The sequence below is a fragment of the Lycium barbarum genome, chromosome 3 (assembly GCF_019175385.1).
Source record: "Lycium barbarum isolate Lr01 chromosome 3, ASM1917538v2, whole genome shotgun sequence".
Taxonomy (NCBI): Eukaryota; Viridiplantae; Streptophyta; class Magnoliopsida; order Solanales; family Solanaceae; genus Lycium; species Lycium barbarum.
In genome coordinates, this window is record NC_083339.1 from 24,212,530 (window position 1) to 24,356,708 (window position 144,179).

The window sequence follows — 144,179 nt, forward strand, 5'->3', positions numbered from 1 at the left end:
AACTGGCATTGTTCCTAAAGATTTGAAGGCATATCAAAAGAAGAAATTCTTGAGAGATTACCGACAGTATTATTGGGATGAGCCTTACTTATTCAGGACTTGTGCTGACAATATGATCAGAAGATGTGTGGCTAAATCTGAGGTGATGGATATTTTGAAGGCTTGTCATGATTCTCCGGTTGGTGGGCATCACAGTGGAAATAGAACTGCAGCCAAGGTGCTAGAGTGTGGCTACTATTGGCCAGCCATCTATCGTGATGCGAATATGTTGGCACGTTCTTGTGATAAATGCCAACGCCAGGGCACAATAGGTCGAAAGCATGAAACACCGATGAATTTTGTGCTTGAGGTGGAGCTCTTTGATGTATGGGGAATTGATTTTATGGGGCCCTTCGTGAGCTCATATGGCCTAAAATATATTCTTGTTACGGTGGATTATGTCCCCAAGTGGGTGGAGGCGGTTGCCTTGCCTAACAATGATGGTAGGAGGGTCAATGCCTTTCTAAAAAAAGAACATCTTTACTAGATTTGGCACTCCTAGAGCTATTATTAGTGATGGTGGTTCTCATTTCTGCAACAAACCATTTGCTGATCTTCTTGAAAAATATGGCGTGCATCACAGGGTTGCCACTCCCTATCATCCTCAAACGAGTGTTCAGGTTGAAGTCTTCCACAAAGAGCTAAAAAGCATCTTGGCAAAGATGGTTAATGTGAATCGCACTGACTGGTCCAAAAAGTTGGATGATGCTCTATGGGCATATCGCACGACGTTCAAAACGCCTATTGGGACTTCACCGTATAAGTTGGTATTTGGGAAGGCATGTCATTTGCCTATTGAACTTGAGCATAAGGCCCTTTGGGTATTGAAGAAGCTGAACATGGATTGGCATGAAGCAACAAAGCTGAGGTTGTTTCAAATCAACGAGATGGATGAATTTAGGTACAATGCCTACGAAAGTGCAACACTGTACAAGGAAAAGATGAAATACTATCATGACTCGAAGATCTTCAAAAGGGATTTTCAGCCGAAGGACTTGGTCTTGTTGTACAATTCGCGCCTAAAGTTATTTCCCGGCAAGTTAAAATCTCGATGGTCAGGTCCGTTCGAAATCGCAAGTGTTTCCCCAAATGGAAGTGTTATTGAGGTGAAAACCGAAGATGGTACTCGAACTTTTAAAATGAATGCACAAAAAGTAAAGCATTACCATTGGTGTATTGATAATGGTAAGGTGGTTGATAGGTATCGTTTGAAATACGGTTCCTGAGCTGGAAATGGAGGTATCACGTCGAGCCGTGACGTTAAACCAAGCATTGTGTGGGAGGCAACCCACATTTAATGCTTTATAAGTAGTTTAAATTTCATATTTCCTTTGTTTTCTGTTATGTTTTAATGTTTGTTGATGTGTTAAAGTACCTAAGTGTTGAACCCAGAAATTGCCAGGACAGCAGTTACACGACACATTCGACGGACCGTCGATCCGATCGACGGACCATCGATCTGATCGACAAAACGTTGAATGCACCGTCGAGTGGATCGCCTGAAATATTGGTCACTGGAAATAATGGCAATTCGACAACAGGTTTGACGCTCCGTCGAACTGATCGAGGGCGTTCTTCTCTCTTTTAAAAAATTGACGGAGGGGGTGTTCACTCGACGGAACGTCAAATTAATCGACGCTCCGTCTTTTAACCGCAACGGTTCAGAAACGTGGGTTTACAACCCACATCCGTTCCACTGCCCTCATATTATTTAAAAAACATCTCTCTCTCTCTCTCTCTCTCTCTCTCTCTCTCCACCTCTCCCCCTTTTAAAAACCGTTCCCTACCCACTTCTCCCCTTCCTTCACCACCCCACAACCGCCACTCCCCCCCCCCCCCCCCCCCCCCCCCCCGCCCTACTACTCTGTCCCTCTTTGTGTGTGCTTCTCCGGGTGTTTTTCCATTCTAATAAGTTGAAACCATATTCATTCTACTTCAAGGTATGTGACTTACTGGATTGTGTGCTCCCTTGTGTTGTTTTTTTTTTTTTTTTTGCATTCCATGGCTTGTTTTGCTTATTTTTTATTGTTTTCCTTGTTTTTGCATCATTTTATTGGTTTATTTGCGCCTGGTATGCTCATATTTTTTTGTCGGGGGTGGTTTGTTGGTTTGTTTGTGGTTGTTGGGTCTTGATCTTTAGCCGAGTCGGAGGGCATTACGACAAACACACCTCATTCATGAGGTTGTTGTTGTTTTGCCCACCAACTGTTCGATGAAATGCCAAAGTAGGGCATGGTGTGTCACGATGGCTTGGAGGGCATTACGACCTTTGAGTTGTTTTGCCCGCCAAATGTTTTCCCTAGTCTAACCCAAACCAACATGGGGTGAAGTCTGAGTAACCCCAGAATACGTGATAATTGGCACATCGGCCAAAGAAGTGTATGGGATCTGTAGTTTTAGCATGCGAAAACATTTGACGCTCAGTTCGACGGCCCGTCCATTCAATCGACGGACCTTCCTACTCAACGTTGAATGAGCCTTAACAAAAGTTCTTGAAAAAACAACATCGATGGTGGATTCGACGACCGGTCGAATCGATCGACGGGGCGTCTTTCCCACCGTCTTTCAGTTGAAATTTCCAGTGGCTAACAAGAGATTGACGATGAGATCGACGGCCCGTCGAATCGATCGACGGGGCGTCTTTCTCACCGTCATTTAGTCGAAACTTCCAGTGGCTCACAAGAGATCGACGATGGGATCGACGGCGCGTCGATCAAATCGACGGGACCTTCGACGCTTCGTCGATCTGTTCGACGACTCTTTAGCACATCGACGGACCACTGGCAGCTTTAACATTATCGCATGTCTTGTACTTTTGATTGATTCTGTTATGTTTCTATGGTTGTCTTAACAATAAAGTGTGTTCTTATCTCAGGTATGCCTCCAAAGAATCCAGTCAAGCGGGGTGGTGGTCCCAGAAAAGGCCGAGGTCGGGGTCAAACAACCCTTACTCTTAGGGATGAACCCTCTGACTCTGACCGTCAAGCGGTAGTCCCAACGACTAGGTCGAGGACACAGACCACCACGCCCCAAGCAGAACCAACCACTTTACTCTCCTCTCAGTCTACAAAGGAGACTTCATTCTCCACATCCGCTGATTCTAGCGATGCAGCAACAGAACCACCAGTCACTCCTGAGCGCAATTCAGATGAGGAGCACGAGCGGCTGCGGCTGCAAAAGATGGAGATAACGGCAATCCGTTTCCCCTATGAAGGGTGCCGAAAGTACTATGTAAAAGGGGCCACTACAGTCGACGGGGGTAATCCAAGGAGAAATATTCAAGAAGAAGAACAAATCAGTATGAGCAGCTTACAGAGCTACCCTCGGATTACCGATCTCATCCAGCACTACCATCTTGAGGCATTCACACAGCCTCTAGGGGATTATTACCTGACCATGGTTCGGGAATGCTATGCTACTTACAGGGTAATGCTCGAGCAGCGCCACAAGAACAAGAGATCTTTGAAAGCCGCCCCTCCGTTGGACACAGTGTATGTTCGGGGTGTCCATGTTGACATCTCAGCCCGCACAATCAACAGGTTTTTATTTTGGTGATGACTTTGTGGCACCGACCACAGTGGAATATGATGATAAATTTGAAAGAAGGGCTGAGCAATCTGTACGGGAATGGTTTGCAACGGTGACGGCTAGAGGGCCGGCGGACCAGGTCCCATGGGTGAGAAAGTTGGCTGCCAAAATCCATAAAGCAGATATCAGCTTGGAAGCTAAATTTTGGTGGAATTTCGTCATATATCGGGTTCTGCCCATGGGAGCAGATAACATAGTCACGCCGAACAGAGCAGTGGTTGTGGCTGCTATACTATCCAGGTACCCAATGAACTTGGGTGATCTGATCAGTAGAGCCATTTGGGCACGCGTACCACAAGAGGCGACAACCTTGATATTCCCATGCCTTATCACCCAGTTATGTAGGTTGGCCCAGGTGAGGCACATTGATACATTTGCAGCTACTCTTCCCGCAACAAAAGTGTGCGATATCGCACGAAGTAGGGATGAAACCCTCCGTACATCTCAGGCCACCAGTACTTCATTGCTAGAGCTCATGGGTGAGTAGGCTGAGCATGTCACGGATTCAGTACCTCAGGGCACAGTTGATGTAGGCATGGAAGGACTGTCCACAACAGAGGCCTCCACACCATCTGTAGTTGATGCTACCCTTTCTTCTGAGGCACCACCTCGGCCTGCTGTTCCATCTGCATCTCCTATTCCTCCGTCAGCCGCAGCATCAGCTTCCGAGGATCTCTTTGTCCTTAACAGAGCCAACTTCAGAGAGTTTGCAATCAAGGCAGAGCGTGCTGATCAGCAGGTGACCCGGATATTACAGCAGTTGGGTAGGTTTGTCTGAAAAGAGATTGCACCGGAGTTGGAGCCTCTTCAGGAGGATATGGAGAGGCACCATGCTAGGGTCAATGCACGACTTGACAGTTTAGAAATGCGGATACTCACTATTAAGAAGAAGAGTGAGTCTGGTAGTTCTGGAGATTTGAAAATCGAGCTTGACCAGCTCCGAGCTGAGATTGCGGCCCTTCGGACGAGAGAGCAGGTTATTGTGGATGACCTGACACCACCTGCACCAGTTGCCAGCATTTCCGATTTGATCCGAGTAGTTTACTTGGTGACTGAGGATGAGCCGAAGGAGAGTCGCAAAAGAAAGAGGCCTGTCACAGTGGTTGATGATGAGGATGAGGAGGAGGACAATGAGGATGAAGACCTTGAGCTTCAGGAGGGTATTCGGCGTTCACGCCTGGACATGAGGTTCACCGGCGCATCTTCCAGCACTAGTGCTATCCCAGCGCCAATCAGGCCGATCACGATTGCTCCTTAGGACCTGAAGCCACAGAGCCAGTCAACTCCCACTGAGCCAGCAGCAGAGAGGGCCCCCATTCAGACTGCTGCGGGGGAGACACCTCAGCAGCAATAGCATGATTAGAGTATTTCAGGTCGGCACCACCACCATGGGGTGATGGTATGATTTTTTGATGCATTGGGGACAATGCATCCTCTTTTTGATGGGGGTGGGGTAACCTGATGTACTTTGCAGTATTTATATTTGTTAAATTTAATTAAAGTAATTGTGACTTTCATGGTTGTTGCATTTTGAACTTATGGCATGAATTTTGGATGAAAAAGGATATTTATGATGTGTTTTATGGATTGATTTGAAATTGACCCCTCCAAAAGTTTATTGCGTATCTCAGTTTGTAATGAATTGACATGTATGGTTCTTTTTGTGACATCATAGATATTAGAATGTGTATGAATTGAGTGTTCAAATCCTTATGCCATCGTGAGTGTGAGAACTTCTTGTGTTCATTATTAGCATATGTGGATCCAGAACTTGCCTGGTAGGTCGTGCTATATTGCTTAGGATAGTCGGTTGTGAAGTGATCATAGGCTTTCCTTCTGAATAATCACGTCAGCCTTAAAAAGCCCAAAACCTGTTCTATATGAATATCACTAGTTCCCACGTGAGCCTTTGACTTTTTCTCTTGATTAGCTGTAACAAACCTTTTCCCCATTTCATGAATTCATTCCATCTTTGCACCCATTCCCTCCTTGACACTACTAGAGAAAAGAGGCAAATCGCCTAAGCTGGGGGTGGTATACGTGTGAAGTAAAGGCCAAGAGCCTAAAGCTGGGGGTGTGTGAGTTTCATAGTCGAGAACTGGATGTGATAGCGGATTAAATTTGAGAAAAGTTTATAATATATATATATATATATATATATATATATATATATATATATATATATATTTCTCATGTACATATGTATATGTATATATATGTATATATATATATATATATATATATATATATATATATATATTTCTCATGTACATATGTATATGTATATATATGTATATATATAGTTTTATAACAATAATAATATTGTCTCATAAAAAGATCGTAAATTCTAGTAAGAGTAAAATCACATCTTAGTCATGAGTTGAAGAATGAATAGATTGGGCATCAGAAGAAAGGTCGAAATCTGTAGTGTCGAGGAGGATGAGTCACTAATTCCCAAATGAGTATCCTACCCGTCCCCGAGCCTAAATTACAACCCAAGAACAAGTCGTATAGTGATCACAACTGAACCATCCGAAAGTGTTAGGCATTGAAATTAAACGCAAGCATATGGTATCTACACTTGTAAATCATGAACTTCTTTGTGAGCGCGAGTGCTTTCTATTCTCATCCATCCTTGTCCCGATTCTTATTGTAAAATTGTGTGTGGGACATTCTCCAAGCTAAGTGAGGGCATAATGGTGAATACTCGCACGCATAAATGTTTCTAATAATGTGATGTCATCGATTGAAGCGTCATGGTCAATTCTAATAAGTTTGTTTTGAAAGAACCCAGTTTGGGAACGAGGAAAGAGGGAGTTGATTTGAAAAATGCACATGCCGATAGCGATGAGCAAGCACCAATGTAGTCACTTTTACTTTATTTTTAGCATAGTTGAAATTTTATTTTGTAGTCGTTTTGTCTGACTTGCTTGAGGACAAACAAAGATCTTAAGTTGGGGGTGTTGACGTGCCGCGGATTTTTGGCACATTCGACGCCTTTTTACTATGAAATTTGGTTGTTTTCAAGTAAGTCTGGTGCTCGTTAATATTTTTTGTTGTGTTTTAGGAAAACAATGGCTCAAAAGCAAAAAAGCAAAGAACAAAGGAAAAATTGGCCAGAAATGAAGAATCGACGTTCCGTCGATCAGCCGACGAACCGTCCTTTGAAGCGTCAATAAGCTCGATTTTCCAGTGATGACAAAGTTGAAGACGACAAAGGACGGAGGCATCGACGAAGCGTCGAACTGATCGACGTTTCGTCGATTGTGTCGTCAAGCAGGATCTCTCAACAAGAGGAGAAAAAGATGGAATACTCGACGGAGCGTCGAACTGGTCGACGGCACCGTCGAACGGAACACATTGCTGAAGGCATAAAGGACGGAGAAATCGACGGATCGTCGAACGATCGACGGTCCGTCAAACGATCGACGGTCCGTCGATCTTTCTATCGGGGGCAATTTTGTCAGTTTTTGCTGTGCGTTTTTGGAGCCTATTTAAAGAACATTTTAGGTTTTTCGTTGCAGCAGATTTTATTATAACCACTTAAAAAGTTCCTTTGGTGGGTGAGCATTGAATACTCCCCTTTTGGAGCTTAGTGAAGACAACAAGATTCCATTTTCCATCATCTTTATTACACTTTGTAAGCTTTATGTCTCATTTATTGCTTCCTACTTTTGAGACCATAATGTGTGAGTAGTTTCTTTAATCAAAGTTGTGGACCCAAATGATGGGTGTTCTGTAATAGGTATCTAACATTGTATATATATATATATATATATATATATATATATAATAGGTTGTGATGTGTTTTATTATTTCTCGTATTCATTGTTTTATAAGTGGTTGCAAACACTTGTTCATGCACAAACGCTAGTTTATTTGGAAAGATGAACTAGGGTGTGATTTGAAATAACATAACAAGGACTCGAGGCGCTAACCCTTGTTTAATGAACTCGCTTAGGGATAAGATGAGTTCTACTTGGCATATTTAATCAACCTTATTTATAACTTTTCTGCATTTAGGAAAATCATGAAAAGAAATACTTTCTAACTATTGGAAAATATTAGAAAGTGTATTAGAGATTAAGTGCATACATAACCTCGACCCATTAGAAATATATCATATTGACACCTATAGCATAACATCTAATCATCGCGTGGATACAAATTTGGTTCTCAAAATCTAAACAAATTCTAAACACTTCAAAATAGTTGTTCCAAACCAAATCTCTTTTTAAAACATTCGGAATAGGATTAAAGCCTTTAAAGACTAGTATCGCATACAATTAGTATCCTTTTCTCTCCATATTCCCTGTGCGATTCGACCCCAACCTTGTTTGGGTTACTCTATTTGACAACGTCCGCTTTACGCCATTAATAGGTGTAATTTGAGCGTATCAAATTTTGCCCCACTTAGCTTACAGCAACGAGGGTTTTTCGGCAAGTGACATATGAACCAATTCAACCCATATGGTCTCCAAATGTCATATGTATACCATTATTACATTCCTATAATATAACCTTTCTCCTTAATCCTCGCATAACTTTGCTCTTCCTCAGGCCTATACTAAGCTGGCTACGACCTTGGTAGCGCGAAATTTTCCAAGGTGTAACAGTATTCTACGAATCTTTAATGTTAGGGTGCTTAAAACCTTCCCTAGGGGATCACCAGAACCCTTACCTGGAGCTTTGGTACTAAAAGGATTTTTCTCTTGTTTGAATAAACCCTTTTACCCAGTTTTCCTTAATAAATTAGGTGGCAACTCTAAAAATACTAAAACCCAATTTAGAGCACCAACAACCTCTTAATAGCTTTTATGCACCAGCGTAAAAGTGAACTATAACATTACTAACCTCCAAATCAACTCAATATAAGTAGTGGAGTGAAGAATAAACCTTATACTTGAAGAACTTTAGCCACACACACAACTTGCTCCAAGATTTAATCACCACCAATCCAGCTAGAAGCAAGGGCACACTTTTCTAGTAACTAGCTTAGGGTTTTAAGACTTGATCTTCTCTTAATATGATTTAGAATGTTTATGGGTGACTAGGATGGGTTGAGAGATCTTGGAGAGGATTAGGGACCTGTTTTGGTGAAAAATAATGGACCCAAACCAAGCCAATCAATTTATAACAAAGGGAAAAAATTCCACCGTCTCATTTTCACGGTCACTTTCACGGACCGTGAATTGTTTCACTGGCCGTGAAACCACTCCAACAACTCCACCTCACTGCCACCATTTCACGGTGGCTAACCACCATTTTCACGGCCCGTGAAATTATTCACGGTTTGTAAAAGTGGGCGTGAAATGGTCTCCGGCCAATTTTCGACTAAACGTATTCTTTCTGATTCGTTTGACGTCCAACCTTCATACTATTTTCCACACATGTTTAAGGCCTTCTATAACTCCGAGATATACCTATAGTCCTCATACACAACTTCCCAAATGATCTCTAATACGAACTTATGACAACCGATTAAAGTCGAAACTTTAACATACGCGAAAAACACGATGTAACAACATCTACTTCCTTTGGACCAGATTTTGTGACGTTTTTGCTTGAAAATGAGCCTCAACTGTTTAAAGAAGCCATGTCTTCTTCGGATTCATCATTTTGGAAAGAGGCAGTCAATAGTAAGATTGAATCAATCTTGAACAACCATACATGGGAATTGGTTGATCTTACTCCCCGGAAATAAACCCTTAGGTTCGAAATGGATCTTTAAAAGGAAAATGAAAGCTGATGGAACTATTGAAAAATATAAGGCAAGACTTGTTATTAAAGGTTATAGACAAAAAGAAGGTGTCACACCCCAATATCCCTAGGGAGTGATGGGCACCCGACCCTTACTTAGGGCCGAGCGAACCCTCAGACTCTTGCTACACATAAAATCACGTCAAACTTTTTAAATCAAATAAGATAAAATACATAGTAATTTTTTTTTTTTCAGAAATATTCTTTCTCGTAGCTTCCGAGTAGAACAAATCTATAATCATACAAAATTCAGTACATAACACAGACTGACATATCGGCTGACGGAGCCGCCTACAGACTGACTAACAATACCCACAACGCTGTCTGCAAAGTCTCTAACACAGATCCAAAAATCTTAACAGACAAACTCTGACTCGGCAGCGCTTCTGGAGGAATGGAGCTTGCCATCTCCGCTGGAACATCTTCTATAATAACTTCAACTCATCTGGGAGTACCTGCGCGGCATGAAACGCAGCCCCCGAAGACAGGGGGTCAGTACGGAATATGTACTGAGTATGTAAGGCATGCAATACAGAGAAACAGAATCATAACTGAAACAGACAGAACTAACAGGTAAATACATTACTCGGAATACCAGACGCTTACCTTTCAGATACAATTCATACATACTTGTCTCCTATGTCAGAAGGGGCATAGAAGGTAAACGAATCGACCAGAGTACCAAAATGCTTATTTTGCAATCACAGATCGCATGTCCGAAGAGGTGTAGAAAATACAGAATGCGTCGGGGTCTCACCCGTCAGACGGAGTACAGAATGTACAGAATATTCAGATAACGTCATGTGTTAGACAGAATACAAAACATATCGTACGCTTCGCTGAGGTCACAAATCCGACAGATTACAGAACGTGCAGAATGGTCAGATGATGTCGTATATTAGACGGAATACAGAACGTACAGAAGGCTCAGATGATGTCATATATCGGACGGAATACAGAATGTACAGAGTATCAGAATACTTACTTTTCGGGCACAGATTAGATATATCGGAATCATATAATGTTTACACAGATACCAGATCCCGACCCTTTACGAAGGGACGCGGTGAACAGAATGATCATATGCCAGAATTATATATCATACATGCGTGTAACGTGTCCCGGCCCTCCTGTGAGGGACTCGGTGGATAGACTCATTAATGCTTGTCAAAATCATGGATCACATATGCATATAACGTGTCCCGGCCCTTCAAAAAGGGACTCGGTAGATAAAATCATGCATAACAAAATTTTATATCACATATGCAAATAACGTGTCCCGGCCCTTTGTTAAGGGACTCGGTAATATGAAATCATGCATGTCAGAATCCTGTACCATGTATACATAACGTGTCCCGGCCCTCTACTGCGGGTCTCGGTGAATAATCATCATATGCCATCCTGGCCGCCATCCCCGTATCATCATATCATAATCATATACAAATAACGTGTCCCGGCCCGCAAGTACGAGGAACTCGGTGAACAATGCAGAGGAAGAGCACGATAACAGAACCTGGCCCGGGACTCAGTGAATCAAACCGTATCGTGGAGGTACGCACGAGAACATAACATGCCCTGGCCCGGGACGCAGTGAAAGATACATTGAGTCATGCACGAGCAGAGTCGTGAGAAACCATATGCACATAAATCCAGACTCGATGAATACGTACACTTACCAACATTCGAAGGCTCAGAAACGAGTTTCAGATTCGTCCGAGTTAGTATCAGAAAGTTATGAACATTTGGAAAGCAGGAACCTCTTCGGACTTTTTAAGCGATCCGAGATCGTACCGGAAGAACATTACGGCTCTCAGAGCATACTCATATCAGAATACTTGGATCAGAAGACTCATATCCAGATACTAATAGCCGAATACTTATACCGGAATACCCGTATCAGAATACTTATATCAGACGCTTATACCAGAATGCTCATATCAGAATTATCATATCAGAATGCTTAGATCAGAATACTTATAGCGGAACATTTACATCAACACGCTTATATCAACATATTCAAATCAGAACATTCGTATCGGAGTGCTTAGTTTACCTCAGGATAGTCAAATCAGAACACTTGTATCTAAGTTACCAGGGACTTATAACAAACTCAGAACATTAGCCAAGTGTTTCCATTAATTATCGTACGAAAATAAAGCAAATAGAGCAATATATATAGGTCTCGGGGATTGTGGGCCCACCTCGGGTCAAATGAGGTGGCGCACACAATTTACGTATTTTACACATCATAATATCATTCGTGATAGTTTTAAGGTAGTCGAGTCCCATTTGTTCAAGTTCTAGATGTTTAGACAATTTTTCCAACCATAAGCAACCTAATTGATTCAATTCCACTAAAAGAAAAAGGGGCAATTTCGGACGTGGATTCCGAAGAGTAGAGTTGTCCCCGAGGTCCAAATTCAAGCCTAGTATATCTAGGGCATGCCAAGAGAAATAAAGGGTAAGCCTTACATACCTTTTCCGCTCCTTAAGCTTCTCCAAATTCGAATCCCGTTTCCTCCAAAATCTACAAATGGTCATGTTTACCAATTGTGAGTTATAGCTTCTAAGAGTTTAACTTAAATTCATGTTTGTCTACCGAAATTTCGGCAGCATTTCCCCTATACATATAGCATCCCCGAGATTCAACTCGGCTCAAAACAACAACAACCATACCAACGACAATATATATAACATTAACAATCGACTAGAAACGCATTCTAGCGCAAATAGTCTTATTTTCCAAATAATGCAACAACTCCAAATCCAACTTTGCACTTACAAATCAATATCAATATTTTCATATTCACATACTAATTAGGATCATTCAAACATAAACCAAGGGAATTCCAAGCTATATGTTCAATATTCAATAATTCCAAGAATTTCCATACTCGATCCAAAATTCCTTATATATAGCAAAACCATCTCAACATATTTCGTACATACTAATTCATCACCAACGACCACAATCTACACCCCAAACAACTTCATTATCTTAATATCATAAAATCATATTAATGTGACATAATTCTCTACATTTCATTTTCATGCCAACTTACCCCATATATACTTCATTTACATTGTAATGATCACAACAACACAACTAACATGTTAAACAAAATAATTCACTCCCATTATACTTCCATGCACCACACGGCTATATCCTATATTTCCAAATTCAACCAAATTCATTCAACTTCCATTTCCAATATAAATCCCACCATAACCATAACTAGAATACAACATAAAATTAATTCATCTTTGCCCATACACCAACACATGCACACGGCTATATTCATATATGTACACCTCCATGCAACTCCCATGTTTCCATGAATTTTAACCATTTCTACATTCCACAACATAAACAAAACCATTCATAACATAAAAAGGGGATGAATTCTTACCTTTCTTCTTCAACTCCTTCACTTGACTAGAATGCGGAAACGACGAAACTGATGGCCTATCTTCCGAAACAATTATATCATGTTGTAGAGGGACCTTGAATTAGTAGGAATTCAACAAGAAAATAATTTTTGGATCAAGATTTGAGGGTTGATTTCTCTATGGCCAACCCGAAATGGCTCCTATTGTTCTTGTTTTTTTCTTACCTTGTTTTCTTTCTTTGTTTCTTGAATAATGAATTTTTTTTTGTCTTACCTCATAAGCTTATGTATATATATATATAACTATTGTAGTCATGTGAGGGGCACATGCCCCATTTCTAGAATTTTCTTAAAATTCTAGCAAAGATGACTTATTTGTCATCTTTTTTTTTTCATTTCTTTTTCTCACATGGCCAATATGGCCCTTTTTGAACTTTCAAGAAACTTGTGTGAGATTCCCATTTTGCCCCTCGACTTTCCTCAATATTACCATTGGCCATTTTGTAAATTTCTCTTTTTACCCTTGGCATTTCCCAATATTTTCATACTACCAATATTCATAAATAATATTCCTCACAACCCGTACATAAAAATGATTCTTGGAAATGATCTTGTCCTTAACTTGCCACGACTTCCTCGAATTATCCGAATGTATGAAATACGGGATATAACAGAAGGCCTTGATTATTTTGACACATATTCGCCGATAACAAGGATATCATCCATTCGGGTGTTAATAGCACTAGCGGCCGTGTATGGTCTTGAAATCCATCAAATGGATGTTGAGACAGATTCTTAAAGGGAGGCTTGGAGAAAGAAATTTACATAGAAAAACCTAACGGTTTCATGGTTCCTCGTAAAGAGAGGAAAGTGTGCAAACTTGTTAAGGCGCTTTATGGACTAAAACAAGCAACCAAACAATGGCATGCAAAATTTGACCAAGCAATGTTAGTAAATGGATTTAAGATCAATGAGTGTGACAAATGTGTTTACATTAAAAACACTCCAAATCATGAAGTCATTGTTTGTTTATATGTTGATGACATGTTAATAATGAGTAAAGACATTGCTGACATTAATGCTACTAAGCGTATGCTTACTAGCATGTTTGATAAGAAAGATTTAGGAGTTGCCTATTTAATTCTAGGAATTAAAATCCACAGGACTCCTCAAGGCCTATCATTGTCTCAATCTCATTACATCAAAATGGTACTTCAAAAGTTCAAACATTTGGACTTCAAGGTAGCACGAACTCCAATTGACTTAAACCACAATTTGTGAGAAATAAAGGTCAAAGTAAGACTCAAGTGGAGTATGCTCGAGTGCTGGGAAGTTTGATGTACATCATGAATTATATACGGCCAGATATAGCTTGTGCTATGAGTAAATTAAGTCGATACACAAGTAATCCCGACCAAACTCATTGGATGGCAATGAAATGGGTTTTGGGGTATTTACAATACACACAAGACTTGGCTTTGCACTACAATTCGTATCCCGCAGTTTTTAGAGGGATATTGTGATGCAAATTGGATCACCGGATCAGCTGAAACTAAGTCCACAGGTGGATACGTTTTTAACCATTGGTGGAGGAGCAGTGTCTTGGAAGTCATCCAAACAAACATTTTTGCCCGCTCTACAATGGATTCTGAGTTCATAGCTTTAAACAAAGTTGGTGAAGAAGCTAAATGGCTCCAGAATTTCTTGGAAGATATTCCATTTTGATCCAAACCTTTGGCACCTATATGCATACATTGTGATAGTCAAGCGGCAATAGGAAGAGCTGGGAGCGTTATGTATAACAACAAATCTCATCACATACAACGAAGACATAATACAGTTAGACAACTACTCTCTAGTGGAATTATCACAATTGACTATGTAAGGTCAAAGGATAATGTGTCGGATTCACTTACAAAAGGCCTAGCTAGAGAGGCCGTTGAGAAATTATCAAAGGGAATGGGACTATGGCCGAGGACAAGTCATCATGGCGGTAACTCTACCTAGTAGATTGGAGATCCCAAGAGCTAGGTTCAAAGGGATCAAACAAAGTTATGAATGATGGTTCAACACTGTCAAATAACTCAACCCATTCTCGTGATGAAGACAATGTTCAGAAACAAGGATAAAGCGTTAAGACTTTAATGAGTTAATAAAGCATTAAAGCTTTTTAATGGTTTCTAAGTTTGGCAAGATATGACCGAATAATGTATCTATAGGATTATATGTTTATAAATCACCTATGTGAGTGTGAAGTGTAAGCCCTTCAAGGAGAATGAGAGTAAAGGTCCATTCTCTATGCACTCATGAAACCAAGCGGTGTTCATGGCTGAAACGAACACAACTGTGAGAACCATAGACGGTTGAGGGTTAATTGTGTGACTTATGTTGTCTAGGTATACAACAAAGTTCGACGGTTCAAAGATGTCACATCTACCGATTGATCTAGTATACCCGATAAAAGTTCACTACGGAAAGTTCAAAGGGAAACCTACTTATCCAAATGCAATTAATCTTTACTTGTATATCATACATTTGTCCGTGCATTCCTTATCTTATACCCATTCCCCATTCATGTGGGGGATTGTTGGGTTTTAAGTGTAGATGAATGGGAAATGGATAGAAGAAAAATGGAGGGAAAAGGAAAATTTTGAATTGTTCCTTTATTGCTTTTTAGATGAAGCATTTCTACCACATTGGTAGTGGGAAGGAAAGTTCATGTGCTTATATGTAGAAGCATTCCTTCTAGTTGCTAAAGGGTTGAGAAGAAGGCAACCCTCGGGCTGCCGTCGTCGTCCCTCGCTCGGCTCGGCTTCGGATTTGGATTTGGTCAAATGATTGATTGATAATCTTTTTGGACCAAATTTATTTAATTAATTTTAATTATTTAATTATTAATTATTCATTCAATTCCTGACCCGGGTTCCGGATTAATTAAAAATCTAGATTATGACTCGGATCCGTTTCTGACTTGTGACCCGATTTTTCTTTCTCGGATTTATTTAAATGTTCCCGCTTATCTGAAAGGATGCAACCTTTGAGTTGAACCTTTTCTGAACCAACTTTTCTATGGCTATTTATGTCATGTTGTTCTTCATATTTTTCCTTACGAAAACTCTGATCTTATCTCTTCTTTTCTTGCATTAAAATTCTTGTGTGATATACTGCCGTCGAGTGAGTTCGCCGTCATCGAAGTTTGCAGTACCGCGACAACGGTGAGTAAATCGTTCTATCCTGGGAGGATATATTCCGCAACCTCTGGTACATTGAGGGGAATAATTTCCTTAAAGACACACTGTGCATTCAGTGGGCTCGATTTAATTCCTTATATATTTTAAGATATTATTCTTCTAAATTTTAGAATCTGCTTTATTTAGTTTTCAGTTTCTGATTTAAGTATTTTTCGAATACAGGTCGATAACATTCGCAACATCAATAGCATAACATCCAAGGAGTTCAAATATTTTGCAGAATTAAACAACGTGTAGACTTTTGCATCAATCTTTTTGTGCACTTGAAAACAAAGTACATTGCATTATTTTCCTTGTATCATGCTCAGTGTTATTCGGTGAATTGTCGTTGTACTATTAAAGCTTTAATAATATACTAGACGATGAAAGCCCGTGCTAGCATGGGCCCAACACAAAAAATAGTATCACATTTTTTTTTAGTCTGTCTAAAAAAGAATGATATATTTTTATGTTTAGAAATCATTTAATTTGAAACTTCCCTTTTTACCTTTAATGAAATGATTTAAATCCACACAAATATCTATAACTTATTTTAAATCACAAGTTTCAAAGATTTTTCCTTTCTTTTTTAAATTTCGTGTCTAGTCAAATTATGTCACATAAATTAGGACAGAGAGAATACCTTTTAGTAATGTAATTATGAAATTTTTATTATAGAAAGTATTATAATTCAATTAATTGAAAATATCAATAAATTATTTTACTTAGTCCGCTTCTCCCATATATGACTTCCTGGTTTGATTCATCAATTGAAAGATTTGAAATACACCTTCTCCTACCGAGTTTCATGCCATCATCTCTTTCTACCCAACAATACTGAAAAGCGCTTTCATGTGTTAGCATCTGTTGTAGTCTTAAATTTTTAAGTATATGTGTATACGTTTCTTGACCGTTTATATCTCGTCTTCTTGATGTTATTCCTCATTATTTGTGTGAGACGTATGTGTCTAAAATTAGTGCATTTTTGTCCTTACCCAAAGGTATAAGTTTTAAATCTTTTAGTTTTATGACTTCTTTAGTGGTTTTGTGTTCAATTTAAATCGTTTTTTCTTTTTTCCTGAATTTCTCTTCTTTAAATTTTCTCTAAGCGTACCTTTATCATTTTCTGAACTTAGTATCATTATTTAAATTTTTTTATTTTTTTTTGCAATTGTCTCCTACTTCTTCAGGTGGACCCCACCTCATTTTTTTATTTTTATTTTGCAATTGTATCCTACTTCTTCACATGGATCCCACCTTAATTTTTTTTTCTTTAACTATTAACTATTATAGAAGAGTGGGTTGACGACCAAACCCACTCTTCTATAAAGTATAAATATAAATTCTTAATGTAAACATTGAGAATTTTACCCAAAAAAAAAAAACGTAAATATATGCGGGAACTTATTTCAATAGGTGGACACTATTCTAGGATTAATTAGTTGAAGCTTAGGGTGTGTTCGGTACGGCGGAAAACATTTTCCGGAAAATGTTTTTCAATTTTCTCATGTTCGTTTAGTCAAAAAAATTGAAAAATATTTTTCTTTAGGAAAACAAGTTCCTCAAAAATGAGGAAAATGACTTCCCTAATAAAAGTATGGAAAACAAGTCCACAAGTGCATTCTACCAACAACCTTACCACCACTCAACCCACCCCCAACCACCAAACCACAACCACTCCCCCCACCCCAAAAAGAAAATTAATTTTATTTTGAAAAAAAAATTGATTTTTTATTTTTATTTTTTGCACCACCCACCCCCCAACTACAAAACCCAAGCCACTCCGGCAACCCATGCACCACCCCAGCACCCCACCCCCCCTCCCACATGGACAACCCTTCCCCCCAATTGTTTTTTTCTTTTTTCTTAAAAAAGTTTCTTTTTTTTTCACCCCACCCACCCTCACGACCGCCCACCACCCTTCCAAAAAAAATTAATTTTTTTTTAAAGTTTTGAAAAGTTTTCTTTTTTGATTCTCTACACCCACCCCACGCACGCACCTCCTACCCCCTCCCGAGTTTTCTACTTCCTATTTAATTTTATCATTAATAAAAATTTATAAACATTGCAAGTTTGCGTGGTTAAAAATTAAAATTTTTGGAGGGGGGGTGGGGTGTTGGCGGGGGGGGGGGGAGTTGGTTTGTGGTGGTATAGAAAACCCAGAAAAGAAAATTAAAAACTTCAAAAAAAAATTGTTGGGGTGAGGGGGGGTTGCGTAGGTGTAGGGGTTGGGGTGGGGGGTTGGTGTGGTATGGTATGGGGAGGTGGGGTTAGGGTGGAGTTGGTGGGGCTTGGGTGGATAATTTCAGGAAAATATTTTCTACCAACCAAACGAACATGAGAAAATAAATAAGAAATTCACTTATAAACGGACATGAGAAAATAAGTAGAAATTCACTTATTTTCAAGAACACATTTTCCAGGAAAACATTTTCCTCTATACCGAACACACCCTTAATTCAGATGAATTATCTACTAATTGTGGAAATGTATTTAAGTTCTAGTAAGTGCTTTGTAGTTGAGTTGGTGCGTGTTTGCAACAAATTTTAATATGCGGAAATAAATTACAACCACAAACAAAATATGAAGAAACAGAGATTTTATTAATGAATATTGCGGGTACAAGATTTGTTTACTCCCTTGATTCTTTCCTCCTAATTTTCTTTGTGATTCGAGGGTCGTTAGTAGCGTATTTCTCGAACGTAGGATGATTTGGATTTGGATATATGTGGACTTTCTAGGGATGTATTTGATCTCCATGAAAGGATATTGTGGATCTTCTTGAAGTATTTAGTTGTCTAGAAATATCCAGACACATATTGACCTCTTTTTGAATACCCATGAGTTTATGGGATATCTGAGATCTTGATCTCTTTGTAAATACCCAAGAGTTTATGGGATATTTGAGATGCATTTTCAAGTGAATATGTGCCCCCTTATATAGGGTAAGACAGGGTTTAGGGTAGAATAGCCTCCAAGAAACCCTAACTGATATTGGCCCATCTTGTAGAGTCTCAAAAAATTTTAATGTCTACAAATGCCCCCTACTTCAAGGTTTGTTGGAGTAAGTTTGTCGAAACTCAAAGACAAGACTTGAAGTACTCATATTATGGAGCTTCCATCCTGGTGGTTTTGTTACTCCAGAATTTGCAGATTTGATTTGTGAGAGAAGAGATGAAGGGCAGATTTGGTCCCACTGGGCGTGCCAATTTGTTTGCAACAAATTTTAATATGCGGAAATAAATTACAACCACAAACAAAATATGAAGAAACAGACATTTTATTAATGAATATTACGAGTACAAGATCTGTTTACTCCCTTGATTCTTCTCTCCTAATTTTCTCTGTGATTCGAGGGTCGTTAGTAGCGTATTTCTCGAACGTAGGATGATTTGGATATATGTGGACTTTCTAGGGATGTATTTGATCTCCATGAAAGGATATTGTGGATCTTCTTGAAGTATTTAGTTGTCAAGAAATATCCGGACACATATTGACCTTTTTTTGAATACCCATGAGTTTATGGGATAGCTGAGATCTGGATCTCTTTGTAAAATACCCAAGAGTTTATGGGATATTTGAGATATTTTTTCAACGGAATATGTGCCCTCTTATATCGGGTAAGACAGGGTTTAGGGTAGAGTAGCCTCCAAGAAACCCTAACCGACCTTGGCCCATCTTGTAGAGTCCCAAAAAATTTTAATGTCTACAGTGCGCTGTCACTTCATTTGGTATGTTGTTAATTTGCTAAAGTTAAATATTTATTAAAGTTTAATGCGCTATGTAATATTAACCTGCTATAGCAGGTCACAAAGTCTTTCTGTAATTTTTTTTCCCTTCTAAATTACGCACTTATTTTTTCTTTATTCTCTCTCTTCCCTTCCCTTGAAATCCTCCATCTGGTTTTTTCTTCATCCCTTTCTCTCTCCTCTTCATAACCTTTCGTCTGCATCTCTCTCAATGATAAGTCGATCGGCTTCTCTTTTTCTCAGTTGGTAAAGCCCAATCCCCGCCAATATGGTGGGTCTCTTGATTAAAAATAAGATAAAAAAAAAAAAACTTCTATTTCTACTTCAACCTTCCTCTGATTTGATTCATAACTAAAGTAACAAATTTTACAAACAGTTACTGAGAAGTGATATATTTGTTCGAAGCTTTCCATTGTTAACTGTTTACCGCGCTATAGCACTTAACGGCTACTTCACGGAGACGGAGCCGTTAAGTGCTATAACGCAGTAAAATACTGCGCTAAAGGAAACTTTCTCTCACCTATAGCGCAGTATTTTACTGCGTTATAGGAGTTTGTCTCTCTCCTATAGCGCAGTAAAATACTGCTCTGTGTTACTTCACTATAACCCGATCGGGTTCCACCACTGGTCCCCTCCAATGGCAAAAAAAATTCAAAACGCCATTGGAGGCGAGCCAAGGTGGTCCCCACGTCTTAAAAACGTCGTTTTCTATTAAATTTCATCCGGAAAGTGTAGAGAAGTGGTATATTCAAGTCAAGGAGCAAGATTCTAAGTTTGAATTTTGAGAAAAAGCGGCGTACAACTCGATTAAAATAACTCTACAAAAAATCTTCGATTAAGGTTTTCTACTATGAACTTTTGTTATTATTTTGTTATATACATTATATTGCATGCATGTTTAACATTTAATCGTCGTTAATTTCAAAAAAAAAAATGCATAAATTTCGTTTTTTTTTTTTGGGGTTGATCGGGCTAGGCAGTGGCTGAGGCCACTGTTCCATTTTTTTTTTTTTTTAATTCATTATTTGTTAAATGTTTATGAATTGTTAAATTGTTAAATTGTTAAATGTTTATGAATTGTTAATTTGTTATATGTTTATGAGTTGTTAATTTGGTTAATTATTTATGAATTGTTAATTTGTTATATGTTTATGAGTTGTTAATTTGGTTAATTATTTATGAATTGTTAATTTGTTATATGTTTATGAGTTGTTAATGAATTATTATTTTGTTAATTGAGTATTTGTTAAACATTCTTTATGAATTATTATGTTGTTAACACTTTGTTTGGATGATTATTATGTATTGTTTTAACATTTATCGTATTGTGTTGTATTGTATAGAACCAAATCAGTGGTTACATAAAATAGAACCTTTCGTCGTTACATAACAATAAAATTAAAGTAGCAATCAAAGCAAACATTTTATTTAAATTAACAACATAATATAATACAATAGGTAACAATCATCCAAACAAGTTGTAAACGATTATGAAATGTTAATCTATATAATTTTAAAAGCGTGAATATATATGTTAAATAAAAAAAGATTATCTTAAAAAGAATAGTTAAAGTTCTTTTTTTCATAAATACATAAGCTAACGAAAAAAATGTAAAGTTTATAGGAAAATATGTGGTCGACGAATATACTCTTTTAGTTTAATTTTATCATAGTTGTGTTGGCTATTTGGTCAACTAAAAATATATCACATATTCAAAATAGAGTTCCAAACAAATATTACTGCTGAATTTCGATTAGTTAATATAATTTATCTTTCATTTCAAGAATAATGACTAATTTAGTTTGTACAGACCGGACTCTTTCATGGATACGAATGTTCCCCCTGGGCCCGATGTTCCCCCGGCGCCCGATGCTCACCCGGGGCCCGATGATCACCCGGGGCCCGGTGTTCACCCGGGGCCCGCTGATAGATCAGTATTGTCTTTGCAAGACAATCATAGGTCAGAGTTATTATGGGCCGGTACTATAGGGATATCTACTGTACACTCGGTACGAGCCTCCTCCTGGTAGAACATGGGTGACCGAGTTGACTAGGCTCACCCATTTCGTGTCTAATGTCGCGGCCCATATCTCGGGACAGAGTCGAGTTCAGCTTAGTGCACTCTGCACTTATTTGGAGGGTCTGGATCCGGTTGACGACGGCACCCCGCAGGACGATGTTGATCGTCATGCCCATTTGTACCTGCTTATTATATTCGGGGGCATCTTGTTCCCGAATTCATCGGATGCCTTTGTTAGTTTACGTTATTTGGTTTTCCTAGAGAATCTGGACCGTTTGGGAGACTACAGCTGGGGCGGTGCTGTTTTGGCGTATCTTTACAGATACCTGTGCCGAGCGTCTATTGGTGTTGTCAGAGATGTGTGTGGATTTTTTACTCTTCTACAGGTAATATAAGTGTGCGTTCCTTTAATGTCAACAAACCTCTTGAAAGGACGACTAAAAAAATCTTATTTTCTAATATCGCTTACAGTTATGGGCGTGGGAGAGGATGCTGCCTTTTCAAACCGTACCTAGGCATCACCTCGAGATTGACATGCCTTATGCGAGGAGGTGGACAGCGGGTTTTGACCGGGATGTCGATACTGTCACGACCCAACCCCGTGGGCCGCGATTGGTATCCTAACTGGATACCCATACGTACCTACTTATCAGAATTGGCGTATTATACAAAAAAAAAATGTTTTCAAAATAAGTGTTTACAGATTCGAGCTAATACAGATACGGCACGCGTACACATGTGCAAACCTGAACATACTGAAATCCACAGATAAGCCGATGAGGCTAACATACAGACGGAGTCACAAAATCGTTCGTACCTACCAAACAGATGAAACCCGTAACCCACACATCTATCTACAGGCCTCTACAGACATACAGAATCAGATGACGGGACAGGGCCCCGCCGTACCCCAAAATACCATACATACAGAGTCTACAGATAACAGAAGATATATACCAAAAGTATTTGCTCCGGATCGAAGGAGCTCTTCAGAATAGCAGAATCCGAGCCCTAGACTGGCGGCGTATCACCAAGTTCGCCTGTACCTGCGGGCATGTAACGCAGCCCCCGAAGAACCGGGGGTCAGTACGAAAAATGTACCGAGTATGTAAAGCAGAAATATATCAAACATAATCATGATCTGGACCGGAAGCACAGAAATATAATAGACAGGCTCATAAGCCGGACAGACAGAGTCATAGTCCCGACAAACGGACAGAATCATAGTCCAGACAGACAGAACCATAATTCATACGGACGTACAGAATCGGAACCCGTCGTCCAGATAATCCAGACGGACAGACGGAATCGTAACCGGTTGGACAGATAATCCGGACGGACATACAGAAGCATAACCAGTCGGACAGATAATCCGGACGGACATACAGAATCATAACCAATCGGACAGATAATCCAGACGGACATACAGAATCATAACCAGTCGGACAGATAATCCGGACAGACATACAGAAGCATAACCCGTCGGTCAGATAATCCAGACGGACATACAGAAGCATAAGTCATACAGACAGAAAGAATCACACATAGGGTGCAGGAACGTGGTCGCCACTCCTGCCATTGGCACCACAACACGTCAGATATTAGAAATTCTTCTCCGATCTCCGTCACACATCATAACATAACCACGGTACCCGGGGGCGGACAGATAACACAGCACCCCGAGCCCGGACTCATCATACTTCGTAATATATCCTCGGTAACCGGGGACGGACATGTAACACAGTACCCCGGAACCGGACACATCATACTTCAGAATTCACATATGGGGCTCGGCGGCCCACCGCACGATATACGTACCGGCCCGGGATCCGGTGAAAGGAATCATAGCATGTGCACGAACTAATTAATGAGGAACCACATACATACAGATCGTCGTACAGATTCAACGGAACAGAAATAGGCCAACTGGCAGATCGAATCAAAGTATTCAGATAGTTTTCAAACTACGCACCTACACGTCACTTGGGGAGGCACGACAGATCATAACCCGAACTAGATTTTCAGATATCAAAACCATATTGTGAGATTTATATAAAAACAGTCATATTATGTTCAAAATGATAGTTCAGATGTTGCCTGTGAAAAACGGACGGAAATGAGGCAATTTAGATCATTCACGGGGTATCGGGGCTCCGTGGGCCCACCTCGGACCAACTCGAGGCAAGATACATAAATTACTGATAAAAGACCTTATGAGGTCATCCATAATCATTCGAAAGTATTCCGACTCCGTTTAGGAAGGTTTCGTACAAAAGCATACTTTAAAGATATTTTATAAGGACATAGTTTCAATCTTACTGGAGGAATTGGAGCAAATTTCCATATCGAATTCCGAGGAACGGAGTCGTATTTAAGGCTCGCGGCCGAGCCTATTATGTTCAGAACATGCCTAAGAATGAAGGGAAAGACTTTACATACCTTAGCTGCGTCTTACGCTTGTCCAAATTCAATTCCCGTTTCGCTCAAAATCTACAAATGGTCACACTTACCAATTGTCAATAGTAAGACTTTTAGCATTCTTTAATTCACTATTTGTCTACAGAAATTTGGGCAGCATCTCCCCTGCTTATATGCCTAGCCCGAATTTTTAATTCAGCAGTCAACAACACAACAACAATACCAACATCAATAATATCCTTTTTCATATCAACATATTCCATAAAACAGCCCACACGCTGTTTTCCAACTTTTATAAGTAATTAACTCAGTATACAATTATTTAATCGCGCCTTCTTCGTAAATAAACTAGTATTAACACAAATAGGAAGAGATTCATACCTTTCTCCTTTTAATATTGTTGTATCTTCCCTTTTTCACCTTAGTTTTATGCCACAACGCACTGCCATACGATTCTGCAGTGAAAACTATACGCTATCCGGACTGAAATTGGGAAATTATACCTGGTTTGGGCTAAAATTTGGTGGTGGAAAGTTGGGAAATTTTCTGGGATTTTTGGGGTGGTGTTCGTGGTTTTGGACTGAAAATGAGGGGGTCTCCCCCTCTTTATAATTGTTTTGAAAGCTGCCAGAAGCAGCTGGAAAAGTGCTCATCGCGATCGCGCTTCCTTCTGGCGCGATCACGTAGAGTTAAATGATTTCCTTCTGCGCGTTCGCGCCCCCTCTGGGCGCGTTCGCGCAGGGTTAAAATTTCTGACTAGATGATCGTTCAGTAAAACGGTCATAACTTTTGATCCCGATATCGTATGAGGGCCTACGACCTATGGATGGAAAGATAATTCAATTATCTACAACTTTTATTTCTGGACGTTTTCCCAAATTTCAAACTTATAATACCGTTTTTGCCCCTAGAAGTCAGATCATCCGAAAATGCTTCCTTAAATTGTCCTTTTGGAGGGCTTCCACTTTGATTTGGCCCAAGGGTCCTTCTTGAGTTGTGTTTAACTTCACATATGTGATTCATATAATTTGTCACATGTCCCAAAAAAATCTTGACGTGTGGGCCCCACCTCAGCTTACAAATAATTCGACGTTCGAAAATGCAGGATATAACATTCTCCCCCCCTTTTGAACATTCGTCCTCGAATGTTCGATTGACCTTAGGGGGTCTCGTGACACTTCGGGGAGGTTCCTTTCTTTCCTTCAAAATTCCTTTCAACGTTACGATTGCCATCAACATCTTTCACCTCTTGTCACACTTCTCGGTTCCTTACAACGTTATCATAATTTCACGTTACATCAAACAGGTTCATAACTAGAGCCAGACGCACAAAAGCATATCGGACAGATCCATAATCAGAGACAGATGTACTGCACTATGTCGGACAGATTCGTAGTCGGAGTCAGACGTATAGAATTATATCAGACAGATCCACGATCAGAGTTAGACGTACAGAGATATACCAGACAGATTCGTATCCAGAGTCAGACATACAGAGGCGTGTCTGACAGATTCGTAATCAGAGTCAATCGTACAGAGGTACGTCAAACAGAAACGTGTTCAGAATCAGAAGTACAAAAGTATAACAAACAGATTTTTGATCAGAATCGGACTACTCTTATTAAGGCTCCAGTGGTTTATGAAAATTTCCCTTATCGATATTTCATTATTAATCCCGACAATAATACCACAGGTTTTTTTTTTTTTTTTTTTTTTTTTTTTTTGTTTCCTTCCCAGGGGGGTCACCCATCCCAGAATTACTCTAGCCTTAGCACGCTTAACCTCGAAATTTTCATGCGTTTTGATACGTTACGGCTAGTATAATTTCGTCGACCGCCCCGCACGACCTTTGTCACGTGATTTAGGGCAAATCGGGATCTTGGTACATTTTCGGAAAATTCTCGTAGTGGGTCCCACCCCGGGCTAAACCGTACAATTATCATATCGCCCTTCCGAACTCTCGGTGTCTATCGAGTTAGACATTACCTTACCCCTACTAGTACCCAGAAGAAGGAAATCATATGACGTAATGAGATACAGACTTGTTCATACACACCTCCCTCAAAAAGAGATTAGTAGCATACCTGGGTGTGCACTGGAAGACGCTCCTGGGTCCTGCCGGCCGGTCAAAGCAAATACGCGGTTCGAAGGACCGCTGTAACCCGAAGCTGCACCGCGACCCCTGCCACGACTCGCTGGCGCTGGTGCTGGTGCTGGGGCCCCTCGCCCCGTGGGGCGTATGGAGGGGATGAGCCAGCAACTGACCCGGTAAGCTGGGTTGAACCACCTGGACCACCCCTATATGGACACTCTCTCATCGTATGGCCTTGTTGGCCACACGAATAGCAGCCACCAGTGGCACGATAACACTCGCCGGGGTGGCGCCTCCTGCAATGAGGACACCGAGGTATGGATGGCCCCATCTGACTGAAACTCCCATCTACTCGCGAACTCGAAGCCATGGAGTTCTGTCCCGAAAACTGTGGGGGCGTACTGTATGCTGGCTGGGACGGATACCTGTTACCCTGCCACTGAGAAAACTCACCCTAGAATCCCCCTGAATACCCGGCCGATCTGGCTCTCTTAGGCCGGCTCCTGTCGGGACCCCTATCAGGCCGACGCTCCCTACGCCGGTCCTCCATGCCCTAGGCACATGCCTGTACCCGGGCAACATGCATCCCTGGCTGGGAAGCCATCGCCAGGCAACCATCAATCAAATAAGGGTCTAGCCCCATCACATACCGGTGCACCCTGTCGGCCATCTCTGCTACTATAGCGGGTGCATACCTAGCCAATGAGTCGAACTCCAGGCTATACTCTCGAACACTCCTACCGTTCTGTTTCAGATGCAAGAATCGATCAACCCTGGCTCTCCGTAGCTTTGGAGGTAGAAAATGCTCAAGGAAGGCCTTAGTAAACTCGGCCCATACTGCTGGGGGAGCTCCGTCGCCCCTGGAGAGCTGCCAAGACTCATACCAGTTCGCCGCTACCTCGTATAACCGATACGAAGCCAACTCAACGGACTCAGTCGGCGAAGCCTTAATCAACCGTATCGTGCTCTCCATCTTTCTAATAAACTCCTGGGGGTCTTCCTCAGGTTTTGTCCCGGAGAATTCTGGAGGATTACATGTCAAGAACTCACGAGCCCTGGAGCTTTCATATCTGTCCGCACGACCACCCCCAAATCCATGTCTACGAACCTGCTCTGCCATCAGCGTGGTCAACAACTGGACCGCATCTCGCATAGCCCTGCCCTCCGCCCCTGCCTGTGGAGCTGGAGGCTCGGGCACTGGAACCTCGGGAGCTCGCGGTGGAGCCGTCTCCTGATCAGCAGCTTCTGCTGCTCCGATATCCTCCGGCAAGGGGGGTGTAACAGATCCAGATGATGGGGGAACATCCCCAAGTGCAGGCTGGACACTGGCCCTGGAAACTCTCTGGGCCCGACTGGTCTCTCCTACCTCAACCCCCGCCTTGCCCTTCTGGGCAGCTGTTGCCTTCTTCGGAGGCATCGCTGAAAACATAACAGATCGTTAGGAGAGGATCATCCTACTAATACAGTTCTATCGCACGATCTAAGATCTAAAGAAGGGTAACATCCTAAATGCCCTGTAGCCTCCTGTTTATAGATGTAGTGCACAACACATCGATAAACAAGACTCTACTAGACACGGCCTGTAGACATTCTGAGGACTAACCGCTCTGATACCACTTCTGTCACGACCCAACCCCGTGGGCCGCGATTGGTATCCTAACTGGATACCCATACGTACCTACTTATCAGAATTGGCGTATTATACAAAAAAAAAATTGTTTTCAAAATAAGTGTTTACAGATTCGAGCTAATACAGATACGGCACGCGTACACATGTGCAAACCTGAACATACTGAAATCCACAGATAAGCCGATGAGGCTAACATACAGACGGAGTCACAAAATCGTTCGTACCTACCAAACAGATGAAACCCGTAACCCACACATCTATCTACAGGCCTCTACAGACATACAGAATCAGATGACGGGACAGGGCCCCGCCGTACCCCAAAATACCATACATACAGAGTCTACAGATAACAGAAGATATATACCAAAAGTATTTGCTCCGGATCGAAGGAGCTCTTCAGAATAGCAGAATCCGAGCCCTAGACTGGCGGCGTACCACCAAGTGCGCCTGTACCTGCGGGCATGTAACGCAGCCCCCGAAGAACCGGGGGTCAGTACAAAAAATGTACCGAGTATGTAAAGCAAAAATATATCAAACATAATCATGATCTGGACCGGAAGCACAGAAATATAATAGACAGGCTCATAAGCCGGACAGACAGAGTCATAGTCCCGACAAACGGACAGAATCATAGTCCAGACAGACAGAATCATAATTCATACGGACGTACAGAATCGGAACCCGTCGGCCAGATAATCCAGACGGACAGACGGAATCGTAACCGGTTGGACAGATAATCCGGACGGACATACAGAAGCATAACCAGTCGGACAGATAATCCGGACGGACATACAGAATCATAACCAGTCGGACAGATAATCCAGACGGACATACAGAATCATAACCAGTCGGACAGATAATCCGGACGGACATACAGAAGCATAACCCGTCGGTCAGATAATCCAGACGGACATACAGAAGCATAAGTCATACAGACAGAAAGAATCACACATAGGGTGCAGGAACGTGGTCGCCACTCCTGCCATTGGCACCACAACACGTCAGATATTAGAAATTCTTCTCCGATCTCCGTCACACATCATAACATAACCACGGTACCCGGGGGCGGACAGATAACACAGCACCCCGAGCCCGGACTCATCATACTTCGTAATATATCCTCGGTAACCGGGGACGGACATGTAACACAGTACCCCGGAACCGGACACATCATACTTCAGAATTCACATATGGGGCTCGGCGGCCCACCGCACGATATACGTACCGGCCCGGGATCCGGTGAAAGGAATCATAGCATGTGCACGAACTGATTAATGAGGAACCACATACATACAGATCGTCGTACAGATTCAACGGAACAGAAATAGGCCAACTGGCAGATCGAATCAAAGTATTCAGATAGTTTTCAAACTACGCACCTACACGTCACTTGGGGAGGCACGACAGATCATAACCCGAACTAGATTTTCAGATATCAAAACCATATTGTGAGATTTATATAAAAACAGTCATATTATGTTCAAAATGATAGTTCAGATGTTGCCTGTGAAAAACGGACGGAAATGAGGCAATTTAGATCATTCACGGGGTATCGGGGCTCCGTGGGCCCACCTCGGACCAACTCGAGGCAAGATACATAAATTACTGATAAAAGACCTTATGAGGTCATCCATAATCATTCGAAAGTATTCCGACTCCGTTTAGGAAGGTTTCGTACAAAAGCATACTTTAAAGATATTTTATAAGGACATAGTTTCAATCTTACTGAAGGAATTGGAGCAGATTTCCATATCGAATTCCGAGGAACGGAGTCGTATTTAAGGCTCGCGGCCGAGCCTATTATGTTCAGAACATGCCTAAGAATGAAGGGAAAGACTTTACATACCTTAGCTGCGTCTTACGCTTGTCCAAATTCAATTCCCGTTTCGCTCAAAATCTACAAATGGTCACATTTACCAATTGTCAATAGTAAGACTTTTAGCATTCTTTAATTCACTATTTGTCTATAGAAATTTGGGCAGCATCTCCCCTGCTTATATGCCTAGCCCGAATTTTTAATTCAGCAGTCAACAACACAACAACAATACCAACATCAATAATATCCTTTTTCATATCAACATATTCCATAAAACAGCCCACACGCTGTTTTCCAACTTTTATAAGTAATTAACTCAGTATACAATTATTTAATCGCGCCTTCTTCGTAAATAAACTAGTATTAACACAAATAGGAAGAGATTCATACCTTTCTCCTTTTAATATTGTTGTATCTTCCCTTTTTCACCTTAGTTTTATGCCACAACGCACTGCCATACGATTCTGCAGTGAAAACTATACGCTATCCGGACTGAAATTGGGAAATTATACCTGGTTTGGGCTAAAATTTGGTGGTGGAAAGTTGGGAAATTTTCTGGGATTTTTGGGGTGGTGTTCGTGGTTTTGGACTGAAAATGAGGGGGTCTCCCCCTCTTTATAATTGTTTTGGAAGCTGCCAGAAGCAGCTGGAAAAGTGCTCATCGCGATCATGCTTCCTTCTGGCGCTATCGCGTAGAGTTAAATGATTTCCTTCTGCGCGTTCGCGCAGGGTTAAAATTTCTAACTAGATGATCGTTCAGTAAAACGGTCATAACGTTTGATCCCGATATCGTATGAGGGCCTACGACCTATGGATGGAAAGATAATTCAATTACCTACAACTTTTATTTCTGGACGTTTTCCCAAATTTCAAACTTATAATACCGTTTTTGCCCCTAGAAGTCAGATCATCCGAAAATGCTTCCTTAAATTGTCCTTTTGGAGGGCTTCCACTTTGATTTGGCCCAAGGGTCCTTCTTGAGTTGTGTTTAACTTCACATATGTGATTCATATAATTTGTCACATGTCCCAAACAAATCTTGACGTGTGGGCCCCACCTCAGCTTACAAATAATTCGACGTTCGAAAATGCAGGATATAACAGATACGCACCACAGTATTCTTCCATTCCGGGACCAGCTTGATCACATGACGGACGATGCGGTAAAACTATTTAAATTTACATTAATAATTTAATTAAACGTCTTTTCTACTTGGTGATCACTGATTTGTATTTATATGTTATGCAGCTATTTATATGGACGCCGTACGCTACTATATTAGATGGTTTGCCGGCCTTTTGCAGGGCAGGTCAAGGGGTTTGGAGGTCGCGGTGTCTATTGATACACCTGGACATCGTAGAGGATCACATGCCCGAGCATGTCTTACGACAGTTTGGGCATACACAGAGTATACCCCCTGATGTCCGTCATGAGCTCCGACACTACCAGCAGGACGATCGGGCTGCCGTTGATGACGATATTTTGGCTTTCATGGATGTCCAGCTACACCGTTGGGAGAACAGGTTGGGCACTTTAGCGGTGGTCGGCCATTTGACTCCCATTGAGCAGGACATGCGCTAGTATCATCAGATCACACGCCGATTGATCGGCAACCCAACTCTGCGTCCCCCTAGGGATGTAGGATACTCAGCACTCGCGGGGCAGTACGAGGCATTGGTAAGTTTATCGTATTTAGATTTATCTAATTTCATTAATTGTTACGTTTTAAAAATAAACTTTTTTTGTTTCTGTTAAACACAAATGCAGCTGGTGGCCGTACAGCGTTTACGCATCTTGGGGTTAGAGCATATGCCTTACCCTGGGCTTGCGAGGCTTGCCGCGGAGATGGTTAGGATTTCCGAGGATGGTATCCGGCAGGCAGGCGAGATTAGGCGCATGGCGGAGCCTGTTCCGAAGGCTGAGTATCAGGCAGCACCGGGTGCTCCCAGAGAAGGAGGTCGTGCTGGCAGAGGACGTCGTGCTGCCGGAGGACGCCGTGCGCGTAGAAGACGCGGCGCTGCTGCTAGAGGAACTGGTGGTGGAGGACACCATCTGGTAGATGAGGCGGATGAGGTCGCTCCCATTCCAGAGGGCGTTCACGGTCTAGTCCATCCGCAGCCGTTCCAGGCCGGTGGCAGCTCACATGGGGACTCACCTACGTTTACGCCGGCGCTCTTACTTGCTGAGATACCCGGGTCTTCATCACAGCCGAGCCAGGATGCATACATGGAGGAGCATGATAACGTTGATTGGGTGGCGTTACGCGCTTCATTAGCTGATGAGCGGCCTGTGAGGAATTTAGAGGGAGCCCGGATTCTTGACTTCGATGAGTTTTTGATCCCGGTTAGTATTTAAAATACTTATTTGTTCATTTAAATTATTTATTTTAAATATATATATGTTACTCATTATTTAGTACTATTTTATATTTTAGGATTTGGCGCCAGCGGGTCCACCAGAGCCACCCACTCAGGCATTTTCTCATGGGCCTGCCGAGCCAGCGATGTCTTCTCATGTGACTGTCGAGCCACATGTAAGCTTTTAATTAAAATTAGTTTTATTCAATGTAAGGTCAATAGTTAATATACATATTTGATCATTTAAAGTACTTACTATTTCATTTTTTTCATATTTTAGGATTCGGCGCCAGTGGGTCCACAGGAGCTGCCCATTCCAGAGCATTCTCATCAGCCTGCCGAGGCAGAGGTGTCTTCTCATGAGACTACCGAGGCGCATGTAAGTTTTTTACTTAAAACTAATTTTATTCAATATAAGGTAAATATTTATTTAATTTTTATAACCTTTACTTGGACTTCGAACAGCATGTCGTCCAGGAGACTACCTCATATTCACCACCACACCCATCTCAGGAGCCTACAGACCCATCTCAGGAGCCTACTCAGGCGCCCGTTGACACATAGGTTTGATTAAATAAATAACGTTAAAGTATTCAATATACATAAGAAATGGTACTAATATTTATATACTTTTCAGGTTCATCCTTCGGCGCCTGCGGTGGCGACTCCCGACGAAGAAGAGGTCGAGTTTCCAGACTCAGCTCAGCCTGAGGTTCTGAGCGTGCCAGCGGGAACAGATCCCAAGAAGAAGCACGTTCTAGTTAAGGGCGCAAGGGCTAGGGGAAGAGGAGATGATCATGGCTTGAAGTGCCCGTTTATTAAGAGGAAGAAGGGCGATGAGACGATGGCGAGGGCGGTGGGGATGGTATGAGCCTTAGGCCTAGGGATAGTCTCCGGCATACTACATGTGGGACCCATCCTCGATAGTGTATATACATTAGTCTTGTACAATTTATCGTAAATACTATCTATTTTTTGCATATTTATAAATATTATCTTAGTCTTTATTATTGTTTATAGTTTCACATCCTAAATTGATAATAAAAAAAAAAACGTGACACATTCGAAATAAAGTTAAGCATTAATTTAAAACTAAGACGAAACCCTAAAAGATAAATAACGTAAAGCTAATGACTGCAAGTTTTCAAACAAAAAAGGACTTTGAGCACTTTTCAACCCCTAAAATGACAATCCAAAGTATTGCGTATTCTTGATGTGTTGAGCCTGTTTTATTAATTGTACAAATATAACTAGAGTTCTATATAAAATATTGAAGTTCCGGAATCTCAAAGCATGATTAATATACGGCTAAACTACAAAAAAAAAAAAAAAAAACTACGTAAAGAGGAGTGAAAATGTGATGTAATTGAAAATGGCGGACTCCTATAACGCAGTAAAAACTGCGCTATAGGTGAGAGAAAGTTTCGTTTAGCGCAGTATTTTACTGTGTTATAGCACTTAACGGCTCCGTCTCCGTGAAGTGCTATAGCGCAGTAAAATACTGCGCTAAAGGTACTTTGATAACTTTTTTTTTTATTGGGGTATTTTGATTCAAAATATTTTTTTTGGGAACATTTTGATTCCGGACCCAAAAAATTTGAACACTGGAACGCACAAAATTTAAACTCTTTTGAATATTGCCCAAACATTTTATGAAACTGAAAGGAGTCAAAGATGTCGGTGAAATGAGAAACAGTTGTCTGAACAGATTACAAGTCAATATATCAGGCTACATTCAGTCAACACATGCTGACACGAACAAGTTAACAAATTTGGGATTTTTAAATCAGAGGATTTTTCTCACATAATATAGTATTAATAGTACTTGTTTATTTTCTCTTCATCTATTTCTTATGGTGAAAGATTCGGTCTTAATTTATGTTACATTTTTTTTCTTAATAAATTTTTAAAATAAAATTTAAAAAGATAAGTAATAATCCAATTTTTAATAAATATAAAATTAAAATTTTCAAATAAAATTATATTTTTATATATAATACTTTCTCTGTCTCAATTTATATGACGCTTTTTTTCCTTTTAGTCAAGCAAAAAAATGACTTCTTTCTATATTTAGTAATAATTAAATTTAAAAGTTACCGTTTTATCCTTAATGAAATGATTTCTAGTAACACAAATTTCTATAGTTAGATTTAGACTACAAGTTCTAAAAAAATTCTTTTACTTAAACTTCGTGTCCAGTCAAATACCTTCATATAAATGGGACGGAGGGAGTAATAATTTAATTTTAAACTCATTTTGTTCTTAATGCGATGATTTATACCAATATAAATATTATACTTATTTGAAATTACAAGTTTCAAAAACTTTTATTTCTTTCTTAAACTTTGTGCACACTCGAAAACTGTCACATAAATTAAGACAAAGGAGTTTAACCTTAGTATGACATCTCTCTTTAAAGGCATTGTAACTTTTCTGTCACTGAGCTATTTATAATTAGAGTTTAACTTTATATGCTAGTACTGTAAGAAAAAATATACGATCGGGTTACTTAAAAATTAATTGTAGATAATTATACATAGAAAATGAAATTATAACTAGAAAAATAAAATAGATTATCTAATGCAATAAATTGACATCAATCTAAAAGTTCTTTGCGTTGTCGGGTACGTAAGTTAAATATTTGTAATTATTATCTTGGACTAACTAAAATTAACGTAATGCAAATAAAATAACAAAGGTACTAGGTGAGGATAAGCGGGTGATTGAACTTTTACAATATTTGGCCAGTTAAAAAGATAAATATTTTGTTTGGAAGAAATAAAATTAGTAACCTTAAAAATAAGTAGATTATATGCTATAAGAACTACATTAATATTGGCAAATTCTTGACAATATTAATCTACATATATTAATTAAATGCTTATAGTACCAAAATGAATGTACAAAGAAAAGAATAAAAGGTACTAGGTAAGGATCATAAGCGTGTGACACCGCGTAGGATGAATAAAATACTTAACAAATTTTCAGGTCCAATATTTTTCAAAACTTATGGTGTGAACTGGATGAGCCTGATCAAGTCATTCCATCAACTTTTTCTTCTTAAGCTTTCAATACTTCAGCTTCCCCGCTTCTCAGAAACATCATTCAAAATGCAAAGATAGACAAGAAAAAAAAAAAAAAAAAAACAAAGAGGTCCTTTTCATGCAGAACTTCTTGAAATAGTCCTGTTCTTTCAACTCCCTTATGATACCAATTTGATGTTCCTTTCATCATTCCCTATCAACCCCCTTTTTTAAACCATTCCCTTTTCAAACTCTTGTAAAGATAAACAACTAACAAGGTCCTCTTCATCCTTATATTTTTCAACTCCCTTGAAAAACCAACTTGATGTTTCTTTCATCATCCCCTTTCAACCCCTTTTTTTAAACCATTCCCTTCTTTAATCTTGAAAAAGATAAACAACAAAAAAGGTCCTTTTCATTTCTTGAAGTAGACCTGTTTTTAATTTCAACTCCTCTATAAACCAAACTTGATGTTCCTTTCATCATTCCCTATCAACCCCTTTTTTCCTAAACCATTTTAGCTAGTGACTTTTCTTCTCTTTTGCAGTCATAACTAGTGATAACTTTATATCTCATTTTCTTACAAACTCAAAGAACAAGGAAAAATGGCTGAAAATCCAAAAGGTGCTACTTCAGCTAAGTGTTTTTCAGGCATTTTTCAAAGGCTTCTTTGTGGTGGGAGTCTCCCAACACATCCTTCTGATCAATTTAAGGAACAAAATACAACAACATTTGATCATACAAGTCAAGAATTACCTTTCAAGGATGAGACAAATATTAGTAACAAAGTTGCAGCCAATAGTCCAGGAATTGTGGCAAGGCTAATGGGATTAGACTCATTACCTGAAGAAAAAAAACCAAATTTTGGTTCATTTTCAAGAAGTAGGTCAGTTAATTCTCTAGATTACTTGATGAAGTTTAATCTAGCTGAAAATTTTCATCATAGAAGAGTCAGAACATCGGTATCTTTTCGCGAAATGCCAAATTTTGATCAAGAATTCAAGTCAGAGTTTTTAGTTTTTTGCTTCAATGATGAAAAAGAGAAGCAAGGCTTTAGTACTGTTAGAAAATCCACTAAGGTGGGAACTCAAGAAATGAAGCCAAAGAATAAGGAGCAGAAGAAAGTTGATTTTGCTAAATCATTAACAAATATGTCTAGTGCTGGACAGAAGAAAGAAGTTTGTGGAAAACAAAATAGGATTGCTAAAAAGGTGAAAAAGCAAGTGAAGTTTGAGGATCATCCTAGGAAAATATCTGTTGAATCCAAGGTTGAGAAGAAGAAGAAGAGCAAGAGCAAATGTGTAGTGTCTACCAAAATACAGCCTTTGTTTAATTCAGCAGATTCAAGTCCAATTCATCATCTTCAACAAGCTGCTAACCCTGCAGGTGTGTTTCATAAAAGTGACTCTTAATTTTCCTTACTTGCTTCTCACTCTATTTTCCTTTTAAAATAATTTTAATATTTGTTTTGACCTGTTCATGCTTTAGATGAGTTTTAGAAGAAAAAAAAAAAGAATGACATGAAAAGTGAGACAAGTTTCAAACTTCCATGTTTAGTCTAGAAAAAGTATTAGCCAAAGAGACATTTGATTGACTTGGTCAATTAAGTCAATCTAAGGTAATCAGCAAGGAATATAAGTAATATACACCAATACTAAAGATTTTTGTATTATGTGAAACTTAACCAGTTATGACATGTTATCACTTTACTTTCCAAGTTACCATATCACAGAGTTACTTGTAATACAGGGTCAACTTTACCTAATTGGGTAAAACAGTTAGTGCACTTAGCTTCCTCATTTGTTTTTATTAATATTAAGACGTCTTATCTGAATGTATAGCTGAATATTATGATATGCATTAAGATTTAAATGTCTGAATTTGAATACACATCTGACGATTAAAATGATGTATTAAGATCTGAATACTAAATACTTAAGACTATTTATTTTTTACTATAAAACTTATCTTTATTTTACAATTAATAATATAAAATCAAATAAAATACTGAATTAATTTAATACCGTATCATTAAATATTTTTTAAAAATTATGTGCCAGTTGGTGATGGTGATGACTAGTGATGCTTGTTATGTGTGCCAATTGAGAATTGCGTTGGGTGATGCTGGTGGTTGTGACTGGTAGCTAGTGTTGATGATGGCTGGTAATAGTGATGATTAAGTGGTTGTTGATCGTGGTAGTTCGTGGTGGAAGCTAATAATGTGGTGGATGATAATGATAGTTAATGATGGGGTTGAATGATGACAGTGTGGTTGACAATATGTGGTGATGATTGATGGTGGTGATTATCAGTAGTGATTGGTGGTTGTAATGGTAGTTGGTGGTGATGTTTGTGAATGGTGTCTGTGGTGATTGATGGTAGTGGCAAACCGTGGTAATTGATAATAATGAGCAATGATATGGCTGTTAGCGATCAAGGTGGATGGAGTAGTGGTGAACTGCCATCTTAGTGGAAATGCTTGAATTGACACTGTAATGATATTAAGGTTTTATTATAATTCTTAATCATTTATATATATATTCAGATCCATTTAGTGGTTGTAAAAAAAACACGCACTTAATAATTAAGATTCAGACCTGAAAAACAGACAAGCTTAATGACTGAGATCTAAATGATTAAGATTAAAACTTTTAAGTGGAAACAAATGAGATCTTAGACGTCTACTCCCTCTGTCCCACTTTATATGACACTATTTTCTTTTAGTCATTTCCAAAAAGAATGATATATTTTTATATTTGGAAATAATCTAACTTTATAAGATGATTTACAGCTACACAAATATCTAAAATTTTGGACCACAAATTTCAAAAGTCTTTCTTTCTTTATTAAATTCCGTGCCAATCAAACACCCTCATATCAAATGGGACGGAGGAAAGTACTAATTATTACTTTGAAGATTACCTTAAGGATTTAACTTACCTATATTGACTTTATAAATAATTTTTACTTTATAATTGTAATATTATATGTTGTAGAAATAAGTTATGTGCCTTATTTATTTCAAGTAATTGGTCTCATTTATTAAGAGCAGTCATATATTTAGCTATCCTTTAGCTGACCTGAAAGTTACCTTAAATCATTTACTTCCTTTTTATGGAAATTTTATAGCTTAGAAATCATTATAGTCCATATAGGACAACTATTCATCCTTCCTTTGTATGAAATACAGATGGAAATGAAGGGAAAATGCAGCTAAATTCAAGAAAGTCTCCACCAAGAGTCACTGATCCTGAACATGCAATCACAAGCAAAGTGGAGAAGCAAAAGGATATCTGTAAAGAGACAAATTATTACATAAAAGTGCTTGGAGAAATTTGTAGGTTAACAGAAGAAGAGTTAAATGAGTCACATTGGATAGCTACTAGGACTGGAGAAAACTTCAAGATTGAAGATTTTGAAGAATTATGCGAACAAATTGGACAAGAAGTTCTTGAACTGTTATTAGATCGGATAGTACATGAGCTTTTACTCTTTGGGTAGTCAAAATTTTCATGCTTTAAAGACATGCACTTTAACTTCATTTCATTCACCTAGTTTTACTTGTAAAACATGCAATGTGCCCTGTCAGCAATGAGTGTTTAAAGGTATATATCTGTTAGATTCTAGTGTTCATCAATAGGTCGGACCTCAAGATAAGATGAATGAAATTTTTGACAAGTTTAAAAGTCATTGGTATAAACAAAGAATATTACACGAGATGCCAAAATATCATTCTGAGGGATAGAGAGCATCATCATCTAAGATTGTTGGTTCTCATAATCTTTCATTGTCCACAAATCAAAAGCACGTCCAAAGTAATGGATGTAGACACAAAGTAGACCATCTAGAACAACTAAATCAATGTCATTATTTAAAATATGTGGCACCTTTGATAGTTAGGTTGTGGTGAATTGAAGCTTAAAGAGGAATTTCTGAACTTTGGTTGAAGTTGAGCTAGGATTTAGGGTTCCAATTAGGAAACCCGATCCCCATTTCATTTTGTTGTTTCCTATTTTGTTTATGTTTGTGTCGGTTGACTACCTTTGTATTTCATGTTTTTTTACTATTATAATAAAGACCCTACTAAGCTACTCTTGCTTAGTGGTATTTAACTTTAAAAAAAAAATAGGTTGTGGTATGTCTTTATATTCATCGTTTGATAAATTCAGGGACACAATCACCCATTTAGGTGATTATATTCTTCTCCTTTATCACCAAGGACCATCCAATGGAATCTGTTACTCACAACTTGATGGGTAAAATCAGTCGTTCCATGGATAAAAGTAAGGTAAGGGAATGGTTGAATAAGCCTCCAATTAATCATGCTTCAAAGAGTATAATTCAACTCTGATAGACCCTATCTCTATGTTGAAATGGCTAAATTACAGCGATAAATTACAGTGATGATTTGTGGAGTTGTGGTTTTTCAATGATGAATCGAAGAAAAAAGCATATGAAGCGGTCGATGCGTACTAGGTTGCAAATGAAAATTTTAGGACCATTTTATAGTTTAGGAATAATATTTGGGCCTCATGGACTCACCGATCAGATTTGGATATTGGGCCTGAAACTAAATCATTTTTTTTTTAAATAACTACATGATATAACAAACAATAGTGGGGATTGACATTTAGTAGCTATAGTTTAACTTAATTACTTCTCATAGCAAATATTTGTGTGTTAATATCATTTAGTAACTATATATATATATATATATATATACACACAAAAAATAGAATACACATCCCACTATTCACTTCCAACCCATCTCTCCTATCTCTTTCTCCCCTTTTCTCCCCACTACCCCGTTGCCGGCCACCACCGCCACCGGAGCTCCGGCGAAATGCCGTGACCTTTCACCACCGTCACTGCCAGTCCCTTCCCCTTTTCCCGTTCTTATCCGGCCATACCCTTTTTTCCTTTCTTCTCCGGCGCCAATAAGGGAAAAACAACTCAGATCTACGCCGGAAAAGCACCAAATAGCGACGGATCTAAGCATTGTTGGAAGCAAAAATGAAAAAAAAACTCATATCTATAACGGATCTGAGCATTGTTAGAAGCAAAAACGAAAAAAATGTTGTTGTTGTATTAGCCAGAATTTTTTCCGATCACCGGAATTTTTTCCGGTCAGATCTAGAAAAAATCTAGATTTTCACTGTTTTTGTTGTATATTTACCGTGTATATAATATTTTTTCGCTTGTATTTGTTGTATACATACCGGAAAATATGGCGTACTTGTTAATTTTTTGATGTATCTATGTTGTATACAGTTTTTTCGCTTGTATTTGTTGTATACATACAGAAAAATATGGCATATTTGTTAATTTTTTGGTGTATTTTATATTATTGGTGTATATGTATTCAGTTTTTTAATAGTTGTATTCATGAATACAACAAGCCAATTTATGAATACAGATAGTTATTTTATGAATACAGTTGGAAAAAAATTGTTGTATTCATGAATACAGCTAAAAAAAAAATTGAATACACATGTGGGAGCTGGACTGATTTGCTACAGAACGTAAATATTGAAACATTAGCTATGCAGCTTGATTAAACCCTAAATGTTTGCCATTTATGTAAAATGCCCTTTTTTTTCTGCACGGCTTGGCCTTCAAAGGCTCTGTCTTTAATTTTTGTCCTTCAAAATTGCTGGTCTTTAATTTTTGTCTTTCGCTTAAAAAAGTGGCCGAAATTACCCGAGGCTCTGATTCGAACCCCTTCTCAGTGAAAAAAAAATCGCAAGGCAAAATTTCGCGAAAACTCTACCTTATAAGGCAGAATTCAAAAGTTTGCCTTGCGAAATTTTGCAAGGCAATTTTTTTTTTTTTTTTACTCTGCTGAAATTCTACAAATGCTAAGCCATAAGGCTTAACTTTTGCTTGAATAGGCCTAATTTACTACGAAACTCTATTTTATAATTTTTTATTTTTTTTGTTGATTGTGTCGAGATTCAAAACTAGAACCTCAGGTATTTTAGGTAAAGGCAACAATTAAAGTGCAGCAATTTGAGGACAAAAATTAAAGACTGCAAATTGCACAAACTAAATGCCAAGTTTCCGAATCATCTACAGTCCCACATCACGGAAACATCCAGAACTAATTGTGAATATCTCATTTTGTAAATTCAGCCAGTTTGTTATAGAATAGCAAGTAGAATTTAGACACATGTGATAGTTGGTAAGAATAGATTCTCTTTCACTCATGTAAAATAGCATACAATGTACAGCATTCTCATTCAATTCAATCAACACAAGAATAATTTCCATTTATATTTTCCAGCAAAAAAACACAAGAATATTTCAACATATTATATTTTCCATTTTTGCATAGTTTCAGAGCCATATCGATCCCAATTCTTTGTTCACCGATTTTGGGGCCCCATATTATATTGTCCACGCTCTAGTTAATTAGATTGGGAGTGTGGGGAGTGTTTGTGAAAAATTAAAGTTAATTTTTGAAAGAATAAATATCATAGATATTTAGAAGAGTTTCTAGAAAGTTATATTGTAATATCTTTGATATATATACTTAGGAAATGTCTAGAAATTCTAGACACATAGATATTTGGAGTTGAGGGTAGAATTATCTAGATCCTTTTGTATCTAGAATAATATCATGATAGTCTAGAATAGTGGTAGGAGATAAGAGTAACTTGATTTTTCTTATGGATGTATCTAGAATAATATCTAGAACCATCCCTAGACAAGTATAAATAGGGGTGACCTTGAACATTTGTAATCAAGCCAAGCCAACCCAATTGTAAGTCATTCAAGCCAATTCAAGAGAGTCTTCTTCCATTACAAAGTTCTCCTTTCCAAAGCTTCCTCTTTTTTAGTTGAATCTTCCGATCTTATTTGACGATCTTGGGCTAGCAGAAGGTTTCCCCGATTTACTTTTCTTCTGCTATATTTCTCTACATGGTATCAGAGCCATAATCGTAGATTGGCTTCTGGGTTTTATTTCAAGATAGGGTTAGTGGTAGATTCAATCGGTTTCTAAATGGATTTGAGCGGTAGTGTTAATGGACTGGGGATGGAAATGTTGAACCAGTCCAATTACAAGGTATGGAAGACATGTATGGAGTCATACCTTGTGGGTGAGGATATGTGGGATGTTGTCAATGGAAATTACACAAATCCTCTTTCTGAAGGACCGGAAAATAGCAGCGCATACAAGAAGTGGAAGCAGATTAATGCAAAAGCGGAGTTCATCCTAAAGAGGTCCATTTCTCACAACTTGTTTAATCATATTATTAGGTGCAAATCAGCTCATGAGATATGGAGGACCCTCGATCGGCTGTTCAATAAGAAGGATGAAGCCCGACTACAGATATTGGAGAATGAATTGGCGAACACCACTCAAGGTAATCTATCTATTGCTGAGTACTTTTGAAGATTAAGAATTTATGTTCAGAGATCTCTTTATTAAACCCCGACAAAGCTATCTCCGAAGCACGAATGACAAGAATTATCATTCGTGATTTGAAGTCAGAATATATTTCTTTTGTTACATCAATTCAAGGATAGGCTCAACAACCATCCTTGGAGGAGTTTGAGAATTTATTGTCATCACAGGAGCTACTAGCCAAACAGATGGCTAGTGTATGTTTTAAAGAAGGGGAAGAAAATGCTCTTGTAGCCGACAAGAGAAACTTCAAAGGAAAAACATTTAGAGATATGCCACACTCTCGATCTCAAAGTGTTTCCAGCTCGCTAGAAAAAGAGAGAGAGTCTAATAATAACTATAAGAAGACTCTCAAATGTTACAGGTGTGGTAAAATAGGACACATAAAAAGATATTGCCGAACAAAAGAGAGCAACATGGCTCAATGGCTCAAGTTGAGAAAGTTGTTGAAGAAGAAGAGGACTGGGGAAGGTGTTTCATAGCTGAGGCTCGAGTAGTAGATGCCCTGGCTTCCTTCAATTTCGAAAGAGACTGGATCATGGATTCAAGAGATAATACGGCCCATCACGTGGAGAAGGAAGACATTGGTGTCATTAATAAAAAACAAGAAGATTCCAAAGACGTTCAGACTAGTGACGTGGTAGCTGCTACCGAGGAAATCAACGAAGCAGATCCTGAAACTGGTAATAAAAGTCTGGACGTGGAGGATGTTGAAGTAGATCCTAAGCATGAAGTTTCTGAAACTATATATGACAATGGTGACCATTCTGGAGAAAGCATTGAGGGAGTTGTAGTGGAAGTTGAAGTCTCTGGTCAATCATCTGCCATATCAGAGTCAATCACTAGCTCAGATCAAATACTGGAAGCAGATGGAGAAGCTGACGGTTAAATAAATGAAGAGGATGACCTTGAAGGCTCAATTTCATATGGAGAGACAGATAATATGGTTCTCGAATGCTCTGAAGCTTGCCAAACAATTTATTGAGGAGCTAGAAAGGGAATGTATTGGTGGATCCTATGTTGGTGTTGAGTCTTCGAAGGGTATCCATGGTCAGATCGTCATCGACTCAGATGGTTCTCTAGATAACACAATTGTTAAGGAGCTCAGAGAAAGGGGGAGTCTGGAAACTCAAGAATGTGAAGTTCAGCATGAAGATGAGTCACGTGGTTCGCAAAGGCCAAAAAGAAATAGTGGTAAGTCTGCCTGCTACCGAGATGAAAATTTTATCAAGAGATATTCATGTTTCTTTGGAGGCCCAATTATTAGCGGAAAACCATCATCATTTGAAGAAGGAAGAAGTGTTGAGAAAATATTTTTGAGATCTTCACCGTGGCACGCTCAAAAGCTTAGTATGAGTTCTTCCACGACAAGTTCAGGATAGCTTCCAAAAAATTACTTTAAGGGGGAGTGTGAAAAATTAAAGTTAATTTTTTGGAAAAATAAATATCATAGATATTTAGAAGAGTTTCTACAAAGTTATATTGTAATATCTTTGATATATATACTTAGGAAATGTCTAGAAATTCTAGACACTTGGATATTTGTAGTTGAGGGTAGAATTATCTAGATCATTTTGTATCTAGAATAGTATCATGATAGTCTAGAATAGTGGTAGGAGATAAGAGTAACTAGATTTTTCTTATGGATGTATCTAGAATAATATCTAGAACCATCCCTAGACAAGTGTAAATAGAGGTGACCTTGAACATTTGTAATCAAGGCAAGCCAACCCAATTGTAAGTCATTCAAGCCAATTCAAGAGTCTTCTTCCATTACAAAGTTCTCCTTTCCAAAGCTTCCTTTTCTTTAGTTGAATCTTCCGATCTTATTTAACGATCTTGGGCTAGCAAAAGGTTTTCCCGATTTACTTTTCTTCTGCTATATTTCTCTACAGTGTTAGAAGTCTCACATCGACAGCGGGATGCATAATTGATCTCCCTATATGGACTTAGGCAATCGTTCCCTCATGAGCTAACTTTGGGGTTGAGTTGCGCCCATGATCTATTCTTTAGATCACTCATCGGACCTCTTCATCACAGCATATGGGCAAGCTGGGTGTCCTTTCATCCTCTCCACCTTGAGGAGGGTTGTTGGAATGGCTAAATTACAATGATGAATTACGGTGATGATTTGTGGAGTTGTGGTTTTTCAATGATGAATCGTGGAAGAAAGCATATGAAGTGGTCGATGCTTACTAGGTTGCAAATGAAATGTTTATGACCATTTTATGATATAGGAAATAATATTTGGGCCTCATGGACTCACCTATGAGATCCAAATATTGGGCCTGAAACTAAATGCAAAGTTTCCAGATCATCTACAGGCCCACATTATGGAAACATCCAGAAATAATTGTGAATATCCCATTTGGTAATTCATCTAGTTTGTTATAGAATAGCAAGTAGAATTTAGACACATGGCATAGTTGGTTAGAATAGATTCTCTTTCACTTGTATCAAATAGCATACAATGTACAACATTCTCATTCAATTCAATCAACAGAAGAAAATTTCTACATATTCTATTTTCCATTTCTACATTCCAGGGGTGTCAAAACTATTTTGAAAACCGACCGAACCGATTTTTAGGTTTTCTTTTAATGAAATAATATGTAATTATATAAATTTATAAACGTATCGAATAATTAGTTAGTTTTGTTAATTTATTCTATATTGGTCCTTTTTTCTCCTTATTAACTTTGACATTAATATTTTGTCCTTGAGATTTTTCATCTTTTTCCACAAGTGTACTTTGTATGAGGGAATGCCTCAAGTTTTTGTAGTGTTTACAATACCTTTTTACTCCCTCATATTCCAGTTTTTTGTGTGAATCCCTTCAAAGAATTTGCCTGACCCTCCAAACCAATTTATACGCTTTCAAGATGAGGTTTAGTGAGGTCAACCTACATTCTCACTAATTTTGTCATGTCTGGTCTAGTTCGGCAATATGTGATTACATTCATAGTTAAAAGAATTTCAACTGGCCAAAGTATTTGTTTCATATATGTAAATGATAAGGAAGCCCGGCATCACGATGCATACAGGTAAAAATGGAGAGTCTCCTTCTTAAGGTCCAGCGATCATTTCTAGAGCCACATTGGCATCCCATAATTTCGATGGATTGTCTAAACCAAATGTTTTTTGCAATATTCCTCAATGGTGAACTCTATGAAAACAAAACGATAATCAAATGCACCAATTTAATTTCACCTTTGGTATAATTAAGTTTTGGAGGAATTTCAACCAAAATGGTGGTCGCCCTAGATTGGGGAGCAGGATTCTCACTTTTTTTTCTTTTTTTTTTTTTAATCAAAGTCCATCTTGGTGTGGTTAGGCTAGACCCCTACCTGAGTATTTCATAAAGAGTTAGAACATGGAGGAGAACACAAACCTTTGCCTCCAATACAACAGGTGACCTGGTTAACCATATAGCAAAAATGATTTACAAAAAGCTTACTGGACATAGTACAAATGATTCTCACTTGGATGCGAAAATGGTCTGGTCATTCGCACAAATGCCCTTATTTGGGGGTGGTCTTTAATTTTAGCCCCTCAAATTGCTAATTTTTAATTTTTGTCCTTCGGCACTTTAAGTAACCGAAAATATTCCTGAGATTTTGGGTTCGAATTCCAGCAGAGTATAAGAAAAAAAATTGCAAGGCAGAATTTCATAGCAAATTAGGCCTGATCAGGCAAAAGCTATGCCTTAAAGCCTAACTTCTGTAGAATTCCAGTAGAGCAAAAAAAAAAAAAAAATTGCGAAATTTCGCAAGGCAAACTATTGCCATTAGGAAAATTCTGTCTTATAAGGAAGATTTTCGCGAAGCCTTGCCTTGCTATTTTTATTTTATTTTACTGAGCGGGAGTTCGAACCCAGAACCTTAGGGTATTTTCAGCCACATTTTAAAGCGAAGGGCAAAAATTAAAGACTAGCGCCTTTGAAGGACAATCCGAGCAAAAACTACGTTGACGTCCCATAGGATGGCCCATTTGCATAGGTATTGTTTCTAGGGCAACGTACATAAATAACTACATTTTAATGCTTGCTTTCAATCCGTCGCTACCTTTTTGCTATTTACAATTCGTAGCTACATTTAGGCATTTTCGCTATATTTCAGTGTATTTGAATGCACTGTTCAGTTGTATCCAACCTTATCTAATGTCACATGTATTTGGATACATGCAACCTTAATTTCTCTGAATACATGTGTATTCAAAATGATGTATTTAAGTGCATTAAAATACATGACGAGGGCTGTGTATTTTAGTGTGTTTATATATTGATATATCCTCTTGTTTTGGGTGTAGTTGAATGTATTCAACTGTATTTGAATGTGTTTCAACAAAATTTCAATTACAATATATTTACTCGAAAAATTGTATACAAACATATATATAGATCATTCAAACAACACATACGGTCAAATACATCTAGTTTGCGCCCTAAATACAATCAGCCAATGACTGTATTTGAATGTAGTTCAAAAAAATTTCAGATGCAAAATTTCAAATACACTGTATCTACTCGAAAAATTGTATATAAACATATGTACATAGATCATTCAACCAACACATACAGTCAAATACATCTAGTTTGCCCCCCAAAATACAATCAGCCAACGACTTTATTTGAATGTATTTCAACAAAATTTCAGATGCAAAATTTCAAATACACTAGGATCTAAGATACAACAAGGAGAAGAAGCCATGAATTCCGGTATCCGTCAGATCTGAGAAGCGTAATGGCAGTGAAGGAGGCAGTGGCGTTTCTCAAATCTGGTGATGTCACCGTTGAGGAGGAAGAGGCGGGGAGGGAGATGTGGCCACCGTTGATGCAACAACATGTGAGAAGGCTAACTTGACCGAAGATCTGGTATTGGCCGCAGAGATGGAGGAGACGGCGGCGGTCGAGGGAGAAGAGAGAGGGTAAAAGGAGAGAGGCACCAGAGAGAGGCAAAGGTATTTGGCAAGAACTCTGTGTGTGTGTGAGAGAGAGAGAGAGAGAGAGGGAGGGGAAAGGGAGAAGAGAGGAATGAGGGAGACATACAAGCTACAAACCTAATGTATTTTGATATAACTATGAATGGTAATTTGCAAAATCACTGCAGTTACTGAATATAAATAAATTAAAAGATAGTTGTTATCAATAATTACCTCTTAAAGGTAGTTTTGCCAAGTTATTATTCCTTTTTTGTAAGTGTAGAAAGAAATATTACATGTTGGGTTACAGAAAGATAATCTTTTAGATTAGGACGAGGTTACTTGATTAATTAATAGATCTAGTTGATAGCCACAAACTTATCGAATTCAAACTTGAGATCAAGAAGGAAAAAGTCTCAGGACCTCAGCTTTGTTTGCTCATAGTTATTATAGGAAATTTGGCATCGGGTAGCAAGTTCGAATCCCAAACGGCATAAATTAATCCATGTTTAAAAATTTTGGCACCCGGTCGCCCATAGCTACAGTTTTTGTATAGTATAACTAGTAAAGTCGTCTCCCAATAACATAGTTTAAAATTTTCGAATTTCATCTTTTCTTTTCTGTTAGATTTGATCCAATTACTTTCACCAGATCTCTCTATCATTATATTAGAATTTTTAGCAGTATTATTAGCAATAGAATTTTTAGATTTTCTCTTTGCCTTAGCAGTATTCTTTTGGTATCACGTACATCTTTAGCCTTATGCGTTTATTGCTATGTGTTGCTCCATTTGTTTGGTATCTGGATATACTGGTGTCTTAATTCTCTTGCAATCCTGCATTGACTTTGTTACTTTTGAGCCGAGGGTCTATCAGAAACAGTCTCTCTACCCCATAAAAGTTGAAGTAAGGTCTGTGTACATCTTACCCTCCTCAAACTCCACTCGTGGGATTACACTGGGTATGTTGTTGTTGTTGTTTAAATCATTAAAATTGTTGTGTGTTTTTTCAGATTTCTCGTAGATTTTGCCTTGATTTCCAGAAAAGCATAGGAAGGAAGCATATTTCAAAGAAGAGTGTCAATGCTTCATCTATTCATGTAGATAATGGCTCTGACTTTGTTTGGGTGATATCGTATTTTATTAGAAACATTTAAAAGAGCTTGAATATCAATTTTGGAGGTGTTTGGAGAATGTTTGAGGTGAATTTCAATTGAAAACTCTAAGTTAAACGCGATTCCATCTATGTATCCCCACTTTATCCCATGTATATCAATGTATATCCCACTATGTATTCATTTGTTTCTTGTATATCAATGGAAATTTGTACATTATATAGACAGACAATGTGATACACACATTGCAATGGCGCTTTTAGGTCTTGTTTTTACTCCAAAACACCTCTAATAGTGTATAGCATTATCCAAATATTTTCAACCAATGCCAACCATACCCACTTAGACCAGTTCAATTAACAGCCAAAAAAGAATAAGAGAGAAGAAAAAGAAAGTTGGATGTGTCCTTGCCAACTTTACGCAGAAACAAAAAACTCTGTTTTAGGTGTTTAGTTGGATTTGTTTGAATGGGTACACATCATGAAGCATGAAATAAGAAAAAAAAAATTGATCTTCCTATTAAATTGTCGGTTATAACTAGCAACGACTGCAATACCAACTTTTGGGCTTCAATTAGAAAATTTAATACTTGGCCAAAATATACCAATAAATCTTCGGCAAACTTACAGATATAACTATCTTATATGAGGCTCTTACTATACGTAGCTACCATTTGCCAAATTACAATTCGTAGGTAATGTATTTTACTTGGCCAAATACACTTATCTCATATGTATTTGGCTCATATGTATTTGACTTGGGTGGAAAGGGGCAGAGCCACACCCAATAACCACTTCATCCACTCCAACTTGTTGATACATATAACGAAATACAATTAAATACACTCAAAATATAAGGAGAAGAAGCTAGGAAAAATATATAAGAAAAGTAATGTTGATGGTTGGGTTCGAACTTGGGTTAAACCACTCCAACTTGATGTATTTTGATACAGCTACGAATAGTAATTTATAAAATCATTGTAGCTACTAAATATAAATAAATTAAAAGGTAATTATTATCAATAATTACCTCTTAGAAGAAGCTACACCAAGTAAAAATTTCTAAATCTAAATCCTTAAGATTGTTAATAGGTGTCAATATCCCTTTATAAAGTCATAAAGTTTTCGCGCAAATATTAATCCCCACTTGCTTCATTAATTATGATTTCATCAATATTATACGCAATTTATGTTTCTGTTCACATGCGGATCTAATTTCTTTGTTTTTGATTGAGCTTTGACTGACATCATAATTGATGCAATATGATTCTCTATTTATGTTACCAATTTGTGTTTGAACTTTGAAGGTGAAAACAAAATGAGCTATAAAGTTTCAATTTCTTGCAGTGTTTGGTTAAAATAAGAAAATATTTTTAAGCACTTATTTTTAAGTTAAAAATGATAAAAATAGGCCAAAAGCCATAAGCTAAAATTCGTAACTTATGACTTTTGGCTTATAAATCAAAAGCCATAAGTTCATCCAAACCGGTCCTTAATAGTTGAAGTACCTACCCACACATAATCAGTACACTAATAGGAAGTCCACAAGGAATTCTCTATTGGCATTTTGTGTCAAAATGGGAATCTTTATTTGACTTTTGAGGGTCAAAAACATGTTTTCACATCTTATCTTTCCCAAACCAATTTGATCTTCTGCAATGGAACTCTTTTGTTTATTAAGTAAAATCATAGTACTTCCAATATCCGTATAGTCATTTTCCAAAACATAAAAATATCCTAGCCAAAAAAAAAAAAGGGCTAAAATTGACGCGGTTAAGAAATTAAAGTAGAGAATAGAGCATAGAAGAAAGTGGGAAAATGACTAGGAAAGTGGGCCCATGAGAAAAGTATCATGAACCCAACATTGGCTTCAGCCCACTCAAATACCAAAGTCCTTTCCCCACTTCCACTTCAGTTGTTTGCACGGATTGTCCTTCAATGGTACTGGTCTTTAATTTGTGCCTCTCGTATATGTGGTCTTTAATTTTTGTCTCTCGTATATGTGGTTCTTAATTTTTGCACTTACTACTTATTTAATGAAAATATTCAGATCTGTTTTGCTCGGCATAAGTTCTGTGTTATCTTAGGAAACTGAACTTTTGTCTAGCTCGACATAAGTTTTATAAGAATTAAGTTATGCGGCATAAATTGTGTTGTATTTTTCAAATTATGTTGAGTGTTGAAAGTTTTACCTTTTCCGGCATAACTTGTGTGGATGTTATGGTACACATACAAAAGCTAAATGTAAACTTTGCGGAGCGAAATCTAAATTTGTGTCGTTTTGCAGATTATATTGAGTGTTGAACGTTTTTCTTGTCTGGCATAACTTGTGGAATGTTGTGATACATATACCGAAGCTAAACGTAAACTTTGTTGAGCGAAATTTCAGGAGTCGTTTGGACATGATTTGAAATCATGATACGAAATCGGGATGATTTGAAGTTAAAGTTTTGTTTGGACGTGCAATTTCGATTTCTTAAGTTGTATTTTTTCTCATAGACATAAAAACCCACAAGTTGTGAAAACCATCAAAACATTCTCAGTTCTTATACAATCTTACTAAATGAGCAAATCATAGTTCATAACAAAATTAATACGTAACTAGAAGGCCTTTTTAAAAAGTACAACATCAATTGATTGAACTTTAGTTCAATAAAAAGAAAAATTGAACATAAGTTGTAGTGTAACTACTCCTTAATATAATCCTCTCGCATGGTATATGGTTGGTAAGAGTAAATTTGTTATTAAATATACTACCAACTTGCAGATCTTTTTTAATATTTGATATAAATGGTTGGTAAACATAGTTGGTAAATATATCTACCAACGTATGGATCTTTTTTCACAAAATATAAGTTTATGGGTCAGGTTTTACACCTATTTTTTTTTTTTTTTTGAAATTATGATTTGGAATTCCAAATTATATTTTTTTTTTTTGAGAATTTGAAATTTGAAATCATGATATGAAGTTAAAGTTGACATTTTATGAAAATTGCATAAACAAACGCCGATTTATATCGCATGAACAAACGCCTACTAAGTTATATCGTGTCAAAAGTACCTAGGACAAATATTAAAGACCACAAATTTGAGGGATAAAAATTAAGGAGCACCCCAAAATAGGGCATTTGTGCGAATGACCCCTTCCACTTAGTCTTTGGCTACAGAGTTTGAGATAAAACCCAGTGAACCAAGACAAAATAAAATAGGTAATTTAGTGATTTACTACTTGTCGTAATTGACTAGTTTTACAATTGGCCCAGTTTTTCTTCAAAATCTTCGATACAAAAAGTAAATTGTTATGAGGAAATAGTATCCCATGTCCATTTACAATTTGAATGAAGAAAATGATTTTTTTTTCAAATCTCTCATGTGTTATTTATAGATCTCTTATATGTAAAAATGAAGATTTCTTATGAGAAGGACATAAAACGAAAAATAAGTTTCTGAAAGACTACAAAACCAATTGACGGTAAATTGTTTGGGTAATATCAATCCTCCATCTAAGCCTGTCAAGTGAGCCGGGCCAACCCGAACCCGACCCACCACCGGCCCGGCCCAGACCCACTAAGAGGTGTAAGGAGCTGGGCTAGGTGGGATTTATTAGGGGGCTGGGCCAGACAAGGTGGACAGCCCACCAGTAGCCCGGGTGATGGCCCACCGGGGCACCGGCCTGGCCCACTTCAAATAATAATAAAAAAAGATATGTACTACATTTATTACTAAGAATAAGTATTTTAAAAATATTGTATCCCAATAAATTAGGAGTCTCTTTTTACGGAGCACTTTAGTTTTCTTTAAAATTGTATTTTAAAGCTAGACAATCTTGTGTCCTCAACAAATATACCTTTGATACATTTTCAGTATATAGTATATATTAGATTGTGATAGTACTTATCTCAACAAATATATCTTTGATAAATCATTCAGTTCAATTTCATGCCTTTTTACAAGTGTCTACGCAACACACCGGTACCCCTCCCCCCCCCCCCCCCCCCCACCCCCTCTAATAGGTTAATACCCGACGCTCCGGACTTATGGAGATATATGTCACCACAATGTTGACATTTAACATGTTCCTTATTTACTCGCTCAAAATGCATCCACACCGCACTTGAAGTTGATCTTCGAACTCGAGGAGAAGGTGGAGGTGAAGTAATGTACACTAGTTGAATAGCAAATTTAGATAAAGAGAGAATTGTGGAAGAATTGTGTGAAAATGAAGAAGAATGGAGGGGTATTTATAGTTTGAAAATATGACCAAAGTGCAGTTATTCATAAATTTAGGGGTTCAAATAAAATTAGCAACGACTAGTTTTTTAAATTTACAACGGCTAGCTTTTTGAATTTGATGACGACTAAACTTTTTTTTAATTTAGCAATTTTATCATTAGTTGTAAATGTTAATTTTATTATTAGTAGTAAATGTAAATGTCTATTTTTGTATTAGAACTTACAAAAAAAAAAAAAAAGGCCCGGCCCACTTAGCCCACTACGTACCCCTACTCGCGTAGGGGGCTGGACCGGACACCCCTTTCCCTCCTCCAACCCGGCCCCCAACCCGGCCCACTAACTATGGCCCGGCCCGGCCCCATGTGACCCCCATTTATATGGCCCGGCCCACTTGACACCCTTACGGCTCCATCCACCGTAAAAGCATATAAATGATGCACCTTTTGACTCTTTTGTATTACCACTTGAGAGATACTAAAATTATGAGGTCGCTATCTCGTTAACGCTGCCTTAACGAGAAGGGTAATAGGAGCCTAGTCCTTTTTGCAGTCGACTATAGCTCAAACAGGTACGTCGTTTTATCCTACTAATCTCTTATTATTTTGGGTCCTATTACCACGTTCGATTTTGAAATTATCATGTTAAATATCTTACATGTTGGTACGTAAACCAATTGATAGATATGAACTAATTAAAACTAATTAATTATTTACATAAGCCAATATATAAACTTAATTTTGTGCCACTTCATTTGATCGTATGAGACCGACATGCATTACGACTCCTAAGATCTTTTCATAGATTACTCATATTTCAATTTTCTTTTCTTACTTCTAAGGTGATGAATAATCTCTTACCTTAGCATAATGTAAATTAGCTGATCTAACTTAGCTATCTATAGACTCTCGACTCCTTTTCTTCTCCATTTTCTCTCTCTTTCACTTCTTCTGCCCAGTCTGCCTCTCTTTCTCCTTCATATCCTCCCTCCTTTCGTTCTATGTTTGGGTTGTAAATCGAATTTTTCTTTCTATGTTGAGGTACCGGCGACAAAAAAATGGAAGAGTGTACAATTGCTTAATTCTATAAATGTAAAAGCTTGCAAGCATGAAAAATCATAAGCTTCAAAGTGAAAAGTTACTTAAATCCACAAATGACCCTGAACAATATTGTCGATAAACAAAACATGAAAACTCAGAATTTCACCGATGATGTTTATAAAAGAAAACCGTGAAAAATGTTAGAATTAAAAAAGGAAACAAATTTTGTTGCGAGTAGGTTAGACAACTAATAGGACTCTAATTTGCCTTTTACAGTCTTTTCTCTGTAAATTAAAACATATTAAAAATAAAAGTATGAATTACTTAAAAAAGTTACTGTATTTATCTTAGAGATTACCAGATGGTGTAACAAAAATAGTACATTGATAGTGCACCAAACTTAAACCCATATATATATATATATATATATAAAAGATGTAACCGTCAAATCGAACACAAGTAAATAATACTCCCTCCAGATCAAAAAAAAAAAATCCACTTAGCCATTTGCACACCTCTTAAGAAAACACCAACTCCTAGACAAAAATAGGTAATTTGACTAAATTATCCCTAATTAAATAAGCATTGGGATTTGATCATATCACACTTAATAGGGATAAATATGGAAAAACAGGGTTAATTCTTTCTTGATTTGATAAGTGTCCAGTGCTTTTATGAAAGTGGAACTCCAGAAGCATGAGTAAGATCGCGATCATGAGTATAATTAGTGATATATTTCAAGTTATCCCGTTTTCATATGATTAAGTTGCATATATTTTTCATGTAGGAATAATAACTTTGGTAATTCTTTCTTCAGGTTACCTTGATGAAGGATTAAAAGTAAGAATATTGAAAATACTTTTAATGATAAGTGGTAATCTGTAAGTAATTTTATGGGACTCATAATATTGACTCAATTATAATTTTCAGTTTTGGTTTAATAGCTTTTAACAAATCATGTTCCTCAGAGTTGATCTTGCTTGGAAGTTCAAATTCATATAATGACGATATGGACAAACATTTTTGTCAAACGGTTATTTAGTCACAATATATATCTGCAAGATTTGTTTTTAGAAGAAATCAAGATTGTAAGTTATATACTAGAAATTGTTGCAGGGAAAAAGTCAAGATTGTAAGTTTTATATCAAAAATCACAAGCATACGGGTTAGCCATGATTTTCTCTCATGTTTGTGTATCTCTTCCATCTAAATTCTTGCTTAGAGTTTATTAACAGAAGTCGCACAATTTATTGAGTAAGTAATGTTACGTAGATGATTTCTTCTTACGGTTTCAACTATACTTGGGTAGTGCATATCGAAATTGAATGTTTGTCCTATAAACCTTTCTTTTCTAAGATTTTATAAAAATTTATTGGTTACATTGCGAGAGAAGCAGCTTGAACATTTTGTTTGTCTGACGTAGTGACGTGGACAAACATTTACCGTATATGCCTTTTTTTGTTTGTCTCACAGTCGTTTAGACACAATATATGTAGCTGTAAGAATTTGTAAGAAGAAATCAAGTTTGCAAGTTATATACTAGAAATTGTTGGAAAAAATAATCAAAATTGTAAGTTTTGTATTAAAAATCGCAGCTGGGCTGGCCATGGTTTTCTCTATGTTTGTGCATGATGTGATTCTTCGAGTTAACAAAGAACCAATCGACCAGGATCTTGTTCTTGTAGCGATTGATGGGTAGAATTCAAGAAATAGACATAAATCGGGCTATACTTCTCAGAATTATGTGATTTCAAGACGAGGAGAAAGATGACGATTTCAACTATAAAAATAATTATTGAATCGTTTAAATCAAGTAAGTATTGAAGGCGGAATGATGGAAAGAAAATTAGGGTTCTGGGTATGAACTAGAACGAATTTTAATCAAGAAACGCGTTCTTGAATGATCAAGAACAAATAAAATTCCTAAGTCACCACTTGAAATCAATTAACGTGATAAAGAAACACCACACGTAACTGAAACAAGGTAAAGACTATCACCACCTTGCTTGGAACCAGAAACAAGGATAAAGAACAAGAAATAGAGAGAATAACTCTATTGCAAAATTTAGGTTTATGCTAAAAACGTGAATAGTGTTTAACAAAGAATAAGAACCCTTTATATAGGCCTAGGGTCTCTTCTTTGATGACTACAACTCCCCATTCTACTCTAGAAAGGAAATAGCTAAAAACAAGGAAAGTAAAATCCCTATTCTACGAGGAAAGGAGAAAGTAAAACCTACTAGAACAAGGAAAACAACTAATCCTAATTTAAGAAGGAAATAATTTTAACTTGGCTTCTTGGGCTTGAAATCATCCTTGGGCTTCTTGAATTTGAAGACAAGTCCACATACCAATTCTTGGGTTCACAAGAGCTTGTTGTTGACGCCTTAAATAACAAAATCCCAATATAGCTTCTTGATTTTCATCATTCTCCCCTGGTTGAGAAAGACTCGTCCTCGAGTCTGAAGGCTCAATAAATGGTGCAAGATCAGCTACATTAAATATCGGGGATACCCCATACTCTTCTGGTAGCTCCGCTCTATAAGCATTATTACCCAACTTTTGAACAACACGAAAGGGACCATCAGCTCTTGCTTGCAACTTTGGATACTTTTGTTTCCTCAAGTATACCCACACCAAGTCTCCCACTTTAAAGAGTTGTTTCTTTCTCTTCTTATCAACTTGTTTTTTGTATGTTTTTGTTTGCCTCTCAATCTCTTATAAAACTTTCTCATGAATTTTCTTCAACTCTTTAACTCTCTCATCAGCATCTCCACTAAAAGAATGATTTTGAATGAGAGGAGATAATTCTAAGGGACCAAGAGGATTCTTACCATATACCACTTCAAAAGGACACTTTCCGGTTGTTCGATTCACGGACTTGTTGAAAGCAAATTTAGCTTGCGGCAGCAATGACTCCCACTCTCTTATGTTCTTCTTAACCAGACTTCTTAATAGGGAAACCAAATTCTGATTAACTACCTTTGTTTGTCCATCCATCTGAGGGTGATAAGACGAACTATACTTCAACTCTGTACCAAGCTTAGCCCATAAAGTACGCCAAAAGTGACTTAGAAACTTAGTGTCACAATCTGAAACAATGCTTCTAGGAATACCATGCAACTTGACAACATGGTTAAATAACAAAACATCCACATGTGTTGCATCACTTGTCTTTTTGCATGAGATAAAGTGGGCCATCTTAGAGAACCTATCTACCACGACAAAGATAGAATCCTTACCTTCTTGAGTTCTTGGTAATCCTAGCACGAAATCCATGCTGATATGTTCCCAAGGTGTTGTGGGAATTGGCAAAGGTTCGTATAACCCCTTATTACTACCATGCATCTTTTCCCTTTTACAAGTTTCACAACGTTCAATCAACCTCAAAACATCTCGATTCAACTTGGGCCAATAGAAGTTTTCTTGAATCATCTTTGATGTCTTAGAATGGCCAAAGTGACCAGCTAATCCACCCTCATGTGCTTCTCTAACAATGTACTCTCTTAAAGAGCCTTGTGGTATGCAAAGTTGCTTGCCATAGTAAAGAAAACCATCTCTTATCAAGAACATTCTTTGTGGACCTTCCAAGCATCTCGTCCAAATGACTCCAAAGTCTGGATCAGCCTTATAAAGTTCCTTAATATGGTCGAATCCGAATACATTAGTTTGCATGATGGAAAGCACACATGGTCTTCTACTAAGAGCATCAGCAAATTGATTTAGTTTTCCAGCCTTGTGCTTGATCACAAATTGAAAATTCTTAAGGAACTCTACCCATTTTGCATGCCTTGCGTTGAGTTTTTGTTGATGATTAAGATACTTTAGTGCCTCATGATCAGAATATAGAACAAACTCTCTAGGCAGCAAGTAATGACTCCAATGTTTCAAAACTCGAATAATAGCATAAAACTCTTTCTCATAGGTAGAATACCTCAGCTTAGGTCCACCCAACTTCTCACTAAAGTATGCAATGGGTTTACCTTCTTGACTAAGGACTTCTCCAATGCCAACACCTGAAGCATCACATTCTACTTCAAATAGATCATTAAAGTTTGGTAACTGAAGGATAGGAGCTTGTGTCATCTTATTCTTCATCAATTCAAAACTCTTTTAGGCAGCTTTATTCCACTTGAATATGCCTCCCTTCAAACACTCAGTTATAGGAGCAACCAATGTGCTGAAATATTTAATAAACCGTCTATAGAAGGACACCATTCCATGAAAGCTCCTTATGTCTGAAATTGACCTAGGAGTTGGCCAACTTAAGATTGCCTCTATCTTGCTTGGATCAGCTTGAATACCAGCACTAGTTACTATGTAACCAAGGAAGCAAATGCTATCACCATAAAAGATGCACTTCTTGAGTTGTGCATACAACTTCTCCCTTATTAAGGTTTCAAAAACCTTCTCCAAATGTTTCTCATGTTCGACTTCCTCCTTGCTAAAAACTAAGATATCATCAAAGTAAACAACAACAAACTTCCCTATGAATGGTCTAAACACATGAGTCATAAGTCTCATGAATGTGCTCAGAGCATTAGACAAACCAAAAGGCATTACCAACCATTCGTACAAGCCTTGGGTAGTCTTGAAGGCAGTCTTACATTCATCACCTTCTCTCATACGAATCTGATGATATCCACTCTTCAAATCAATCTTGGAAAAGATTTAGCACCATGCAATTGATCAAATAGATCGTCTAACCTAGGGATTGGAAAGCGATACTTGATGGTGATTTTATTGATTTCCTGGATATCAACACACATCCTCCAGGTGCCATTTTTCTTAGGAACAAGCAAAGCAGGTACAACACAAGGGCTAAGGCTCTCTCTTATTAAGCCCATCTCTAGTAACTCTTCAACTTGCCTTTGGAGTTCAGCTTGTTGTGTAGGATTCATCCTATAAGCAGCTTTGTTCGGCAAAGAAGCCCCAGGTACAAGGTCAATTTGATGTTGAATATCATGCATAGGTGGAAGTTTTAATGGGACATCCTCAGATATCACATCATCAAACTTAGTAAGTAGCTTTTTGGCTCGTGCATCTAACTCTTTCTCCTCCTCTTGTGAGTCTTCTATAGCTACTGCAATATACAATAACTCTCCTTTATTAATGCAGCCAACAACTTGTGATCTGGTCAATAGGTCATCACCCATGGATTTGGTCTTCTTATTAAGCTCTCTTGGGTGCAATGACTTCAAAGTTATCTTACGTCCATCAACAATAAATGAATAGGTGTTAAGGTATCCATCATGATGAGCACGCCTATCATATTGCCATAGTCTGCCAAGTAATAAGTGGCAAGCATCCATACTCATTACATCACACCAAATCTGGTCTTTATAGATTTTACCGATTGAAAAGGAGACCAAACATCTTTTTGTGGCCTTCATACCTCCACCATCTTGTAACCACTTAATGTTGCAAGGATTAGGATGTTTCTCGGTCTTCAAACCCAATTTAGTCACCATCTCTTCCAAAACAGCATTAGTGCAACTTCCACCATCAATAATCACAGAACATACCTTGCCATGTGAAGTACACCTAGTGTGGAAAAGTGTTTCTCTTTGACATGGCTCTTCATCTTTATGTCCAGCATGTAAGCTTCTCTGAATAACTAAACAAGCACCTTCATCGGCTTCAATTTCGGCATCCCCACGTTCCTCATCAACTTGATCAGATTCTTGGTTGTCTTCATGATCAGCCCCATCTTCTTCCTCAACTATCATAATAGGCTTTCGATTGGGACAATCAGCTTGTAGATGGCCAAAACCGTGGCACTTAAAACACTTTCTCCTAGTTGAATCCCCTTGAGGTTTCTTCTCATCACTCTTAGCATTAGTTGAATTAGAAGAATTACCTCTATGAATTGCCTTGGAATTCCCAGCACCAATACTATTACTCATCTGATTAGAATAGTTCTTCTTGGTGTAAGATCTTTTCGGCTCCTTTTGTTGCTGTTCAACATTGATAGCAAGTTTTCGCACATCATTGAATGTCCAATAAGGTTGCAGTCGAATAGCATCTGCGATGGAAAGCCGCAACCCACCAATGTACCTTGCTATAGTTTGCTCCTCATGTTCTCGAGTATCACACTTAATCATGAGATATTCAAACTCCCGAGTATAGTTTTCCACTGTCAGGTCTCCTTGACGAAGATTATGAAACTTCAGATAGTTTTCTTGCTTGTATGTATCAGGAATAAAACGTCTACGTAGTTCTCTTTTCATCTTCTCCCACATTCGAATCTTTCCACGGCCTTCTCTTTCTCTTTCTCGTTTAAGATTCTCCCACTAAAGTGATGCATATCCTTTAAGATTGATGGCAACAATCTTAACCTTTTTCTCCTCAGAATAGTCCTTGAACTCAAAGATTCGTTCAACAGTGAGTAACCAATCCATAAACGCATCCCCTTAGGCTTTTCCATCAAAATCAGGAACATCAACCTTCACATCATCTCTTTTCTCCCTTATATGATTCCTCCTTCTTCTTGGATGATCAAATTCATCATCTTGTCGCCTCCTAGTAAAATCAGAATTATCGCTAGAGTCATCTTCATCAACATCATGAAAGGGATTAATATCAGACCCTTCATCATCATCCTTAGGAATCCTTCGCCGTTCTTTCCTTTGGTAACGTCGAAGTTGTGTTTGTAATTGTTGTATGGTCCTTCTCATCTCTTCCATCTCCATGTCACGATTCACTACTCTCCGGTCATCTTCTTGAACCAAACATCCTCTTCTTGCTTGTATATTATTAGCCATGGTACTCCTCAACTGAGCTCTGATACCAAATTGATATGATTCTTCGAGTTAACAAAGAACCAATCGGTCAGGATCTTGTTCTTGAAGCGATTGATGGGCAGAATTCAAGAAATGGACATAAATCGGGCTATACTTCTCAGAATTATGTGATTTCAAGACGAGGAGAAAGATGACGATTTCAACTATAAAAATAACTATTGAATTGTTTAAATCAAGTAAGTATTGAAGGCGGAATGATGGAAAGAAAATTAGGGTTCTGGGTATGAACTAGAATGAATTTTAATCAAGAAACGCGTTCTTGAATGATCAAGAACAAATAAAATTCCTAAGTCACCACTTGAAATCAATTAACGTGATAAAGAAACACCACACGCAACTGAAAACAAGGTAAATACTATCACCACATTGCTTGGAACCAAAAACAAGGATAAAGAACAAGAAATAGAGAGAATAACTCTATTGCAAAATTTAGGTTTATGCTAAAAACGTGAATAGTGTTTAACAAAGAATAAGAACCCTTTATATAGGCCTAGGGTCTCTTATTTGATGACTACAACTCCTTATTCTACTCTAGAAAGGAAATAGCTAAAAACAAGGAAAATAAAATCCCTATTCTACAAGGAAAGGGGAAAGTAAAACCTACTAGAACAAGGAAAACAACTAATCCTAATTTAAGAAGGAAATAATTTTAACTCGGTTTCTTGGGCTTGAAATCATCCTTAGGCTTCTTGAATTTGAAGACAAGTCCACATCCAATTCTTGGATTCACAAGAGCTTGTTGTTGACGCCCTAAATAACAAAAGCCCAATATAACTTCTTGATTTTCATCAGTGCATCTCTTTCATATAAATTCTTGCTTAGAGTTTATTAACAGAAGTCACACAGTTTAACGAGGAAGTAATTTGCGGAAGTCATTTTCTTACGGTTTCAACTATACTTGGGATGCATATTGAAGGAGCTCTCCATGTTGCCATGGATCGAATGCATAAATATTATTATCAAAATTAGTGTAACTTTGTAAGAATGTGTTTACTTTTTTTTTAAGAGTTTGAGAAATGTAAATGCTAATTTCCTATTACAAGTTTTAGGCAATTGCTTAAGAATATTTCTTTTCTCAACTTAAAAGTGGTTTTTATCACTTTAGCAACCCTTATTTTATTAATGTGTACGGAGTACTACAAATTGACTTTTAAGAGAAAATAAATGGCTTCAGTAAAAAAGACAATTTAAATATTGAAGAAATTTGATTTAATGTGAGAAATGAGTACCAATACGCTATGATTAGTTTCATTTATTATGGGCTATTTTCTTTTCTTCAAATATATTAGAATATACAACGGGTAAATTATCAAAGATATTCTTTGTATAATAAAGTTACTATAAGAATTAGATTTCAAAGGTTTTTTCTAAAACATAAAAGCCTGGTCTTTTATCACTTTAACAATTCTTAATTTATCTTCATGTGTTGAAGTATTAGAAATGAACTTATAAATTTTTTATTTTATTTTTTAAATATTGGGGATAAGAGAAGGGGAAATGGGGAGGGGATTATAAGGTGGGGGTATCGAATAAGGTGGGGTATTGAACCCTCACTAACAAGGTAAAAATTCAGGTTGTCAACCAATTGAGCTTCTAAGTATTTTAATAAAAAAGTGAGGATAGGGAAAAGGAAAATAGAGAAGGGAATTATAAGGTGGGAAATTGAACACTCACCGATTAGCAAAATTGGTGTAATAAGTTCAATTAATAAAAAATATTTATAAGTGAAAATCTGATTTCTCTTATATAAGTGAAAATCTTTAGCTATAACTTGAATAAGAAACCATTAGAAATATTAATTAAAGACATTTGGTGGGAGAATAATTGAGTTGAAGACTTAACAATTATAGTTTTACATATATAATATTTGCTTCGATTAGTTCTTTTGACATTAACTGTGCATCGCGCGGATACGGATACTGGTTACTTAAAAAAGTTACCGTATTTATCTTAGAGATTACCTGATGGTGTAACAAAAACAGTACACTGACAGTGCACCAAACTTAAACCCATTTATATATATATACACACACACACACACACACACACACACACACACACACACACATATATATATATATATATATATATATATATATATATATATATATATAAGATGTAACCATCAAATCGAACACAAGTAAATAATACTCCCTCTGGATCAAAAAAAGAGTCCACTTAGTCATTTGCACACCTCTTAAGTAAACACCAACTCCTAGACAAAAATAGGTAATTTGACTAAATTATCCCTAATTAAATAAACATTGGGATTTGATCATATAACACTTAATAGCGACAAATATGAAAAAACAGGATTAATTCTTTCTTGATTTAATAAGTGAACTCTTTTTTTAATCTAAGAAATAAAGGCTAAGTGAATTTTTTTTTTTATCCGGAGGGAGTACATCTTTTAAAACCCCCGGCCACCCCACCCCGCCTTCACCCCATACCAAAGTATCGACATTGTTCTAAGTTCATGTCACATTACTTGATCTTTATTGTGATGTGAATGTGAATAGAAATATTGGCATAACATAATCCATCTATTAACGATGACGTATGAAGCGTAACCTCCAGAATACAAAGTTGTGAAAGCTATCAACCAATCAATAATAAAGTCGTTTCTTTTTGGATAAGACTTATGTCAATTTTGGACCCGCTTGTTCAACGGTAGAACACAAATCTGGAGTACATAGAACATAAAAATTTCTTTTTTCTAGTGCTTTACTGCAATTTGTTCGGCGTTAGTTTAAACAATTCAAAGGTCGTTCTGTTGATGGTTAAATTTATTCAGGGATTAAATATATAGGGTTTAATTGTGTAGCTAATATTAAGTTATTCATATATTAGTTACTTCATTTCTTTTCGTCAAAATAATATATAAATTTACTTATAAATATTTTATATATGTGTGGTTGCAAAATAATAATAAAAAAATATATTTATTATGCTAAAACTATATACGGTACAATTAAAAAGCGACCAAATGTATTATTAGTTATACTAATTTCAAGAGATAATGGTAAAAAATAAATCTGAAGTATCAACTTTTTGTGAGTTTTCTACCTGAAGTATCAGGTGTTTGAATTTTCTACCTAAACTATCATCAACTATTTATCAGAACACACATCGAAGATGACTAGATCGAGTATTTGAATATAATCACCAAAACACGCGTGACTGCTTAATTTGCCCATAAAATTTCCTTTGCATGGCAACTGATCCATTAATTTCGAGGCGTGTTTTGATAAATAGTTGGTGATAGTTCAGATAGGAAACTTGTAAAAAAGTGATACTTTGAGTGTATTTTTTACCACTATCTCTTAATTTGTTTCTATTTTGCAAGTAATTCTTTGAATTATCCGTACGGATTGCCATTTGACACCATTTTAAAACAAAAAAAGAAAGCGTACAACACGCACTATTAAATACTAGTCGATGTGCGTGTCGATAAATAATTGGTAATGTTTGACTAGAACGCACAAACACTTGAAATTCAGATTAAAAAAACTCGCAAATCAGTTTTTTACCGTTATTTCTAATTTTAACGCACCACAAACTCCCTTCCTGACCAGCAACCAAACACACCTCAATGTTTGGGTATCGACAGGATATAGATCCAATATGTCAAAAGTGTGAACAAATCGCAATGTGGGGTCAATTGTTTTCGAACTATTTTCAAGCCGTGCATGGTCGCCACGTGGATGTAAGGCTGTGGGAGTCCACACCTGTGACGGGACAGCATAACGCGTTTCTTAGTACGAAAAGGAAAAAAAATCACGCCCACAACATATCCAAATGCAAATCCAGTCCAAAATATGTCTAAAGAAAGTACGGGTCACTCTGCTTTTCTTTTCTTCTTATTTATTTATTTATTTATTATTTTAACTAAGCTAAGCAGTATATTCTCTAGATTTTACATAAATTATTATTCAATGAAGAAAAACATGATGTGGGAAGACTCTAGGCAAGACTCCCTGCTTGAGAGCAATGTTTTATATATCTCGCATGCTATCTGAATCATGGCGCAAGTCCTCAACTCCGTTAGTCATTCCATCAGTTACTCGTTGATTAAAAAAAAAATTAGCTAATCTTCGCAATAGAATTGTTCGAAATCGGTTTACAATTGTAGAAACTTGTACAATTAAGAAAATTTAACAGCTTTTCAGCTTACACATCTATTAATTACTGAATTATATTGCTTAAATTATTATCCATGCGATAACAATCATAATGTAAAATAAATAAATAAATAAATAAATAAATAAGAGGATAGAATGTGCATCCTAATACTTGTATCATAATTCTAATCTCACCCAAGATATTTCCTCTTCTACGGTCCCATCTCTGTCTGCGGATTCAATTCTATCAACAACAAAAAGAAAATTAGAGAAATGTTGAAAAGTGATTTACATATAAACTTTATCTATATTGTACTAGAAAAAGCATGTTTATTTTAATAATTGTGGATTTTTCGTGTATGGGAACAGTGCTGACGAGTGACATCAGAGAAAGGTCTTTTTGATCATTAAAGTGGTAACCATTCGTGTATATATGCTTTACTTTGGCCACACACTTGTTAATCTAGGGAAGAATGCCTTTCTTTTTTCCTCTTTGTTCAACGAGAGCCCTTAAAAGTAGGAAAAAGGGCCTGATTTACCCCTCTATTTTGGGAAAAGGTTCATATTTACTCCTCGTTATACTATCAGGCCATTTATACCCCTACCGTTACAATAGTTGAAATATTTGCCCCTATTTTTAACGTAGGGGTAAATATGAACCTTTTCCAAAGTAGAGGGGTAAATCAGGCCCTAAAAAATAAAACACCCTAAAGTTTCCAAATAAAACTTACTTCGGGTACCTTTTCAACCCCTAAAATGACTATCCGAACGTCTACATATCCTTGATGTATTGAGCCTACATTATTGTACGCAGAAAAAATATCAGGTTCTATATAAAATATTGACGTTTCGGAGTCTTGACACACCACTAATCATTGGTCAAAGTATGAAAAAAAAACTAAATTTTTTCAACCAAAACTTACTTCGGGTACCTTTTCAACCCCTAAAATGACGATCCGAACGTCTACGAATCCTTGATGTATTGAGCCTACATTATTGTACGCAGAAAAAAATATCAGGTTCTATATAAAATATTGACATTTCGGAGTCTTGACACACCACTAATCATTGGTCAAAGTATGAATAAAAAACAAAAATTGGCCAACTTTATTTTTTGCAACACTTAGTGTTATTTTCCATACTTTGACTAATAATTAGTCGTGTGTCAAGGCTCCGAAACATCAATATTTTATATAGTATCTGATATTTTTTTCTGCGTACAATAATGTAGGCTCAATACATCAAGGATTCGTAGACGTTCGGATCATCATTTTAGGGGTTGAAAAGGTACCCGAAGTAAGTTTTGGTTGAAAAAATTTAGTTTTTTTTTTCATACTTTGACCAATGATTAGTGGTGTGTCAAGACTCCGAAACGTCAATATTTTATATAGAACCTGATATTTTTTCTGCGTACAATAATGTAGGCTCAATACATCAAGGATATGTAGACGTTCGGATAGTCATTTTAGGGGTTGAAAAGGTACCCGAAGTAAGTTTTGTTTGGAAAGTTTAGGGTGTTTTATTTTTTAGGGCCTGATTTACCCCTCTACTTTGGAAAAGGTTCATATTTACCCCTCTGTTAAAAATAGGGGCAAATATTTCAACTATTGTAACGGTAGGGGTATAAATGGCCTGATAGTATAATGAGGGGTAAATATGAACCTTTTCCTAAAGTAGAGGGGTAAATCAGGCCCTTTTCCCCTTAAAAGTAATACTCGCTCCGTCCCAATTTTTTTTTCTTAATTTGACTTGAGCATAAACTTTAAGAAATAAAGATTTTTTTTTGAAATGTGTAGTCTAAAATAAATAGTAAATATTTGTGTGATTGTAAATTATTTCATAAAGTTAAATTATTTCTAATTATAGAAATATGTTAATTTTTTTAAGATAAACTAATAAGAAAAGGAAGAATTTTTTTTTTTGGGACGGAGGGAGTAGTAGCGTCTCTTTCCAAAGGTGATTCTTGGAATTCAGTGAGCTAGTATCAAACGAGTTTAAATTATGGATAGAATTAGTTAAATATAATTCAAGTAGAAAAAGTATATATCATCTCATCTGTGTATGACGTTGTTTCTTGTTGGATTAAGGCATCAAGCTATATAAATCTAAAAAGATGTTGGGAACATTCCACTTGCTTGATTACATTTGAGGTGATGTGACTCGTATATTTAACTTGTATATTCTATTATTTTATTAGAAAACGTCCCAAGTGTATCTAGTGGCGGGGCCAGAAATTTTATTAAGTGGTGTCAATTTTTTATTTTTTTAAAAAAAAAAGGCCAATGACTGAAGTCAAAAACAACAATAAGCATGTCATAAACTGGGATCGAACACGCAACCTTGTTAGCCTGAACCTTTGACACCCCTCAACCACTCAGCTATGCCCTCAACTTATTACAAGAGGCCAGGGATCAATAGTAATACATATATGTATAAAATCAGAATTTCACATACCTATACAACGTAATTTTCCGGCGAAGGGGTGTCGCTTGACACCCCTCGGGACCAGGTAGCTCCGCCCCTGAGTGTATCCTGTTCATTCAACATTGATGTTGCACTTATACAAATGAAATTGTTTGGTAATTTATTTTACAAGGATAAGTTATATATTACTACAAAAATAGTAAAACAACAAAAGCTCCCTTTTTTCCTAAAAACCATTTCAGGTCAGGCTTATAAAATAATCCACACCTCCTTATAAAATATTGCTGCTGGCCAGGTTTTAGCACCATGAACATAACGACATATTGTGTCAGAAGCTGAGCTAGGATTCGAGATTTTAATTCGTTTAAGTTACTGGGTTCTAAATTAACACTTCATACATATTCAATGAATTTTTCAAGACAAATACAAAATTTAGACCAAAATTACTGAATTCGGCTGAACCCCCGAATACTATGCTAGCTCCGCCCCCGTATTGTGCTAGAAAGTTAATGAAAGAGAGACCCTCATTTCCCTTTTTAGTACACAAAAACGGAGACACAAATACATATTATACCACATCAGCATATACAAGTCATGATTGTTTACTCTTAATTCTGAAATTATAGGAACTTTATAAATTTTTCATGTTAGGTTGGCTAAAATATTAGTAATTAATAGGCCAAAGTCATAGATGGACCCCTGAACTTGTCCTGATTTTTCATTTAGACTCCTTAACTGAAACGTTGACCATCTGGACCCTTGAACATAAGATAAAATGTGTCATTTGAACCCCTCGTGCCAGCTGGGCACACGCATGACACTACAAGAAAATAGACTTTTAACGACCAAGTCTTAACGAAGGGATATGAATCTGGTCATTAAAAGTGCATTTATAGCGACACAATTTTTTTCCAGACGTTAAAAGACTACTTTCAATTTAATATTCACGACAGAATAATATTTAGACATTAAAAACATTAATATCCGGTCGTCAAAAATTAAAAAAAGGGCGCTAAATTTTCCCTCTTTATTTTCACACCCACGTCTCTCCCACCACCCCCTTACCCCACCCCTCCTCAAACAGAGATAAACTCAAGCAACGTCTTTCAGTTCCGGTTAGAGAAAAATCAGCGAGCAGAGATACACTAAGCGTGCATCTCTCCCAGTTTGTTCACGAAAAATCAGCCGTACGTCTCTATTCCAGCTTTTTAAAAGGAAATCAGCCTCCCTATGTCTCAGAACACATTCCAATCTTTCTTTCAAAAGAAAATCAATCTTTTCTTCTTATTGCTGTGTCTATACTATCCGGACAGATTCTTGGAGTTTCCTTCTCATGAAGGTAAGTTTCTATTGTTTCAACTATGAATTTCTTTGTGGAAAGCCTAATTTTTCCCAATTCTGAGTTTACACTGTATGATTCCATCTAGGGTTTTTTTTTATTTTTTTATTTTTTTTGGTGTTCTAGAAATTTATAGATTTTTTTTTAAATGCTAATATCTTTGGTGTCATTATTTGTGTTTTCTAGGAGAGATTAGTATGTTTAAGAGCCATATCATGGGATAGATACTAAAATATGTATCTCAGTTATAGAAGAGGTACTTGCTATGAGTTCTTGAGTGGCAGAAGACATTTCCTTAAGTTTTACCTGGTATGGCTGTACCAAATTTAGGCTTTCTATGATACATAAACTAGTTTAGATGGGTTTGGGTTCCATCAGTGTGCTTTTTCAATTAGGAAGTCATGTAGCTTGAAGTTGTTGCTGTAAAAGAGAGATTGTTATTACAAAATTCTTCCCATATAATTTTTGTTGGTAATAAGACTATGTTAGTTTTGTCTCTGCAATTCTATTAGTTGTTTGGTACTTTTAGTACAACCCTTGACAGATTTATTTACTACTTGTGATGATTTAAGTTTGGGTTCTCTGGTGAAAACGTTTAGCTATTGATTAGTGATTTGGGACTTTTTAGTGATTAATCTGCTTTTGGCTTATTTTTTCCCCTTGTTTTGAGTTTAGAAAACTCTGTTTATTTTTATTTTTTATAAAGTCCACTAGACTTGTGGGCCTAGGGCTAATTTTATAAATTTTCTAAAAAGCAGAGAAAAAGCCCCAAAGGGAGAGTACAAGTAAGAGGGACTAAGCCTTACCTTACTAATCCTATGAGGCAAAGAACCTCTACACTAACAAGAATGTAGGAAATATGAACTAGAAATGATCAAATAATCTATGATCATCAAAGAGTATAAATCACACTCTGTGACGATATTACACATTATAATGCTAAAATAATGAGAAAATAATACAAGAATAAAGATAGAATCCTTAATCTTTGAACTTGTAAAATCTTCTATATTCATTGAATTTTCCACCTTGTCTTGTTCTTCATGCCTTTCCAAAAAGTCTTGAAACTTTATTATTTCTTCTTGGATCTTGCGGATTTAGTTGAAGTGGTAGGAGCTGCCATAGTCTTCTTTGCTTGTCTCATTGGTATCTGCCTTGGGACAAATTCTTCAGTCATTTTACCATCCCAGTTGCCCTTCCTTGCATGAGTTTTGTGTCTTTTTCCACTTTGCACCTATCTAGGAGACAAGTCCCCATCCCTTGCAGCATTGAGAAAATTATGTGCAGTTGACTCTTCATCAAGATCAATTCTTCTTTCCTCACCCGCAACTGCTACTTGTAAATTTACGGTGTTCTTTTGTACATTGACAACTTGAGTTTGCACAGCCTGGCTATGATTTCCTCCTGAATTTAATGTAATCTGTTGCTGCTGAGTTTCCTGCACATTTGTATTGCCTTTGCCACCTGATTTTCCATGGGTAGAAACACTAGCAGGTTTCTTAGTACCACTCTTCTGTTTCTGTTGTGAACCAGATAAGATTAGTCCAGAATCTTTAACTGTATACTGATGCTGCTTATGATTATTAGCCTTTGGAGTCACATTAGTTTCAAGTTCTTTGTCTATTGCTTGCCTTGTTTGTAACTCAACACCCTTCAAATGAGATGGAGTAACTGAAGCACTCATAGTAGCATGAACTTGTTGCTGGTTGTGAACTATTTCCTCTGCCAACTTCTCAGCACTCATATCCACCTCTTGGCTAAATTCCTACATATTGCCACTTGAGATTTGCAAATCAGTACCAAAGACCTGTACTTTAGTGCCAGTTTCACCATCAATTTGCACCTGCTTCTGAGTGTCTCTAGCTATACCATATGTACCCTTGCCAAACATGACATGAACTGGCTCATGTAATGAATTTGAAGAATTATCAGACTGGTCAAAAACTTCATCCTTCCCTCTTGAAATTTCACCTTCTTCCATGTCTTCTTCCACTTGATCACTCCATAATATCCTTTCACCACTGTTGCCTTTATTTGAAGCAAAAGTAGTTGAAGGGGCATCTTGGCAGGCCATATTAGTAGTAATTATCTCCTCAACTGGTTTTGAGAAAGAAGATTCAACCCATTACTCAGTAGGAGATTGTTTCTTTCTCCCAGGAGTGAATATAACTGCATTAATACTCAAAGGTTTTTCCACACCTTTAGCTACCTCTGCAGCCTGTTGAACATCTGAAACAACTGGTGCTGCAGCCAACTGTTTCTCTAAAGCTTCAACCTCATGTACCTCAACTAGTTGCTTTCCTGCAGCACCTAATTCTTTTACATAATCCCCAGTAGCAGCAGACTTATTAGTAGTTTGCTTAGAGTTTTCATCTGTTGTCCTGACTTGGCCTTTGTGCACTTGCAATGCTGAAGCATTTTCTGCAATTGCACCAGAATTTGCATCAATTGAAAGCAGTTTCTCTGGTCTGGTTTTATACTATATGATACCATCTAGTTTTTTTTTTTTTTTTTTGGTGTCCGAGCACTATGTTCATTATCATCATATCATGTGTGTACTGATGTGAACACTTCTGCTAGTAGCGTTTATTGAAAACAAAAGTAGGTGCAATGATGATTATTATTGAATAAATTTGTTAAGCTGATAACTTATAAGGACAAAATCCTCATCATCCTTCAATAGTGTCATTCTACTTTATAATATGATACAAATATTTGGTGTGACCTGTATCATTTAACTTTCCTCATTCATGCTTTTCTCTATTTCTTTTCTTGTCAGGACAAGTTTTTCAATCCTTTGCCTAAGATGTGAATGTAGGATTGCCATTTTATTATTTGGAGGAAAAGCTTTGTTCTAACAGCTATATGTGTTTTCTTGATGTTTTCTTTTCCTTGAGAGCCAGAGAAGAATATATATATATAAGGGAGCTACCCCTAATCCCTACTTTCCGCGGAGTTTCTTCTATCTTTTTTTCCGGGCCTCGCGCCACTTCAAAAGTCAAAAGAGAGGATTTTTAGCTCTCTCTATCTATAGATAGAGGAGGGTTTCTTATATATCTTTCTATACGAAAAAGAGTCACAGTGAAAAACTCGAAAAAAATGGTTACGAAAGAGAACATTGGCTTTTTCTTTTAGGAAGAAAAAAGGAGCGGATTAGGTATTCCTGTCAGTGGTCAAGAAAGCAGGAGCAAAGGGTGTAAGCGTAGGCTGCGCGAGCGGAGGCAGCAAGCGGTGCTAGAGGGGCAGAGTCAACTTGACTGGCAGATATGGGAGAAGAGAACTACTCGACTGGCCCTATAGAATGAATTTAGGTGAGTTTCACGACGTATAAGGTGGCATGACTTTTGGTTTATATATCAAGAGATTCTTCTGTCATTTGCTAGGGCTTGAAACGTTTGAATTAGCAGCTTCCTAGCTTTCAGAACTAGTCGTTAATCTCTTTCCTGCCTTGCTAGCTCTCGGACTAGTCGTATTAATAACAGCCTTCTTGCCTTGCTGCTTGCCTTCCTGCTGCTTTTGGACTTGTAGCTAAGTCGTCTAAATCCCCTTGCTCTCTCCTAGCAGCCTTGCCTTAACCGACTGTGCGGGTTGGTTGTCATACCTATCCCTTCCTGTCTTTCCTGTTTCTGACTTCCGAGTTGGTGAGTCACTCGCTAGTGTTGTTGCTTTATCCATGGTGGTCTTTCCCTATAGGTCTTTACCTTCTGGGGAGGTCCGTTTGATATCCAAAAACTGCTCAGCAACAGTCGGACAAGTGGGGAATGTTGGGGTGAACCAGAAAAGTTTGGGTAGAGCCGGATCTAAGCGTTGGCTAGGCAAGCGTCCTGTAGTAAGAGGAGTAGTTATGAACCCTGTAGACCATCCCCATGGGGGTGGTGAAGGGAGAGCCCCAATTGGTAGAAAAAAACCCACAACCCCTTGGGGTTATCCTGCACTTGGAAGAAGAAGTAGAAAAAGGAATAAATATAGTGATAATTTGATTCTTCGTCGCCGTAGTAAATAGGAGAGAAAATCGAATTTAATTCTTCGTTTTTACAAAAACTTTACAAAAAAAAAAAAAAAAAATAGGAGTAAGCTTGTGACACGTTCACTAAAAAAAAATCCCTTTGTAGCCAATCATTTATTAAAAAAAATTGATAAGCTTAACACAAAAGCAGAAAAAGAAATAATAGTAACTTGGTCCCGGGCATCTACCATTATACCCACAATGATCGGTCATACTATTGCTATCCATAATGGAAAAGAGCATTTGCCTATTTATATAACGGATAGTATGGTAGGCCACAAATTGGGAGAATTTGCACCTACATTAAATTTTAGAGGACATGCAAAAAGCGATAATAGATCTCGTCGTTAATGTTAATATTAATAAAAAAATCTAGATGCTTATGATTCAGTAGTAGGAGGCAAACCTTATGCTAAAGAAGAAAAAAACAGAAGTATATGCTTTAGGTGAACATATATCTATGTCTGCTGACAAAGCACGAAGAGTAATTGATCAAATTCGCGGACGTTCCTATGAGGAAACACTTATGATACTAGAACTCATGCCCTATCGAGCATGTTATCCCATTTTGAAATTGGTTTATTCTGCAGCAGCAAATGCTAGTTATAATATGGGTTCCAGCGAAGCCAATTTAGTCATTAGTAAAGCCGAAGTCAATGGGGGTACTACTGTGAAGAAATTGAAACCTCGAGCTCGAGGACGTAGTTTTCCGATAAAAAGATCGACCTGTCATATAACTATTGTAATGAAAGATATATCTTTAGATGATGAATATGTCGAGATAGATTCGTTAAAAAAAACGAGATGGAAAAAAAAATCTACAGCTATGATGTATCGTGATATGTATAATAGTGGGGGATTATGGGACAAAAAATAAATCCACTTGGTTTCAGACTGGGTACAACCCAAAGTCATCATTCCCTTTGGTTTTCACAACCAAAAAATTATTCTGAAGGTTTACAAGAAGATCAAAAAATAAGAGATTGTATCAAGAATTATGTACAAAAGAATATGAGAACGTCCTCTGGCGTCGAGGGAATTGCACGTATAGAGATTCAAAAAAGAATCGATCTGATCCAGGTCATAATCTTTATGGGATTCCCAAAATTATTAATAGAAAGTCGACCGCGCGGAATCGAAGAATTACAAACGACCTTACAAAAAGAATTTAATTGTGTAAACCGAAAACTGAACATTGCTGTCACAAGAATTGCAAAACCTTACGGAAACCCTAATATTCTTGCAGAATTTATAGCTGGACAATTAAAGAATAGAGTTTCATTTCGAAAAGCAATGAAAAAGGCTATTGAATTAACAGAACAAGCAGATACAAAAGGAATTCAAATACAAATTGCGGGGCGTATCGACGGAAAAGAAATTGCACGTGTCGAATGGATCAGAGAAGGTAGGGTTCCCCTACAAACGATTCGAGCTAAAATTGATTATTGCTCTTATACAGTTCGAACTATCTATGGAGTATTGGGCATCAAAATTTGGATATTTCTAGACGAGGAATAATTTTACTACTTGTCTTTCCCTTCTATCCAATGATTGAACAAAAAAAGACCAATTCATTCTTTTTCTAATCAATCAAGGGGAACATTTCTAATTCTTAATTCTATAAGGTTGAATAAAAATTCGATTGACCATTTGATATATATATATATATATATATATATATATATCAGTCCACAGTTACAAAATTTGGTTAACTAGGGTCGAAGACAACAAAAATTGGTAAAGATTTCATTTGTAGGCTTTTTACATAAGTTAACAAATCTTGCATGACAAGAGGAAAAACCTAAGGCAAAAGTTTTAAGCTCTAATCTGAACTTTAATAGCCGGTCCTTTCTCTACACAAATAGTCATAATTCACTATTTATACCCTTGCTACAACTAGTCCCTTTATCTGCTTAGAACTGGCATCCGTATTAACTTTGATCAATTGATTTTTAGGCTTCTTTGAGACACCACATCACTTTCTATTAGATTGTTTACTTATCTGCTGCATAGTGCTTACAGTTGTTGCTTCTTGCCTTAGCTTCTGGACTATTGTGACTTGTATTATTGCTTTAACTTGATAGCTTCGGCTTAGTGCTTACAACTGCTACTGGTTGCCTTCTTTAGCCAATGATAAAAGTATTGCACCTGGATAGTTTGTTGCCTTAGTTGCTGCTAACAACTGCTGGCCTGCTGCTGTTACTTTAGCCGCTGCTAACAGCTGCTGAAGTGCCAGCATAAAGCCCTTAGGTGTTTAGTTGCTGCTGTATAATAATGTGTTATATACCGTCTTCTTTTGTTAATTGTTATGTAATTAAGAAGAAAATGAGCAGATTGTTTAAAGTTGGGAATTTATTTTGCAGTCGAAAAAAACATAGTTGTGTTAAAAGAAGAACTCCAGGCATCGCTCATCAAACCTGCTCGTCTGTTGGTCTGGCTCTTGTGAACTGCTACTGATAAAAAAGCTCATTCTTAGAGTGTTCTTCTCATCAAGGTTAGTTTCTGCTTTTATACGTGGATCAATGAATTTGGTTCTATGGTGCATCTTATTTTTTTTTACTTATATTATTGGTGTTACTAACTAATTAAGCATCGAGGGAGTTTCACGAGTAAGTATTGTTTATCACCTTATCCAGTTGCCGCCGAACTTTTTGCCAAAGGAGTTTTTATTTAACTCTTTGCCCAAGTCTTTCAGTTCTTTTGTACCTTAAGTGAAGTAAATTTGTGTTTGTTGTTATAGTGTCCCTAGAGTGTGTTCATTGATTCTTAAATTTCTTTGTTGAAGTGGTCCGTTATTTGTAAAACACATAAACATATGAAGATTTTTTTCTTCACAAGGAATGAGCTAAGCAACTACTGATTTTAGCATTTGAGGATTAGTTACTTACTAATGGTATGTTAGGTGTTGGAAATTGCAGTTCGTTATGGTTATGACCCAGAGTAAACAGATACAATTTAGCAGCAAAGGCCTAAGGACCTAGTTAAGTCCTGAAAGGCAATCTACAAATAGTAAAAAGTTCTGATAAACTCAAGAGAAATCTCATGAACCTCCTATCTGGAAGAGAAATAATTTTAAGATACATATTTTGTTTATGCCTTCATTTTAGTTCATATATAAATGGGTTGGAGTTTTCGTTAGTCTACTGAGGACCTTTTATTTTATTTTTTGATTGAGTTTAATACTTTTTCCTTCTTATGTTTTTTGATTTAGCTCTCTGTAGGTTTTAGTGGGTTTTCTCTTAAATGATTATTATTCTTAACTTGTTTGCTTAGTTAAATTAATTTAATATATGATGAGATATAGGCTTATCCATTTAATTGATTTACAAGCCACTGTTTGTTGGTAGCTGAAAGTTAACAGAAAGAATCTGGTTTTCCTTTCTTTACCATGTCCTGCAATATTTACATTGTCTTATATTTGGTTTCAGTTAAAAACGAATAGATTTTTACTTTCTTCAATTTCTTAGTCCTAAAGTTATAAGTACTTTTGTCCCTTTGTAAACAGGATCTGCAATACTAGCAAATGGGTTTGATGTGGTTCTGTGACATTTTTTTTCTTTTTCTTGGAATAGAGATATGGTTCTTATTTTTTACTTATATTGTTAGTGTTACTAACTAATTAAGCATCGAGGGAGGTTCACGAGGTAGTATTGTTTATCACCTTAGCCAGTTGCCGCCGAACTTTTCCAAAGGAGTTTTTATCTAACTCTTTGCCCAAGACTTTCAGTTCTTTTGTACTTTAAGTGAAGTAAATTTTTGTTGTTGTTGTTATAGTGTCCCTAGAATGTGTTCATGGATTCTTAAATTTGTTTGTTGAAGTGTTCATCGCTTGTTGTTATATGTCTTCAGATGTATCAATGAAAATGCAAAAATAGAAAAAGAAGAGAATATTTCACTTCCCAATTAAACAGAAGATCATTATTAACTTTTATAAATTACATGAAATAGAACTTCTTAGTTATGATTGGAGTAATCACTAAGCAAAAATCACTAATTAAGAATCATTTTTTTGAAGAAAAAAATAATTAGTTTTCTGAAACTTACCTAGAATCTTTCCAGAAAGATGTCTTCTTTAACTTCTGAACATTAAAAGTAGCACTTAAAGTCGAAGGATAAAATGGTCACTTAGTTTTTAAAGGATAAATTAGTAATTCAACTTTTGAGTTGGGATGTTCCCACTTTTACTCCTTTTGGTTGTAGTACTAATATATTTCTTATATATTTTTCCCGATTCAAGATTATGGCACCTAATAAGGAATGGATGCAACTTGTTCAAGATCGACTTGATAATGCTTACATACTTGGGGTGGAGACATTTTTGGATTATGCTTTTACAAGATTGAGAGAAACGCAAGAAATACGTTGTCCATGTGTCAAATGTTGTATCTTCTTCAAGAACTCGTAAGATGGTTAGGTCACATTTAATAGTATATGGAATAATCGAAAGTTATACTTTTTGGTATCATCACGGGGAGAGGTTAGGTGAGCCGCAGTCAGATTCTGAATTTGTAAACGATAATGACATTGAAAAGGATGATGATGAGGATGAGGATGAAATACCTGAGATCTTAAGGGATTTATACCCCGCTTTCAATGGAGATAATATGAACACCGGTAGTGATGATTTTGTTGAGGAGGAACCAAATCCTGAAGCAAAACGATTCTATAGCCTGTTAAAGGATTTTGAGCAACCATTATACGAATGTTCAAAAGCTTCTAAACTTTCTGCTATGGTTAAATTGCTTCATATTAAAAGTATTGGTCATTGGAGTAATGCATCATTTACAATGTTGTTGAAGATGCTGAAGGAAGATTTATTACCTGATGGATCAAACTTGCCAGGTTCATATTACGAGGCAAAGAAGATAATTCGGGACCTTGGTCTTTCTTACAAGAAGATTGATGTGTGTAAGAATAATTGCATGTTATATTGGAAGGATGATAAGTTTCTTGAGTCTTGCAAAGTTTGCGGCGCATCTAGATGGAAGGAGGATAAACGTAACGGGGAAACAAAATCTAAATGTGGGAAAAAGATACCATGCAAGATTTTACGTTATTTTCCTCTAATGCCCAGACTTCAAAGATTGTTTATGTCCTCGAAAACAACTTCTTTGATGAGATGGCATTTTGATGAAAGAGTTGATGATGGAATAATGAGGCACCCGGCTGATTCAGTAGCATGGAAGACACTTGATGAACTTCACCCATCTTTTGCCACCGAGCCTCGTAATGTTCGACTTGGACTTGCTAGTGATGGTTTTCAACCATTTAAAAGTTCCAAAACTCCGTATAGCATTTGGCCTGTGGTACTTATTCCTTATAATTTACCACCTTGGTTATGCATGAAGCAAGAGAATTTTATTTTATCGATGCTTATTCCTTGTCCTGAAAGTCCCGGAGATGCAATTGATGTTTATCTCCAACCTTTGATAGAGGAATTAAAGGAATTATTGGAAACTGGAGTTGAGACCTTTGATGCGTCAACTAGACAGAATTTTATGTTACATGCAGCTTTGTTATGGACCATTAATGACTTTCCAGCATATGCAAATTTGTCGGGATGGAGTACCAAAGGAAAATTGGCTTGCCCATGTTGCAATAAAGAAACTCTTTCAATTAGGTTGGAAAATGGTAAAAAGCAGTGTTATATGCGCCATAGACGCTTTCTTCCTCTTAATCACAATTGGCGGAATGATAAAGATTCATTTGATGGCACTAAGGAGCGGAAAAAACCACCAAAAATTCTATCTGGTAATGACATACTTGATCAAGTGGCTGATTTAGATGGGATAACACTATCAAAAGATCCAAAGAAGAAGACCAAAATATCACATGATAGTAGGGGTGATAATTGGAATAAGAAGAGTATTTTCTTTGATCTTCCATATTGGAAAACATTACTGTCGCGACATAATTTAGATGTGATGCACATTGAGAAAAATATATGTGATAATATTTTGGGGACAATCTTAAATGTGAATGGAAAAACCAAAGATACATTGAATTCTCGGATGGATTTGCAAGCAATGAACATAAAGAAAGAATTGCATCCGATAAAAAGAGGGGATAAATATGAGTTACCAACTGCATGTTACACATTGTCTCCTGAAGAAAAGCATAAGTTTTTCACTTTCTTAAAGAATTTACAGGTCCCAGATGGATTTTCATCAAATATTTCTCAATGTGTCAACCTGAAAGATCGCAAACTTTTAGGCTTGAAAAGTCATGATTGCCATGTTATTCTACAACATTTACTCCCACTTGCGATACGTGGTATGCTCTGCAAATCTGTGCTTGAACCACTTATTGAGTTGTCTATATTTTTCAACATGCTTGGAGCGAAATGCTTAAGAGTAGATGAGCTAGAGCAAATAGAAGCCCAAATTCCTATAACTCTGTGCAAGTTAAAAAAGGTCTTCATTCCTGCATTTTTTGATATCATGGTCCACTTGCCAATTCATTTAGCAAATGAAGCTAAGATTGCGGGACCTATTCAATATTGATGGATGTATCCAGTGGAGCGATGGCTATACTTTTTGAAGTCTTTTATTCGTAATAGGGCTTGCCCAGAAGGCTCTATTGCAGAGGGATATTTAGCAACTGAATGTATGACCTTATGTTCAAGGTATTTGCATACGATGGAAACAAAATTTAATCGCAATGAACAGAATTATGATGGTGGTGCTATTGAATCTGATGGAGGTTTAGCAGTTTTTTCTCAACCTGAAAATTTTTTAGGCAGTGTCGACACAGCGGGCGTTCTTGATTCATCAGAATTTGAGCAGGCACATTTTTATATTTTGAAGAACTGTGATGAAATTCAACCATTTCTCGAGTATGTAATGACTCATTCAAATAATTTACTTTTACCTTTTCCATATTTTCTTACTAAAAATGACATGTTATACTTCAAATTCTTTGCAGAGAATTTTCACAAATTCCAGTTGATACATCTAAAAACAATTCAGATATTGAATGGAATAGACAATTCGTTAGTTGGTTAAAAATAAAGGTGAGCAATTATGAATTTTTGTTTTTCAAACCGATTTGTGAATAGTAGTAGCTAAACTATGTACTTGATTGTGATAGGTTGAGGAATTGCACAAACACGATGATAGTAAGAAAATAAAAGATTTGCACTCATTGTCACGTGGTCCTCTGCCATATGTGACAAGTTTCAAAGGCTATGTTACTAATGGATATAGGTTTCACGTGAAAGACCATGATACAGGTTTGAGAACTCAAAATTGCGGGGGTGGTTGTAGTTGGTGAAACTGATGAAGAGAATAAAAATATTGATTACTATGGAGAGTTAACTGAGATTCTTGAATTACAATTTACTGGGGGAAGAAGAGTGGTGTTGTTTCGATGTTTGTGGTTTGATGTGTTTGACCAAGAAAGGGGAATTAAAGTAGATAAATATGGCTTCGTAAGTGTTAACCGCCAACGGTTTTTGAAAATAAATGAGCCTTTTGTATTAGCCAACCAAGCATCACAGGTATTCTATGCTAACGATCTTTCGAATAAAGGCTGGCATGTTGTACGAAAGGTTCAACCTCGTGATTCTTTTGATGTTGGAGAAAAAGAGGAAGATGATTTAGAGGAGCTACCAGGAATCTAGGAAGCAGTTGGGTGTGGAATAGCTAGCTGAAGAAATTACTAGGAGGGTTGTTAGTATCTCACAAAGAATTCATTGGGGTCGATGGAATTTATTGATTTTACAAGTTTCAGTTTATGATTTGCAGTAAAGGATATTTTATTTGGTCACTATGTACTCATGTTTGGTTTCTGAGTTCTCATTTTTTTTTTTTTACTATGGTGTTAAGTTGGATCCTAAAAATACTCATGTTTTGATTTCTATTTTCAAGTGCTTCCTTCACGGTTCTCTGACTGGTTTCTATTACTGAAGTGCGCTATGATCATAGGCTGTAATGATTTTTGCCTAGGATATATTTATTTGTTTGGTGGATTAATCATATGATGTATGCTAAGTTAAACAATAACAGTAAGATATTGTTGGCAGTAAAGGTATGAGTTATTGCCTTTATTATCAAATATAGATGACGCGCTTCAGTCTGCATATTCCTAAACCTTGTTTGATTGATGTTGAACTGTTTTTTTTTAAATGGAGTTGTTACCTGTTTTAACTAATGAATCTGTAGCACTATATACTTCATGGCATCAACTATGTCAAAGGCTAGAAGGAACTATAGAGCTTTAAACTTACGTAAGACATGTAGAACAAGTATCGGAAACCTTCTTATAGTTTCACTGGTCATAAAGAAAACAGAAAACATGTATTGAACTTCACTTCCCTAACATTTTGCTTGTTGACACTGGAGTATCAGTGTATCGTGATGTGCACAGGCACTTCAGATCTATTGGATCAGGTTAACTTGATCAAGGCATTAGTCTATGATCTTTGCTATTTCACTCTAGTCTTCATTCAGTTGTTTAAATGGAAAGTTTGTCAAACCTTTTTTAGCAATGTGGTCCTTCTTCTGTAAAGAGTTGTTTGAATGGTGTAGGGATGTTCCCATGGCTTTTTCATTATTGCCTCAATTTTTAGGTGGCTCTAATTTTAGAATTTTAATTGCAAATATATCGTGTAAAAATTACAGGTGATTTCTCGTAAAATAGGAGTTGGTGTTTAATTTAGTGTTGAAAATTTGGTGAATGATTTTTCTCTTGTTAGGTGAAACTTACAATTACTCTGCCATTTTTGTTTTAGGTTGACATGAATCCATCAAAATTTGAGAACTCTGGAATGGGATCAACTTTCAAGACTAATAAGCATGCATACATTCCACCTGGTGCCTTAGCAAGTAGACGAGGGAAAAGCTTAAAACCTTCGGGCTCCGTAAGAGTAATGGCTGAACAAAAAACTCCAATTGGCCAAAGTAAAAATTTTAATGCATCCACATCTTATCAACATGAGCCAGCACAGAATAATATCCTTGTACCTCCTGGTTTTGATCAAATTGAAGATGATGTTTCCCTCTCTACAGAAGTTGAAGTGATGCAAGATACTCAGACAAACGAAACAAGTATTTTTCTTGTCTCGGATTGTATTTTTGTTGTTGTTAGTGTAATGAAACTCTATTTTATATCTGACATAAATTAAGTTGTAGGTCCTCGTGAATCTGAGAAAGCAAAAAAGGTGAGAGGAAAGAACATTTGTAAAAATGTTGCAAGACTCAAACCTGGAGAAAAGTTGAGCGTCACTTTTTACCAGAATCGAGCTGTTGGGAAGCATACTACCTCGTTTGTGAGACACTTGGGTATTTTAGTTCGTGATCGTAATATGTGCCCATTGAGGGTACACTCCTGGAAGGACATCGAAGAAGATAAGCTAGAACACATGTGGAATGCTGTTACTGTAAGAATTTAGAGCATTACTTTTTTTTAATTTTTTCAAGCTAGATGATGGTGATATGTTGACTATTTGGTTCTGCACATAAGGTGAAATTTTATCAACTGAACTGTGACAGACATAGTTATCCAATTGTGCCGTGACAGACATTATAGCCAAGTACCCTGACCGTCTACAGACAATGTAGTGGGTAGTGGTTGAACTGGATGCACACGGTTGGTTAAATTGTATATTTCTATTTTACCTGAAATTTTTATTTTGATTCATGATTTACAAAACATAGCCTGATAGTGCAAACCCACCGCTCCAGTTTGTTCAGCTACCTGTTTGTGATATTAAGATAAATTCGCATCAGTCATTCTTGAACTCATCCTTTTATAGAGACTTCTTCCTTAGCTTTGCTTGTAAGCTTCCATGGTTAATCATTGGTAGCATTGTCAACTAAATTGTACAGGTAGGTTCCAGAAACTCTAGCAATTGTGATCGCTAATTGAAATATTTCAATAGAGGGTTTTATCATCATGTTATATCTTTTCTTTACCATATTTTTTTCCATTGGGAAACTTGTAATTCTTCTAGATGCCCTTAAAAAGAAGGTCACCTTTTGTGCTCATATTAAATATGTATTTGTTATTTCATTCCTAAATGTCCTACATGTCATGCTTTAATACTTTTAATTTTCATGAAAACTACTTGAACCTCGTAATCCATCCTTCATGATAGCATGGAAATGATACTTGTGATATATTTTAGGATAAATTTGTCTGTGACAACATGAATGATCAAAAAGAACATGTCTTACAACATATGAGAAGGTTATGGAATAACTGGAGAGGATCACTGCACAATAATATGAAGTCTAAGCCATTCCGCGATGCTCTAAAAGATGTGCCAAGGGAGATAAACGAGAGTGATTGGGAATGGCTGGTTAAGGAGCATTTCTTAAGTGACAAGTTTAAGGTATGGCTTAATAGCTGCTATTTATTAACATGTTATTTTTAGTGGCTGACTATAATTTTGATGGTGTGTTGTTAATATAGGAAACAAGTACAAGAAACTCCATCAATAGGTCTAAGTTGAGAATGCCTCATCGTACGGGTAGTAAGCCTATTAGACAGATAACATATGAATTGGTAAGTAAATCTTGAAATCCTTTAAGAAGCTCCTTCTTTGTTAAAATGATTGCTTTTACCTGTTTGTTTATATGCGAAGGGAGGTAAAGATGGTAAACCACCAAGCATGGATACTATGTTCTTCCAGACTCGTAAGAAGGATAACAAGCTTGTCGAACCTGAAACAATTGCAAAATATGTATGTTTAGTGATAAATTTCATTTTACATCATTTTACTTGATGTGCTGTATTATTTTATTTTTTCTTTTATGTTATAGGCTGAAATCCAAAAATTGGTTCAATCTGATTCGTCACTTACAACTATTGAAGTCGTAGAAAAGTGTTTTGGACCTCAACGTAAGAGTCATGTAGTTGGATTTGGTGGTGGGATAACCGCTAAAGAGTTGAAAGGTGGTAACTCTTCAAAGGCTGCCTTGTTAAATAAGTTGAATGCAAGTGAAAAAGAAAATGAATCACTAAAAAGACGCATGGATGAGTTAGAGAATAAATGTGAACGCATGGATGAGCTAGAGAGTAAATATGAACGGCTTGCAAGTGCAGTGTTTGGTCAGCCTTCATCACCATCATCTTCAAATGATCAATAGATTGAATCATTTAACAGGTTAGTAGATTGAATGTATTTTTTTTTGTGTGATGAAATTATTGCAATGCTATATGAAATTCTTTTCATTAGTTAGAATTTTTTAGGGAAATTTCGTTAATTGTAGCTAAATCTTCTGCTAGTTATAACTAACACTTATGTTGCCTATGCTTCAGAATGATTCCAAACCAAGCAATATAACCTTAGCCGTTAAAAACTAAAGTGAGAATACATGTGTGTATGTGTGTATGTGTGAAATACACACGGCTTGCAGTTATCAGTTTGGTGTAAACACTAGGTGCAAGTAAATGTATGTAGGAGTGCTGTTTATTTCAGCGAGACACATAATTTGTTCGGAAATCATAGAAGGTCTATTGTTTTTAGGTTCAAACTCTGGTGATATTACCCCTTGTAGAGTTTTCTGAGAAAGTACACACTTAGCCTCTCTAGTGAACCTCATCCTTGAAAAGCCATTCTTTTAAAGATCCATTTTCCATGAACTCAAAAACAAGATAGGATAGTTGATGATGCTTACATACACCAGTGAGGCTGATTAAATTGAAATGATTGATCTTTGCATGGAATTTAACCTCTTTAGATATGTTTGTCCTCATCTCCTTGATGGCCAGCAGTTTTCCTCTAAGGACCCCTTTATAAACATAATTACTAAGTCTTCTTCGCGAGCTGAAGTTTTCAGTTACAGCCACCAGTTCTTCAAATTCATAGACTTTAATCATTTGATCCATACTAACTATATTTTCCAGGAAATGTTCTGGTAAATTCCAGTTTTGTTTCCCTTCTCTTCCTTTCCCAAGCACTTCACATCTTTCGTTCTCCTTTTTGTGTTTTAAGACAATGAACCAGGTAAAACAGAGGACTGCAAGGGAAACACCAATTCCTACCCTAATAAAAAGACTGATGTACGATATTTTGTGCTTAGAAGGGTAAAAGATTTCAGTCTGTGCTCTCTTAATAGTCCTTGTTTGGAAGCTTGAAGGTTCTTTTGGTAGAGGAATCAATATAGTTGTGAACGGATTAAGAACTGAATTTTCAGATAATCCATTTGCATATGTTGTACTTTGACTACTGACACTGAACTGCGCGCTAATGGTAGAAACGTTGCCCCCCCCAAGTAACCAAATAAGTTACCAGATATTTCACACCATTTCTTGTTTGATCCCTTGTAGGACAGGCACATCTGAGTGGTACCCGCAAATTTAGACCCAGAACCAGATCCATTGAGTTGATATCTATAAGCCCTTTATGATCCCCGGATCTGCCTTGATGCAGGGGTATAATTTCTCTTAAATGTGCATATTCAGCGTACTTGTAAGAGCAGGCCTTTCCTCATATCTGCTAGGCTCTTGTGTTGTATTCCTTAACTTAGGTAAGGGTCTATCATACTTCTCAACCACTGATGCCTATCACAATAGACAGGAATTAACTACTTATTATCCTTTTTTTTAACACTGTAAATATTACCATTGACTAAACAAAAAGACTGAAAACCTAAAGAGCACCTAAAATCACCCCCACTTGGTAGTGACCTTAAGCCTCCAGCAGAACCAGCAAACTAATTACACAAGTATTTTATGCATAATTCCTCTACATCTATGCAATTTCTTATACAAGTAAGGTAAAGTTAATCTATCAACTATTTCCTTCTTTATCTGTGTTACCACTCCCTCTGTATGTACATGTGAGCCTTGAAAAAATTTCCCATTCCGAGCCATCCAAGTATGGTAAATCATTGCCCCCCAAACTGCAACAACAACTTCCTTTTGCATTTGCTTCCAATGCTACCTTTTTATACTGGCAAAAACTTTGATTAACAGGTCCATGCTGCAGTTGAATGCCAACCCATTGTAACAAAGCCTACCTAATAGTCTTGAACCAAACACACTCAACAAACAAGTGTTGTGAAGTCTCCGAAGTAGCAGAATTACACAAGCAGCAGTTTAAATCATCCTCTGGAATGTGCAACTTTAGCAATCTTCCTTTAACAGTCGACCACACAATAAACCTATGTTTAGGTTGTGCTCCAAATCAGTTCAGCAGCATCCAACTACTTATTATCCTGATATATGTCTTCTTGTAGAAAATACAAACTTTCATATTGACCAAAACAGAGAAATATTCTGAATAATGAAAACCAAAGGCTTAGTTGGATAGATTTTTTTTTTTAATAAAGTCCACTAGGCATTTTGGTGCCTAGGGATAATTTTATAAAAATTCTCTCCAAACAAATCCGAAAGTCTTTACAAATGTAGCCAAAAAGGCTAATGAAAAATGCTGCTCTTTTCTTTGTGTATCTCTGTAGCTGTCCTCCTCAAAATTGCCCTGAACTCACATTTTGTGCCTTTGTGAATTCCCTTGTATAGTCTAGTTGCTGCAAATCTTGGAAAACAGCTGCTTGCAACCTTTGCTTCCTCTTGTGTTGGCAAATCAACTATTCCCATATCCTTTCCTCTAGATGTTAGATCAATGGGAAGATAACCTGCTCCAGCCTGCACCACATCATTTTCTAATTGGATAGAATCAATGGAATCAGTTGTGTTTTCAAAGTCAAAACAAGTTTGCACCACATCAGTGATACATGGTTGCTTCAAGTTTCCTGGTTTTTTGCAGAATCTCCATACAGACCTTAGCCCTGCAAAAATTAAAACATTGTTAGTGAATTTTTTTATCACCATACTCTCCTCCCATAGGACTTGAGTATGATAGTAAGTTCTTAATTTCATCCCATTACCAACAACCATCTTCAGAACCAACAGGACAAGGTTCATTCTCCCATGACCCAACTTCTCAACCAATGCCTGCTGCAAGAAGCAGGATTTCTGCATACTCTCTATAATTCCACCTTAGAACTAGCAGATCCTATCTCCACACCAGTAGACACCAGATTATACTGCCTCTCAGCATAATCACCAGAAATTAATTGTATATCAAATGACTATATAAAAAAAAAAACTCTTATATCGACCTAAACAAAGAAATATTCTGAGTAATTAGAACCACATACTTGGTTGGACCGAAATTTATTTGTCAATATATCAAAAGACTATCAAAACCATAGAGCTAAACATATATGAATCTATATATGCTGTTAGACCATCCTACTTGAAAGAATACTTGAAAAATAAGCAGTTATAGTTTATTAGAGTAAATGAAAGCTTTATTTACCTAATCCACTTTTTAAAGTTTAGGTGGAATACATTCTTATTTGCAATGGATGCAACATTTCATTAAGCTTAATGTTCTTTCCAGTTCTAGCTCTTGAAAACTAGGTTGCTTTTTTTTTTTTTTTTTTTTTTTTTAATCTTTTATGAAAATAATTTGTTCACAAAGTTTGCACCTTCAGCTTCACATGGTTTACATAGTAGCGAGTCTTACAGCTTTAAAAGTTGATCAACGTTGTCTTCTAAGAATTGCATTATTTAGTTATTTAGGAAATAAGTTGGTGTTTCTCTGTTCATTCTCATGTGATAGCTTTCTTGAACGTCCAGTAGTTTAGGCAAGAAGCACCGCTCCCAAAGGTTATTTACACCTAGATGACAAAATGTCCCAACGATATGAAAAGCAGTGACATCAATATGAGCTCACTATTATTTTTGTTTATTATCAACAATGAGTTTAACTTCTATGCATTTTTACCAATGTCTAACTTTGTTGACACATGATATAATTAAATATAACAAGCATACATATTTTTGCAACATCAGTTTTGTGGCTTACTGCTGTTTTGTTGACATACATACAGGATTTCTATTGTCTTCCATTTTGTTTTGTTGCTAACAATCTTCATAGGATTTATCAAAAGTAGTTTTCTCCTATCTTCAAAATATCTCATCACAAGAAATTTTGTTTTCTGTCTTTAGATTGTTGCTTCCATGTCACTGTTGTTGCATCTGCCTATTGAAATTCACATGTATTAATTCGTATTTTCTTGAAGCTAGAATTATTAACTTGTACTAGGAGATTAAATTTTTGTTCTTTCACTTTTAGAGAAATTTAGATATTCGGAGGTCGTTCTCTCAGTTTCCATATTTTACCTATATTTACCCATATTTATCCATATTCTTACAGGTCAAATTTGAACTGAAGCCAAATTTTACCCATTTAAAATATCACTCCCCAAGCTATTAAAACATGAGGGGGTTGGATAAATATGGGCTCATTTTTCCGGCACTGTCTAGGACACATTTCTCTGTCTTTATTTTAGGAAAATTTTGTTGAACTATCCGGAGGAAATATAAGTTATTGTTCACGTGCTTTTTAAAAAATTTAATGTTTTGCATCCTTTCCGGTAAATATATTGAGGTCTTATGTTTCTTCTTTGGAGTTTATTCTTTGCTATTTCGTACACTGAACTTTTTTTTTTTTTTTACAGCTCAAGAATTTGAAAGATGAAGAGTCTATCGTTCAAGAAAGGAGCAAGTTGAAGTACAAGGTGACTTTTATAATATTAGGGGTGGTTTACAGAAAATATCTTATGTATAAATACTGTAATTTTTATCTTTTAGGAGTTGATAAAAATGGTATCATAAAACTTGGATGGTATATCTTTTTTTAATTCTTTGTATTAACAATAGAGTTTTATATGAATATTAATTATTTAGTATATTTTTGGATGTGTCTGTGTATTATTTAGTTGTATAATTTTTTTTACAACAGTAAATAGAAATGTGGTCTTTGCAGCTCTTTTACTATTGGTTTATAAGATGGTGAAATGGCCATTAGCGACGGGAAATTTGGTCGTTAAAAGTATTAGTGTTGAATGTAACACACAATTAACGAAAGGAATTTCGGTCGTTTAAAGTACTTGTATTGATGGATTAGTAGTTGTTGTGAAAAACATTTAACGACCGGCTGACATATTAGCGAAGGTAAATCTGGTCGCTAAAAAGGACATATAGCGATCGGATTTTTGGCCGTCGTTAATGTTCTTTTAACGACCGGACTGAAATCTGGTCGTTAACTTTTAACGTCGAGGCTTTTAACAACCGGCGACGATCGGATAAAATCCGATTGTTATTGACTTTTAACAACCGGATTTGGACTTTTAACGACTGCATTTCCCCTCGCTAAAGATCTTTTCTCTTGTAGTGTGAACTGCACTGCTTTAAACAGAGCGTGAGTTACCAATTTTTTTCTTTTTTTAAATTTTTTAATCATTAAAAATTAATTTTAACAAAAACTCTATTTTAAAATCTATTTAAATAATTAAAAAAAATTGAAAAACCCAACCCATCCTCTCTGATAGCCCACTTCACTGCCGCCACTGCCACTGCTGCCTCCACCGCCCCCACCACCACCGCCGCCGCCACTTCAAAATCTATTTAAATAAATCTCCGACAAAAAACGACACCATTTTTTTAATTATTTAAATAGATTTTGAAGCGGCGGTGGTGGGGGAGGCGGAGGCAGCAGTGGCGGCGGTGAAGTGGGATATCGGAGAGGATGGGTTGGGTTTTTCAGATTTTTTAAAATTATTTAAATAGATTTTAAAATTAATTTTTCTTAAATTAATTTTTTTTGTTGACATGACTTATTTTTATTGGTCAGATATTCCATGTCATTGGTCTATTTTTCCATGTCATTGCAAGTGGACTGCACGTGTGTACCCAGCTGGCACGAGGGGTTCAAATGACACATTTTTTCTTATGTTTGAGGGTCCAGATGGTCAACATTTCAGTTAAGGGGTCTAAATGAAAAATCAGGACAAGTTCAGGGGTCCATTTATGACTTTGGCCTAATTAATATAATGACTTTCTTGATAAGAATAGGGAAAACAAGTTTCATGAGTGATATTCAAGTGGCATTGCTCCCTCAATCTCTTCCACCATCCCATCCTCAACCCTACAACGTTACTTTTTTCGTAGATTATATATAAATACTATTAAATAATATATATTATTTTACTTACCAAACACTAAAAATTACTAGGTAAGAAAATTAGTTATTTTGCAGAAAAATATTTCCCAAGAGAACATATTTCGTGTAATTATATATTTTCCTCATGATTTACAATATCTAATCTAATTTGTATAAAGAGAACCCACCATGTAATTAGACGTTTTACATAGGGGTATATGATAGGCGGATATATTTGACTGAATTTGAGCATGTCAAAATGGGTTTAGGGAATATTGATACTTATATGCATTTGTTAGTATTTATCGGTATTTTCTTAGCCAAGGATTAGATAAAGCAAACAAAAGCCTAAAAGATTGGCATCCTATAATAAATTTCAGATTTTACTGTGTATTTTAATGGGAAGGTAAAAATTCTCTTCATTAATTCATGCTCCATATTATCTATCCGTTAATAACACTCCTAATATAAAAAAATTCTTCCTTAAAGCTAAGTAAATCTTCAATGATTCACTACTCTTGGGAATATTTACAAACACCACCACCCCAAGAAAAGTGAGACAGGACGGAATGTAAAAAGTGGGATTGGCTCTCAATATGTGTATATCAACACAACAAAGACGAATTTTATGGGACTTTCTCGATCAACTAGTAGATCTCGATCAACTAGTAGACTTTCATGAGAAAGAGACCAAACAAGGCGGAGTACGTATTTAGAAGTAGACTGAAATGTATATTCTACCGAGAACAAAATGTATATCAACTCTATATTGTATATCTAACGGGTATCACATGAATATTAGAGCATTATAGTGAAATGGGTAATATAATCTATAGCACTTACCAATGTATCACATTATGTATATACAATTTGTATCACATTACTTCGCACTGTATCATATTATTAGAGGCAAAGCTCTTATGTACAAGAGTATTAGAGCAATATATTGTATCACATCTGTCAATGTATATCATTATGTATATCTTAACTTTGAAATCACTGCCCGTACACTAAATAAATCGGTTGATAATCAAAGCTAAATTAAGGGGCAGGAATTATAGACTTAGCAGTAAGAAAGATGGAGGATATTTAAGAGAAGAAAACGGTAATCGAACTATCTATACTATATTAAAAGCACGAAAGGCCTTAGAAATATTGACTGAACTTTTTACCTTTTATTAAAAGATTTCACATTAGACAAAATAATCATTTAACTATTTTCTTAATATTTAGGACTTTAAAAGTCATTAAAAAAAATTAATTTTTAAATCTAAAATAAAACCCACTTAGGTTAGAAGAAGACATCTATAAAAGCACCTAATGGTGCCGCTAAACTTTATCATAAACTATATTGCGTCTCTTCTCGACTTGATAATTGATATCAATGCTTTAATATGTAATTGTTGTTTTACTTCGTTTTTGTGTGGTTTTAATAGGACGACTCTCACCTATTGCTTCTTACTATTTGTTTTTGCGTGGGCTTATTAGATTTCGCTTTTTATTTGTTTCTGTTAAATTGTCACCATTTTTTTCAATTCTAATCATATTTGTCCTACTGTGCAGCCACAAATAATGGAGACAAAAGTAAGTAGAATCAATCGTTAATTTTTTGGTTTTAATCTGCGGTAGGTGATTCGAGCGTTAAATCTTATATTATTTTGTTTAAATTAATTTTCAGTTATATTTACATATATGCATGTTAAATTATCCTAATTATTTAAATTCTATACACTTGCAATACCAATCAATCTTCCTATAGAAGTTCTAGAGTCATTCAAATTCACGCATCACTACGTTGCATCACGTACAAAATATCATTCTTCTCCCTATCTATAAAAGATGAATTCTATTTATTGTTGTGCACCATTCTTTTCAATTCTAATTCTATTTGTTTTACTTTGCAGCCACAAATAATCGATACAAAAGTAAGTGGAATCAGTAGCTTATTTTTTCTTTTTGGATCTGTGGTACGTGATTCGAGCATCAAGTCTTATATTATTTTTTAAAATTATTTTTCAGTTATATTTGTAGATATACATGTTAGTTATCCTAATTATATAAATTCCGGTGAACAGGGAGAACTCAATTTCTTCATCAAATATTGAAATATTCATGGTTCATTGTGATAGAGGAAATAATATATTTGTGAAATTTAAAAATTTAATATTCATTGATGAAGCATAGGAATAATATTTGCATATTTCGGTTTAAATAGATGAATACAAAATTTATTGAAGAGAGAAAAAAAAGTAAGAAGCCAAACGTACAATTACTACGGATATAATTCTTTGTAATAGCTATGACTTCAGAAAAGAAAAATTGAAAGTGTCGAAATTTGAGAAAGAAATCTGATAAGTTATGAGGGGAAAAATCAAACAAGGAAGAGTCCTATGCCTAAAAGAGTAAAAGTGATCAAATCTTTGGGGACTGGGGGAGTGGGATTAGAGGGAATGGAAATGCATTTTTAGGTAAAAAGGGATGCGTAGATTTTTTTTCCAAATTATTAACTTCAGTTAATAACAACTTTAAAGGATTTAGTACACAAAATTTAATTGATTTAGAAGTCCTAATGTTGTTTGCCTTTTTAACCTTCTAAAAATTGATTTCACATTAGGTAAAATTGTTGTTTAATTATTTTCCTAATATTTAGAACTTTAGAATCAACTAATTTGTTTGTTATTACATCTTTCCTTATTTGAATTATGTTGAAAGTCTTAATACTTAGAACTTTGGAATCTTTAAAGTGTTGCCTTATATAAATCTCTTTAAAATCATTAGAATTTTACATTTTATATATCTTACACATAATAAATTATATATAAATGATAAACAAAATACAACAAGGGAAAGAATAACGTAACCGAAGAATAAAAAAAGAGGACGTGTTTTATTTGTCCTTTCTTAGTGGTTGCGGACACGTTGTTAAGGGGCACACTTCTATTTGATTGAAAACATACGTATTTTTTCTTTTTCTTAAAAAAAAAAGAAGAAGAAGAAGAAAAATCTTTGTGTATTACCAAAAAAGTCATTGTAGAGTTCAGGTAAAAATTTAAGATTAAATTTAAAATTTGGGATGAACTAATATTAAGAATTTAGACCAATTATATGTTTTTCAATATTGAAAACAAATAATAAAATTTAATTTGTTCTCTTAATATTCAGGACTTTGAAATCAACTAAAAATTTGATTATTAAATTCTTTTCTTATTGAACTAGGTCAGGAGTCCTAATATTTAGAACTTTAGAATTGACTAAATTTTACCTTATATAAACTAAGTAACCAAAATAATTTAGATTAGAAAGGAGATGAACACTCCTATAAGAAGAAGCCCGTACTCTATATTTTTAATTTGAAATCTTGATACAGTCGACGATTGCGGAGGTAAACTTGCTTGTGACTTGAGGTAAATTTTGTATACTCTTAGTTTGTTCTAGAAGTTAGAATTGATAAATGATTGTATTCTTGATACACAATTCTATATTATTATTAAAAAGTTGCTATTTTTGTTACAATGTCTATTATATGGTTATCAATTTAAAATTGACCAATTGGATATCTTGCAAAGATGAAGATTTTGTTGGGTTATTTATATAGTATTTGTAGTTATAGATATTTTATTGTATGATATAATGACATGTTATGTTAATGTATTTGAGCGATATCTTTTTGTAGACGATATTCTTGGCGCATGGTCCTTTTTGTCAATTTGGCTACTCTGTTATGACCAAACTCTTGTAATTGACATCGATATTCCCCTTGAAACCGCAATATAGTTGTCCATGAGAAAAATATATGACAGCAAATACAGTCCACATTAGCTATTGTTTGACAGTGTGATATATTTAATGTCATCGAAAAAAATAATCCCACTAAAAATTATCATCAGATAAGGTAACTTAAGATATGCTAAGAACGACGTTATACAAAGATATTATGTATACGAAAACATAATATATTTGTCTCTCATATACTAAAATATCTATAGTTTACAAATAATTAATATATAATTAGTTTAATTAAATTAACATTATTTGCATGTTCAGTAAATATTGAATCCAACTATTATGTCTGCGTAATAATATCCATTTTCATCTTTTAGAAAATTACATTTATTTTAATTATATTAATTATTTATTGATTATTCTTATATTTATTTATTGATTCACGGGATGCACACGTGCAACACACGTACACTTAAATTTAGTATATATAGAAGCGAGATAATATGGTATAATGGGGAGACTATAACGTGGGATACCTTTAATAATATGAAAGAGAATTATTAATTTGTTTATTTTATTAATTGGCTATACAGTGCCAACAATTAAGAAGGAATTATGTATTTAGGCTATCAGATGCCAAAAGCTAAAATCTACGTTGTAGTGCTAATATTTAGCCCAGATTGTACTCTCACGTCAATTTTCCTTGAGGATAATAAACGAGAATTATTAACCTAAAGTTATTTCGGCTGAGATAAGCTAAATTATGATGGTTAAACAACGAGTCATAGTCCAACTCGCTCAAATCTTACCAAAATTTTTAATTTCATTGTTTATTTTTTTTATAATTTCCTCAAGAACGGAACCAAAATATTTCTTTTATTTATTATGAAGATTATTTATTTTATATCAAACAACATTTCTTATGGGTCAATCTGTGATATATTTTTGTACAAATGACCAACTTTTAGATATGTTGAATTAATGACTCGTCCAAACATAGGTGTGTGTTAACAGATAAAATTCAAGAATAGAGCATGTAATTGAAAAATAGCCAGATATATAAAAGTCATTGAAAAATAGCTACTTTTTAAAACGAATAAAATTTTGACAAAAATACCTCTCGCTTAAAAATCACAAACACCCACTTTTCCAGTTTTTATGCTTTTTCGAACTCCAAGATTTACTTCTTAGAAGTTTGAACTTCACGATTTTCATTAACTCCAACATTTTTTCTGAATTCCAGAAATTGTTTTTCTAACTCTAGCAGGGGAGGAGCCAGGACTTTTTACAAGGGAATTCAAAAAGGTAAAAAGAATGCCTCTAGCGAGACTCGAACCCGCAATAATGGGCTAAATATTATGCCCTTCAGTCGTTTGAACTGAAGTTCAATATCTATATATATATATATATATATATATATATATTGGTGAACTGGACATTTATTCATATACTACGAAAGTACATTAGTAGTAGAAGATACGAGGTCACTATCATAGATAGTGATTACATGTGATTACATGACGGTTGCTTAAACATGCTAAACTATTACGCGATGATAAGGATACCATTTTACTAGTTTACTTCCCCTCTTGATCTGCCTGAACAACATTCTGGTGGTCGTTTCATCCTTTGACTAGTGATAAAATATGGTAGTAATTGATATTTTGATTCCTTACTCCTGGAAAAATACAGGGAAAAATCTGATACACGATGATAATCCATGTTTTTCATAATTAATCAATAGGTAAATATACTTGAGCTGGTCAAACCTAAGTAGTATTAGCCTAGTCAAATAGTCAAACCAAAAATATTTCAGCAAAATAAGATGTTGTATAGCCACGATTTAAACCGGTGACCTCAAGGTTATAAGTTTTTAAAGCGTATTAATATTAATATTTAAAAGAGTTTAACTTTTATATATTGATATTTCAAATTACCTAATACATAAATATAGTTAATCTTCAATAAAAAGTGATACTAGTAAGCTACAATAAGATAAATTATTTGCTATAACATATTAAAATGATCGAATACATTGATAATGTCTTAAAATTACCAGTAAATTTTATTAGACACTCGCACTATAATATATATATGTTCTAATTGAGTATCAGTATATATGATAAAGTGATCCTATTATACATATACTTCCATCTCAAATTTTGAAAAAATTCATGTATGTTTTCAAACGCTCATTACGTAGTCACATAAAATATGTTACATCTTTTAAGTATACACATAAACATCAATGGGAACATTCCTGAAGTTTTACGGCTTATTGAGGATAATACGTCTAATAAAGGAGGTGATATATTTTAAGTGATTTAGTTATCTACGTATTGAGCGATTGAAAACACGCGCAGAAACGTAGCTTTTTCAAAGTTTTAGTCAAAAGTGTCTGATATAAACACTTCATCATGTGTTCAGATACTCAATCGGAACAGATCATAATTTGAATATCTAAACGAAATTTATTAGTAGCAAATTTAAGGGACTATCCATGTATTCGGCCTATTAAAATACGTTGATGGTGTATTTGATGATATATTAAATTAAATCCATTAAAGAATTATTTATTATTCCATACTTGAAATTCCGAAAGACCTGTACCGACGTCTCCGACACCCCAAACACGGTTCACTCTGTGCAACAACGCGTTCTATGTACAACAAGATGCAAGAATACAAAAAGCATAACAGTCAAGTATTTTTCCACTCTGTACACATCACATAAATAACTTATTAACATATCTACGTACTTTCTCTATATTTTCTTCCTAGGTACAAACCAAATGTTATGTTACAACAATAATAGAGAAAAGTTAGAAACCTTGTGGAACAAGCATCATAGCAACAACTTGTCACATAAAATCAATCAAAGACCCATATATCCAAAGGTGGTTCTGTTTTCTTTCGCCAGCGTGATGTCACTTATTCGTAATATGAACAGGTGTGGATGTCAATTCTAAGTTATTATAATTTCAACTTTATAAAGATTAATATTTTGGAGAGAGAGGGAGAGACATAGAAATGAGTTTCCGCGTAGAGAGATGAGACGGACACTGTTTGTTTGAAGGATGAATTAACAAAAAGAAAATGAACGAAAAAAAAAGAGAGATTTGATTCACATCTTTTTCCTTTAATTTTCTTTTTTCTTTTCTTCTTGAAATCTTGATGGAGAACTCAAAACACACAAACGTTCGCTTTTGACACATAAGCCCATAGGTATTCAATTCTTTTTCTTTGACAAATTCACACCTTATTTTCACACCATCCATCCCTTCCCCTACATATAAAACCTTTCTTCTTCTCTCTCCCCAAATCTTTTTCCTCTCCAAAGCCATCTCTCAACTTCAACTTCAACTTCAACCAAACACATAGCCCTTTTTTAATAATAAATCTTGCTAGGGTTATTATTATATGGATCCTCCTCTTCATCACCATCATCAACATCATCAGCAGCAACAACATCAGTTTAGTACTCATCAAAGTGTGAATATAGATACAACTAGTGGTGGAGGGATTAATATCGGTATATTTCTCTTTGTTTTCTGATTCATCGTCTTTTAAGGTTTGTTTTGTTAGTTTCCGCATGACATGTTATTATTTATATCCTAACAGGTGCTAGTACTGGCGGGGATAGGTTCCCTCAATGGAGTATTCAAGAAACAAGGGATTTCTTGATGATTCGAGCCGAGCTGGACCAAACTTTCATGGAAACAAAAAGGAACAAGCTTCTATGGGAAGTCATAGCCACAAAGATGAAAGAAAAAGGTTACAATCGCAGCCCTGAACAGTGTAAATGCAAGTGGAAAAATCTTGTTACGCGCTATAAGGTACATATGAGTTCATTTCTCTTTTATATATATTATTCTTGACTAAAGAAACTTATTAAAAAGCAAATGAAAGAATAGACTCGTTCCTTCTTTTATTAGGTTTCTTTCCCAGAAAGTCACAAGCTAGCTGGACCAGATGCATCCGATTCAACTATATACTCACTTTTTTCTATGCAAAACTAAATATCTATGTAGAAAATTCTTAAGTTAACCAAAGATTAAATGCTGAATCCATAATTTTATTTTCAAAAAACACACTTATTTTCAGACTAGAATCTCAAAGATTGAACTATCAAGTGTAAATTCTAGCTTAGTATTCTATTTAAACTTCTGTCTTGAATCTTGATGAATGCTTTCTTGGGATTGTTAAGTTTATTATCATCTTTCTTATAAATATTTTTTCAATAGAATTTAGTTGGTATTTTTATTGTTTTTTGCCTTTCCATAATATTTTTCTATAGGGATGTGAAACGCTTGAGCCGGAAGCTCTACGACAACAATTTCCATTTTACAACGAGTTGCAAGCGATTTTCGGAGCTAGGATGCAGAGAATGCTGTGGATAGAGGCAGAAAGTGGTGCCAGTGGGTCGAAGAAGAAGGCTATTTCTTCTGATGAAGAGGAAGAAAATGAGGATAGTGAAGGAGAAAAAGTTAGCAAGAAGAAAAGAAAGGTTAAGGGAAATGTTAACATTGGTAGTTCTAGTGGTAGTGTGAATTTAGTGAGTAGTTTTAAGGAGATAATGGATGATTTCATGAAGCAACAAATGGCAATGGAAATGCAATGGTTAAAAGCTTATGAAGCGAAGGAAGAAGAGAGGAGAATAAAGGAGATGCAATGGAGGCAAACAATGGAGGCTTTAGAAAATGAGAGGCTAATGATGGAAAGAAGATGGAAAGAAAGGGAAGAACAAAGGAGGATGAGAGAAGAAGCTAGAGCTGAGAAGAGGGATGCACTTATTACAACTCTTTTGAACAAGCTCAGAAGAGAAGATCACAACATGTGACTTACATGGCCAAACTTCTCTATAACAACCATCATCTATGTTATATCATATGTTTATATAGCAACATTTTGCTGTAGCAGCCAAAAGTATCAGAACAAACAACATCGTTATACAGAGGTTTGACTGTAATTTAGGGTATAAAGGAAGTGGAGTATTAGCTAGCTAGCTGAGTAGACTAACTGTTTTCTTTGATTAAATTTTGCTGATGATCATGTTCTGGGGATGTTAAGAAGATGAAAAAAAGAAGCCCTTTGATCAGAGGTTTGTCTTGCAACTCTCTTCTTGTAGTGAAAAACGAACTAAGTGCTCCATGCATTTTATGCGTCTTCTTTCCTTTTGCAAGTTTATAAAATGTCTTACTTTTTTGATTTTTACGTCCTCTTGGGCTTTAAACTTCATCTTGCATTTCTTCGTTATTCTAGTATACAAAGCAACTTTATTATGTTTAAATAATATATGTGCAGAAAAATATAAATATTAAAAGTTTAAAGCTTAATCTATAATTTATAGCAGGTTACATATTATTTTATGAGGTTTCAATTAATACTTATCTTGTAAATTTCTTATAGTTACATTATAATTAGTAGTTTGGTCATGTAAAAATACCATCGCTGCATAGAACTGTGGGAGAAGAAAAAGGTTTATATGCCTGACATCACATTATTTGTGCAAGGTATAGTTTTGGGGGAGGGGGGGGGGGGGGGGGGTTATATAATTTCAATATAATGGTCCTTCGTTTATTTGTCCTTAGTTTTCTTTGTTTTATCGATAGTACAAGGTTTTATTTCATGGTGTAAACTTAATAACCGTTAGAATAGCTAGCTGGTGGTACGCGTAAATGGAAAGTCAAAGTTTGGAGTTGGAGTAAGAGGATTTCAGATTCTGTTACACCTTTTTCTTGGTGCTAGGCTGTTTGGTGATACTTGTAATGATTGCCCATCTTTCTGCCAAAGTTTTTTCTTCTTTTTTTTTTTTTTTCCTTTTTTGAAAATGAGATCTCATACATCTTGTTATATGAACAGTCCTCGTTAATTTCTTGCTATTAGACATGCTCTTAAACAGGGAAAGATGTGTGTGTGTGGGTTTGGTGTGGTGTGGACACTAATGGTGCACTATGAACATTAGATATTCGGTGGAGTCCATTTATCTCCAGGAAGCTTAAGGTAGTGGTGACACATTAAAATTGATTATATCTTGGTAGATCCTACTTAGTAGTATGTTTTTTCAAATCACCTTTTTGAGCTATATATAGATTGCAATAATGTAAAAAATAGGATTTAAAATAAATGGAATTATATCCATTATAATGTGAAGGATTCATTGCCATTTGATGGGAGCACTGAGAGGGTTCAGAGTTTAGGACGTGATAATTAATTTGGCGTATGCAGTTTATTTATAGATATTTACTCCGGTATAGAACTTCAAATGAAGTCGTTTAGTTATTGTCCATTTTAAATTACCGTGCATTGATGATATAGAGACCAAGTCTTTATTATCTTTCCATGTTTGTTCTATGAACAAATTTTAAAAGACCAAGTACTTTCCTAATTACTTTATGATTGATTACTAAGAGCATTGAATGTGCATCTTAGTTCAATGTCTGAATTACCTTATTCTGCTACTCCTGTATTTTTCTTTTCTTTTCAAAGAATGAAGAAATAAAAAACAAGAAAATTGATTGTGTTGGTTCATGTATGTCTGCACAGGAAACCAAATTAGGGAAATAAGCCAATCAATGCAATACTCAATTAATGACATAAAATTTTACTTCTGTCACAAATATGATGCAATGCATGCATCTCTTTTTAGGGAAGCTAATTATATGTTCAGACTTAGGTTATTTTTGACAATCTTCTTCTTGTTTAGTTTTTTCTTATTCCATCATAATATACTTCAGAATTTATATACGCACCCGTAGTTATTTGTAAATTATGATTCAAGTTAAATGATGCGTGTGGTTCTTCCATTTAGTTCAAGTAGTTAGTGGGTCTCTTTTTTTCTTTCTTTTGGTGTATACAGACATAATTATATTTATGAGTTTAAGTTATATACTTTTTCTGTCCCAATTTATGTGATACTTTTAGCTTTTTGAGATTCAAATTGTATGAACTTTGACCAACATTTTTTTCACCAAATTGATATGAAAGTTGGAGTAACTTATAGTGCTTTTCATGTAGTTGGCAAATATATAAATTTTAATCTTAAAATATTGAGTTAATCTAATACTACAATTTAACTTCAAAATTTAGTCAAATTAACTCTCGAAAAGCGAAAAGTATCACATAAAGTGGGACGGATGGAATATATTATTTGTAAAGATTCAAGTTAAATGATGTGTGAGGTTCTTCCATTTAATTCAAGTTGTTAGTGGGACTCTTTTTTACTTTATTTTGGAGTATAGAGATGATTATATTTATGAGTTTAAGTTATATACATCATAAGATTAAGAAAATTTCTAAGTCACTTTTATTTGTTTTAATTTTAAGTGCGAATCTTTTACATTTTGGCTTATTGTTGATATTCTTTGAATGACTTGATAGTGTGAAAATAATGTATATAATTTTCGAATTCCTCATAAATTCAAGTTTTGTTTTTAAATAAGCAAAGTGAATTACATACATGGGATGAAATTACCATTTACCCGACATGAATTCTGTGATTTAACCTAATTAATGTGATTCTTTTTCCCTATTACTATGTTAATTACCACGTTGTTAATGTAGGAAACTTCCTGATGGATGTTTGGTCATATATGGATAAAAACGGTACCAGATAATATGAGGCCAACGAATTAGAATTTAAGATTTTGTGTTCATATGGAAGGAGAAAAGGCCTCTGGTATTGTAACTTAATGGAGTTATTACATATAGTTTGTTCCAGTCCCAAACGTAACTACGTATACAGTTGAACTAAGCATGTTTGATTGATTTCTCCGATGATAATTTTCCTCCTACTTCATCATTATTTGCATGTGTGAAATTAATCAACATAATAGTTTTTAAAAGAAAATATAAAGAAAGAAAGATATTCAGCTTCAAGTTTCATTGTCATTATATTCATGCATCAACAAAAATTATCTACATGAGTAGAAAACGTCATGCTATATATATAATTGGTCAAAATTATTTTATATGATTATATAATCAGAAGACTTCGAAACATTTCACGACACATACATCCAATACGTAACATGCTTGCCTTCTTTCTTTTCTTTTTCTTTTTTCTTTTTGCATTTTTGTTCTTGGTCTCAAATGCCAAATTGTGGACACGACAATTAGTCACCATTTATTTTGTCTTTTGCCAATTAATGTCTGCATCAATTTTCTTTATACATACTTAACAGGTAGCACAAAGGAGGGATAAAAGATCAAAATAATGAGATATATGTGAGGAGATTAACTGAAAGAATCTGACATCATTAGCATAAAAAGATGTTAAACAAGTGAAACTAAACTATATATATGAGTATATTTGACATATAAACGAGGTTGGTCAGTGATTGATGGAAGCCTAGGTCCTAGTTTTAAAAAAATAATATTAATTATGATTTATAAAACAATAGAAAAACTTTAATTGGTATGATATATCATCTTATTCGCAATTTCTTCCCATGTTTATACTAAGAAAGACATGGCATTTTACTTATCATGGAGCGTGGCATTAACTCCGAATCCGCGACTTAAGTAGCACAAAAAATAAAAAGTTGAACCAAACTAGTACAAAAAAAAAAAAAAAACATAAGTAATATTCACGCACGAATTTCGTGCGTGAAAGGACCAAACTGCAAAATTGCAGATGAGGCCTTTCACGCACGAAATTCGTGCGTGAATGGGTCAACATATATTGACCCCATCTTCCCCACCAGCGACTGCGCCCTTCCCCACCCCCATTAAACCCCGTTCCAGTGGTCCCACCCCCCTTAAAACGATAATTTCGTGTTATTTTTCAATCCAAAACTCAATATTCTTGGTATATTGAAGTGTAGGAACAAGTTTCTAAGGTTGGATTTCGGAATAGAGCGGCGTATAACATATTTCAAAAACTCAAAAAAAGCTTCAATCTAGGTATTTCACTATGAATTTTCTATTACATTGTTAAATATATTATTATCCTAAGCATGATTATTGTATAACGTGGTGCATTACCCTTTTTTTTTTTTTTTTTTTTGCGTTTTTGGGCAGTCCGTGCACTGTTGGGACTGCCCATTTTTTCATTTCTTTTTGTTTATCTATTGTTAATTAGTTAATTATTTATTGCTTGTTTATTTAGTATTTGTTAATTGTTGGATTAGCGACTTAAGTATTTGTTAATTTTTGGATTAGCGACTTAAGTATTTATTAATTGTTAGACTGGCTAATTATTTATTTTGTTTTTGTTAAGCCAATTGTTTATTTCTTAATAATTTCTTAATTGTTTCATTAGTTAATTAATTGTTTATTTGTTAAATATACGATAATAATTTATTAATTTTTTGATTAGTTACTTAATTGTTTATTTATTAAATATGTGATAATAACTTTTTAATTATTTGATTAGTTAGTTATTTGTTTATTTATTAATTATTTATACTAATTGTATGCTAACTAATTGTTAATTATTTGACTTATCTTTATATTTTAGAAATGAAAACCGTTAGTTTAGGATTCTTAACCCGTAGCTTAGGATTGAAAACCCTTAATATAATTTTCTATAAAAGATTACATAACTAATATTACTTGTTAATGATTTATTTAAAATACGTAAAACAGATGGGTCACCACAATCTTTAATAAAATATTCGATAAAAGATTACATAACTAATACTAATACTACTTGTTAATGATTTATTTAAAATGCGTAAAATAGATGGATCACCACCCTCTTGATCCGGGGCCCTTCGACCGAGAGTTACTGTATCTTCAGCCCGAGCATAGGTCGCAACATATATGGACATCCGACCTGCAGCCTGAGTCTCAGGTCCGTACCCGGTTAGGGGACTCAGCATGGGAGATCTTAGCTGCTCGCCCACCACATCCTCGTGTCTTGGATATACTACGTCGGGGCGGTATCTACCGGTGCGTCGAAGTTGGTCGGGTACAGCACGATAGGTCGCTAGTGACGGCATTGATTGAGAGGTGGCGACCGGAGACGCACACATTTCATCTCCGCACCGGTGAGGCTACCATTACCCTTCAGGATGTGGAGGTCATTTATGGGCTACAGGTTGATGGACGCCCATTGTATATTGAGGAGCCTCCTGTGCTGCCGCCTTACCGGGGTGAGTTGATTAGGCTCACCGGTTTCGCGGCTCTGGATGGTCATATTTCCGGCCAGAGTCGGCTTTTGTTGTCGGCCCTTTATGCTCACTTGCGCCTCACAGACATGCAGCATCCGATTGGAGAGGACACGCCTCAGGCTGATGTTGATCGACGTGCTCGTCTATACCTACTCATCATATTCGGGGCCATCCTATTCCCGAACACTTCGGGTTCGCATATGAGCTTGAGGTATCTTCGGTATATCGACGATCTCGCCGAGATAGGATGTTATAGTTGGGGCACTGCTGTGCATGGCTACATGTATCGAGGATTATGCCGATGTTCTATGGGCACGAGGGTAGAGGTCCCTGCATTTTGCTCGCTTCTTCAGGTAATATATTTAAGTGTGTGTAATTATACACAAAATATATTTATTTAAAACGACGACTGATAATTTTTTTTTAATTGACTATATTAGATATGGGTGTGGACTACTGGCATACTTCTTTTCAATCGCTGCCAAGGTATATGGCAGCTCTACAACATTTTAATAATGGTACTGTTGTAGAGTGGTGGCTTATAGAGGGTAAAATCTTCAACTTCGTATTTTGGACATTCAAACCATGCATTGATGGTTTTGCTCACTGCCGACCAGTGATATCCATAGATGGTACGCATGTATATGGTGCCTACGACATCAAGCTCCTAATTGCAATAGGAATGGATGCCAATGGGTCAATATTTCCTCTTGCTTTCGCAATTGCCGCTAACGAGAGCAACGACACATGGGGGATCTTTTGACCCATTTGAAAACTCATGTTATTAAGGATCGTACCTGCATATGCGTGTTGTCTGATCGTCATAAAGGCATATTGCACAATATGGCTAATTTACCAGGGTGGCAGCCTCCCTTTGTTTACCATCGCTATTGTTTAAGGCACTTGAAGGCAAATTTGCAATCAACGTTTCACAATGGCACTCTAAACAAATTGATGTGGGGGGGCTGCGATGGAGCATCAACAACGAAAATGGGCTGCAAAAATGGATCTGATCAGGGCAGTGAGTGAACCCGCATATATTTGGTTGATAAAGCTCGAAGTTGAAAAATGGACGCTTCATGCTGATGGAGGCAAAAGATGGGGCATGCTCACAACAAACAGCTCAGAATCTTTCAATGGCTTGCTGAAATCAGCTCGAGGACTACCTGTCACCGCAATGGTGAGAATGACTTTCAAGCAGGTTGTGGAGTGATTTGTTGTTAGGACAAGGCAAGCTAGAGCGATATTAGCCGACGGCGGGACATGGATGCCAAAGCCCTTCAAAATTATGGAGCATTATAGAAAAAAATGTGAGCACCACCAAATGACCGAGTATGACCCAATTCGACATGTCTACGAAGTTAGGACGGGTTATCACAACGGTAAGGGTGGCAACGTGCATAACGTTTATGAGGCAACAAGAACGTGCACTTGTGGTAAGTGGCAAACGTATCACATGCCGTGTTCTCATGCTGTCAAGTGCTTCGAGAGAATGAGAAAAACGGTAACAAGTTATGTGGCGGGGGAATACAAGGTCCACAGTTACCTTAGAGCATATTCCGGTCAATTCCACCCACTTGGTAATGAAGCTTATTGGCCAAACAAGCCGTTTTCGATGGTTGCTAACAAGGATTACATCAGGAAATTGGGCATTAACTCACAAAGTCGTAGACCCAATCAAATGGATGTTAGTGAAAGAACTTATTCTCGCAAGTGCTCTACCTGTAAGCAATATGGCCATGACAAGCGTTCCTGTGGGCAATAAGGCCGTGGTAGTACAAGCACCTCTCGAAGTAATAGAGTCTCTAGAACTTGAAAATTGTATTATTATTGTATTACTTTGAATTAGTATTGTAATTAGATGGAATGAATTATTTTTAAATTAGTATAAACCTCTCGTAATGAATTATTATTAAATCAAATATTTATATTTGAACATTCAAATATAATAAAACACTTAAATCAAAACCCTATAAATAGACAAGTTTCAAAACTTACTTCGGGGCACCTTAGAACCCCTAAAACGGTTATCCAAACGTTTAGGTGGACTTGATGTAATGAGCCGACATTATTGTACGCAAAAAAATGTGATTTGAAAGGTAAGACAAAAAAAAAAAACTGTGCTGCTTCACGCATGAAATTAGTGCGTGAAAGGAGTATATGGTATTATTGCAAGTTGATCCTTTAAAACGGTCAAATAATGCTCCATTCACGGACTAAATTCATGCGTGAAAGGCAAAATGGTTTCACGCATGAAATTAGTGCGTGAAAGGAGTATATCCTATTACATTTCATGCGTGAAAGGAGTATATGGTATTATTGCAAGTTGGTCCTTTAACGCATGAATTTTGTGCGTGAAAGGGTCAAGCTGCATTTTTGCAGTTTGGTCCTTTCACGCACGAATTTCGTGCGTGAATACTACTTATATATATATATATTTTTTTTTCTACTAGTTTGGTTCAACTTTTTATTTTTTGTGCTACTTAAGTCGCGGATAACTCCTAGCAGGGGACATAAGCTTCACGAAAATTTAGTTACTTGGTCATATTTCAGTAAATATTTTAAGTGGGTTTTGCTTAAATGACCTTTATCTTTATATTTCCTAAGGGATCTTGATCCTTTATTTATAGTTTTTGGATTGATAAATTTGTTTCAATTTATGTGGCATAGTTGATTGGGCACAAATTTTAAAAGTGAAAAAAAAACTTTGACCAAATTAAATTTGTTTCAAAATATTAGATGCTTTAGAAGAAGAAGAAAAAGTCATCTATTACTCTCTCTATTTTATTTAATGTGACACACTGTCTTCTTTAGTTCATTTAATAAAATAATGCATTTTTGTATTAGTAATAATTCAAGTTTAAACATTTTAATGAAAAGTTATAATCACACAAATGTCTGTGTTCTATTTTTTACTACAAATTTCAAGAGTTTTTTGTTTTAGAACTTCGTTCCTAATTAAACATCATCACATAAAATGGATTAATTGAGAAAGTATTTTCTTTTGGTCCGGGAGCCCATTTGAAAAGTCACATTGTATTTGAATTTGAGGTGATTACACAATCTAGCATGCCTATATCTAGCCAAGGAATTACTTGGCTCATTATTTAATTGACATGTAAGTACAAGTCTTACATAAGATTGGCATACTTTTAACCCAAAAGTGTTTAGCAAAATTTAAGCCTAAAAAAATTGGCACAAGGTGGCCAAAATGTTTCATCCGTATATTTTGCCTGAGCAAAATAGGGAGAATGCCTTTCTTATTTCACGTTATTGTATCCTTAAAATTAGGATTCAATTTTTTTTTTCTTATTTGGTTACTGGATATTCCTAAAACTAGGGATCTAGTTATTCATGTTTTTCCTTTTTATTTGGAGTAAGTATTAGTTAAAATAGTCTAATTATTTTTTCCAGTTATTTCATGTTAGATATCCCTAAAATTTGGAAATCAAATATTTTGTTTTCCTTATTTCATGTTTTTGCAGCATCATTAATTTTTTTTCATATCAATAAAAGTTGTCTTTAACTTCATACCTTATACCTTAATTTGTGTAGAACTCATTATGTATATTATTCATTATACTAATGTATACACGTGTATACAAACCAATAGATACATATGGAATAATATGTATCCATAAAATTAGATACGCATGGGTCCACTGTATACATGGAATAATATGTATACTAATTTTATGTACACTGACATAATATATATACAATTTTATGTATACATGGGTCTACTGTATACATGGAATAATATGTATACTAATTTTATGTACACTGAAGTAATATGTATACAATTTTATGTATACACGGGTATACTGCATACATGGAATAAGATGTATACATAAAATTAGTATACACACGGGTCTACTGTATACATGGAATAATATGTATACTAATTTTATGTGTACATGGAATAATATGTTCTTCCCCATCTATTTTGCAGAGTAAATCAACAAAATCCCTCAAAAATTATTCCTTATGTATCCTATCTCAATAGAAAATCCTAGATTTTTTTTCAAGAAAAGTTCAATTGGCAGATATTTCTCCTTTGATCGGGTGAATTTATTGGAAGAGATTTATGTTTCTAGTAGAGTTTAACTGATTTTGGGAGAATATATTGGAGAGAGTTTAACTGCTAAGAGATTGAGAAATATCCTATAAGAGGTAGGAGAGAGAAGCTATTTTAACTGAAGAAGTTTTTGGTCACGGTGTGCTAATATTTTTGACCGAAAACGTGTATATGGGCTGTTTTCTGCCAGATTCTAATAACTTGGCTAATATATGCCAATTATGTGTAGAAGTTATCACGCATTGCCAAATTCCCCTGATTAATTGAGGGAGCAAATTACACTCTAATTTTTCTAGGGTTGCGGGAGGGGGCAAAGAATTAGTGGTAGTTATATGATGTAATTACCTTATTATTTTTCAATTTTTTTTTTTAAATATTTCTTATGTACAGCATACTTTTGTCATGTTAAAATTTATTTACGTGTTCATCTAAAAAATGTTTATCTACTTTTTTGTAATTAGATCCATTATAAAATAAAATATCAAATAGTGTAACACCTTGTTCGACCGAGTATGACATTAAAAATTATGCCATAACTAATTATGACAAAGAAATAAGCCATTTAAATATCATACTGTGTCTTTTCTTATTCAGGTAATTACTAGCCCAGTAATTACACAACGATTCTTAAGCAGACCCATATCTATTCACTTTATTTTGATTAATGTCATTAATTAAGGGAAATATTTCACTAACAAAAATTATACCTTAGATAAATATTTTTAGGTTAAAAGTAGTAATGTTTTTTTTTTTTTTTTAAAGAATGTATAAAAATCTTAAACGATAAATAATCAGAGGGCATATAAAATGGAGTATGAGATATGTAGAGATGATTTTGAACTACTATCAAAATATGTGGTGCAACGGATGGGGTTGCTCCTTCCTTAAGCAAAGATCTCGATTTTGAGCATTAAGTGTGGAAAAATTCTCAGTAGGGAACGTTTTTCCCGAATGAACACTACATGACGTAAATTTGAAATAATCGGGCTCCAATATAGATATCTACACCGAATGGGAAATAATAATAATAATAATAATAATAATAATAATAATAATAATAATAAAGAGATGCTTTTGAAGTTGTCTTGATAAGCAGGGTCCCTATAGAATGCATTTTTTTTGCGCGGATTGTCGTTCATTTGGGGTGGTCTTTAATTTTTGGCCTTCAAATTGGTGGTCTTTAAGTTTTGCCCTCCACCTAATACCCCGAGATTGTGGATTCGAACCTCAGCTCAGTAAAAATAAAATAAAATTTGCAAGACAGATGTTTGGATTCGCAAGGCAGAGTTTTGCTTCAATTTTGCAAATTCTGCCTTGCGAATTCAAACTCTACGTTGTAATTTTTTTAAAAATTTTTGACTGAGCGGGAGGTTCGAACCTGAAATCAAGAAACTTTTAGCGAAGAAAAAAAGTTAAAGACCACCAATTTAAGGGACAAAATTAAAGTCCACCCCCCAGCGAAGGCCAATCTTGCAATGCCCTATAGAATGTCATGAACCGACTTTCGGTTAGATTTGCAGTGTGCTGACAATTATTACATGTGGTCAAAATTGAAAATATAGTCACTTTATCACGAAGAAAAATATTTAAACCTTGATTGGTCAAATGTCCAATGCATGGCCATTCCTCAAAGACATCCTTGTCCATTTTGCTTTTTCTCCTTTATTTTCTCCTATGTTTTTGTGTTACCCCAACAGTATATTTTTTCTCTTTATGTTTATTCAGTAATGACATCATTCACCAATCAACCAATCCATTCTGTTGACCAAAAAACAACGGTTGGATAAATGAAAATTCATATTTTTAGTGTACTTTGCTTCAACAAATAATTTTATTGCATTAATAGATGATAGGTCTCAAAGAGTTAAAAGAAATGCAATAATGGCTACAACCGAACTTGGAAAAGCAGAAACTCAATGAATCGAGTAAATTTTAACTTAATTATTATCCTCCCCGTTTTCTAGTTTCCTTCCTTAATCCTCTTACGGCTCGTTCGATTTGATTAGTTTTTTAGGTCCTGCAAAGTTAATGTTTGTGTGTAATTTACACCAATTTGGTATATTATTTTGTGCATAATATAACATGAAATAAAAATATTCGTATTCCCAACAGCATCATTGACCGACTCTATACTATAGTGATGGCGAGGATTGGTACTTCTGATACTCCTCTTCTTGCTTTATTAGTTAAAAGTTCATAGTTTATAAGCATTCAACAAGCAAGGAAGATAAGCACAACTTAATCAATTCATAATGATTGTTTCTCTCTAAGTGTAGTTGTAAAGATTTAGTCTTTTCATCAATTAAGCAAGTATAAGTGTAAAGATCTCATCTTTCCATCAGTTATAGCAAATGCAGGCGTAAAGATCCCATCTTTATATTGTTTAAGCACATATGGCATGAAATCAAGTCAAGCAACCATAAATGGTATGCGATGTAAGGAATTCATGCAACTGTAAGTGATTAGTATGTAATGCAATGGCCATATGCATCGGTATGCACACACTCCTGTAGTAGGTTTCACATGGCCCATGGGGGACTCATGAGGTCCATATACGCACCTGAATATTAGATCTGTTAGATCACATCGGGTCTTAGCCGTATAGCTATAGTATCATCATCACTCTGTCCATGTACCATATCTAATATCCGGCCTCCCAGGTCCCTGTCTTTTATATTCATCAATCAAATGCTAATGATATCATAAAAGTATGAATAGATATGCGTACAACATGTATATGCACAATAGCAAGTCAATGTCAAGTATACATGCCCTTTTCATAGATTAGACGAGGTGTGGAGTGAAGAATACAATTCAAGTCAATGTTCACAAGTGTTCAGTCAATTGTTATCATCAAAGCCCAAGTAAATAGCACACATACCAACACATAACCTCCATCACATTTCATATTTAGTTCATGTTTTAGTTACCTATATAGATATACTGGTACCCGTACAAGAGCTCGTCACCTCACGAGTACGAGATCCCCAATTCCCCATTACGCCTCTTATTTAGATTAACCAACACATAACACGACATAAAAGGTCTAGTAAGTCTCAACTTGCTTGTATCCGAAGCCGAAGAGTCACTCCGCTGCTTTCCCCTTCCTTTGAGCTTTCGAACGAGCCCAGACTATTCAAATATGGTATTTACATGAGATTACGAGTCTATCAATACCCATATTTCCACATAAAGAATTCGGGTCTAAAAAAATAACCAAAACCCCCTCCAAAATCTCGAGGTCAAAATGGTAATTCTTTTGTAATAACAGGTTCATAATGGTCAAAATAGCACTCTACGAGGTCATATGAATCCAACAATATCGGTATTGCTATACTTTAGCCTGGAACCTAAAAATGAACCCAAAAAGGCAATCCCGAGCCCTCAAGGGTAAAACTGAAATTTATGCCTTAAATCATCTTACCCATAGTCTAGATCAAAAAAGAAAAAAAACTGTTAAAAAATCATGCGCTATTAAATGTGCCCCTTTCTGAAAATCGATTTGGTGTCCTATTCTTCACGACGATGGCTGCTCCGGCAGCTACTGACCACCATAAAACGAGTGGGGCGACTCAGGAAAACCCCTAGACATCCACGAACCCATAGAACTAGTCAATTGACCCAAAGCGTAACTATGTTTTTGCTCTTGCCGAACCTGCTAAGAAACAACCACGTTTAATTTTTTGGCCGCCGGAATTGTACAAAGGAAAGTCTGCAGTGTTTTTCACTCCCCAAGAAGAAGAAGAGCTGGCTAGTGTGTGTAAGATGACTGTTATCGGCAAATTCTCACACAGAAGACCAATTATCGAAGAGATTCGACGCGATTTCAAAGCTAGATTTCCAATAAAATGCTCTGTTACAATCGGCCATTATAATCCAAAGCATCTATTTTTTGACTTCTCCGATGAAGATGATTTCAAGAGTTTCTACTTTAGAGAAAAAGTCATGATTAGCGGAGTACCTATGCGTTTGATGCGATGGACGAAAGATTTCAATCCCGAAGAGGAAACTACTTTGGTATCGGTTTGGGTTCACCTCCCGTGGCTTAAATGGCACTACTACAATTGGGATGCTCTGGTAACAATCACATCCCCTGTAGGAACTTTGCTTACCATTGACAAATCTACCTCAGTTAAGTCTCGACCAAATTTTATGAAGGTTAAGGCCGAATAGACCTTGCCGTGCAGAGAAAAGACTCTGTTTGGGTGGGAATTAAAGTCCTTAATGGGGTGGAGGGATCTAGTTTTGACAACCGATAGAATATGATTACGTGCCGGACTATTGCTTTCTTTGTAAACATCAGGCCACGCCGAGGCCGTTTGCTATGCCTAGAAGTATAGATCCCGGGATGGCCCTGCCTCGATCGCCCCTAATAGATGTGACTCTAACAGGAAGGGATCTAAACCTCTGGCCACTGTTGCTAACTCTAATAACAAGCCCCTTCCTAACAAGGCTACTAATCAACGGGAATGTGGAACTCAAGATCAGCTTGGTATTAAGTTACATAGCAAAACTGTTCTAGCCAAGACTGTTCCGTCAAGTTCTAACTCTAAACATGATGAATCTGTTTGTATATCTCAGACTTAAACTCAAAGAATTAAAGGTAAATCTACAGCCCCTACTAGACACAAACATCAGAAGGGTCTTAAGGCTAAAAAGATGAAATGGATTATTAGGTCTAAAGCTCTTAATATTGACAAATCCAAACTGTCAATGGATGATAATGAGATGCATACTCTGGCAAAGTGCAAGGCTGTGGCAGTCATGAATTATAAGGGCGACAGGTCTTCTCTTGTCTCGCCATAGATTAATCATGATCCCATCCCTGTGAAAAATTCTTATCAACATCTTAATCAGCTGATCGAAGGTGATAATCAGTCGGATAAGCCTAAGTTTATTTCTCAAGCTGTCTCTGGTACTGTTTATGCTCAGAGTAATGATCTTCAGGTTGCTGGATCCTCTCCTATTGTTGACTGCCCTCTAAGCTCGAGTTCTTCTTTGATTATTAATAATCAACTTGTAACTTTGCCTCTAGATGCTTAATCTACTCTTGTTGCAGCTACTTTGGACACTAGGCCATCTCGAGTGATTTTAATGAATTACCTTCTCATAAGATCTCTGATGTTCCTGTTGCACCTTTATTTGGTGCTAACCGGATGTCTAATGGCATTTCTCCCAACACCAGTGTCCATTTTAAGTTCCCACTAGATGTTGGCCAACAAGACCTTAATATAATTCCTCTGGTGATTGCCCAACCAACAGAGCCTGAGAATGAAGCACCCATCTTTAGTGCCGATAATTCCATGTCTGGACTGCCTGTTTTGTCAATTGCTGCCACCTAGTCTTCCCTCAATGTCCCTGCTGCATCTTTATTTGATGCTAACAGGAGCTCTAGCGCCAATTTCTTCAGCACAAGTGGTGGTATTGAGACCCCAACAGACAAATCCCAATATGCTGCCTGTGCATCCAGATCTAGTTCTACCGAGCAATCTCATGGACAATCAATTCTTCCAGATACCTACAATCTCATGGACCCTAATAATGATGGCATCAATCTTTTGTTGAACTAAAGATCCCTCAGGAACAAAGCCCATCCACGCTTCAGCTTCTCTTTTATAAAGGGTCGGATGGAGATATTATAGCAACTATTAAACGGTCCCATGACTATGCAATGAATGATCAGTCTCTGCACAATGATAACAAATCAGATGAGGATGAATCGGAATATGAATCAGATGAGTCAAATAATTTGGAAGAAGATGATGAGGATTTTGAAGAATGTTTTTCCACGGATGAAGAAGAGTTGATTAATGCATTTGCTCCTAAAACAGCTTGGTCAAAATTGGATGAGGAGAACTATACTACCCAACGAACTAGTAATATCCAAAGTCCACAAGATCAATCTCAATACTTCGATTTAGGTCCTATGACTAGGGGTAGAATCCGAGCTATCCAAAACAACCTCTCCCCCCTATATTTTTAATGATTAATTCAACCATTTGGAATATTAGGATGTTAAGTCCAAAAGTGCTTTCGAGAGACTCAAGTTTCTTGCCAGGATACACAAGATTAACCTTATTTTCTTAAAAGAACCTTTTGTTGGTGCTGACCAAATTGATCACCATAAAGATTATTAGGTTTCGATGCCTGTTACTCCAATGTTAATAGCAAAATATGGATTTTTTGGACTGATACCTTCTCTGTCACTATCACAACTGATGATGAACAACAAGTCACTACTAAATTGAACAACAAGTCACTACTAAATTGAAACTACCAGATTCTGACGACTCCATTTCGATGACTTTTGTATACGCCAAAACTAACAACAGACTCAGAGTTGATCTTTGGGATAGTATCAAACAATGCAGGGACTATATTAATGGACCTTGGTCTATCTCTAGCGATTTCAATGTGATCTTAGACCCGAATGAAAAGAAAGGTGGCATACCTCACAGAATGGAAAAGAGTTGGGATTTCATTTCTTGTATTGAAGAATGTGGTATGGTAGATGCTGGCTTCACAGGACCAACATTTTACTTGGTACAATGGTAGCGGTAATGGTAATAGAATTTAGAAGAGACTGGACAGAGTTCTTATTAATCATGAATGGGCTTCTAGATTTAACAGAAATGAAGTTGAGCATTGGGCCAGTACCAGGTCAGACCACGCCCCTATGTTTTCCAGATTTTCTAATATTGACCAGAACTTTATCAGATACTTCAAATTCCTCAATTTCTAGACGGATCAACCAGGTTTTGAGATGATTGTAAAACAAGCTTGAGACCAGGAGTTTCATGGTAATGCTATGTGGGGATTTCTACAAAAATTGAAACAGGTTGCAAAACAACTGAGTGTTTGTGGTCTAAAGAACAGATCAGAGATGTCTTCCTCAAAGTCAAAGAACGGGAACACAAAATGGTGCAAATCAAGACAAATCATATAGAGAGTAATAATGACAATGATAGAGACTACATAAACCTCAAGCTGAATACACTAGGATGCTGAAAGCTGAGGATGCTATTTTGAGACAGAAAGATAACATCAAATGGCTTGAAGAGGGTGATTCAAGTACATATTTCTTCCATGCTGTCATCAATAATAAAAGGAGAAGACTTACCATCAATAGAATCAAGGATCTTCAGGGCAACTGGCTCCAAGGAGATGAGGAAATTGGGGATGATGCTGAAAGACCCTCAAGTCTCACAATCCCAGTGCATTGAGCTCATTAAAAATATCATCACTAGGGAGGATAATGATAATCTCTGTGCTATTCCACAAGAAGATGAAATAAGAGTGGTTATTTTCGGGATGGACAAAACAAGTGCACCGGGCCCCGATGGTTTTGGTGGTTATTTCTATCATAGCTACTGGGATATCATCAAACATGATTTAATAGCTGTTATTCAAAGTTTCTTTAGAGGTGCTTTTTTAACTAAATTCATCACTAGCATTAACTTGGTCATGATTCCGAAAATCGAGCACCCTGATACTTTCTCTGACCTCAGGCCTATTAGCTTGAGTAATTTCTCTAATAAGATTATCTCCAGAATTATGAGTAACAGACTGGCACCTATTCTTCCAAAAAATATTTCCAGTAACCAAATTGGATTTGTGCCGGGCAGGCTCATTACTGAAAATGTCCTTCCTGCTAAAAAAATTATTCATGGCATAAAAAAAGATAACGATGGAGGTAATGTTGTGATCAAGCTTTATATGGCCAAAGCATACGATAAAGTTGACTGGATTTCCTATTAGCCGTGTTGAAAAGGTTTGGGTTCTCTGACACTTGGACTGAGTGGATCCGGAGATCTATTTCTAATAATTGGTACTCGATTCTTATTAACGGGAATAGTAAAGGCTTCTTTCATCTGACCAGGGGCCTCAAACAAGCCGACTCTCTCTCCTAAGCTCTCTTTATTATTGGAGCAAAGGTTCTTACAAAAATGCTAAACAATCTTCCATGACATGAGATGTATAAGGGCTTTTATATGCACAAAAGGGGCCCTCAAATCTCTCAGTTAGCCTATGCGGATGATGTGATGATCTTCACCTCGGGCTCAGAAAATTCTTTCTGTCTAGTTATACAAACTCTTAAATATTATGAGAATTGTTCTGGCCAGATCACATGTAAGAGTTTCTTCTTGGTTTCTTCCAAAATGGATACCGACATAATTTAATGCATCAAAGATATTACTGGGTTAAAAAATGCGGAGTTTCCTATCACATATTTAGGGTGCCGTCTCTATGTCAGAAGGAAAGGAATTTCCAATTTCTCTGAGGCTATCGCTAGAATTGTCAAGAAGACTAATGGTTGGCAAGGAAAACTCCTTTCTATTGGTGGCAAGGCAGTTCGTATTAAGCATGTTCGCCAATCCCAACCATTTCACATGTTAGCGGTAATGGCTCCCCCCAAAGGAGTTTTTTGAGCAGATAGCTCTTGGTTTAATTTAATTTTCCCGAAGGATGAAGGCGGAGTTGGTTTCAGGGATATGGAATCGATTAGTGAAGCTTTTTCCATGAAAAGATGGTGGAGATTCAGAACATCTCAATCACTATAGAGTGATTTCCTCATGGCCAAGTATTGCAATAGGATTCATCATGTTAAAAAGGTGTGGAGTAAAGGACAATCTCACAATTGGAAAAAGCCCCTTGAAGTTAGGGACAAGACTGAAAAGAATATATTATGGAAGAGTAATGCGAGCAACATCAACTTTTGGTGGGACAACTAGCTGGACATTGGAGCATTAGCGAATATTATTCACATGGATGCACTCGAAGACAACATTCTGATCAAGCATATTAGAGTTGGAAATATTCTCCATTATGGTAAAATCTAACAGATGCTAGAATACATTATTGAGCTGATCAACCCTACCAAGCTGGGAGATATTCTCATTCCTGATAGAGCCATCTGGAAAGCTTCTTCATCGGGGCTGTTCACCACTGCCTCCGCATGGAAACAAACCAGGGAGTCAAGACTCAACTCTAATGTTTTGAATAATGTTTGGCATAAGATTTTACCTTTTAAAATGTCGTTTCTTAGTTGGAGACTGATAAAGAAAAAATTACCTTTTGATGATATTACTATTCCCAAGTTTCGCCAAACTCTTATTTCTATTTCTATGTGTAATTGTTGCAGGCACCCTCAAGAAGAAACGATGCACCACAACCTTGTGAATGGTGACCTGGCTAAAACAACCTGGAGAACCTTTGGAGGACCTCGCAGCATTAGATGGGAAGATCGCCGTATTCTCTCCATACTCAACACTTGGTGGAGATACAAAGCCCCAAATTCAATCATTCAGACTATCACCAAAATTACCCCTATTATTATCTGTTGGGAATTATGGAAAGCAAGATGCGTTACAAAGTATAGGGATAATAATCTTTATATTTCCAGAGTACATTATTTTATTCTTAACCACCTTAGGTGGGTCATTCAAACTTATAAGATCAACACCGATGGAATATACTCTTGGAATGGGATGTGTGATATTCTTACCTCCCTCTCCCATCATATTGCTTGTATGACTATTCTCTAGACATATCCATTGTTTGGATGGTTGAAAATCAACACGGACGGTAGTAGACTTGATGATGGAACTATTGGAGCAGGTGGAATATTTCGGGATCATAAGTAACCTCATAATGGCCTTCGTTCAAGGGTTGGGAAATGACTCTAACAACTTGGCTGAGGCAACTGCGACACATTTTGGTTTAAAGTGGTGCTATGACAATGGCTATCACAGAATTGTGCTTGAAAGTGACTCTAAGTAAGTGATTTATATGATCCACGACAATAATAAACCTCCATGGCATTCAGAAGGCATGCTCTATCCAAATGGGGACACACAGTTCAAGATACGATTATTTACCAATCCAGTGATCTTCCAATAAAAGCCATCGGACCTTACCGATTGGACAAGCTACAAGTACATGCTTTAAGATGCAAAGTCACTAAGACTTTCTTCACTCGTAACTTCTCCTTTGGACAATATGTAATCTAATTGTAAATTATTGTAGAAAGATTAGACTTAAATGGGCATCTTCGCTGATTGTTCTCACTTGGGCTGAATCTTCTTTTTGTAATTTAGGGAGTACAGGAGTGTAGATTGAGGTCTGGGAACAAGGATAGAATATTTGGCTTCCGTATGTTCCCTTCCTATACTTGGGTTTTGTGTTGTCTCGTTCTGTCTTTCGGAGGTTTTGGTTTTTATGTCCCCCTTATTTTTCTTATTTTTTGTTGTGATATAACAAGGTAGGGATCCGCGCCAAACCCCCCACCACCACTGGAGGTGAAAGCCTGGGTGGATGGTTTAGCTAAAAAATAATAAAAATAGTCTAGATAGTCCATATCCTAAAAATCATCAAGTTCTAATTTCAATTGAACCTTCAATTTCATAAATATCATCACAACCCATTTCAATGGAAACCCTAAGTTTACTACTAAGGAATCATGATTAGAAACATAAACTAATGGAACAAATTGTTAATAATCACTTAGATAAATGTTTAGAACTTACCCCGATGAAGAAACTTGCAAATAGCACTTGAAATCACCTTAATCCAAGCTCTATAGTGTAATGACCCGTTTGGTCATTGTACTTTTGACCCATTTACCCCGTTGACCTTTCCCTGAGTCCTTTTAGTACGATTTTGACCCACAGGGAAGTGAAATAGAGGCTTAAAGTGAAAAGCATTTGATTAATAGTTGACTTTTGAGTGAATGAACCTTTTTCAGAAATCCGTCAATTCCGAGAGGTCCGGATGGTCGATTGACTTGATGGGATGTTTAGTTCGGTTCCGGATGTACTCGGGGGTTTTGGATTATTAGTTGGAAATTTGATCTTTGTCCATTGGGTGTTGGCCCGATCAAATAGACCTCCGTTGGATATTTTGAGACCGCGAGTGAGTCCGTAGCGTGTTTTTGTATATGGTTACAATTCTATTTTGTACCTAGGATGTCTCGGGTGATTGTAAACCAAACTTTTTTGGTGATTGGTGTCCGCCGTAACTGCACAAATAGGGCTGTAGCGGACCTGCCTCAGCGACGACAGGCCCGCTATGGTGGGTGATAGAAGTTTGTGGTGAGCTCCATCTGCTGTGGCGGACTCGTGGTAGCAAGACAAGGGCTCACTGGTGCAAAACCTCTCGTGGTAGCGAGTGGTTGGGAGCTGGCGCGCGTCCACTTTAGCGGACAAGGGACCGCTGCAGCGGGCGATGCAGACATAAACCTAATAAATGCTAACTGAAACCCTTTTATTTCCCATTCCTTCACTTCTTGTTCCTAAGCACTTTGGAGGCGAATTGAGGAGATTCTTGGCTGATTCCTCTTGAGGGTAAGTTCCCAAAGCTTGAATTCTTTCTTTTACATTCCTTAAGCATGAATCCATGATAGAAAATTCATAGAACTTAAGAAGGAAGATGGGTTTTGATGTTTCTTTATTGAATGAGCTTTAGTATTTTTGAATAAGATTTGTTGGCGGATTTGACTAATCTCAGGACGGAATTGGATCATTTAGTAGCTAATAGGCTTGAATATTCCATTTATATTGATGAAATTGGAGGTTTGAAAGTTAGGGTTTATACCCAATTTGGGGTTTTTGATGTGTATAGCGAAATTGACCCCTTCTTGAGTTATTTAGCAATTGATTAGTAGGATTGAACTCCTAGAATGTTGAATTGCATATTTCACTTTCGAAATACCCGTTTTACCCTTGTGGCCCCGTTTCCCTCTTTCTCCATAGTTAAATTTGATTTGAAAGATAAGTATAGCAATATGGGTATTGTTCTTCCTTATTTCTAACTTAGAACTTGATTATGGATAGACTTTGAGTATTTGGAGGTTCTTTGAAAAGGCAAGGCAAAAATGTGATTGTTCGTGGCTCTCACTCGCCTATCAGGTAGGTTGCGGCTTACCTTTTGGTTAGACTTCAGTTCGTGAAACATATGTAGAGGTTAGTTATTGAACGAGAAATCATGTTAAGCCTTAGGGTATAAAGTTGAGATGGATATTCTTAGGGTGGTATTGTTAATTGACTATGTGGGCTCGTCGCCATGGTTGTTGAGATTGGGCCTGTTGCCCTTCCGGCTATGTGTGATATTCTTTTGACTGACATACTTGCCCCTCTTCCTCGTGTTATCCCCTTGTCATATGAAAGGGGAATGTTGTTATTGAGAATTGAAACATTGATCCGCATATTATAATATAAATTTGAGAACTATTATGATTGATGTGTCTAATTGAAGCTGAGGAAGTGTACGGTATGCATTCCATACTTCATATGTGATCGTTGCCACTTGTTGTGTATTGGCTTGTTGCCATATGGGTGATATTGGACTCATTATTTAGTTGCCATATTGTGATTGTGAAACCGTCATCTCTCATTCATTGGGTATTATCTTGTAAAGAGGAAGGAATTGACTTATTCGTGATATTGTGATAGGTGTCCATGTGTGGCATGATTGGTATTGATATATTATCATTGGCATTGATATCATTCATGGATGGATACTCATATATTTGGATCGGGTTGTGTACCGTAACATATATATATTTGGACCGGGTTGCACGTTTTGCAACATTTATTGTACCGGGCTTTACGCCATAGCAGGTACATGGACTTCGCGGGTCCCCCATGGGTCATGACTATCGAGGCGTGGAGGTATTCCACCTGGAGAACGTGTGTATCATTACATTACACTGCATTGCATATGCATTCATATTCATATGTTCGTATTGTTGGATTTGGACTTGGTATTTATGTACTTGTGGTGATATTCGGACATGGTATTTTTTGTACTTGCGGTGATTTTCGGACTTTGTATTTCTTTACATACTTGAGAATTGATGGACTCGAGGATTAGAGGCTTTTTGCTAGGCTATGACTTATGGTTACGGAATTCTATTATGGTTCTTAATACCATGAAATGACTTGTATTTGCTTAGTAACCATACACGATTGTTTACTTGCCTATTTGTTTACTTTCCGGATAGTGTTCCTTATCTTGTTATGAGCCTTGTCTGGCAATATTCAGATTTTTATACTTATTCAAGTGGTACACTTAGAAGCTCTTGTGCTTCTCTTGAGCTGACTTAGACCATATGCCTTGGGTAGAAGATGTATTCCGCGCTTCTCCTCTTTAAAATTGATATTGAGATTTATTATTATTGACATTGTTCTTCCGCATTGATAGATTGCATGTTGGGTAAGGGAAGGGTTCGCCTACCAAGGTGGGAAATGGTAGGTGCCCATACGACTATGCGAATTTGGGTCGTGATATGTAGTTTCTAAAATGGGTGTATGAAGAATGAAACTTGAAATTGAGGTTTTAAATCTGCCCAGCTACGATTTGACCTTCGCGATCGCGAGGCATTAAACCCGACAAGGCACTAAATTTCCCAGACGCAAACGCGAGTAGGAGTGATCGCGATCGCGACTCTCTTGACCTATAACCTTGCGAGCAAGGAAACCAGATAGCTGAAAACTAGATCTGGTTTCTTCCAAACCCGAACCAGCACTAGAAACTCATTCGGGATCCCCAGGGCACAAACAAAATGCTATGAACTCGTTCACGCGCTCGGAATTCAAAAAAGAGGTCATCTTGACCCGATGTTGACCAATGTCAACTCCAAAACCTTAAAAACTTAGCTTTCCAACCAATGACCCAAATCACACCCGAATACCTTGGGACCCAAACTAATGGCTCGACTAAGTCAAAAATCACATTTCAGAACTAATGGAATTGACGAAACTCCCAAAATAACTCATTTACCCCCGATGTTTACTTTGGTAAAACATCTCCATTTCCTTAACTTAGAAAACTCAAATTTCACTAAAACAAAACCAAAATCCACCTGATTGCCTCGGGGATCGCATCACCCATCCCTGCAAGTCATAAGTACCCAGAGGAAACTATGGGAAGGGTATTTTAGGGAAAATAAGGCTAAAAGCTCAAAACAACTAAGGGAGTCGTTACATGAGATACCACTTAAAATAGCGTTCGAGCTCAGAAAGTAAAAGATAGAAAGATACCTGGATCCTCAAAAAGCTGGGGATATCTAGATCGCGTATCAGACTTCGTGTTCCAAGTAGCCTCCTTAACTGGACGATGCCTCCATTGTACTTTCACTGAAGCTATTTCTTTCGATCTCAACTTCTGAACCTGTTTGTCCAAAATAGCTATCAGCTCCTCCTCAAAAGTCAGATTCTGATCACGTAACACCGAATCCCACCAAACCACATGAGAACCATCCGAATGGTACTTCTTCAACATCGAAACATGAAAAACTGGGTGAACACCTGAAAGACCCGGAGGTAAAGCCAACTTATAAGCTACCTCCTAAATACACTGAACAATATCAAATCGACCAATAAACCTCAGACTCAACTTCCCTTTCTTCCCAAATCTCATCGCACCCTTCTTAGTGTAACCTTCAACAGAACTCCTTCCCAACCATGAACTCCAAATCACGAACCTTCTAGTGTGCATAACTCTTTTATCTACTCTGAGCCATGAGAAGTGTTTTCTGAATCAAATTAACCTTATCCAAAGAATCTTGCAACAAATCTGTACCCCAAGGCCTAACCTAAAAAGCATCAAACTAACCAATCGGAGAACAACACCTCCTACCATACAATGCCTCAAATGGTTCCATCTCAATACTCGGATGGTAACTGTTGTTATAAGTGAACTCCGCCAAAGGTAGAAACTGATTCTAATGACCACCAACATGAATCACATAGGCTCGTAACATATGCCCGAGAACCTGAATAATCTGCTCGGACTGACCACTAGTCGAGGGGTGAAAAGTTGTACTAAGCTCCACTCTAGTGCCCAACTCCTTCTGCAAAGATCTCCAGGAATGAGATGTACACTGATTACCTCGATCCGAACTGATAGAAATGGGCACTCCATGCAATCGAATGTAAATCTTTTGCCAATTTCTCTGAATTGTAGGTAGTATGAACTGGAATGAAATGATAGACTTGGTCAACCTGTCTACAATGACCCAAATAGCATCAAATTTCCCCAAAGTGTGTGGCAATCCCATCACAAAATCCATAGCAATCCGCTCCCATTTCTAATGAGGTATTGGCATCCTCTGGATCATACCAATAGGATTTTGGTGCTCATACTTCACTTGTTGGCAATTCAAACACCGGAACACGAACTCAACTATGTTCCTCTTCATTCGACACCACCAATAATGTTTCTTCAAGTCATGATACATCTTTGTAGCCCTTGGGTGAATGGAATGCTTCGAACAATTTGCCTCCTACATGATCAATCTAGTCAAATCCCGCACTCTAGGAACACAAATATATCCCTTGATCGTAAAAACATCATCACCATCAAGAATCGCTTCCTTAGCCTCACCTTATAACACTTTGTCCCGAATCTTACACAATTTCACATCATCAAACTGTTGAGCCCGAATCTGTTCTAATAAGAAAGACCGTGCCTCCACACTAGATAGAACTCTACCAGGTTATGAAATATCAAGTCTCACAAAATAGTTAGCCAATGGCTGAACATCCATAGCCAAAGGACACTCTCCCACAGGTAACAATGCCAAACTACCCATGCTTACCGCCTTCCTACTCAAGGTATTCACCACCACATTGGCCTTGCCCGAATGATAAAAAATGGTCATTTCATAATGGTTGACCAACTCCAACCACCTACGCTGTCTCAAAATGAGGTATTTCTGATTGAAAATATACTGAAGACTACGATGATCCGTGAACACCTCATAATGCACCTGATGAACACAGTGCCTTTAAATCTTCAAGGCGAACACTATCGCCGCCAACTTCAAGTCATGAGTGGGGTAGTTTCTCTCATGCGCCTTCAACTGCCTCGAAACATTCACCTTTCCTTTCTGCATCAATACACACACAAGACCCATTCCAGAAGTGTCAGAATAAACTGTAAAGCTCTCTCCCTTGATATGTAAGGTCAAAATCGGAGCAGTAGTCACCAATATCTTGAGCTTTTGAAAGCTCGCCTCACACTTATCGCACCACTAGCACCAAGTTAGAACTGTACTAGGTTCTGAAATATTAAGTCTCATGAAACAGTTAGCCAATGGCTGAACATCCATAGGCAAATGATTCTCTCCCACATGGAACAATGCCAAACTACCTATGTTCATCGCCTTCCTACTCAAGGCATCCACCACCATATTGACCTTAGCCGGAAGTTGAAAAATGGTTATGTCATAATGATTGAGCAACTCCAACCACCTACGCTATCTCAAATTGAGGTCTTTCTGATTGAAAATAAACTGAAGGCTATGACGATCCGTGAACACCTCATAATGCACCCCATGAAGATAGTGCCTCTAAATCTTCAAGACGAACACTACCGCTGCTAACTTCAAGTCATGAATGGGGTAGTTCTTCTCATGCGCCTTTAATTGCCTCGAAGCATAAGCTATCACCTTCCATTTCTTCATCAATACACACCCAAGACCCATTCTAGAAGCATCAAAATAAATCGTAAAGCTCTAGCCTTTGATAGGTAAGGTCAAAATCGGAGCGGTAGTCATCAAAGTCTTGAGCTTTTCAAAGCTCACCTCACACTTATTGCACCAATGGAATGCCACCTCCTTCTAAGTCAATTTGGTCAATTGGGACGCAATGGATGAAAACCCCTCTACAAAATGCCAATAATAACCCTTAAGACCCACAAAACTCCAAACCTAGGTGATCGAAGCAGGGTCTGATCTAATCCTTAATCCCGAACCTCCTCAATCTTCTTAGGATCAACCATGATACCATCCTTAGTTACCATATGACCCAAAAATGCCATCGAACTAATCCAAAACTTGCACTTCGAAAACTTGGTATAAAGTTTCTTCTCCTTCAGAATCCCAAGAACGATTCACAAATGCTGCTCACACTTCTCTCTGCTATGAGAGTATATCAAGATATCATCAATGACGACATTGAGAAAGGAATCCAAGTATGGTCTGAATACCCAATTTATCAAATCTATGAAAGCTGCGGGGGTGTTAGTCAACCCAAATGACATCACTAAAAACTCATAATGCCCATAACGCGTCCGTAATGCTGTCTTAGGAACATCCGCAGCCCTAATCTTCAACTGGTGATAACTGAATCTCAAGTCAATCTTAGAAAAGACGGAATCTCCCTGAAGTTGATCGAGCGAGTCATCAATGCGAGGAATCAGATACTTGTTCTTGATAGTCATCTTGTTTAATGTTGATAGTCAATACACATCCACATGGAGCCATCCTTCTTCTTCTTCACAAAAACACGGGATGTATGGTGAAACTCTAGGCCGAATGAACCCATTGCTCAAGAAATCTTGCAATTAATCCTTTAACTTCTTCAACATAGCTGGTGCTATCTAATATGGTGGACTAGAAATGGGCTGAATACTCGGGTCCAGATCAATACAGAAGCCAATATCACGATCGGGTGGAACACCTAGAAGATCCATCGAAAACACCTCTGGAAACTCTCTCACTACAAGAACCGACTCTAATGGAGGAGTCTCCGAACTGGTATCTCGAACATACACCACGTAGGAGAGACACCCTTTCTCCACCATCATTGAGCCTTAAGAAATGATGTAACCCTCTTCAAATACTGAGTAAAAGCACCCTCCCACTCTAAACTAGGGAACCCGACATGACTAAAGTAACTGTCTTGGCATGACAATCCAAGATAGCGTGATACAAATATAACCAATCCATCCCCAGAATAGCATCAAAATTTACCATATCCAAGACTTTGAAATCTACCTAGGTATCATACGCCATCAAGGTAACTACACAACATCTATACACTCAGTCTACCACTACAGAATCCCTAACAAGTGTAGGAACATGAATAGGCAAGTCTAGAAGTTCACACATCATATCCAAACTCGAAGAAAAGTAAGTAGAGACATAATAGTAGGTAAATCTTGGATCAAATAGTATTGTAGCGGAACGATGTCAAATCGAAAGTATACCTGTGATAACAACATTAAAGGCCTCTGCCTCATGTCTGCCCGACAAAGCATAGAAATGAGCACGATCACTCAAAGTCTGAGTACCCGCCATGACTCACTACCTAGGCCGAGATGAGTAAACCCACAACTGCCTGAGAACCACCGCTACTACCATGAGCACCATCTCTAGTCTGCTGTGCAGCTATCCTAGGAACGAAAGTCTAGGGACTCTGATGCTGGCCACTACGCTAAGTCTAGGACAATCCTTCTAAATTTCTAAGGTCTCCACACTCAAACCAACCTCTGGGAACTGTGGTTCGCTGAGAAGAAGAACTTGCACCCAAATGCCTCCCATGACTAGATGGTGTATTAGAACTCAGGGACAACTGTCCAGAACTATATGAAGTACACGATGACTTTCCCTTCTTAGATACTGGTATGGCTGCAACAACTGGCCTGATAATCAAATGGTGATGACCTCCACCAAAGTATCCTCTACCTCCAAATGAGGTACCTACATGTGTGCAAAAATGGGACCTCTTGATCACCCGCTACTTATAGCCTCATGCCTAATAAACTTAGCCTCTCAAACTGCATTCATAATATGCTGGATGGAAGACCCTGTGGAAGCCATCTGTGCTGCGATCAAACAAAGTGGACAAATCAACTCATTGGTGAACCTCCTCACGCTCTCGGCCTCATCAAGAAGAATCATCAAGGCATAGCGAGACAATGTGTGGAACTGGGTCTCATACTCTATCATAGTCATACACCCCTGGCACAACCCCTTAAACTGAGTTGTCCTCCTCTCCCTCTCACATTGCAAGGTATGAACTTCTCCAAGAAAGCCTAGTGAATGAAACCCAAGTGAAAGGAGGGACCCTGCTGGTCTAGTCTCAAGAAATGACCTCCACTACTACTTGGCGGGTTCAACCATATGAAAAGTGGTGCAGTCCATTCCACCAGACTCGCTCGATGTTATGCTACCTCTCATGACAACTGATCTAAAACTCATACGTGTCATCCTTAGGGTCTCCATTATACTTGGGAGGATCCATCTTCCTGAAATGCTCAATCATCTTCTGCTCTTCCACAGACATCGTGGGCTGAGTGGCTGGGGGTGAAGCAAGGCCTGGCACTGGCATGCCTAAGAATTGGGAAGCCACAACAGGTGCTGGCCTAGCCTCTGGAGTTTGAATTTAGGGAGCAACCACATGATCAGGAGTCTGTCATCCCACCCTAGTCTAAGAATCATTAGACGTAGCCGTTAGAATACCCGCCTAAGCCATACTCTTAAGAAATCCCAACATACGAACCAAGGTGTCCTGAAGCATAGGTGTAGCAATGAAACTCGGAGGTGTCTGTCCTGGTGTAACCTCCTCAGCATGAACTGGCTTATCCTCGCCAATTACCTCCAGCTCAGGAGATTACCGCTCTAGCACAACCCGGAGGTGGCACTGGTGCTCGGCTTGGGCTGGTGCTGCTACACGAACTCTACCTCTGCCTCGCCTCCTACCCCTGCCCCGACCAGCAGCCCTAGAAACGGGCACAGGTGCAAGCTCCTGATCTCTAGCCATGGTTGATATAGTCCTCACTATCTTTGAGAAATAATGAAATAAGAAACTCAGTATTCGATAAAGTCAAGAACGCATGATAAGAATGAAAAAACTGAAATTTTCTAAATGCTCTGTAACCTCTTGAAGAGAGGTACGGACGTCATCGTACCAATAAGCAAGACTCTACTAGACGCCACTCATGTACTTGTGAGACCATTGAACCTAGAAATCTGTACCAAATTTGTCACTACCCAAAATACCTAAATAATGGCTAAGTCGCGAAAAAAAAAAATAGCAGAATTAACAAAGACAACCATGATAAGTCTTATAATAGGTTTATAAAAATAAGGACAATAAGTAGTCTAAGTCAATACATCTCCCCAAAACCTGGAAGTCACAATACATGAGCAACTAATCCGAATACAAGTATGGAAAATACTACATAGAACTGTCTGAAGTGAAGAACGACAGAAAATAAATACAAGAGTGAAGTCCGGTACTGTAGGACCCTCATCAACTCACTGTGGACACTTAAAAAGGGCCTCAACGATTAACAAAATCTCAACCTCTACTCGCGCTCGGATTCAATCCTGCACACGAAAGGTGCAGCAAGTGTAGAATGAGTACGGGAAGCATGTGTACCCAGCATTGTCGTTGACCGACCCTATACTGAAGCGATGGAGAGGGTTGATACTTCCAATACCCATCTTCTTGTTTTATTACTTAAAAGTTGACATTTTATTAACATTCAACAAGCAAGAAAAATAAGCACAACTTAATATGTTCATAAAGATTGTGCCTTTCTAAGTTAGTCGTAACGAGTCAATATTTTCATCAATTAAGCAAGTATAAGTGTAAAGATCTCATCTTTCCTTCAGTTATAGAAAATGCACGCATAAAAGTCCCATCTTTATATCGTTTAAGGACATATGGCATGAAATCAAGTCACGCAAGCATAAATGGTATGCGATGTAAGAAATGCAAGTGAACATGAGGTCCATATACCCACCCGGAATATCATGTCACCCAGATCACATCGGATCTCAGCCGTATGGCTATAGTATCATCATCACTCCGTCCATGTATCATATCCAATATCCGGCCTCCCAGGCCACTGTCTTGCATATTCATCAATCAATGCTAATCATATCATGAAAGTATAAATGGATATGCGTACAACATGTATATGCACAATATCAATTCAATTTCAAGTTTACATGACCTTTTCATAGATTAAACGAGGTGTGGAGTGATGAATGCAATTCAAGTCATTAGTCACAAGTATTTATTCAATTTTCACCTTCATAGCCCAAGTAAACAACAAACATACCAACCTAAATGGATTTATCCGCCTTTCCTTATGTCCTAAAGGCTAAACACATAACGTCCATCACATTTCATATTTAGTTCTTATTTTAGTTACCCATATAGATACACGTTACCCGCATAAATGCTCGTCACCTCACGACTACGGGACCCCCAATTCCCCTTTACGCCTCTTATTTAGATTAACCAACACATAACACTACATAAAGGGTCTGTTAAGTCTCAACTTGCCTGTATCCAAAGCCAAAGAGTCACTCCACTGCTTTCCCCTTCCTCTGAGCTTCTGAACAAATCCAGTCTATTCAAATACGATATTTACATGTGATTACGAGTCTATCGATACCCATATTACCTATAAAGAATCCGTGTCCAAAAAGTTAACCGAAAACCCCTTACCAAACCCTGAAGGTCAAAATAGTAATTCTGCTATGATAACCAGCCCATCATGGTCAAATTAGCACTCTATGAGGTCATATGAATCTAACAATACCCATATTTTTATACTCTAGCCCGGAACCCAAAACTGAACCCAAAAAGATAACCCCGATCCCCCAAGGGTAAAACTAGAATTTAAGCCTAAAATCATCTTATCCATAGTCTCGATAGTCCATTTCCTAAAAATTATATTGAACCTTCAATTTCATAAATCTCATCACAACTCATTTCCATGGAAACCCTCAATTTACTACTTAGGTATCATGATTAAGAATATAAACTAATGGAAGATATCATTAATAATCACTTAGATAATGTTTAAAACTTAATCCAGTGAAGAAACTTACAAATAGAACTTGAAATTGCCTTAATCCCTACTTTATAGCTTCTAAAATGGGTGTATGAAGAATGAAACTCAAATTTGGAGTTTTAAATATGCCCAGCTACGATTTGGCCTTCGCGATCGCGAGGCTCGTCATCATAATCATGAGGCATTAAACCCGACCTGACCCCGAATTTCCCAAACATGAACGCGTGGAGGAGTGGTCGCGATCAAGACCTTTCTGGACCCACAACTTCGCGAACGCGAGACCTCGTACGCGATTGCGTAGGAGGAAAACAGATAGCTAAAAAATAGAAAATATGGTATCTTCCAAAACCCAAAACTCATTCGGGATCCCTTTGTGATACGATCTCGTGGAGCACACATAATTCAAGATACTTCATCCAAGGCTGAGCCAAGGAACGCCGAGCCTTACAATCCCTGGTGATGCAAATAGAGGCTTTGGAGACCTTTGAGGAGCTTTATAGGAGAGCATATGATGTATGGATGTTTGCATGGTCGCATGGAGTGAAGATGAGAAGGAAGGAGAAAATGATGGCTAGCCATGCAAAGAGGCTATTCTTTAAAGTCAAGCCATCATCCCTAAAGAAAACTACCAAATAAGGCTCTTGCTTCATTAAGGGTATTATTGTAATAACTAGTCTAGTTTTCGTTTGCTTGTTTAGTATAAATACCATACTTGGTCATTTCATTACTTAGATTATGTTGAATTGAGATTTGAGAATACTCATTTGGAGTGATAGTTTGTTTAGCTCGGTAGCTATAGATTGTAGTGTTAGCGATAGCTAATTATGGCAGATTCCATTGTTGGCTATTGAACCCTTTCCATTGAATTTCATATGAGAGTTGCTCGTTTGTGGATTCATTTGATTCTTGATTGGATTTTAAATAGTATAGGTTCCTTAGTGGGATTAATTCCTTTACTAAGTGGGTGTTGCTTCTCTTCTCATCCCAATTTCTTCACTTCTCACCTTGATTTCCTCCAATCCTTTAATTTTAATTTTTTCGTTGTTGAATCCGTGTGTTTCATAAGACGGATCGTATCATTTGGTGAGCTTGGTAGAAGAAATTTTCCATCAATTTTTCATCCTTGGATCAAGAAAATTCAAAATAAAATAAAAATAGAAAAGCCAAAAAATTCGAAAATCATAAACCCCCCAAATTTTGTTGTTGTTTGTTTGATTGGAGGTTAGAATTGAGTTTGTTGAAGTGGAATACCCCCAAATCTGAAGTTGGAAGTAGTTTGGAGGAGTTTTGAAGGTTCCACCATTGAAGGATCTTCAAAGCTTGAAGAACTCAAAAGTGGGTTTGTTGATTTGGTGCTTAATTGAGGCTAATTTGTATTGGGCTTTGTTCTCCTAGTTAAGGAGAGCTTAGATCTAAAATTTGGGAGAAAAATGAGTTGATTTCAACCTACATTTTTTGGGTGTTCTTGGTTTTCATAAGGCTCTTCATATATTCATCTTGAAGAAGAAGGCAAAAAAGAGGGTGTTTGATCCAAAATTCTTCAAGTAAAGTTGTGAAAAAGTGTTTTTTCACCCCAAAAGGGAAAATACTAGGTTGTGTGGATCCAAAAAGATAACAAAAATCAGAAAAAAAGAAACCTTACGTGACTGCCACGTGGCACACGTGGTGCACGCCAGGCGGCCACATCAGCGGCCACGCAAGGAGAAGAAAGATTTTATTTTTTGGAACATTTTGTTTTTACCCACATAGTGCTACGTGGGCCACGTAGCCCACCCACGTAGCCAAGACACACCCCAAAATTTGGTTCTGGAAGTGGCCACGTCCCAATGGCTTCTCGGCCACGTAGCAAAGGGCAGCCACGCAAGCCTCGACCACGTGGGCCAAGCCACCCACGCACCCCTCAAGCTCCTCCCATGCAGCCCAAGGCAGCCACCCATGTAAAGGTTCTTTTTCAATTTCTTCTCATCTTTCTCTCATTCTTTGATTCTCTAAGCTAATTAACAATTAGTAATTGTTCTTTCTTGGTTGTTAACTAGTTATTGAGTACTTAATTTCATTGCATGTCAACTCTTTCAAGCTTTTATCGTTTTAACTTCGTTGAAACTTTCTTGGCTCAAGTCTTTTAGTTTAATCGAGTCGCTCGTCTTTCAATTAACAAGAATCTATTCTTCCACAAAGAATTAGCAACCTTGAGAATTGATTTGTGAATAGCGGTTCGTTGCCAATTTCGGAAGGACACTAGAGTGTGGTAAGCTTGAGTGTAAATACGAGCGACATGAGGAAATTTACTACTAATCTTCTTTGCTCGTTTTGTAGGTACAAGGAGAGAAGTCATAAGGAAAAGGAGATATAAGGAATCATGTCATCCGGATTCTTGTGATGGTGACATGGAAGGTTATGCCTCTAGTATGGAGGATATGGCTATTATAGTAATGAAGACTATGGAGGCTATGATGATCAATATGTTGGCAAAGAGTATTGTTGACACCTAATTTTTGACCTCCCATAATTTATTTTTATTACCCAGAGTCCTTGAATATTAAATGGAGTGAAATATATATTTTTAGAAGTCAAAATGATTTTATAAAATGTTATAAATTATCTGGAAATTAATTTACAATATATTTACTAAAATCAAGGAAATAGTTTAAAACAATTGTTTATTTTATTGTTAAAATTATCATGAAATCAATTAACAAACATTTTACTTCGTTTAATTCAAGAAATCTGATTAATTAAATAGGATTTATTCCCCTTCTCTAATCTTTTAAATTTTGCATAAAGTAGCTGTGTGTTTAATTGTAATTTTATGTTCAAAGTGGTTTTAATTGAAATGGGTCAAGTTAACGACTTAAAGACGATTAATGCCATAATTGAACTTTGCAAAAAACTAGCCGTCTTTGTTTAAAATTAGCCAATTAGGCTAAATTAGTTTAATATTGGCTATAACTGAAGTGGGATCAATGGCTTTTCTTTAAAATTTGTTATTTAATTCAAAATTGCATTTTTTGTCTCTCATATACGTGTATATATGCGTGTATACATGTGTATATACAATATGTACATGTATACACGAGTAGGCCCATTTCCTTGTTACATTTATGTCGGCCGGATCAGGCCCAATGGCCATGACCCGGCCCAATACCAAAGACTAAAGGGGATATACCCCCTTTATTTCCCATTTTTGGCTTTCAAGAGAAAAAATGACCCTTAGGTCGTGTTCTCTCTTCAAGGGTGAATTGAGCCCTAGTGCCGCCTCACGTTCTCTCTCCTCGCTGACGTCATCTCCTCGCTGACGTCATAGTTGCCGGAAATGACAACTTCGTGGCCTCATATTGGTTGGTACGATTTTTGTAGGCTTGAGAATGGCAAGAGCATTTGTTGCTGTGCTATTTCTCAACCAAAACCTTCACAAACAGCCCCAAACACGGTATATCTATCCCCTTTATCTACTTTTTCTGATTTTTTTTTCAAATGTTACACTGCAATATTTAATTGTTCTTGTTTGTTTGCGATTTTTAACTCTGGATTTTCATTGGTTTATGGTGACTTCAAGGGGATTGACCCTTTGTGGGTCGATTTCAACCCTTGATGTACTCACATGCATGGATCTGGACCCTTGATGGTCAGAACAAGGCCATTTCTCACATTTTTATGTTTGTCCCACATTGATCTGGGAAGAGGGTTTTTGAGATTTGGGGTCCTATAGATAGAACCCCAATTCACACTTTCTAGGAAGACTTTGAACTGGATATACATATATATTCACTCAAAAAAAAAAAAAACTCAATTCCTTTAATGTTTTGGCAAAAAATTGCTTAGAAACTTCAATTTTCGAGTTAAGTAAAATTTTAATATTTGTTTTCTTTATGGGTTGGCTGAGTTGGGGTTTTGAGGAGCACAAAAGGTTACCCTTACATACCTTTTCGTTGAACTATTCTACCCTTGCACGTACTCCTTGGATGCTCACGTTTCTACCTTCATTAAAGTCGTACTATTATTAGAATCGACAATTAGCACACATGGCTAAAGCTAGAGAAAATCGGACAACATTTCCTTTATTTATACGACATTCCTCCATATCGTAATTCAACTTCCAAACGTCAACAACACATTCACAATATCATAACAATGGCCATTAATCATCCACATAACTAGGTTTCTCAATTCACTTTCATTTATCCATATTCATGGTCACAACACCCAACTTTGTCCATTCATTTACAATGTCTATTTCATGGTCTTAACGTTTATAACACATTCATGTCACAACACAACAACAATCATGATTCAATTCGAACTATTTCTCAAAACGTCACTATTCATCATTCATGACCCATTTTGCTATACTCTTCTAATGTCCAAGCATTTTAACTCTCAAATACCTCAAACAACATATAAATATCATGAATCTTACCTTAGAAGTTGTAGGAAAAAGCCTTATTTGATAATACTCCACTTGAGCAAAAACCCTAGTTTCCCTCCATTTGGATTTCTTGACTTGAATGACCTTTAATGGGTTTCCTTACTCTTGATTCACTTGGTTTATGTTATTGATGGCTTACAATCCTTGAAAACTTGTGTAATAAATGTAGAGAGATGTTTTAGAGAGAAGGATGAAATGTGGAAATGATTTCATGAACTTGGTCCCTTATTAAATAACCCATCACTGATCTGTCGGGGTCCATTATACAATCCATTATACGATCCGTATAATCGTTATACGGTCTGTATAATTGACCGTAAACGTGCCTTTCCTTCACCCTTCACTGTGACCATTTGACGATTCATTATAAGGGCCGTAAAAATTTATACGGTCCGTATAACTGACTGTAAAATTGCACCAATGAGCAACCCTCGCTGTGATGGTTTTACGGTCCATTATACGGTCCGTAAAACATTATACGGTTCGTATAATGTGCCGTAAAACTCACCAGTCCACTGAACTTGTTCTCGTCACTTCGTTGATCTCCAATCTTTATGGAACCTTCTTAACACTTGTTTAACACTTCATTAGCAATCTAAGGGACGTTATAACTCTTTCCCAAAATGCCCTTTAGTCATTATTAACCCGATACTCGTATTTCACTGGTTCATTCACTTGCGTACCAACGGAAGATTTTTCCGAGGTGTAACATTCTTCCCCCTTAAGAACATTCGTCCTCGAATGTTAAGCACTCGAGGATTCTACAGAACTTTCGCCAGAGTTTCCCCTATAATATGGCACTACCAACCTGTCACAACAACCCATAATATCGATGCCTCATAGGGCCACAACACAATAGCATTTAAAATTTGGCCACACACGACCCAAAAGCATTAAAAGGAAATCATACATACCTTATGATTTTGACGTCTCATCTTGGCCCTCGTCCAAAGGCTGAAATAAATGTGGGTATTTGGATCGCATATTTTCTTCCGCTTCCCATGTCATTTCCTCTCGATTGTTATTTCTCCACAAAACCTTAACTGAGGCCACTTCTTTGTTTCTAAGCCTCCGTACTTGCCTATCTAATATGGCAATGGGTATTTTATCATAAGTTAACTTTTCTGTCACTTGAACATCATTTACTGGGGCGATCCTCGTAGGATCTCCAACACATTTCCGAAGCATCGAGACATGGAAAACGGGATGGACTGACTCCAAATCTGGAGGTAGATCTAACTCATAGGCCACTTTGCCTATTTTGCGCACAATCTCATAAGGCCCTATATACCGGGGACTAAGCTTCCCCTTTCTGCCAAATCTCATAACGCCCTTCATTGGCGACACTTTCAAGAATACCCAATCTTTAATTTGGAACTCTAAGTCCTTTCGACGATTATCCGCATAGGACTTTTGGTGACTTTGAGCCGCTAGCAACCGATCTTGTATGAGCTTGACTTTCTCTATGGCTTGCTGGACCAAGGCTGGCCCGACCAATTCAGTCTCGCCTACCTCGAACCACCCAATCGGGGATCTACATTTTCGCCCATATAAAGCCTCATACGGTGCCATTTGAATGCTAGAATGATAACTATTATTGTAAGCAAATTCAATGAGTGGCAAATGATCATCCCAACTACCTCCAAAATCTATCATACATGCCCGTAACATATCTTCAAGAGTCTGAATAGTACGTTCGGCTTGCCCATCGGTCTGTGGGTGAAATGCCGTGCTAAGGCTCACTTTGGTCCCTAGACCCTCTTGGAAAGACGTCCAAAAATTAGCTGTAAACTGAGTTCCTCTGTCTGAGATAATCGATACTGGAACACCATGGAGTCTCACTATCTCTTTAAGGTAAAACTTTGCATAATCTTCTGCCACGTACGTCGTTCTGACTGGTAAGAAATTAGCTGATTTAGTGAGTCTATCCACAATCACCCATATGGAATCATACTCGTCCAGTACGGGGTAAGCCTGTAATGAAATCCATATTAATCACTTCCCACTTCCAAGTTGGGATTTCTATAGCTTGCAACAATCCGCCCGGCTTTTGGTGCTCGATTTTCACTTGTTGGCAATTAGGACATTGATCCACAAATTCCGCGACATCTCTCTTCATCCCATTCCACCAATATACAGACTTGAGATCATGGTACATTTTCGTCGCTCCGGGGTGGACAGAATAACGGGAACAATGAGCTTCTCTCAATATTTGGTGGCGTAGCCCCGCCACATCGGGAACACATAATCTGCCTCGACATCGAAGGACTCCATCTCCTGAAACATCAAATGATGACTCTTCTTTCTGAGGGAGTGTATCTCTGAACTGCACTAGCATAGCATCCTCATATTGTCGCGCTTTCACTTCCGCTACTAGCGACGAAACTGCTGAATTCTGAATAGTGGTCCCCCGGCTACCTGAGTCCATCACTCGGACTCCTAGGCTAGCTAGCTGTTGGAGCTCACGGGTCATTTCTCTCTTCTCTTGTCGCACTTCACATAGACTTCCCATGGATCTGCGGCTAAGAGCATCAGCCACAACGTTGGCCTTTCCAGGGTGATACAAGATATCAACATCATAATCTTTTAGCAACTCCAACCATCGTCGTTGCCGCAAATTCAACTCTTTCTGCTTGAAAATATACTGGAGACGCTTATGATCTATATAAATATCCACATGGACACCATATAAATAATGTCTCCATATCTTTTATGCATGGACCACCGCAGCCAATTCTTAATCATGTGTTGGATAATTCTGCTCATGTTTCCGTAATTGCCTTGAAGCATACGCAATCACCTTACCGTGCTGCATCAATACACAGCCTAGCCCAACACCTGAGGCATCACAATAAACAACATATCCTTCCAATCCCTCTGGAAGTGTCAAAACGGGTGCGGAAGTCAACCTATCTTTCAACTCTTGGAAGCTACGTTCACAAGCATCTGTCCATTGAAACTTTGCCGATTTCTGGGTCAACTTTGTGAGTGGTGGAGAAATAGAAGAAAAACCCTCAACGAATCTCCTGTAATAACCTGTTGAGCCCAGAAAGCTACGAACCTCTGTAGGAGTTGTGGGCCTTGGCCAAGTCTTCACGGCCTCAATCTTTTGTCTATCTACCCGAATACCATCGGCCGCAACAATATGGCCCAGAAATGATACTGAGTTCAACCAAAACTCACATTTAGAAAATTTCGCAAACAACTCTCGAGTTCAAAGAACTCTGAGGACAATGCGCAAATGATCCGTATGCTCGGCCTCAGATCTAGAATACACCAAGATATCGTCGATGAATACAATCACGAATAGATCCAGAAAAGGCCTGAATACATTGTTCATCAAATCCATAAATACTGCCGGTGCATTAGTCAGCCCAAACGACATTACTCAGAACTCAAAATGGCCATATCTTGTTCTGAAAGCTGTCTTAGGGATATCTTTCTCCCTAACTCTCACTTGATGATACCCGGACCTCAAATCAATCTTTGGAAACCATTTGGCACCTTGTAATTGATCAAATAATTCATCAATCCTCGGAAGTGGATATTTGTTCTTGATCGTCACTTTATTCAGTTGCCGATAATCAATGCACATTCTCAAAGAGCCATCTTTCTTTCGGACAAATAATACGGGTGCTCCCCACGGGGATGAACTAGGCCTAATGAAGCCTTTCTCGAGCAAGTCTTTCAATTGCTCCTTCAACTCTTTCAATTCTGCGGGTGCCATTCTATAGGGAGGAATAGATATAGGCTTAGTGTCTGGCAACACATTAATAGAAAAATCGATCTCCCGCTCGGGAGGAAGGCCTGGAAGCTCTTCCGGAAATACATCCGGAAATTCACTCACTACGGGAACTGACTGAAGAGTTGGCGACTAAGTTTCTATATCTTGAACTCGCACTAGGTGATAAATGCACCCTTTTGTGATCATCTTCCTTGCCTTTAGGTAGGAAATAAACCTACCCTTTGGTGATGCCGTATTTCCTTTCCATTCCAAAATTGGTTCTCCCAGAAACTGGAAACGAACCATCTTCATCCGGCAATCAACATTGGCATAACAAGAAGCCAACCAATCCATACCCATAATGACATCAAAATCTACCATCTTTAGTTCATGCAAATCAATCATGGTACGACGATCACAAATCATAACTACACAATCTCTATATACTCGACTAGCTATTACCGATTCACCCACGGGTGTAGACACCTCAAAAGGTTTGATCGACTCCGGCTCGACTATAAATCGACCCGCAATATATGGTGTAACATATGATAATGTGGAGCCCGGATCAATCAAAGCATATACGTCATGAGAGAATATCGATAATATACATGTGACCACGTCAGGAGAAGACTCAAGATCTTGGCGTCCAGCCAAAGCATAAATACGGTGCTGAGGATCGCTAGAAGTGGGAGCTCTCCCTCTACGTCTACCATGGCTGACTGGCGCATGTGAACCTGGCCCCGTAGGGCGTACAGATGCTGATGATCCGACTGCCGACCCTGATGGCTGGGTCCTACCTCTACCATGTACCGAGGGGAAATCACGCATGATATGGCATGGTTGACCACATGAATAGCAACTATCTGAGCCTGATCGGCACTGACCCCAATGCAACTTCCCACACTGGGAACATCGTGGTACGGGTGGCCTCGCCTGACCCGAATCACCTCTAAACTGAGACCCTGAGAAACTCTGACTCAGCCCTGAACGAGTAGATCTATCAAATCTCTGGCCTGAAAACCGTGGAGGCGCACTGGTCATAGAATAGTCGGAATGTCTGGGGAACTGCTGCCTATGCCCACCTCTAAACTCATCCGTCGAACCCGACGATCTTGCCCTCTTGCTATGGCCCCTATCTTGCTCACGCTTACTCCTTTGCTGTTGCAAGCTTTCCTCTAAGTTCTGAGCATGGGCCTGAATGAGTGCAATATCCATACCATCCCGAAGGGACGCAGTCAAACATCTATCCATCAAGTGTGGCCCTAGGCCTTTCAAAAACCGGTGCACTCTATCACCCATAGCCGTTACCATGGCTGAAGCATACCTAGCCAAGGAATTGAAGGGGATACTATACTCTAGAGCACTCATGCTACCTTGCCTCAAATTCAAGAACTTATCGGCTCTAGCTCGCCGAACTTCCGGAGGCATATAGTGTCAGAGAAAAGCATCAACAAACTCTTGCCATACAGGGGGAGGTGCATTGGCTCCCCGTGAAGCCATCCAAACCGTATGCCATCGGACCGAGACATCTCTCAATCTATATGACGCTAACTCCACCGACTAGGTGTCTGAAGCGTGTATCAATCGGAGCGTCCTCAACATACCATCAATGAAGTCCTGAGGATCCTCCTACGGCTTTGACCCAAAGAACTCCGGAGGGTTTAAAGTAATGAAATCATGGGCCCTTGCACTAACAGCCCTGTCACCCTGCCTCGTACCTTGCCGCTGACTCTGAGCAGCAACCAATTGTGTAAGCAATTGTATGGCCTCTTTGACATCTTGGCCTGAAGCATCCGGGGGAGGAGCTGGAGCTCCCTTACGCTCCTCAGTAACAGGCGCTGTCTGGGAGGACAGGGATTGAGCCGCACTCTGGGCCTCATTTTCTTCTACTACCAGTGGCGGTGCTTTTCCAGCCCGCTTTTCTGCCACCGTCTTGCCCTTTTGGGCTGCTGTAGCCTTTCTCTTTACAGGCATACTCTGAAATACACAACACACTATTAACGAACAAGAATTTCTTACATCATAGCTCTATCGCACGATTCTTATGAAGAAAGAAGGTCATTTATTCCTAAAATGTCCGCAGCTTCTTGTTTATAAGTGAGGCGCGCAACACTCCCATAACCAAGGCTCTACTAGACACAGCTCGTAGACACACCCTAGGACTGAACTGCTCTGATACCACTTTTGTCATGACTCGACTAGGGGGCCGCGACAAGCACTCGGTGCTACCCCACCTGGGCACCCCTTAACACACATTCACATAATATCTAGGCGATTCATAAATCAAGTCATGCATTCTAGTCATCAATCTTATTAGTCCCGTTGGGCGAAAATCATCTTGGATAGCATCATAGGCATCTATGCCACATCAAATGTACAAGGCCAACGAGGCCAACAAAATGATATACAAAACATAGGCCGAGAAGGCCAAACATATCTACCCACATACACATGTCTACGAGCCTCTAAGAAGAGTATACATATCACATGAGCGGGACAGGACCCCGCTATGCCCATAACTATATACACAAAAGAATAAGTATCCAAAAGCTGTGGCTCTGAATGAAATGGAGCTCTGCTTTGTGAGCTCTGAGAAAGCTGCTATGGATCAAGTCTGTCTCCCTGTGCACCTGCGGGCATGACGCAGCGTCCACAAACAAAAGGACGTCAGTATGAAGAATGTACTAATTATGTAAAGCATGATCAACATCGATATAGAAGTATAAAGAACCACATGTGAAGTAGCATAGGAGGGGGGGGGGGGGGGCAATAATATCATCATCATGGCACTTACTTGCTTTCCATAGAGACATTCCATTTCTATTGCGTATCCGCATACATACATCCATATCCGTACTTAATTACCCTCATAATCATTTACATCTTATATACATAACATATTCGTACTCTTAATGATGTCATTTACATAGCATATACATACATATATATATATATATATATATATATATATATATATATATATATATATATATATATATATACAGGCATACATAGCGTACCCGACCATAGAGGTTCGGTGTTTCATACATACTTGGCCAACCAAGGCTCAAGGTTATATCTACCTGGCCCTACCAAGGCTTCAGGGTTATCCGTACTATCTACAGATGTGTGCGCGCGTTACGTAATCATATACATACTCTATACATATTCATATACATATATTCTACCCGGCATTATAAGCTCGGGGTCCCATTGTAGCCCTTCATAGGCACATATACATATATAATAGCTCATAAGCATCTTTGGCATCATTTTTCTCTCATCATCATACTATCATCACCATTATCGTTACATCTATATTATAGGCTTATTCGTCATGTGAGGAACTTAGTACAATCGTAATGCATATCAAGCATCGTGAGCTTACTAGCTCGGAATATAAGTCATTGAAGACAGCATATGCTTATAGAGGATTTGAGGTTTGGCCAAAGAACCATGCCTTATGAAAGAAGGGTTAGCCTTACATACCTTTTCGTTGAACTATTCTACCCTTGCACGTACTCCTTGGATGCTCACGTTTCTACCTTCATTAAAGTCGTACTATCATTAGAATCGACAATTAGCACACATGGCTAAAACTAGAGAAAATCGGACAGCATTTCCTTTATTTATACGACATTCCTCCATATCGTAATTCAACTTCTAAACGTCAACAACACATTCACAATATCATAACAATGGCCATTAATCATCCACATTATCTCGGTTTCTCAATTCACTTTCATTTATCCATATTCATGGTCACAACACCAGACTTCGTCCATTCATTTACAATGTCTATTTCATGGTATTAACGTCATTTATAACACATTCATGTCACAACACAACAACAATCATGATTCAATTCGAACTATTTCTCAAAACGTCACTATTCATCATTCATGACCCATTTTGCTATACTCTTCTAATGTCCAAGCATTTTAACTCTCAAATACCTCAAACAACATATAAATATCAGGAATCGTACCTTAGAAGTTGTAGGAACAAGACTTAGTTGATAATACTCCACTTGAGCAAAAACCCTAGTTTCCCTCCTTTTGGATTTCTTGACTTGAATGGCCTTTAATGGGTTTCCTTACTCTTGATTCACTTGGTTTATGTCATTGATGGCTTACAATCCTTGAAAACTTTTGTAATAAATGTAGAGAGATGTTTTAGAGAGAAGGATGAAATGTGGAAATGATTTCATGAACTTGGTCCCTTATTAAATAACCCATCACTGATCTGTCGGGGTCCATTATACAGTCCGTATAATCGTTATACAGTCTGTATAATTGACCGTAAAACGTGCCTTTCCTTCACCCTTTACTGTGACCATTTGACGGTTCATTATACGGGCCGTAAAAATTTATACGGTCCGTATAACTGACCGTAAAATTGCACCAATTAGCAACCCTCGCTGTGATGGTTTTACGGTCCATTATACGGTCCATAAAACATTATACGGTCCGTATAATGTGCCGTAAAACTCACCAGTCCACTGAACTTGTTTTCCGAGGTGTAACACTATGTCTACTGACTTGAAATTGTATTCATTGAAGCTAGAAATGACATTTAATTGACTTAATAGAGGAACCAGACAATTTGTATGCTCCCTTTAGGGACTCTGTTTCAAATATGAAGTCTGTACCATCAAGTTGGTCGTCGAATTGCACTGAGCGAAAGATCAGTGACTGTGCTACATTGTTGTAAAAAGACGGGCTGATCGACGGACCGTCAATATGATCGACTATCCGTCGATGTTCATGGGCGGTGGAGTTTCTGCAAAGTGAAAATTGTCATCAGACCATCGAAGTGCATCATCGACATTCGACAGTATGGTCAATGTGCAAAGACGGTCCGTCGAGTTGCAAGCCGACTTGGAATTGGACTGGGATTAATTATTCCGAGTTTAACTTATATAAATACCTGTTTAGATTTTATTTTTCTGACATCTGGAGTTTTAGACTTGTAGTAATTACTTTTGGGTTTTTAGTACGGTTGAAGATTTTTCCAGACGATTACATTCGTTTACTTTCAGTTTTATTCGTAAGTTTCAATACAAATTCAATTATGCAATCTTCAATCTTTTATTATTTTTTCGTTGCCATGAGTAGCTAAAAATCTTTATTAAGGTTGTGAACCCAAGGATGGGTGTTTTGTGATTGGGGATTGTGATTGATATTCGCATAATGGATTGCTAGGGTTTATTTGTTCTTCGTTTTCGTCATATAGTTAGTGGTTGCAAACGTTAGCTAACACCATAAACTTTGGTTCGTTTGGAAAAATAGCTTAGGTGTGGTAAAAACAAATAACAAGAACTCAAGGCTTTAAACCTTATTTAATAAATTCACTTAGGAATAAGAAAAATTTACTTGGCATAATTAACTGTCCTTCATGCATGCTTTCTTATCTTTGGGAAAAGCATAGAAAGAAATAATCATTTCTTATTGGGAAATAGTCTAGATTCACATAGAAGTTAAGTGCATTCATACAACGATCCATTAGAAGTATATCATGATCAAGACCCATGATCATACACTTTATCTGATGGGGACACAACCTTGGTTCTTTTAACCCATATATTTACAACTCTAAATTACTAGTCACTCTAAATTAGTCCACAAACCAAAACTCTTATAAAATCCTTTTTCTGGAATACACCATGACCGCAAGATTAGTATAATACTTATTTACTAAACTTTTCACACCATATTATCTGTGGGATTCTACCCCTAGCTTATTGGGTTACTATATTTGACATCGTCCGCTTTACGCTATTAAAAGGTGTAATTTGAGCGTATCAAATTTCGGCGCCGTTGCCGGGGAATACAGTTTTGAAGTTTTCCGCTTTACTCTTCTTAAAGTTTTTGTCCTATTCAAACACATCTTTTTTGCTACCTTATAAACCAAGTGATCATGGCCAACAACGAACTTCCGGTCGACAATGTTTTTGGGATGAGTCAGAAGCAGAGGAAGACTTTGCATCTGCAATAATTCATCCTAGGTTGACTGCTGTTACTATTAAGTTTGACCAATCCCTCTATCATATGCTCAAACAAGAGGGATACTTTCGGAATGCTATCGATGATGATCCTCACCTACACATAACAAACTATCTAGAGGTATGCTCTCATCATATCCAAAGGGGTGTGACTCAAGAAGTTGTTCGGCTGAAACTCTTCAAATTTTATTTAGCCGGAGAAGCGAGAAAATGATTCACAAAGATGCCCCAAAACTCTATTACTATATGGGAAGAGATGGTCAAGGTGTTTCTCAGGAAGTGGTATCCCCCGAGTAAAAGAGCTGAGATTCGTGATCAGATTTACGAGTTCAAACAACGTTATGGGGAGCAACTTTTTGAAGCTTGGGAGAGGTACAAAGAATATTTGGATAGGAGTCCAAACTATGGTTTCGCAGATCATATTCTGAAGGAAAATTTCTATAGAGGGTTGGATCCTATGACCCAAGCAATAGCCAATAATGCTGCTAACGGGTGTTTCACGAATAAGTCCTATGCTAAAATTACTAATATACTTGATCGATTGACTACACACAGTAAAGCATGGCATTCTAGTAATTCTGATGGGTTATCACTTGGGGCACCATTGATCCAAAATATTGTGAAGGATAACCAGGAGACGCAGCAGGCATAGGAACAATTGGCCACGAATATCTCTTTACTGACGAAGAAGATTGATGAGAGGGAGTCAAAGAAGGTAAACGTTTCCGACGATATCTCAGGCATGCCGCCTGGAATGTACCAAGTCCAAGAGGGTACATATCAAGAGGGTTCCCCTCCGCCAGTTGAGAATGTTCAATATGCAGACTACATTGCGAAAGGGGAAATTCCTAGGGCAGTTCAAAGATACTGGAGACCTCAACAAGGGCAAGGTGTATACAACATCAACCAAGGGAACTACAACAACAACTATGGCGGAGAGAACCAAGGTAAATACAACAACAATAATGGAAACTTCGAAAACAGAAGTTCCAACCCTTACATTCCACTAAAAGGGCAGTCTAATGATCAAGGTAG

General features: G+C 37.1%; 5 protein-coding genes and 1 pseudogene across 9 annotated transcripts; 5 read left to right on the forward strand and 1 right to left on the reverse strand.

The window, feature by feature from the left end:
* Nucleotides 1-31,509: 31,509 nt before the first annotated feature.
* On the forward strand, nt 31,510-33,375 carry LOC132633814 (uncharacterized). Its single transcript, XM_060350265.1, has 5 exons — nt 31,510-32,075; nt 32,167-32,265; nt 32,370-32,468; nt 32,555-32,653; nt 32,727-33,375. Exons 1-4 carry the CDS (start codon nt 31,542-31,544, stop codon nt 32,651-32,653), a joined length of 831 nt encoding a protein of 276 aa, XP_060206248.1. The 5' UTR covers nt 31,510-31,541; the 3' UTR covers nt 32,727-33,375.
* A 1,646-nt stretch (nt 33,376-35,021) lies between these two features.
* Nucleotides 35,022-39,141, forward strand: LOC132630795 (uncharacterized). Its single transcript, XM_060346392.1, has 2 exons — nt 35,022-36,498; nt 38,303-39,141. The coding sequence occupies exons 1-2, from the start codon at nt 35,718-35,720 to the stop codon at nt 38,611-38,613; spliced, it is 1,092 nt and encodes a 363-aa protein (XP_060202375.1). The 5' UTR covers nt 35,022-35,717; the 3' UTR covers nt 38,614-39,141.
* Nucleotides 39,142-68,249: 29,108 nt separating this feature from the next.
* On the forward strand, nt 68,250-88,244 carry LOC132630797 (uncharacterized). 5 transcript variants are annotated; one of them, XM_060346398.1, is made up of 9 exons: nt 68,250-68,509; nt 74,879-75,009; nt 81,247-81,562; nt 81,641-81,894; nt 82,642-82,848; nt 82,929-83,021; nt 83,101-83,199; nt 83,279-83,622; nt 87,992-88,236. In XM_060346398.1, exons 3-8 carry the CDS (start codon nt 81,253-81,255, stop codon nt 83,603-83,605), a joined length of 1,290 nt encoding a protein of 429 aa, XP_060202381.1. In that variant the 5' UTR covers nt 68,250-68,509; nt 74,879-75,009; nt 81,247-81,252; the 3' UTR covers nt 83,606-83,622; nt 87,992-88,236. The 5 variants fall into 5 exon arrangements, with proteins under 5 accessions (XP_060202381.1, XP_060202377.1, XP_060202378.1 ...); XM_060346394.1 differs by lacking the exons at nt 68,250-68,509; nt 74,879-75,009; nt 87,992-88,236 and adding exons at nt 79,121-79,350; nt 79,440-79,527; nt 85,437-85,555; XM_060346395.1 differs by lacking the exons at nt 68,250-68,509; nt 74,879-75,009; nt 87,992-88,236 and adding exons at nt 79,121-79,350; nt 79,440-79,527; nt 84,789-84,823.
* Nucleotides 76,922-79,018, forward strand: LOC132630534 (uncharacterized). The gene has a single exon (XM_060346107.1). It carries the CDS (start codon nt 76,922-76,924, stop codon nt 79,016-79,018), a length of 2,097 nt encoding a protein of 698 aa, XP_060202090.1.
* LOC132630535 (protein LYK5-like) lies at nt 83,644-85,424 on the reverse strand (annotated as a pseudogene).
* A 7,946-nt stretch (nt 88,245-96,190) lies between the features above and the next one.
* Nucleotides 96,191-98,409, forward strand: LOC132630798 (trihelix transcription factor GT-3a-like). Its single transcript, XM_060346399.1, has 3 exons — nt 96,191-96,729; nt 96,819-97,033; nt 97,495-98,409. Exons 1-3 carry the CDS (start codon nt 96,618-96,620, stop codon nt 98,035-98,037), a joined length of 870 nt encoding a protein of 289 aa, XP_060202382.1. The 5' UTR covers nt 96,191-96,617; the 3' UTR covers nt 98,038-98,409.
* Nucleotides 98,410-144,179: the final 45,770 nt, after the last annotated feature.

Coding starts and splice junctions, on each gene's coding strand:
- LOC132630795 (XM_060346392.1), top strand. CDS start 35,718: ATGGCTGAAAATCCAAAAGGTGCTACTTCAGCTAAGTGTTTTTCAGGC. Junction 36,499..38,302: donor ACAAGCTGCTAACCCTGCAG/GTGTGTTTCATA, acceptor TATGAAATACAG/ATGGAAATGAAGGGAAAATG.
- LOC132630797 (XM_060346394.1), top strand. CDS start 79,124: ATGACCTTATGTTCAAGGTATTTGCATACGATGGAAACAAAATTTAAT. Junction 79,351..79,439: donor GAAATTCAACCATTTCTCGA/GTATGTAATGAC, acceptor AATTCTTTGCAG/AGAATTTTCACAAATTCCAG. Junction 79,528..81,246: donor TTAGTTGGTTAAAAATAAAG/GTGAGCAATTAT, acceptor TTTTTGTTTTAG/GTTGACATGAATCCATCAAA.
- LOC132633814 (XM_060350265.1), top strand. CDS start 31,542: ATGCCTTACCCTGGGCTTGCGAGGCTTGCCGCGGAGATGGTTAGGATT. Junction 32,076..32,166: donor TCGATGAGTTTTTGATCCCG/GTTAGTATTTAA, acceptor TTTATATTTTAG/GATTTGGCGCCAGCGGGTCC. Junction 32,266..32,369: donor ATGTGACTGTCGAGCCACAT/GTAAGCTTTTAA, acceptor TTCATATTTTAG/GATTCGGCGCCAGTGGGTCC.
- LOC132630798 (XM_060346399.1), top strand. CDS start 96,618: ATGGATCCTCCTCTTCATCACCATCATCAACATCATCAGCAGCAACAA. Junction 96,730..96,818: donor TGGTGGAGGGATTAATATCG/GTATATTTCTCT, acceptor ATATCCTAACAG/GTGCTAGTACTGGCGGGGAT. Junction 97,034..97,494: donor ATCTTGTTACGCGCTATAAG/GTACATATGAGT, acceptor ATTTTTCTATAG/GGATGTGAAACGCTTGAGCC.
- LOC132630534 (XM_060346107.1), top strand. CDS start 76,922: ATGGTTAGGTCACATTTAATAGTATATGGAATAATCGAAAGTTATACT.